General features: G+C 35.0%; 18 protein-coding genes and 1 pseudogene across 23 annotated transcripts in view; 10 read left to right on the forward strand and 9 right to left on the reverse strand.

Moving 5' to 3' along the window:
- Positions 1-1079: 1079 nt before the first annotated feature.
- On the forward strand, positions 1080-5189 carry RBL1 (RHOMBOID-like 1). The gene is made up of 6 exons (XM_007016332.3): positions 1080-1844; positions 2706-2869; positions 3777-3940; positions 4027-4286; positions 4636-4762; positions 4948-5189. The coding sequence occupies exons 1-6, from the start codon at positions 1459-1461 to the stop codon at positions 5068-5070; spliced, it is 1224 nt and encodes a 407-aa protein (XP_007016394.1). The 5' UTR covers positions 1080-1458; the 3' UTR covers positions 5071-5189.
- Positions 5190-14552: 9363 nt separating this feature from the next.
- Positions 14553-17284, forward strand: LOC18590676 (expansin-A4). The gene is made up of 3 exons (XM_007016334.3): positions 14553-14819; positions 15243-15561; positions 16417-17284. Exons 1-3 carry the CDS (start codon positions 14672-14674, stop codon positions 16724-16726), a joined length of 777 nt encoding a protein of 258 aa, XP_007016396.1. The 5' UTR covers positions 14553-14671; the 3' UTR covers positions 16727-17284.
- Positions 17285-19491: 2207 nt separating this feature from the next.
- On the reverse strand, positions 19492-22864 carry LOC18590677 (factor of DNA methylation 4). The gene is made up of 7 exons (XM_007016337.3): positions 22751-22864; positions 21873-22431; positions 21606-21787; positions 21240-21308; positions 20853-21140; positions 20176-20322; positions 19492-19889 (listed from the first exon to the last, which is right to left on the reverse strand). The coding sequence occupies exons 2-7, from the start codon at positions 22429-22431 to the stop codon at positions 19653-19655; spliced, it is 1482 nt and encodes a 493-aa protein (XP_007016399.3). The 5' UTR covers positions 22751-22864; the 3' UTR covers positions 19492-19652.
- Positions 22865-24689: 1825 nt separating this feature from the next.
- On the forward strand, positions 24690-25172 carry LOC18590678 (flowering-promoting factor 1 pseudogene; annotated as a pseudogene).
- Positions 25173-33016: 7844 nt separating this feature from the next.
- On the forward strand, positions 33017-35940 carry LOC18590679 (Protein kinase superfamily protein). Of its 2 annotated transcripts, none has more exons than XM_007016339.3 (4): positions 33017-33807; positions 34110-34376; positions 34577-34699; positions 34882-35940. In XM_007016339.3, the coding sequence occupies exons 1-4, from the start codon at positions 33394-33396 to the stop codon at positions 35446-35448; spliced, it is 1371 nt and encodes a 456-aa protein (XP_007016401.3). In that variant the 5' UTR covers positions 33017-33393; the 3' UTR covers positions 35449-35940. The 2 variants fall into 2 exon arrangements, with proteins under 2 accessions (XP_007016401.3, XP_088666344.1); XM_088810218.1 differs by having other exon boundaries at positions 33634-33807; positions 34103-34376.
- Positions 35941-36762: 822 nt separating this feature from the next.
- On the reverse strand, positions 36763-40688 carry PK1B (protein kinase 1B). 2 transcript variants are annotated; one of them, XM_007016341.3, is made up of 7 exons: positions 40349-40688; positions 39944-40036; positions 38707-39032; positions 38242-38377; positions 38002-38144; positions 37754-37877; positions 36763-37559 (listed from the first exon to the last, which is right to left on the reverse strand). In XM_007016341.3, the coding sequence occupies exons 2-7, from the start codon at positions 39993-39995 to the stop codon at positions 37123-37125; spliced, it is 1218 nt and encodes a 405-aa protein (XP_007016403.3). In that variant the 5' UTR covers positions 39996-40036; positions 40349-40688; the 3' UTR covers positions 36763-37122. The 2 variants fall into 2 exon arrangements, with proteins under 2 accessions (XP_007016403.3, XP_088666345.1); XM_088810219.1 differs by lacking the exons at positions 39944-40036; positions 40349-40688 and having other exon boundaries at positions 38707-39120.
- Positions 40689-44592: 3904 nt separating this feature from the next.
- On the reverse strand, positions 44593-47274 carry LOC18590682 (triosephosphate isomerase, cytosolic). The gene is made up of 9 exons (XM_007016344.3): positions 47115-47274; positions 46665-46740; positions 46413-46536; positions 46193-46277; positions 45908-46040; positions 45668-45762; positions 45447-45525; positions 45033-45115; positions 44593-44915 (listed from the first exon to the last, which is right to left on the reverse strand). The coding sequence occupies exons 1-9, from the start codon at positions 47151-47153 to the stop codon at positions 44868-44870; spliced, it is 762 nt and encodes a 253-aa protein (XP_007016406.3). The 5' UTR covers positions 47154-47274; the 3' UTR covers positions 44593-44867.
- Positions 47275-47356: 82 nt separating this feature from the next.
- LOC18590683 (Pentatricopeptide repeat (PPR-like) superfamily protein) lies at positions 47357-49640 on the reverse strand. The gene is made up of 2 exons (XM_007016346.3): positions 47659-49640; positions 47357-47435 (listed from the first exon to the last, which is right to left on the reverse strand). Exon 1 carries the CDS (start codon positions 49631-49633, stop codon positions 47942-47944), a length of 1692 nt encoding a protein of 563 aa, XP_007016408.3. The 5' UTR covers positions 49634-49640; the 3' UTR covers positions 47357-47435; positions 47659-47941.
- A 416-nt stretch (positions 49641-50056) lies between these two features.
- Positions 50057-52091, reverse strand: MBD5 (methyl-CPG-binding domain protein 5). Of its 2 annotated transcripts, none has more exons than XM_018127005.2 (3): positions 51756-52091; positions 50735-50860; positions 50057-50628 (listed from the first exon to the last, which is right to left on the reverse strand). In XM_018127005.2, the coding sequence occupies exons 1-3, from the start codon at positions 52035-52037 to the stop codon at positions 50395-50397; spliced, it is 642 nt and encodes a 213-aa protein (XP_017982494.1). In that variant the 5' UTR covers positions 52038-52091; the 3' UTR covers positions 50057-50394. The 2 variants fall into 2 exon arrangements, with proteins under 2 accessions (XP_017982494.1, XP_007016410.1); XM_007016348.3 differs by having other exon boundaries at positions 50738-50860; positions 51756-52090.
- Positions 52092-56918: 4827 nt separating this feature from the next.
- LOC18590685 (Glycosyl hydrolase superfamily protein) lies at positions 56919-59453 on the forward strand. Its single transcript, XM_007016349.3, has 3 exons — positions 56919-58061; positions 58617-58908; positions 59019-59453. The coding sequence occupies exons 1-3, from the start codon at positions 57015-57017 to the stop codon at positions 59171-59173; spliced, it is 1494 nt and encodes a 497-aa protein (XP_007016411.3). The 5' UTR covers positions 56919-57014; the 3' UTR covers positions 59174-59453.
- Positions 59454-60510: 1057 nt separating this feature from the next.
- Positions 60511-61014, reverse strand: LOC18590686 (RING/U-box superfamily protein). The gene has a single exon (XM_007016351.3). It carries the CDS (start codon positions 61012-61014, stop codon positions 60511-60513), a length of 504 nt encoding a protein of 167 aa, XP_007016413.3.
- Positions 61015-66328: 5314 nt separating this feature from the next.
- Positions 66329-68122, forward strand: TIM9 (Tim10/DDP family zinc finger protein). Its single transcript, XM_007016353.3, has 2 exons — positions 66329-66534; positions 67672-68122. Exons 1-2 carry the CDS (start codon positions 66440-66442, stop codon positions 67856-67858), a joined length of 282 nt encoding a protein of 93 aa, XP_007016415.1. The 5' UTR covers positions 66329-66439; the 3' UTR covers positions 67859-68122.
- Positions 68123-68519: 397 nt separating this feature from the next.
- Positions 68520-71031, reverse strand: LOC18590689 (CAX-interacting protein 4). 2 transcript variants are annotated; one of them, XM_007016354.3, is made up of 3 exons: positions 70927-71020; positions 69755-70801; positions 68520-68749 (listed from the first exon to the last, which is right to left on the reverse strand). In XM_007016354.3, exon 2 carries the CDS (start codon positions 70740-70742, stop codon positions 69771-69773), a length of 972 nt encoding a protein of 323 aa, XP_007016416.1. In that variant the 5' UTR covers positions 70743-70801; positions 70927-71020; the 3' UTR covers positions 68520-68749; positions 69755-69770. The 2 variants fall into 2 exon arrangements, with proteins under 2 accessions (XP_007016416.1, XP_088666066.1); XM_088809940.1 differs by having other exon boundaries at positions 68520-68764; positions 69755-71031.
- Positions 71032-73971: 2940 nt separating this feature from the next.
- On the reverse strand, positions 73972-75033 carry LOC18590691 (CAX-interacting protein 4-like). Its single transcript, XM_088810080.1, is given in 2 exon segments — positions 73972-74234; positions 74236-75033. Coding segments are annotated over 2 exon segments (762 nt in total). The 5' UTR covers positions 74949-75033; the 3' UTR covers positions 73972-74185.
- Positions 75034-78107: 3074 nt separating this feature from the next.
- Positions 78108-79334, forward strand: OEP16-1 (outer plastid envelope protein 16-1). 2 transcript variants are annotated; one of them, XM_007016359.3, is made up of 6 exons: positions 78108-78221; positions 78306-78357; positions 78634-78665; positions 78761-78794; positions 78926-78993; positions 79154-79334. In XM_007016359.3, exons 1-6 carry the CDS (start codon positions 78108-78110, stop codon positions 79292-79294), a joined length of 441 nt encoding a protein of 146 aa, XP_007016421.3. In that variant the 3' UTR covers positions 79295-79334. The 2 variants fall into 2 exon arrangements, with proteins under 2 accessions (XP_007016421.3, XP_088666273.1); XM_088810147.1 differs by lacking the exon at positions 78634-78665 and having other exon boundaries at positions 78306-78395; positions 78767-78794.
- A 449-nt stretch (positions 79335-79783) lies between these two features.
- LOC18590695 (protein TRM32-like) lies at positions 79784-84440 on the reverse strand. Its single transcript, XM_018127001.2, has 5 exons — positions 84164-84440; positions 83331-83572; positions 82586-82671; positions 80754-82446; positions 79784-80603 (listed from the first exon to the last, which is right to left on the reverse strand). Exons 2-5 carry the CDS (start codon positions 83488-83490, stop codon positions 79906-79908), a joined length of 2637 nt encoding a protein of 878 aa, XP_017982490.2. The 5' UTR covers positions 83491-83572; positions 84164-84440; the 3' UTR covers positions 79784-79905.
- A 4827-nt stretch (positions 84441-89267) lies between these two features.
- Positions 89268-91035, forward strand: SOS5 (Fasciclin-like arabinogalactan family protein). The gene has a single exon (XM_018127004.2). It carries the CDS (start codon positions 89415-89417, stop codon positions 90705-90707), a length of 1293 nt encoding a protein of 430 aa, XP_017982493.2. The 5' UTR covers positions 89268-89414; the 3' UTR covers positions 90708-91035.
- Positions 91036-98468: 7433 nt separating this feature from the next.
- On the forward strand, positions 98469-102186 carry LOC18590697 (putative protein phosphatase 2C 4). Its single transcript, XM_007016363.3, has 4 exons — positions 98469-100382; positions 100482-100595; positions 101422-101686; positions 101819-102186. The coding sequence occupies exons 1-4, from the start codon at positions 98676-98678 to the stop codon at positions 101932-101934; spliced, it is 2202 nt and encodes a 733-aa protein (XP_007016425.3). The 5' UTR covers positions 98469-98675; the 3' UTR covers positions 101935-102186.
- Positions 102187-105234: 3048 nt separating this feature from the next.
- The window catches only part of LOC18590699 (ENTH/VHS family protein), a 1797-nt gene continuing 693 nt past the window's right edge, over positions 105235-106338 (forward strand). The window contains exons 1-4 of the mRNA XM_007016366.3: positions 105235-105619; positions 105779-105901; positions 106015-106176; positions 106257-106338. The exon at positions 106257-106338 is cut by the window's right edge and continues 693 nt beyond it. Coding sequence (XP_007016428.3) covers positions 105480-105619; positions 105779-105901; positions 106015-106176; positions 106257-106338 — 507 coding nt within the window. The 5' untranslated portion in view covers positions 105235-105479. The remainder of the gene's footprint in view (positions 105620-105778; positions 105902-106014; positions 106177-106256) is intronic.

The raw sequence follows: 106338 nt of genomic DNA on the forward strand, positions 1-106338 counted from the left end.
CACTTTACACGTGTACATGTTTAAAATAGTGTTTTTTATTTTATTTGTAAATGATTTTATGTATTTACATGTTGCATATATTCTTTCTTTTTTTTCAAAAAATCGAAAAAAAATAAGTTCATGCATTATTAAATAACTTTTACCACATTATACTACAAAATGTTTCTTAATTTTTTGGTTTAAAGAATTCTATATTTGTAATTATTAATTGAAAATTAAATAATTTTATTTTTGAAAATGGCACGACTCTTCGTATGGATTAGATTAGTTGACATCTTTAGCGTTCAATATTCACCTTGGCTCATCTATTTAAGTTAATATAATCTAAATTTATTATTAGAATATAAATGTTTTTTAATTAAAATTTTAATATTTTTAAAAATATTATAAAATTAAATAATTTTATTAAATATAATAACAATCTGATTAAATTGAATTTTAAAAAAATATAATTAAAACTCGTCTAGACTTAAATTAGACTTGCTGCCTGAGTCACCAACCTATGAAAAGGTGTATTTTGGATCATTTTATTTTAATTATGTACAAATAAAAAAAAGGAAAAAAATCATATGAAAAATTAAAAATCTAAACCTAATTATACAGCTTCAAATAAGGGTGTATGAACAGTTGAGTCAATATTAAAATTTTAAAAATTGAAAATAAATAAATTTACTTTTTTAAAAAATTGAACCGATCTAATAAAAATCGAACTATTTTGATCAGCTCAATTGGTTTTGAAATATTGAATTAAAGCAAATTTTAACAACATTTTTAACAAATTTTAAGGTAATAAGTATAAATATAAATTTCAATTTTTTTGAGCAAATTCAATAATAATTTTGATAAATTTATATTTTAAAAATATAACATATTAATATATATTATATTTTAAATTTTTATTAAATCAAGTAAAACTTTTTAATCGATTTAGTTAAAAAATTTACTCATCGAAAATCAAATCAATCTGATCAAAATAATCAAAATTTGAAAACCGAACTTATTGATAATTGATATAACTAAATCAAATTAATCGAAACCTAACTTCAAAACCTCCAATTACATTAAAAAAAGGACAGCAATAACAAACAAAACAAAAGCAGTACCCCATCCCGTAAAAACAAGAAGCAGCTGCAAACGCGAAGCTTTGTCTACACACGGAGATAGGATTATAGGAAGAGAAGAGAGAGAATCCGTGTAATATCAGGAAACCAAGCAAGGCTTAAAAAAAAAAACAAAAAAGAGAAGAGATTCACATTCCAAAATGGTAGAACAACATTAATTTATTTCCATAGAGGGAACCCCCGTATGTTTTTTTTCTTGTCTTTGGTTCATTCCTCACCTAAAAACCAAACACAAGTACCCGGAAAGTGTGAAAAGGGAAATCCCCATATGTTTTTTCCTCTTTGGCTCTGATGTTTTTTCTTAAGTGAAGAAGAGGTGGTTTTTTTTTTTTGGTAGATGGGGATGGATTCTGGGATTCAAATCAAGGTGATGAATCACAGGAAAGGAGACAATGTAGTGCATCCGGTGCGACCAGGTCATGCCACATCAGCATCGCAGCCATCCACGTCATCACCGCTACCTGATGGACGGCGGAGGCAGCATCAGCAAGGGCAGACGTACAGGCAAGGGCAGCAGGTACAAGGGTTGATTGAGAAGCCATTTAAAAAGTGGGTGCCTTGGTTGGTTCCAGGCTTTGTTTTGGCTAATATTGTCGTTTTTGTAATTACCATGTTCATTAATGATTGCCCCAAGAACTCGGTTTCTTGTGTGGCAGGATTCTTGGGAAGGTTTTCTTTTCAGCCTTTCAAAGAGAATCCTCTCCTTGGCCCTTCTTCTTCTACGTAAGCCTCTCTCTCTCTCTCTCTCTCTCTCTCTCAATGCATAAATATGTGTATGTTCTCTTAGAATATCTTTTAGAAAGATATAAACTTTTATAGTTTTTGGGATTTTTTTTTGTTTGATAGAAATTTTGATTGGTAAAGTTTGCTGCAATAATTACTTCTGTTTTGTTGCTTCTTATTTTGGGGAGTTGGGATTGTTTAAAAATTTTTCATCTTTTATGATGTTTCTGCATTGCTTATTTGTTGGTTCACGTTTGATAACGTAGCAGATGATATTTGAGATGAAATCATGGTCTTAAGGTGGAATATGTAAACTTAACTCACAGAAAATCAGTTGCATGGAAAATTTTGACATTTGTTGGTGCTGGAATGATCATTAATTTTGCTTGTAGAGAATGATTTTGGGAAATTTAAAGTGATAACAAAACAATTTGGACCGCCTAATCTGGCTGGCAATTCCACAAACTGGGCAGGGTAAATTTATGCAGATTAATATATAAAATGTAAGGTCAGTCATGATTCATAGACCACTTTTAGGAAGAAACAATACCTGGGTGCTACCAGTTGTTACAAGTTCCACTTTAGGTGTCTTCTTAGAAGATTATATAATAACCAAGATTTCTTTGGATGCTTTTTCTTTAATTATCCTGAAGTTGTTGAGTATCTACTTGTAGGCTGCTTTTCAGAAAATTGTTTTTCGAAGTCATCCTTGAGTTTGGTTTTTATACGGTTTTAGCTTGCCTTTCATATATATATACGGTTTTAGCTCTGAAAATGTATTTCAGTATTTGTATGGCATTGTTACGGTTGCAAAATACCGGTTCACGGCTGACCTGTCTTGTTATGTTTTTGTTTCTTCAGATTAGAGAAAATGGGTGCTTTAGAAGTGTCTAAAGTTGTCCATGGACATCAGGCATGGCGCCTGCTTGCTTGTATATGGTTGCATGCTGGGGTTTTCCACATACTTGCCAATATGTTGAGTCTTGTATTCATTGGAATTCGGCTTGAGCAGGAATTTGGGTTTGGTATACATCTTATTCCCAGCTTAAACTTTGTTACCACTGATGACATGAACCTGTATAGAATTTACTGCTTGAGAAGGAATACATCATGTAATTGTTGTGATTTACAAAATTGAGATGTGTATGGCAGATTTCAATGACTAATTGCTCTTCCAGTTCCTGTGCTGAATTGTTAATTCATTTTCCATAGATCCTCATATGTCAGAATATAGTCAGTTATTATTCATATCTGTAAAATTATTGAGTGGTCATATGAGGCCTTATAAAATATCAAGTGCTCTACAGAGCTGTAAATAAAAAATTCAACATCATGATCATTATTGCAGTTAAATTCTACGGGATCACAGGGCATAATTTAGAAATGAAGGATTTGCTTGAAGAAACCTTGTAGACAAACACTCACTAGAAAGAGTCTGCACAGCTGCCTAGTGGTTGAAGGAACTTTCTGCATCTGTTGATGAAGGTCACATCCTAGGCTAGTGGTTAAATATGTGTTTCATATGAGTTCGGACTTTGAAATGCTTACAACAATAGTAGATAAAGGATATAGATAGCAGTTAGGGTGGTTAAATTGAGGCCGAGTAGCACAAAACATGTCTGAGATGAAGTGTCTTCTTAAGACTTTCTCATCTTCGGTCAGAATATGTTACTTCATTAACATAGTGTCAATTATTGCTTTGCTTTCTGGGATAGCTTTGACCTGCAGAATTTTACTGCTCCAACAAATTAGAAACTTTCTAAATTCACTTCCTGTCTCTTGACATCAGCATTTTTCTAGGATAATGGGTCGAAAAGGATGGCAAAGAACCTCTGAGCTTGTTTTTGGAACTGCTTTAATTTTGCCTACTGAAAAGTTATTTTACTAGTTTAAAATATTTAATCCTAATTTCTCTTTGGTATCTTTCTGCAGTGAGAATTGGCTTGCTTTATCTAATTGCTGGTTTTGGTGGGAGTTTGCTGTCATCTCTTTTTATTCAGACTGGTATATCAGTTGGTGCCTCTGGTGCACTTTTTGGTTTACTAGGAAGCATGCTTTCAGAACTCATCACAAACTGGACAATATATGTAAATAAGGCATGCAAATTTTACTGATATTTCGTTCTTTAGAGTTTGTACATCTGTGAGCAAATTATCTTACAGTTTCAGTTTTCTATGTGCAGTTAGCAGCATTGTTGACTCTCATTTTGATTATCGTAATAAATCTAGCAGTGGGAATCCTTCCACACGTGGATAACTTTGCTCATATTGGGGGATTTCTTTCTGGGTTTCTCCTTGGATTCGTATTTCTCATTCGCCCCCAGTTTGGATATGTTAGTCAGAAAGATGTTCCTCCAGGATACATTGTCCCTTCTCGTAAACCTAAACACAAGCCATACCAGTATGTCCTGTGGGTTATCTCTCTGATACTATTGATTGTTGGGTAAGTGCCTGTAATCCTTTTGTATTTGGACTCAAGAAACTTTGTATGTGAGATATAAAAGCACACATATTCATGTTCAAAATAGGCTATTACCTCATAAATGTACATGAGTGACATTTAAACGGATTATTCTCTCAAGTTGATTTCCATGACCATTCATTCGGTCTCTTCAATTATTACACCCACAGCACCATGTTTCTATGTATGAACAAATGGGAGAACTTTATACTTTTGCTGATGCGCGATGGTTGAGGGAAGACATTGTTAATCATCATTCTTATCTTGAGTTAATGTGAACTTGATATACTTAGACATGTTATCTTAACACCATTTTCGTAATTATTTCTAGATACATTGTTGGCCTAGTTCTGCTCCTTCGGGGGGTTAATATGAATGATCACTGCTCTTGGTGTCATTATATGAGTTGTGTTCCGACCTCATTGTGGAGCTGCAAATCACAACAAGTGTATTGTGAGGTGAGTAGAGCTGCAAATTACAACAAGTGTTTTTATGTTAATCTAAGTATGTTCACAATGATTCTGCATATGGCTGGAAAAATTTCACAACTAATATCTTCTATTGCTCTACATTCATAATTTGTATACTCTGTTCTCTTGTTGAAACATACACGTTATTCCTTTATTCACCAATGTTATTGCAGTCAAGCCAGCTTGGGAATCAACTGAACTTAACATGCATAAGCAATGGGAAAAGCAACATCTATGCATTATCTGATGAAAATTCTTCTCAGGTTCAGCAGCTATGTTCTAAGCTCTGCAGTTGACCCTCAAGCATGTACAGGATAAGATTTATTTTTAAAATTATATAAAATTCGATGCAGTTGTTAATTTTGAATATGTTACATGTTCATTTTCAATATATTAGATGAGAATATTTCTCCAATGACAGGTGCTCTTTGCTTCTTAGAGTACTCATTATCGATACCTTACGTTTCATGGGTCTCAGGTAAATCTAAATATGTTTATAAAACTGAAATAGTAGTCAATAGAATCAAGGTTCTGGCCTTTCAGATATCTCAATTGTATTATAGAGAGCCATGAGATGGTATTAGTTTTCAGACAATGTGAAAAGGAAAAACATTTCTTTTCATTAGAGTTTCTTTGTTTTTAATTGCTTGTCAAATTGCCCTTAGCTAAGAATTTTTAGAGCAATGTTTGTTCATATTATTCCCCCGTTAAACCCTAAACCCTAAATTGCATAAAGGTTTAGTATCCATACAGGAAAGTTGGTGTGTGATTGGAACACAAAATCTAGGGAGCCAAGCAATGAAATAGTTAAATTATTTGCCAAAATTTGTATTTTAATAAATATGGATAATTTTGAAAATTAACATTACATTCCCAACAAAGAACTTTTAGATCAAACGTTACAATGTTATCTACTTTGCATTTTAATCATTATTTTGTTTGTACACTAAACATTGTAATGTTATTTTTCTTACAATTACATTACTTGCAATCATATTATTTGTAATCACATTATTTATAATCATATTGCATTGTAAAGTATTAAACGTTACTTAAGAGTTTTATTTTGAGAGTCTGATTGATGTAAGAACCAAATGAGTTGACTATTTATTAAAGGATATCATCAACCCAACTTTGGCCCAAATGAGTAATAGTTTTAAACCTCTTTTGATACAAGTTTCAGGATCAAAATTTGGGTTGGAACCCTATAATCTTTGATTGGGCATTTGGGAATTGTAATAAATTTTAAGCTTTCTTTGGGCTGTCATCTAGAACAACATTTGTTGGACTTGGACTGATGTTGACCTTAAATTAAGGTTAGTCTTGAGGCCCAAAAGCCCATGATTTTACATCCTCCACTAACAATAATCTATTTACACAAAAAGGGTTTTCATGCAGATGTGTACATTAGAAAATGAGGAATTTGGAGAAAATATTTCTTGTTCTTTTAATATAAAAATGCTGTAGTATCAATTAGCATAGAAAATTTAATGGCTAAGCTTTGTTTGTACTCTTTCATTGTTTCCACAAAAAATTGCTTGCATTTACTCCCATTTGCTAGGGTGGAATTAATGAATAGCATTGGTTAGGATATGATGGTGAAGCTTTTAATGAAGGATTTCTCAACAAGAAAATAGATGTGAAAGGGCATTGAATAGCCTCATCTTTCATTTCCATAAATCAAAAGCAGTTGAGCAGAATAAATTGCTCTATTTATATATATATATATATCCAATATTCAATTCCAAAACTATTTCAAGTTTTTTTTTTTTTTGGTTATGAGCTTATTTAATTAGTCTACAAAATATTACTATCATTAATTGGACAAGATTGTTAGATAGATAACTCTAGAACTTGGTTTTATGGTTTGTAACCTGATTTTTGTGCATTTCTCAACTAAAAAAAAGCCACAAGTAGAGAAATATTAAATAGCAAAGAGTGGTAAATGCAAGATATAAATGAGAAAGAGAATTACAATCACATGTAACTCTTTCAACAAACATTGAATTTGCATATGAAAAACCAACCCTTGGCCAATAGAGTTTGAATATGAAATCTTCTATTTTCACTTGATGCTCTGTTGGTGTCTCTTTCATCATTTTGTGTCATGTGTTTTCTAAATTTTGCACATTAAGATTTAGGATTTAGAATTATAGTTTAGGAAACATCAAATGAGAAGAGAGAATCTCTGCTTGTTTTTAGGCAATATATATAATACATTCTAGACTTCTTAATAAAATTAATTTCCATTTACAACCCTAATGTTGGGATGAGAATCCAATGCTTTGAAGTTCCAGATATATATATATATATATATATATATATATATATATATATATATATATATATATGAATATTTTCCCACTAATGACAAGCAGGGAAATTTTTTAGTCTAATGGTTAGGTTTATAACCCTATTTGCCTTTTATAACTTAACCTTTGGATTAAAATTTTTGCCTTTCTTCCTTATTTGCATCCCCTCTATACAGCAAACGAACCTAAACAAGAAGAGAATGCTAGGCAAGTAAGTAGGAAGAAGTACTGGTAGCCAAAATGCACCACATTTTCCAATATCAATGTCTCGTGGCTTTCTTTCCTTTAAGACACGTAATCTTCAATTTATCCATACAATATTGAAATTATGCATAGAAGATGATACCCACCACTACTACTACCACTAGTAGTACTGCCCATGCTCCCAAAGCCGAAAAGGACATGTAAAAACCAGGGGCTCATACCAAGCTGTTAGATCAACCAAAGTACAAAATTGCGTTTTGTACCAAAAACAAAAGTAGATAATGACGAATTAAGGGTTTTTCATGGAAAGTGACTAAAAGATAATTATATAAAATTATAGATCGAATCAATAATCTGTTATCACTTTGATTCGCTCTTGACAGTAGAGTTATTTGTTTTCACTTGGGAGCAAGGTCGGGCTATGGCAAAGAAAAGGAATTTGTGGCCATGATTTACTCCAAACTTCTCCAAATGAATAGGGTCTGTCAGATGTTAATGGAAGAGACAAAGTCATGGTGGTTTTGAGTATTATTTGTTATCTTCCCTTATTATTATTATTATGACCTTCAGTTGCTTCAATTAATTTTACAACCTCCCTTATTACCTAGCTATCATCTCTCTGTCTCTCTCTCTCTTCCATTCCTTACTTTTTCCTTTCCTTCTATATTTCTTTTGCTTTTGGGGGCTAGGAGATCTTTGGCCCTTTTGAATATTAGGAGAGGTAGTTAAGTTGGTTGTTAGGGTAGTTGGTCGCTTACACAATAAGAGCAAAAAATCTAGTGCCATAAATTATTGCAAGAAGAATCACAAGCCTTTGGCCTTTGTAAAGAAAAAGGGGAATAAGGGTACATGGGAACAAAGAAAAGATCAAAGATATGATGCTATTTTTTGCTTGCTTGAGAAAATTTTAAAGCTTTAGTAATTTATTCCCCATGGAGATTGCGTAAAGCTGAAAACCATCCCCTTAAGGCATGCAGAGTTTCATCAAAATAGAATGCATGATTTGGGGGGCCAAAAAAAAAAATGTTCCCTACATCCAACCAACGGTTTGACAAAAGCCAGGCAGGGCTCTTGATGATCGCATGCATGCCAGCTTTGGTACAGTTATTGCCCAAGGATCATTATTGGCTTTGAATTATAGCCATTGGTATGTTTGGTTCTAGTTCTTCAAGCAATCTAGTTTTTGTAAGAAAATTTAGGACATAATTCCCTTGTCTTGGGACACAAAATCAGATTAAGAACAGGATTAGATAGAGTGCTTAACAGATTAAGTTGCCTCATGATCCATTTGGCTTCAAATGTCAAAGCTCAAACCTGTTTTTCTCATCTCAATCAATGAACTAGATATTCCTTGGAATGATCTTATTTGGAACATTTGCCTGGCTTGGTGGCCATGAATGTATGAAGAAGGGGTTTGGACTAAAGGTAAAGTGTGAATAATTTCCACAAAGAAGATGACACACCTTGCAGCTATTGCATGTGTGGTTGCAGTGACTAGTCATGGAGGAAATAACCAAAAGATTTTTAACAGGAAAGGGAGCTCAGATCCTGTCCCTTCAATCATTTTTGTGGCCCTTGTGAATAGAAGGACATCATTTATCATTGCCCGATTTGACCTATTTCCATTGTTTCCTTGATCCCCAAATCTTGTCCATGCAATTTTATTGCAGAGCTGAGGCAAAAGGGAAATGTCCATTACCCGTTTCTCAGAATCTTACCTTGAAACTAACAAGTTTGAACATGTTGCTTAATGATAAAGACATGCAATGAAAGTCATAAGGGGTTCTTACATTGGGAGAGGTGGGAATCTATCTTATTCTTGTGTGAACAAAAAGGTTAATATTAAAAGATTGAGAATGGGGCAAATTATAATTTCCATGATAGATTACAGAATCCTCCATTTTATTAAGCTAACATCAGTTTTCCACTTAGCTGACAAGCCTGTCTCCCCTCTCTGTAGTCAAACTGGCTTTAAAAAGCCTTATGTCCCTGTCCAATTTATTCCAAAAGCACAACACTTTGCTCCAGAAAATCAGTGTCTCAGGTTGGCTTTTGCAACCCAACTCCTCAACATTTGCATAATGCGGTCTTCTGCCTCATCAATGCACCAGCAAGCCAGCCTGAATTTCTACTCTTGTTAGCTAGCCTAGCTTCACACTCTCCAATTTTAATTCTTATTCAAAATTGGTGGTCAAATTTATTACCATAGAAATTAAGACATTAACCAAGCATCACATTTACTAAAGATAATATTGATTTTTTTTTGTTAACAAGAATTCTAAAAATACGGGGTTAAAATATTGCTATTCTTACTTTAACTGTAATAAGTAACTGTAATTTAATAATTTTTTACATATATAATTACAAATAAATAAAAAAATATTTCATCGAAAAATATCCGTTTCAAGAATCTCAGACTTGCAGATAAACTTTGAGTCCTTGAAACATCCAAATGCTGGTAGCTACCCAAGAGGGTTTTTAAGGGGAGGGGAATATCTTGAAAATTGAGGGAAGGGTTCACATCTGGTGGGTCATAGTCCTCAAAATTTGACAAGAATCAGATGAAGCATCAAGGGTTTATTTTGACACCGGAAGATCACATGGGAGTCAAGGAGAATAGACAAGGATTGGTGCATGGGGGCAAATTTTGCTTGTCCCCTTTGCTGCCAAATCCCCTTAAGCCTACATGCTAACGGTTATGTTATCCTTCGTCTCGCCCACACGCATTCTCATTTCTCTCAGTTCTCATCGGCTGGTATACAAGCAAAGCACATTGTACCATAACCCAAATAGCTTTTATGGCCTTTTCCTTTCTAATTCCTTCTCTTTCTCATATGTGACATAGCATGTGAATGCGATATATGTTATCCCTCTCAAACGCCCTTTTCAATCTATCTTCCAAGGAAACCCCAAATACATTCCATGTGATCGTACATTAACTCCATTGGCTAAGACGAACATGAATCTTGATTCTAATCCAAACCAAACCGTATCCACACATATGAAAACGTGCTCGTATAGATATACTTATAGATATATTTTTGTCCGTGTATGTATTAAAGTACGAAAATACAAAAGAATGTAAACTAATATTTGCTATATGCTTTCGAATTAGTCCTGTTGAATGTATATAGTTTTATTCCAAAGGGAAATTTTGATTGAGCTGTCGACATCTATCTTTAATGCAGGAACTTGAGTAAGGAACAATGCACCAAAACAAATTAAAGGGATATCGAGAGGGACATGGCATTGTTTAATATATATCCTTCCATGCATGCAACTAATGCAAAATATATTCCAACTGGGCAAATTGCAAAAGCCAGTAACCCAAGACCAAGGGCACCCACATGACCAAAAAGACCACGCATTTTGCCTCATATCTGAGAGAAATTAAGCTGGTCACTGGTGGTTGAGGAATGAGAGAGACTCCCATAATTCAAGAAAAATTCAAAGGTCAGCTAAAGTGGCATGTTCCAAAATAATCCCACCTAAATAGTCAATCATGTTAGTTAAACAGTTTGGACCCCATATATGACCCCCTAAACTTCATTATTTTCCCCACCCAAACAAAGTGGCAAGTGACCCTTTGCATCAATGTTATATTCTTCTCTACTTTATTAGTTAATGTCTACGGTTGAGACATATATTTCAAAATATTTAGGTAGAAATGCTGGAATTCAACACGTATTTACACTTGGAAAAACAAATAAAATAAACAAACAAGCTTGAAATTGAAGGTTTGCGTGCATGCAACCCTATGTTCAATACCATTGTCGTGTAAGATTAGGAACAGCCTAATTTGCTTAGGCCTGGTTGAAAATTGATTGGCATATGCCCAATTATTATCGGATTCCTTGGTTTAACAGCAAAAACCAAATATTAAATACAGAATTTTAGGTGACCTAAAAGATTTAGAAAATATATGCCAATTTTGAATAATATTTTATGGCTAGTAATTGTTCCATGTTTTAATTTGATTAATTAATTAATTAAAGGTTTTCCTGAATTCTAGTCAAATCCTTGATTTTGCAGAACACATAATATATTTATATTTACAAAACAAAGCTTTTCGGGCATCTAAAATTGGATATTTGGAAGTTGGTCCATGGAGTTTTTGCTATCCCCCCAATGCACGAAAACATATAATTACAAAAACTAAACAACAAAAACAAAGTAATTAATAAGTTAATCGTATCTTCTATTGGAGATGAGAACAAGGGGAAATGGGATTCGAATCATATCATGTAAAATGCTTTAGATCGGTAATTGCCAAATAGAAAGATTTCAGAGAACATAGGGGGGATATATAGCCACACCAAACACTTTTTATATTCATTTTGACTTAAGACAAATGAATTAGTTCTTTACCAAAACACATGTTGTCGACATAATCATAATTTCATATTTAAATAAGATTTAGAGCAAACAAAGAATGGTACTTCAAACCCAAACTTTATATCGCCACTAAATTGAAATCAGAAGTAACTATTAATTTTTATATAAATTGAAATCATATTTGAAACTTGTGGTAGTAGCAATGATTTTGATGAAATTATTTTATTCTTTTTTATATAAATCTACAATTACAAGTAGAAATTTTGGTTATAATCAAATAATTTTTATATACAACACGTATTACATTCATGAAATAAATCAACCAGTAAATTAATTAAATTAATAAATCAATATAAAATTCGAAAAACGGAAGTCAATAAAGAATCCAAGTGCAATTGCTTTTCTTTGTTTCTTTTTTTATCTTTTTGTATACAATTTTCACTTTTGGGGGAAACAAATGAATCAAGAAAAAATGATTAGCAATCACATGGGGCGGGGGGACGATGCGAGTGAGAGCACGCTCTAAATCAGACGCAATCATGATCCCCAAGGCCAGGCCGGGTCCCCTGATGCTGGTCGCATCAAATCTCTCAATATTTTCGTACATTACGTGGATACCTCCCATTGGTCCACGTGAACGACCCAAATTTTAAAATAAGATTTCTTTATGTTTTATGCTTTGTGGCATGCACATGCGTGAGTAAGCAGAGAATAGGAATTAGGAAGATTCATGGATTGATGGCGACAAATGAAAGGCTCACCACCCTCGAACGGTGCGTTTCACGCATCCCTCGCTTTCCACACAATTTTGCCCCACAGCCTACCCTTGCATTTCTTTTCTTCTACGACTGTAGTTTTCTTTGTTGAATTTGTTTGTTCAAAGTCTAATTTTACTCTATTTTTCTTTTTTTTTTCTCTTTATATTTGTCAAAAGAATATCACAATCCTTTCCTTTTTTTGGGTTCATTGCCAACTTATGATTTGGACCTTAATAGTGGAAACGATTTGACTTTTGGTCAAAAACAATAAGCTTTGATTTTGTTTTAAATTCAAACGTGTCGTCTTTTATTTAAAACGATTATTATTATATGAATCGTATAATTATATTAATTGTATTGTTTAATTTATCATTACAAATTGATTAATAGAAGTTTCGGCTGAGAATTTTTATAATTTTTTTATTATTTAACTAGTAATAAGTTTTTTATCAAAGTCGTGAAAAATATTTAACCTTCCTAATAAAATAGGAAGCCCTATGTTAACAATTCAGGTTTAGTGGATTGAGTAAGGTAATTAATATCTTCCTTAAATGTTAATTAGTAGACAAATTAAAGCATGTTTGAATAATACTTGTACATTCAACAAAACAAAGTTAAAATTAGGTCATACTTTGACTCTATCAATAAGCATACTATCTTTGAAAGATATAAGTATCTTTATTTATCTTTTAAGATTAGAAATCTTTAAACAATGATCAATTAAGTTTGTTCATACGTATCTAAGTTTGAATGTTGAAAAAACTTTATCTTAATTTTCTCGAAACATGAAAAGAAAGATAAATTGTCAACTTATAGATAAGTAGTAATTCTTTTTTATCCAATTTAATTTTGAAAGAAACTATAGTCAAAACTTTCATGTTAAAATTTTAAAAAATAAATTAATTAATTTTCGTTACGATTTGTTTGATGAATTCAAATTACGCCTAACTTAATCTTTTTGCCGAAATACAATGCCTAAAACATTCTTTGAAAAAGTAATAATTAAAGTTATTTCATGCGTTTGAAACGTAATAAAGTGCATGAATTGACACAACTAGTAGCTAAACATGCATGGGTTAGTCGAAAGAAACAATTAAAAGGATAATCAAAAACGACATGGCGTGGAGAGTAGAAATCAAGTGCGGGCGCGGGTGGCTCGAGATTGCGTGTATATGCCCCACTTACAGTTAAAGTCCGGCGGTTTACATGGCCCGATGATTACGGGATTAAGTGGGTCCCAATCCCCACGTTGGATGCTTTGGTGTCTCAGTGTCTTGTAGTTGGCTGGTAAGATTTGAGCTTCGGTTTTATTTTTGGGGGAAATCTTAGTGGGTTTTAGCTTTGATCCATCTCATACCCCATACAAATCTTTCGTGGGTCCCCCATCTTGTCCTCAAATCACATCCGTTGATCACGCCTTTTCTTTTCATAAACTTAAACCAATTCCACTATTTATACCCTTTTTCATGCGAATTAACTCCAAAAACTCAATTTATAGAAAATAAATCTCGATTTGAGAGTAAATAATAAAGAAAATAGAAAAATGGAATGAAATTAAATATATTTATTTTTTTCCTTTCCTAAGAATTGCCATTGGGAATAATGGGATTTCATTTATGACGTCACATACCCTCATTCAGCTGATAAAAGAAAAAAAGAAAAGAAAATGTGGGAAGCGTTATTTGGTTTTATGCTGGTTGCTTTTTCCTGTTTCCAGGTGAATTATTTCTCTGTGTGCGGTGGAATGTGACAAATCATGTGGCTCCATCCACCCCCACACAATTCACAATCGGGGTATGTGTATGCGGAACAACTAAGAAATGGAGTAATATTTTGCTTCATATGGTAAAGGTAAATAAGATTTACTATTTCCAGATTTCAACTCAATGTCTTAAAGAGAGGAATTCCTATTGAATGGGAAAGGGTAGTACTACTAAGGTAGGGCCAAGGCCAACAGTCCTAAACTTATCCGTATAAGCTTTATGTAATTGGAGGGTACGTGTAAATTGAAGTTAATTTATTTTTTTACATAAATTTAGAAAAATAGTTTGGTTTCACACAAAAGTAACAGTAATGATGATTTGTTTGAATTTTTCAGAATAACGGGGCTCTATCCCTCCTTAGACCCTCCTCTTTAAGTACCCCCTTACTCCCCCTCACTTAACTCTCACCCCCACCCTCTCTCTCTCTCTCTCTCTCTCTCTCTCTCTCTCTCTCTTTGAAGAAAGAGTTGAGTTTTCAGGCTTTTTTTAAGTCAATAGTCTTTGAAGTAGTTGGAGAAGGGAAAAATGGCTGTGGTGAGTGTAGTATGCGTTTTACTCTTTATCTCCTCAATGTGGATGGCTGAAGCAAAAATTCCAGGAGTCTACTCTGGTGGAGCATGGCAAAATGCCCATGCTACCTTCTATGGAGGTTCTGATGCTTCTGGCACCATGGGTATGTACCTTCATCAAGGCCTATTTCTGCCTCATTTCATCCCCATTTTCGGATTATGCCTCAAAGCTTCTTTCTTCCCCCCCGCGCTCTCTTAATCTTCTTCTCTTTCACAGTTATTTTTGACTACCCAGCTGCATTATTTCCTTACAGAATTTGCCCATATCAGAAGTAGCATAAAAGATAACATTTGGGCTTTCATGTCTGACAAATCCTCCCTAATTCTACAAAAAGAAAACCAACTCTCTAGCCTGCATTAAAGGCAAAGCTCTGAAATTTCCCTCATTGTCAAAACCCTAACTCCTCATGTCACATTTCCTACTAAAAAACCACTTAAAACCGCCAACAAGTTAAGCACTAACTCAACTGCATTACCTTAATTCCCCCACTAATTATCTTTTTTTTTTCTCTCTCTAATCCTTGCAGGAGGAGCTTGTGGCTATGGAAATTTATACAGCCAAGGGTATGGAGTTAACACGGCAGCATTGAGCACAGCATTGTTCAACAATGGCTTAAGCTGCGGTGCTTGCTTTGAGATCAAGTGCGCAAATGATCCAAAGTGGTGCCATTCAGGCGGCCCTTCCATCTTCATCACAGCAACCAACTTCTGCCCACCAAACTATGCTCTTCCCAACGACAATGGTGGCTGGTGCAACCCTCCTCGCCCTCACTTTGACCTTGCCATGCCCATGTTCCTTAAAATTGCAGAGTACCGTGCCGGTATCGTTCCCGTTTCCTACCGCCGGTATGTGCTCTGTCTCCCGCCCTTTTCCGTACTCTGTTTCCTTTTAATGCTACCATGTAGTGTGTTGAAGACAGGGCTAGACAGTCAAAAGTGTGATTTTCATAAACTTTTAAGAGTCAAAATCAATATAATAATAATGCTAGAAATGATATGATCTAACTCTTTTCTTGCGGGGGTTAGGTAACTCTATTTAATTTCATTGGTTAGGGAATTGATCTCTATTACATGTGACTAATATTGTTAGATGTGGGTCAAGTTTCTGCATATGGGTTGGATTCTGGTGAGGTATGTGTCAGAGGAGTTACTATCTTGGGTCATTATGAGTTTTACGAAAATACCCATATTCATTTTCCTCATTTGCTCACCTACCCCAATCCTCTAGTCTAAGTTGTACCTAACTGACATTCAAAGCTTCGTTAAGAGCCGTTTGTTGTGTTTTGCTCCATGTAGCTGATCTTAGCTTTGGCCAAAATATTTCTAGTCACTTTCCATCCTCTGTTCTCACTCGTGTTGTCTTTTTACGCTGTAGCTAAGGTACCAAATAGCCCAAAGCCAAAACAAAACCAGACATTGGAATAACATTGTACGTTGTAGTAGGAATAGGTTGGGTTGTAAACCAATTTCCATTAGTTCTACTTCTAGTAATGGACTAATCGTCAAACATCAAAACCCAAGACACACACGACATCACAGTCCCCAAGGTCCTAAGACTCTTTTATTTTAATAATAATAATAAAAAAAGGATTAAAAGGCACTAAAACCCTAGCTGCTGTCTTGTTGACCAAATCTTTGTTCCACGCCTAGAATCACGCTCCGCGTTTCATGCTAACATTTGCTTCGTCCTTAATTACGCAGGGTGCCATGCCGAAAGAGGGGAGGGATCAGGTTCACGATCAACGGCTTCCGTTACTTCAACTTGGTCTTGATCTCCAACGTTGCGGGTGCAGGGGATATCGTGAAGGTTAGCGTGAAAGGATCCAGGACCGGTTGGATGAGCATGAGCCGAAACTGGGGTCAAAACTGGCAGTCAAACGCGGTTCTCGTCGGTCAGTCACTCTCCTTCAGGGTCACAGGCGGTGACAGGCGCACTTCCACCTCGTGGAACATCGTCCCCGCCAATTGGCAGTTCGGCCAAACATTCGCTGGAAAGAATTTCAGAGTTTGATTGTTCAAAATTTGAAAACCAAACAACGAAAAAAGAAAAAACCAAACAAAGGAACGAAACTATTAACCCTCCATAAGTTAAAAAACCAAAGTTAGCAGCAGCAAAAATGAAGTTTCCCGCCATAATCCATTTCCCATTTTTACCGTCATTGGCGCCAAACTTTTCTTCGTTAGGGTGATGTTTCTTTTTGACCAATTGGGTTTCGGGTTGGGGCTGCTGTCACTCATTTAGGTTAAGGGGAAAGAAAAGTGAAGATTTTCATGGATTTTTCTCTCTCTTTTTTGTTCTGACTTTTGGATTGGTGGGTTTGTTTTTATTGTGTGAAGGGCTTCTTTTTTTTCATCTTTTTGTTGTTTTAGCGTCAAGAGAGGAAGGGAAAGAAGAAGTGTAGGGGAAGGACTGAGGCGGCTGCACACAAAAAGGAAATGTAGCCCGCAGCCTAATATAAATTTAGTGTCACTAGCTATAGTATGATTATATATATATATATATATATTTGGGAAGTGTATTGTTGTAACTTTATATATAATTGAATTGGAATTTTATATTTGGTTTGTTTCTCTTATGCTTAACTACCATGTGTTATCATTTATCATCTCTTTTTATGAAGTTTCTTGTCGAGTTTTTTGATTCAGTGATCGGATTATAATATAAGGAAAAAAAATCTTTCTATGTATATAATTTAAATTTAAATTTGGGCACGACGAATTGAATATTTAATTCGAAAATTTGAAATTATAATTCAAAACAACTTTTATGTACTAAGTTTATGACAATTGGGAAAAACAATTTAGTGATAAGTTTACATATATTCCAATACTCAACTTGGTTGGAAAAAGAGAAACCTTCAATTACGCTTGATGTTTTGCATACTTTCTTTGAATGCATCTAATATAATTGAGAGTTCAATGTTAAGAGCCAGTTATCCTCATGTGTACTGAAAGTAAAATATGGTACTAAGAGCTAGTGACTTAAAAAGTATTGAGTTTCCATGGCTTCAATTGACTGATACATTAGAAAAAGGAAAAACCCAATGGTTACAAATGGCCGGATTGTTGGTTTCTTGCAGGTGAAAGTATAGATGGGAAACAAAACAAAACAAACAAAAAAAAAAGTTTCCTACTTCTGAATAGTCTGAGGATGCTCGATTTTCAGGGGTTATCTAAATGAAGCTTCCCTTGTTTTAACCTGTTGAAGCAACAGAAGAGATGTCCTGGAGCAGGATGCCATAGGGTTTTTTCACAAAATCATGTAGTTGGGAGTTGAGATGAAAAGATTATTTTGGATAGATATGCATAGGGGTACTGTTAGAAAGCACTGATGTCCCTCTGCTCCAACTCTTGCCACTTTAGTGGGGAAATTTCCTTAAAGTTACTAAAAGCAAGAGCGTCAAAGCACCATGTCACTTCATTTTGCATCAACATCTATAACTTTATGTGTTTTTTTTTTTTTTTAATATTTTGGCCTTTGCCCTCTCTTGTTTGAAATTTTTCATATGCTCTCAGCTTGTACACACTGAAAATTTCAAAGAAGCAAAACAAGTCATTTTCTTGTCATTCCATTCCACGACATTTTAATAAACGTACCAGCAAACATTGCTCAATTTGAAGCTGGGGTTCAGTAGATTTCTACGATTTCTCTCTCTGTTGTGTAATCCAATGTCACTCGGTTTCATCGGAATCTAAAAATACCCGTTAAAAAGAAAACAAAATTTTCGACCAGCTGGGACTTTGTCGCATTTGTTAAACTCTTTCACGCACATAGAACCGACTCAACATTCAATCTAACAACAGTGATGGAGTTGGAATACTAGGATTTTTTTTGGACTTACTTAAATGAAACCAAAAAATAAAAATCCTTTCTTTCTTTCAAGCAAGGAAAGTTACAAGACACATTAAATTTATATCTTTTGGATAACAGAATCTTGCCCCTTCATTTCCGTGAGTCCATATTTGGGGAGGTCACATCAGATAGGTCCAACGCACTTGCCTCATTTGCTCGAACCGAACTTGTTGCACATGGGGTGTGGGCCTCTTGGGGTAGGGTTCTGTTCGTTAAATGCTCTGTGGTCTGTACACATGTGGGTTGGAAGAAGTTGTTCTTTCTCTCTTGTGCTGCCCCTTTCATCTCTTTTTGTTGGTTTTGAGGGGCAAAAAGATCTTTGGATTCCTATTACCTCAAAAAGGGCAAAACAAAGAGTGGCAGAACTAGGCCTTTGGATTCCTTCGGCTCGGTTTGGCGGTGGCTAGTGGGCTCCCTTTAGTTAAAATTCCTTTCACATTTGGGAGAGAGATTAATGATAATTCTTCCTTTTAATGATTTTTGTTATGATATGGTAACATGGGTATTGAATTAAGATTCAAGCCTAATGATAGAGTATCTGATTTAAATAATGTGTGTATGTATATACATATACATATATATATATTCTGTATATAAAGTCCGATTTTAATCTTCTTACAATTGTTTTAGATTAAAACTACTCACCAAACTTTAGATTTTGATTTAATCTTTCAGGTTAATGGAGGGTTATATTAACCTTCTTATTCATAGGTTATCATAAGTTGGAATTAGAGTAGATCTGAAATAGACCATTTTCACAAAAAAGTAAAAAGAAAAGGAACAGAGCAACCCCAACTGATTTATTGGGCCACACTCATTTTTTAGCCCATATGGAAAAAATTGGACACCATGATTCTACAGCCTGTTAATTTCGCAAACGTTGGGCCACGAAAGAAATATAGACTCTCGTTTACCCAGAAAGCTTTTGCATGGTCTCAACATAACCTATGTAAATCCTTGTTAATGAATACGAAGCTGTCCACAAAATATCTCAGAGCCCATTTGGCTTTTTAAATGCAGTTAGATCAGCCTAAATTTGATTACCCAGAAATTGTAGAAGAAATAAAGCATAGACACATTCAGTCTACCTTCTGCATCTCTTTCGCTTCTGCTGTTTCCACTGCTTCAGTAAATGCTCCACTAACTCCGCCAATGTTGCCATCCTCCCTTCATTGAAATTCCACAGTGCCGGAGCTGTGTAACTACCACTCGTTTTGTACTCATTCATCTGTGCAAAAGCCGTGGTCACGGAAGTGTATACTTCATCACCAAACTCAGTCTTGAGGGTAGTCAATTTTTCATCTTCCTTGTCAAGAATTTCCTGTACAATCACATTTAACATGAAGAGTTTGGTCAATTGAGCAAGAACTGAAACGAGATAGATAATGGACTGAACATTGATAGGCAGGAGCCAAGGTTGTGAAACAACAAAGTCAGTGGTCCCTTGGATGAACTGACAATCTCTATGCTGTCAAACCTTCAAGAACTTTGAGAACAAGATGAGCAGATAAAGATAGGCAAGCAACATTGCTTATAGGGGAATTTTGGAACAATTAGAGAGCATGAGTGCCCAAACAGAAAAGATTTGGCTAACATAAGACAAATACCTTAGTGTTTCCTTCCTTGTCTGTGATTATCTTAAAAGGATGCCAGCTAGGATCCCGAAGATACTCCTGCCACAGTAAACATTGCTTTGCTGTTTTCTTATTCTCTCGGCACCAATGAATAGCAGGGGTGGAAACATCTTTCAAACTCTGTGAAACAAGGAAGTTAGTCTCTCCAAATCTTATCCACATTTCCATATGGATAGACATTATTCAGATTACAAGCATGATTAAAAAATAATATAACAAATTTTATCGCTCCATATGAAAATGGGGAAAAATGGAAACTAGAAGCTACATAAAACTCTTCCAAAATTCATGGACATGATGATATATATCTTTAAGAAGCAACTTCTAAAGCTCTTGTCTTCCTCTGAATAATACAAGGCAAGTTGATGCAAGTTTTCCATCATGTCCAATTGCATTTGCATCCACCATTAATTGAGTAAGCAACTGTAAACTAAAGCAGCCACTGCAAACACTCATGGTTACTTCAGTAACTGAATTAACAGATATATCTTTTTGTTGCTTCTTGTTATCTTCTTGTAATCAATCGGGATGAACTACCCAGCACTCACAACTGGCCCAATACCTTATACATACTAAAACGATCAGACATGACGAATAAAAAATTGTTCTAAAGAAAAGAAAGAGAAAAGGAGAAGATAAAGGATACTTGCATTGATTATCTCCTTTCGGGCACCCTCTAATTCATCATTGGTTTTGCGTTCCTTGACAATAAGAGCTTGATTAAGTTCCTCCAAGTCATCCAGTTCTTCTTCCTTCTCTTTTAGTTCTTCTTCAATTGCCTCCATCTTTGTCTTCATTTCTGGCTCTCCATCCCCTTCCATGTGCTGCATTACTTGCAAAGCCCCTTTCATGCGCTGTATCTCCAGCTCCAGTGCTTGTTTAGCATCAAGTTGCTTTTCTAGCTCAATGATTTCTCTATGGAGTTTCTCTGTTTCTCTCTGACATAAGAAGTAACTAAAAGATAAAAAAATGTTTCTAGAATTTATACATAGTTAACCACTGTTTTAAATAGTGCTCAATGATGACTGGAAATATACCTTCTGCTCTTCAGCCAGTCTTAACATATTTTCGTCTGCCTTCTTTTGCTCCAAGGTTGCCCTCTCATTCTGCAAAAGGAAAAAGGCAAGATTAAAACAATTTAAAAATATTCTGATCACCGGACACAGAAAGCAATGTATAAGGCTAGCACTCTAAAGAAATCTGGTATTTAAGTGAAAAAGTACAGTCAACATAAAGGATAACAGAAATAAAGGAACCTAATAGGTTTGCTGAGTAATTTTTTTTGTTTACCCTTCATGAACTATACATGTAAATCAGCTTACCTTGAACAAATCATAATCTAGCTAATAGTTCCAATAGGAATTTGTAAAAAAAAGTAAAAAAACAAAGGCAGGATTACATACCATCATCTTTTCATGCTTAACTTTTCTTGTCTCAGCCCCATTTTGAGCCTTGCGATGAAACAATTCCTTCTCTCGCTGCTCTAATTTTCTTTTCTGATCATAAAGATGCCGTGTAGTCCTCTCATGCTCTAAAGAAATCTTCTTCAAATAGTCATGAGCATTCTGCTGCATGTTTTTAGTCTCTACACATTAAATACAACAAGCCATTAGCAACTAGAATAGTTAATTCAATTTAAATCCATTTTAAAAACTAAGATTGTAGCATACCTTCATTATAAGCTTTGATCATCTCATCCTTCTGCTCCATCAGTGTACTAATGGATTGACTCACCTCATTACATTTGTTCTCCATTTCCTTAAGGTGCATATTCTTGGTCTCCAGGGTGTTGGCTAAGGTTGTCAACAACTTTGAGTCCTTCCTTTGATCTTCAGCTTCTTTTTCCGAAACAGTCTTCAGGTCTCCATTCCTGTGAAGATAGTCACCAATCAGTCCTCTTGAATGGTAATCATCTTCACGAGCAACCCATCCATACAATTTGTCTCTTCGCCTCCTAGAACGATAGAAATCCTTCTTTCCACAATGATCCGCTTCAAAGCTCCTCTCGAACATGATGGCATTATTAAAGCCATCCCACTCTTTGCTGAACTCCACTATGGCAAATCCCGAATGACCATGTCGGTTCCATAAAGGATGAACCCTCACTGGATTAAATCCTTTTTCTGTGAACTCCTCCCTCAGTTTCCTTCCACTATCCCCTACATGCTTTCCACCTTGCACTGTAGTTGGAATATTGGCAATGATGCCCATCCATGGATGAACAAACATCTGACATCAGGGAATAACAGAGACACGTCTTTAAGCTTGTAAACAACAGTGTAAGTAGGTATCATGCATGAAGGATCACGACAAAGCCTAATAAGCTAGGAAAAACCTTACAATCAAAATTAAAACATTACACATCTTTAATGAAGTGTTGAAAGAAACAGAGAATAACAATCCGATAATTCCTTAAAAGCCTTTTAACAGATTTCAAAAGACTCAAGAAAACTCCCCTGTTTGGTTGGGAAGAAAAATTGAAGTGAAAAGGAATGAGTTAAAAAAACAAATGAAACCGAAAGCGCAGCAAAAAGATCAACAGCATTACCTGCGTTCGACGATCTAGGGTTCTTCGAGAAAGAAATTAATGGATATTTCAAAAAAAGAAAAAAAAAAAAAAAAAAACCTCTTCTTAGCAAATAGTTGAAGCAATAAAGTGTACTACATTAGCTGCAACAAAGGCACATCGTTTCGTCTACGGTAAGTTTGTAGCTATCACGTCGTTCCACTTTCCTCTTCACTTTTTTTAAAATAAAGAATTGATAAAAAAGAAGACGTCTTCGCGAGTGTATAAAAAAAGTTATACTTGCGATTTGGGGCTTAGATTTGGTTTCGGTGATGATGAATGATGAGATCAAGGAGCGAGTGCAGATTGTGGCAATGAGGAGACGCGATTGGTTAGGGGAAATGAAGCGGTAGGCTCCATAGCAGTACGTGGAATATGGCGAATGGAGACTCTTAAAGCTGACAATTGGCATGACCAGAGGATTTTAATTACTTTATTTGTTTTCTATAAATCTACTTCAAAATGAAAATTTAAATTAGTGCCAAGTATGTACTAAGGTGTGACACGCCTAAAACTTAGTTGTAAATATATATGAATAAATAAACTTGTTGTGTTAATTAAGGAGTTAGCATTTTTAAATTACTTTTACATTTTGAATATTAATTCAACATTATTGGTATACATGGCATTAAAAATTAAATTGATATAAGTTTTGAATTTACTAATTTACTAAAAATGATGGATCAAAATTCATAATTTAATATATGTATTCATTTTAATTTGGTTAAAAGTTAATTTCATTTGAATCCATATATTACTTTTGAGCTATAAATATAAGTAGATTGGGCACCAGAAAAAGCCTATTCACCTTTGGGCTTGACTAGTGATATCCAACACACATACTTTAGGCAAATAAGAGCCCAAGAGTTTTTGATGAAGAGTGTCAACGAATTTAGCCAATGAAATTTGTACTAGGATGTGAGATTGCCTCTCCACCCAATTAATGTAGGAAGACAAGCACATTGTAATACTAACATATGAACAAACATTATGGTTACAAAATTTGGTGTCCATGGAAGTAAGGATTGGACCCAATCATCCTCCCTCAAGTACCCCGACATGAGGCTACCTCTAATCAGAACCGCATCGAACTTATCCAAGAACCGAAAGCTTTTAGCAACTACATGGTTCAATGCACAAGACCAAAATTTAATAAAAGAGAATCGGCTGATCGGGGCGAGACGGCACTCGGCACACCAGGGGTGTTTAACCAAAATGGGAAATGCAGGATTATGACTCGAAATTAACGTGCATGAAGAGGGATCGATGTGAAACCCAAACCTTGCATAGCCAAGAATGTGGTCCATCCTTTCGGGTCCTTGATCATCAAATGGCCGTAATTGTTAACTTGTTAGGCTAGTCAGAAGATTCGTCGACCGCCCTCAAATAGCATATGCCCTGTTTTTCAGAGCCACTGCTGTCCACCATTTATATTAGTAACACGCTCGCAAATTTTACTCAATTGTCAATACATGCAAAAATTGATCCAATTTATATTAATTTTAATATTTTATAAAATTAAGGGTATGAGTGTAAATATTGTAAAATTTTTTGTATTCAATAACTATTACGTATATTTAACTCTTAAGTAAAAAATTTTAAATCAACGAAATTTTAACAATCTAAATCCATCTCAATTAAAATTTGAATCAAAATTCAAATCGATCTCCATTAAAATTTGAATCAAATATCTAATTATAATTAATTAAATTGATTTATTATGATATATTTATCTATCAAAACTGCTTCCTTCCCATGCCAAAGTAATGTATTAATGAACCTTAATTTGTTTACAGCTATTGCTCCGTTGTCCTATAAATGTGGCACCAAGTTTTCATTACTGGCAATGGCACCACCTTTTCACTACTGGTAACCTTTAGCTACCCATCTCTTTCGAAGTTCTCTCTCCAACTGTGCTGGGAGTGCGGATACAATGTCTGGAGTGTGGGTATTTGACAAGAAAGGTGTGGCTCGCTTGATAACCAATCCAACCAAAGAATCCTTCGAGCAAAAAGACCCAATTTATCCTGGCACATCCACCGCACCAGGGGCTCGACCCCGGGTCCTAGTCTACCTTCCGACCAACCAAGTCATCAGCTCCTACGCCGAACTCGAGCAGTGTCTGGCTGAGCTTGGCTGGACTCGCTACAACAACATCAGCCAGCCCGACCTTCTCCAATTCCACAAATCCGACGCCTCAGCTCATCTCATTTCTCTCCCGAGAAATTTCGCCAACCTCAGGCCCATGCATATGTACGACATTGTCGTTAAGAACCGGTCTTTCTTTGAAGTACGTGACCCTCAGTGACATTACATTGCGCTTGATTCACGAAATCAAACACACTATACAGAAACATACTTTTCAACCGGTCCATAGCCTTAACGAAGTGGGTTGTCTAGCGAAATGGTGCACGTTAGAGATTCCTGGTTACATTTTAGTAGTAAAAAAGAAATAGAGGATGTTGTTTCTTTGTAGACTGTTTTAGTTTGCTAAATCCTGTGCCATGTGCCTCAAGTATATATATCTCTAACTAATAGGTTTGATTCCAATGAGACGAGAGATATCTATCTTTCTTTTCGGTTAGAACTTTGAACAAAAGGTTTTTCATGTTGAATGGTTTTACCGAATTGATGGTTCTAGTTTTGCGTTATTTACTTTGTTCGTTCGAACTTTCTTTTGATCTGATTCGTTCTGCTTTTTCATTTTCACCTGGCTTTTGTTTTTCTTTTCGTTGGATCAAAGCTCACTTTTTTCTCTGTGTGCGTATATTGCTTTTGTTTGATATTGCATGCATGTGAATGTCATGAGTACTGCTGTGATTATGCCCATAGCTTTAATTACTGATTCAATCACAGTAACTCCATTCGTCTGATCAATGGTCTAATCATTCCACTGGTCGTAGACAATGATCAATCATATAACTGGTATAAATCTCTACAAACTTTTATTCTAAAGTTACTTTCTCTGCAAATTGGATGACAATCACAGTTTATTCATTTTTTTTTTGTTGACCAAGCTCGGCCCAGAAATTAGAATGGTTCCTTACTAAGGAGTTTTTGATCTGGATTCCCCTTGTGAAAAGAAAATGTAAAAATGAGAGAAACTGAAATCAGATCTTCTTGTCTAGAATCAGGGAAAGAAAGAAACTCCCCTAATCGATTATTGACAGCTAGAATATACAGTAGAGTCTAAAAGCTGAGCTTTTTCAGGCAGAGGAGCCTGCCATGTTATCCAGACAGGGATCCTCTTCTACCAAAACACGTCTCGTGCTTGTACTATGTACCACCCAGAGAGCAGATAATTATTGCGGCTCTACACATGTAGAGCATGATAGGTTCCAGGGAGAGGGAGAGGGTGGTCATGATCTTTTCCTGCACTACCTAACTTGGACACGTTCACGAGTCGGTTAAGAGAAAATCTTCATGTCCAGTAAGTTGTGCATTCAAAATTTTACCAACTGGAATTAAAGGGTAATTATAAGAATTATTATATTATATATATATATATATTAAATTTTATAGATATAATGATAAAAAAATTTTAAAAATTGTGAAAATGACGGTGGCCATCACCTTTCTTCAGTTAGTGTGTTCAATTTCATAGAACATGTTGTAATGATATGAGTATTGTGTTCTTGGAATGTATGTTCAGGTTTTGTTTCACCTGCATCTCATGGTGAATTCGATTCTTAAAGATTAAAATTAGGGAACAATAAAAATTTAAATATAATTTTTTTTAATCTCATAAAATTTTTTTGATGGATAGCGCATATATCTTGTCCTCGTTAGATATCTGCCTTTATTCTGTTAAGGTAAGAATGGGGAGGGAATTCTTCACAAGCCAGCTAAGAGAAAATATTTCTGTCTAATCATAATTGATTGCGAATTTAGACTATTACACGAAACGTGATTAAATGTAATTATAAAAAAATTATATTATGTATATATATAAAATTTTATACATTTAACATTTTAATAAATTAAAAATTGAGATTTTGCCACGACCTATGTGTCCAACTTCATAAGACTTGTTGTCATGACGCGAGTATTGTATTCTCGGAATACCTGTTCATGTACAGTTTCACCCACAACTCCTGGCGAATTTATTCCGCACTTTAGAAGAGGTGAGTTTGGAGATTAAAATAAAAAGACGATGAAAAATTAAATATTTAAATATTTTTTATTTCATAAAAAAGTTTTGATAAAAGAGTGTAAATTTCTTGTCCTTGCTAGATCTGCCTCCATTCCTGTGAAGACGAGAATGGGGATTGGGAGGGAACTCCTCATTGAGCTGAGGGTGGAGTTGGGTGCAAGTTCAGTAACGTAGTCAAGATGTTATATTTGAGGTAAAAATAATATTTATAAAATAATCATATTAAAAATTTAATATTTATAAAAATAAAATTATAAAATATTTAAAAATATATATTATAAAATTTTAAAACTTTAAGAGTGTGGAGCCCAATTAGACCCCTTCTTACCACCACATGACAAGGTTGAGGAAGTGGAGTTCGGGACAAGGAATGCACTACTCACCCGAAACCAATTTCGTTGACATCACTCTAATGGCACATTTGGTTCGTGAAATAGATAAAAATAAAATAAAATAATTATTAAGTGATAATAAAATGAGGTAGAAATAAAATAAAATAAATATTATATAATTTGGTATGATGAATGGAATAGAGTAAAAATAATTATTATAACTTATTACAGTGTTTGGTTTATAATAATAGCTTTGGAATAAGAAAGGAATAGAAAAAAAATACCTTTTATTATATATAATTATTTATTTTATTTTTATTTTTTAAATATTAATAATTTATAATTAATTAAACTATTAATAATTTAAATATTAATATTTTAATATATTTTAATTAATTATAATTTATTTAAAATTTAATATTATTTTGATTAAAATATTAATAATTTTTATTTTTACTTATACTCATTAAAATTTTAATATATTAATAATTTAATAAATAAAATATTAATATTTTAAAATTTACAAATAATTTATTCTTTTTTATTCTATTTTTTCTCTTTTTCGTTTTTTCTTTTTCATGAGTCGGTCGCCAAAAAGGTTACCGGTGTAACAAAACGTCGATTTGGCGCATCATATGACCGGATCTGGCCACTACAGTTCCAGATCAGCGCTTCCCCGTAGCTGAATCTGACCGTTGAGTGCCAGATCCAACAGTGGGATTTGGTCGGGAAGCACCAGATCCGGTGCTTCCCTCGGTCAGATCTAATTGGATCTCGGTTGAATGTTATCGAAAAAAACTAGATCGACGCTTTTTGACCATATTCGGTCGCTGTCGCCATCGTCGCTGGTGTTAAGTTCTAATTAGAGTGAGAATGAGAGAGGAAAGAACGTGAGAAGAGAGAGAAAGAGAAGGAAAAATGGAAAAAAAGTATTTATAGGTCTAGAGTTGTAATATTTTTAAGTTATAAGGGGTATTTTGATCATTATATATTTAAAAGCTATTCTATGTCCCATGGAATAGATATTACCGGGGGAAGAGAAAATAATAGATAAAGCTGACTTTTAGCCTATTTGAAAGAATTTTTGTTTTTACGAAATTGCTATTCCGTGTCCCAATTTTATACCAAATAAAGGTATACGAAAGGATCGGGAATAGAAGGGGAATAGCATAGCTATTCCCCATACCAAATGTGTAGTAAAAGATTTGCAATTTGTTGAAAGGCCAAACGACTAGTTAGTTTTCTTCTCATAATTAGAAGAAATTTAATTGTGAGGAAAAAAAAACACTAATTATACATAACTGTAACTTACTAAAAAATGTATTTAAGAATACTTTATATAATTTTAAAAGTCTTAATTACAAAAAAAAAATCTTCGAACTTAGTTTTTATAATATCAGCACTCATTTTTTTATCCTAATTAATTAGGTTTTTGTCTAATTATTTACCTTTAATTAAATCCTTACTTAAATATGGATGAAAAATGATAACTTAGATTAATTAAATCTTATCGTGATTGGTTTTTTTTTGTCACATGATGTTGAAGACATAAAAAAATTACTTAAACAGCATTTTAATATGATAATTTAAGAATTTTGTTTATCATTATTTCGTTATCACGTGATACATTTTTATCTTAGTAAAAGAAGTTAACAACATCAATAAAATTCAATTCAATTGATTGTAATAAAAAAATAGAGATTATGATGATAAATTTAGAGTTTTTGTTTTGTTTTTGTATTTGAACCGTTTTGAAAAGATGGGGTTCACCATTAATATTTCGTTGGATAATTTCCATACACCATAGTGGATCCAAAGCAATAGTTTAGGCATTTCTGAGAGCTAAGATACTTGGCAAAAGCGAATGGGAAAACTTTGAAACCCTTATGACCATTTCAACACATAATCATCTTCAGCAAAGTTCATTTCCAGAGAAAATATAAACTATTGCTTTGACTAGCGGCATCATACGATCAGAATTTGGTCAGAGACTTACAAAGGGGGTCAAGGTAAACTCCTACTGTATGGCAGTATTGGGGTGGGCGATGTGAAAAGGAAAACGTTGCTGCTGCTGCAGAGAGTACGATCAGGAGGGACGACAGAGGAGTGAACAGAGAACGGTTCACAGCAACATTTGATTTGACATAACAATAGGCTCCTGGAGTTTTCGGAGCTCCTGTTTGCTGCTTTAACGTCGTACAGATAATATTAACATTTACAAATTGAAGGAAATCTTCTTTGTTTCTTTCTCGATTGATTCATCTCCCACTGTCAACCTTGACCCACGATACTAAGCCGATAGGGTTGCAGCCAGCAGCCAGCAGCCCCCAATCTTCTTCCTGTTGTTATGCTTTTATATTCTGATTCTGGTTGTTACTCTTTGTCCTTTACTTACCACCCTTCATCCATCATCTCATGGAAGTCTCACGTGACTGGCACGTGATTTCAGATGATGGAGCATGTAAATTTTGTCACAAATTGGTTTGAAGAAGAACAACTGCAGGGATGGTACTCCTGACTGGATTCAATTAATCAGGATTTTGATCAGGGAATTTGATGAACAAGTTTTGAGTCTAGTTTATATTTTTCCATATTCATCTCAATTGTTTGGATAATGACCCTTGATAGAAAATGTTTGTGGAAACTATACTCAGAACTGGGCTCTAGAGCCCATTTCAATAGTTCACCTTCTCAAGGGCCGTGCATGATCCATGAACTGTTGAACACGCTAGTTTCCATTCAATTCTATCAAGTGATTAGATAGAATTTGGAACCAAGAGATTTCTATAGCCCATATCAAGCAACAAAAGTCTCAACTATACCATTCAAGTTAGTCATTTCCCATTATTATTTTTGAATTTTAGCAATTCTAGAAGGGAGGAAAAGTTCTTTGAAGGATTTGTCAGCAATTGTTCTCCAATAATTGATTGAGCTCCCACTTTGGGTGAAATGAATTATTAGCTGCCCCCCCTTGTAATTAGTAATATTCATGTATCTACCTGCCCGGTAATTACTGAATTCACAAGTTACTATTATACTCTTTAATTATTGTCATAATTTTTTTTGTCATACAAGTTAAAATTATTTGTGTCAAGGGGTTTTTCTACGTGTCAAGGTTCACCATCGATTAGTAAAGTGCAAAATACATAAAGTTTCTAATGGATATGACAAATTAAGGATTATGGGTCTTTCATGATCGTTGTCTTATTGTCAAGAGCACCAACACATTTTTCATGGCAATTCTAAATAAAAGCGGGGGGATTGCTTGTTTACGAGGGAAGACCCAATAATTATATTTTGCTTTAAAATAGGGTCCCCATCTTTCCACACCAGACAAGTTGATGATTCTTGCTTGAGGAGTTGTTTTCCATTTTTCTAATCACTTTTCAAATTTTATGTCGTGTTTCGTGAATTGGTAGATGACACAGAAATAAGTGTGAATCACAAGCTGCCGTTTGAAAAACAAAAGAATTATTGATATTTTCTCAATAAATAATATTTATATTCAATCATTATTGATCAAATATAATCTCATAAATACGTAAAAATAAATATTTATTTTAAATTTTTAAATATTAATTTATTAACAAAACAACAATATGTGATTCATTAATATTGTATAGAATTTATAAATTAACATACATAAAAAATAAACTATTCTTTTTTGAGAAAAGAGAATTTCAAAATCAAACATTCCAACTCTTTAAATAAATACTTAAATATTTATAGATTAACCTATTTGGTAAGAAAGATGAAAAAAATTTAACTTTGTTATAAAATTTAATTAATTATAATACTTTTAAAAAAACTTTTAAACTATTCAAGCTTTTATATTTTATTTTGAATCAAAAACTTTTTATAATTAACGATTGATTAATTATCACTAATCAAAATATTATTTATAATTTTTTATGTTCCATAGCGTTACTATAGAGTATAAAAATATCATATTATATTGATAGGTTACGTCACTATTCATTATAACATATCAACATACCATCTTAATATTATATAAAATAAAATAATAAGTGACATTTTAGTTAATATAAATAATAAATTATTAATTATAAAAAATTAAATAAGTTAAAATAAAAATATAAAAATTTAATTAAATATAATAAAAAATAAATAATTATTTATTTTTTAAAAAATATTATACCATTTATTAATTAAATTAAGTCACTGCTTCTCTCTATCAAACAAAATAATGTAAACACGTTTAATGCACCAAATGCATTAAATGATCGGCAGTCCTTTTTTTATTTTATATGGGAGTCCATAATTGGAAGTTACGAACTTATGTCAGGTTCTATCACGTGAGGATAGACGAAGTCATATTTTGGTGAAATAAATGAATTCGGGTTTTTTTTTTTTTTCCTTTTCACAAACTAAAAGAAAGTACAAAAGGTAAATTGGGGAATTTTCTTGTAATCTAAATGATTCTTGAAGTAGAATTAGTCTCCATATCTCTAAAAGAGAGAAGGAAAAAGATAAATGCATTAATTTATATAATAAGTTGACAAATTTCCAACATAGTTTCTTATATGTCAAGTGGGAATCGTAATCAAATATGAGCAGCCAAGGTGGTCCAATGCAATTTGCCAAAATAGTCATAAAATTGTTATTAATGGGTGAGGACCAACCATCAATTAGGCAATGACAGCAACAACACATGCATTTCTCAAAGACGATTACGCATGTTTATGTTCAGCGACGTTCGTTGCCGGATTTGACCTCTTAAAATTTACATATTTTTTCCGGAACGAGTAGAAAATTATCAAACAAGTAATCAACTTTACTCTTTCTACCTAATACCAATATTATATACCTAACAATGGTGATTGTGAATTTTGCTTCAAATATCAATTAATTTTTTCTTAATCTATATAGTTTAAGTAATTCGTGTTTTGACTATATGGTATAAATATAGAGTATTAAAGTTATATGAATAAATACGAACATGACATCATTAATTAATCTTAAATATGCACTCGATTACATTTTAGTAAACGTATATTACGACATTATACGATTAACATATTTAATATTGAGTTAAATTTTATATAACATAATACAATATGTTAACATGATTAAAATGTATACGCTTTATAATTTGTTTTGTTATTAACACAATTGATATAATTAAATTAAAAAATATAAAATTAAAATGTAATTATATTATTCAAATTTATAATAAAAATGATAAATATCATAATATTTATTAAATATAATAATTTTTAATATCAATAAATCTATATAGTCATAAAAATATTAATATTCAGATGGATCAATAAATAGGTTTTAATCGTATAGTAGACATATATATATGAGTTATAAATACAATTAAATAAATTAATAAATGAATCATGACTTATACAACCACACAATAACACGATTAATTAATTATGTCTTAAAAAGAGTTAAGTGAATTTGATAGAATTAAGACACGAAACATGATTACTTTAAATTCAAATCCACTTAACTTCTTGTTATGTTTGTATCATATTATTGTGTTGTATACAAAGTTAATAAGACTAATTATTAGTTAATAAATCATGAAAATTGATAAGGTGTTATACATTAAATAAAGTTGGTTTCTATACGTTTCATGTATTTAAACAAATCACTTCATCATTTAAGTCCATCATTTTTTTTCTTGTATCAACATTTAAAAAAATTCCAATTTTTGGCAATAACAACAAATACAAATAGAATATAAAAATCAAATCCATTTCCTATGCAAATTGTCCCTACAAAGTCCAACTCCGAAAACAATACTATAAAATTCCAATGGAACCCCTTCAACTAACCAAGCTTCAATGGGACCTGTCCCTCCCGTCCTGTCCGATTCTTACAGTACTTAGCATCTCCCCCCTCTGCCCTCTGCCATCTCCCTCGTGATCTCTACCCTTTTTTCTCTGGCAAAACGACAACTTCCTTAACAACAAACTAAACCAAAACCAATTTTTAAAAACATTAATATATGTAGAAGAAAATTAAAAGAACGAAGGAAGAAATGTTTTTTATATTAGCCAATCCGAGTTCGTTGATCTCCTCATCACCTCCCGCCCCTCCCATTTGACCCAAAAACGATCAACCTTTTTCTCTGCTTTTTTCGGAACTCTGCATTTCGTGTAGTTATGAAGTGTTTTCATTTTACCAACGGGGAGAGGCGAGGCGGGGGAGAGGACGGCGGCGGAGTTTCCAGGGCGTCGTCGAAGGTGACGTGGACGAGGTCGTTAAGCGTGGCGTCAAGCAGCGTCGACACGCGTCGTTCCGAGTTCGACTCCGAGTCGACTAGGGACTTCACCTCGGACTACTCGGCGGGGAGTTTCTGCGAGTTCCTGATTCAGCGTCGAGCTAACGATCTGCGGTTGTTCTCATTCGCGGAGCTGAAGTCAGCTACCCGCGGGTTCAGTAGAGCTCTTTTGATTGGCGAAGGAGGGTTTGGGTGCGTTTACAGAGGTGTCGTTAAGGTTCCTGATGAAGCTAACGACGGTCGTGATTTGAAGTTGGATGTCGCCATCAAACAGCTCAATCGTCACGGTTTCCAGGCATAGTCCCTTTTCCCCTTTTTGCCCCTCCTTGTTTTTGTATTTTACTTTTTTTTTACCTATCTGTTTGAATTTTTCTATGGATTAGCTTAATCTTGTTTTAAACTATACTGTAGTAGTACAAATTAAGGAATGTCCAATCATTAAAATTTTGTCACGTTAGAACTTCTGTTATTAATCTATGCATATTGACATATCTTGATTTAAATTCTTTTTCCTTTTAATGTTGAATGGATTAGACATGTCTCTAGTTTTGATTATCAGCTTATGGGATTTGGATGATTTTGCTTTCTAGTATTCAGGGGCATAAGGAATGGATCAATGAAGTGAACTTTTTGGGTGTCGTTAAGCACCCGAATCTTGTAAGGTTGGTCGGATATTGCGCTGAGGATGATGAGAGAGGGATTCAAAGACTTCTGGTCTACGAGCTTATGCGAAACAAAAGCTTGGAGGATCATCTGTTGGCTCGAATGCCATTGTCATTTCCATTGCCTTGGGTGACAAGATTGAAAATTGCTCAAGATGCTGCCCGTGGATTGGCTTACCTGCATGAAGAAATGGATTTTCAGGTATACTGTTTTAAAGTCTAAAAGATCAATCATTTTTCATGCACATATTATTTGTATTAGTTTTGGTGATACCTGTTTTTACCCAAAATTTTGCTTTACTATTCCCATCGATTGCATCAGTCTCTATTTGTTTTTTACTGTAAACTATGTGAACTGTGTGCTTGTCTTCGTGATTTTCATGTGCTTTGTGATTCATGCAGCTAATATTTCGAGATTTTAAAACATCAAATATTCTACTAGATGAGGACTTTAATGCGAAGCTCTCAGACTTTGGGCTGGCAAGGCAAGGACCTGCTGAAGGACTAGGCCATGTTTCAACAACAGTAAGTTAATCACCTTTGTTTAAGCTAACATAAATCATAATGCTCTTTTGAGTGTCATGATATAGATTTAATGGCTTATGCCTTGGAAATTTGATATGTCTTTTAAGTTGGATACATGGATTCTAACCATTGCTAACAGACTATTATTTTTTTCCATTCACCGTTTTAAAAATGTTTACAAGGTTGTGGGCACAATAGGTTATGCTGCCCCTGAGTACGTACAAACTGGCAGGCTAACTGCTAAGAGTGATGTTTGGAGCTTTGGGGTGGTTCTATACGAGCTCGTCACTGGAAGGCGAGCGCTAGAGAGAAATCTTCCTCGAAGTGAGCAGAAGCTCCTTGAATGGGTGAGACCTTATGTGTCAGATTCAAAGAAATTCCACCTTATTGTAGATCCTCGTCTTGAAGGACATTATTGCATCAAATCAGTTCAGAAACTAGCATCCCTAGCAAACAAATGTTTAATGAAAAACCCAAAATCCCGCCCTAAAATGAGCGAGGTGGTTGAGATGCTAGGCAACATTATAAGTGAGACTTCATCTCAGGATGAAGGTGTCTCTCAATCAGTCAGTGAAAATGAAGATGTCAAGGAAGAAAGTGAAGTAGAGACTGAGGCCGAGTCTACCAAGCAAGGGCACAATTACCTGAAGAAGGTTTTTGATATCAGAGAAGTAATTAGCTTAAGAAACAGATCAGTTGGAAAGTTAGATTGGAGAAATTGGACACCTGGGCTGGTGAGGACTTGGTGATGAGCTTTCAGCTCGTGACACCCTCTTGCACTGGTCAATGAATGCATTTCCTTAATCAAATACATAGCATGAATATAGTCATACAATTTATTTCTTGAAAATTTGGAGGATATTTCCTGTTCTCTCCATTTCATTTTTGTTCAAAAGTAGTTGTAAATATAGTTTGCAAGGAAAGCTGCATCTGTGGTTGATGCAAGCTATTCTTTTCATAAGTTCATTATGTTCTTTCTTTAACCCGTAATATGTATGTTTTTTTCCTACGGCCTATTGATGTCCATCTATTGTAATTGGTTGCCCACTCCATTGTAGTTTCCTCTTTAAGGAGTCTTGAGGTTGATTTACTTGGATGGGAATGCCCAGCCTTATGCATCATTGGCTACCTGCATTTACCCTTAGATAAAGGAAAGAGGAGGGGAAAAGTGGGTTGTTTCTTTGTGGGGAGAAGTATTCAAACTTTGCCTTTTTGACATCAGAGAGGGTTTTGAAATGGTCCACGAAGATATTCTTGTAAATCTGGTTAAAGTTACTTTAGTTTATACAAGCGACAGATCATGGTTTGACAGATGAAAATCTGTCATGGGACAGCTAGGTGTCTTAGAAGCTGAAGTTGTACATGAATTTTCAGCTACATTTGCTTGAATTTGATAAGTCTATGAAGTCCAACAAATTACCTGGAGGGACCAAGTCCAACTTACAAGCCGATTGGAATGCCAGTCCTGTCTGTTGCGTCACACTTTCCAACCACTCCATTCTTGACTGGGTATCAGAAACTTGGAGAAAAGATGGTTACCCCTTTTCGTATCAGATAGAACAGATAGATCAAGAAACAATTGATTAATTCAGGACTTTTGATTTGAATATTACAGATAGACAAACACCTGGAGACTGAAAGCAGATTCTTTCCTAATTGTATCTGCTTCATACTACACTATCTTGTGTTGGCCTTATCTGCTTTGATGCTGGGTGCAGTAGGTGGGATACTTGGGAGTAAGCCATCAACTTAGTGGAGCTGACAAATATGGTGGACTTTATATTGAAAGGAAATGAATCCCAAAAGAGTCTAAACTTTAAAGCCTAAAGCTCAAAAGCCTCATGGACTGGTAAGAATCATACCAGTCAACAAATTAATCACCCATGTTTTTATGTACTGCTTTTGAGACTTGGAGTAACATATCTCAACTCCTTTATCACCAAAAGAATCAGAGACCAACAGGATCTAGTAACTACCTATTCAAATTCCATCTCTTTTATCATTCCCAAAAGCCACAATCAACACAGCAATTTACCAGTGCCCGTAAAGGAAGATTTGACGGATGCATCAGGAAAAAAAATAAAATAATATGATTATAAACTTCATCAAACCTGGCTGGAAGCAAAGACCTACTTGTGGCCATACAAAACCAGTTACACCCTTTTTTCCAATTTGTCTCTCAGGTGTTAACAAACACTATAGTGATCTCAAAAGAAATTCAGCATTGCATACATTCCCCTTGTTATGGTTTGAACTTGCAATTGTGTCAAGAGAAGATTGATTTTTAGTACATCAGCTAAAACAAGAACTGTACAGTCACAGAGCATAAAAAGTATATATGCCTGAGTTCTTGATATTGTTACCAAACTACCTGAACATACTTCCAAGGACAGCTAATTTTGTTGTGTGCCTTGATTTCATTCTCAGTCATAAAGAGGGGAAGCAGATGGCCTAGGGTACGCCACGGTACTCTTTCCACCAATAGCATCACCTGCACTTCGCCTACGTACCCGGGGTGTGCTGCTGATATCGATCTGATTACTTCCAGATTCATTGGAATTTTGGAGCTGCTCCAATGCTGTTACAACCTCATTCATTCTTGGTCTGAACTTGGCATCAATGGACAGGCATCGCAAAGCAAGGGTAGCAGCCTTATGGGCTCCTTCCATTGAATACTGGCCTTCAAGGCGGTTATCTAGGACACGGAATAGTTTACGTTTGTTGGCCAGGTAAGGTTTGGCCCATTCCACCAGATTATGTTCTCCAGATGGTCGATTCTTATCAACTGCTCTGCGGCCAGATAACATCTCTAGCAGCACAACTCCAAAACTATAGACATCACTCCTGGCAGTCAGATGACCTACAGTTGGAGAAAAAGTGAACTGGTCACAAGATTGGAAAATTACACCCACCAGGCACCCAGATATATAAGAAATGAGTAATGAAAAAGAACAGAAGCACCACAAAAAGTCCTGATTCCGATAGTCTACCAAATTGACAAAAAGTCAGTCAGGCAAACCAAATTGCACACTTCACGATTATGTTAATAAGTACCTGTGGCTAGATACTCTGGCGCCGCATATCCATAGGTCCCCATAACCCTGGTAGAAACATGGCTCTTATCACCTGTAGGCCCATCTTTGGCCAACCCAAAATCAGAAAGCTTTGCATTGTAGTTCTGCAATTACATCAAAACAAGATGGTTTTCAGAGGAGTCGATGAATAACAGTTGTTCAGAATTTATCAATGAAACCATATTAGTAAAGTGCCAAAAATATCAGCTTAATAAATAAGTCACATACTGAATCAAGCAAGATGTTGGAAGTCTTGAAGTCACGATATATCACTTTCGTTTCAGCACTGTGAAGAAAGGCAAGCCCCTTTGCAGCGCCAAGAGCAACCTTCAAGCGAAGGCTCCAGGAAAGAGGCTGGAAATAAGAACCTCCTGGTGCAGATAATTTAAATGTCATAGTTAAAAAAAAAAAAAGGTATTTAAACACAATTGGTTCAATGGCACCAAGAGATAGGCAGAAAGAACTTACTCCTGAACAAATGATTCTCCAAGCTGCCACGAGGCATGAATTCATACACCAACAGACGATGTTCATCCTCCAAGCAATATCCAATCAATTTCACAAGATGAGGATGATAAAGCTGTCCCAGATAATTCACCTCTGCCTATAAGATGGGAAAAAGAACATGGGTGAATCTGTGCACTTTGGTCCTGAAACATCATTTTAAAAGTTTTAACCATAAGAAATGCCAATATGATGAAAACACATCAATAAGCTTCCCAGATAAACATATTATGCAAACAAGTCAAACCCTAGAATAGTCTGAGCAAATTTGAAAACATTGGCTATCTGCATGACTCTATCTTAAGCTTAAAATTCCCTCCACCAAATAAATGTGATGAACAAATGCAAAACCAATTGGATGTTCCGCATGTAAGAAGAATGATCGGATGCTCCAAATGTTTGAAGAATACTGAGTTAACATGGACTCACCAACCACTCCTTGTGACCTTGGAACCCGTCTTGGTTAAGCCTTTTCACTGCAATAACTATGCCAGTTCCAGGCTTGGCAGCAGTAAGTGAATTTTCATCAATCCACCCCTTAAACACTGAGCCAAAACCGCCTTCCCCTAGCACACTATCTGGACGAAAATTCCTGGTGGCCATTTTCAGATCGGCAAAACTGAAACTTTTCAAATTGGGAGACAGCAAGATCTCACCCTCACTCCGAGGTGTCAGAGGCACAGAAACTGATGAGACTTTGCTGCTTGTACTGCTCATATCTTTCCCATCACCACTAACATACTTTGAACTCAGCCCTGCATGCATGAAGATGAAATGCATGCATTGATTAATTTTCATACTCCGTTTTACAAATAGAGTCCCCAACATGCTGCCAAACTCAACCTTCTAATATTTCAATTCAAACTAAGACCAAAATTATGTAACCAGGAAAGATTTTCACTATTTTCCTATGTTCACAAATAACAAATTTCAGTTAGCCCTTTCAAAACTAGAGAATATAGCTCCAAAGCGCATTAACTATATCATAACATCAATCCACAATGGTCAGACTCACAGGATCCCAAAGCACGCCAGACAAAGACATAATATCTGTTTGGTTGTGAAGAAGACTAACAGAGGAGCAAGCATGAGATGGAATGATGTGAAAATTTAGACGATTCATTGTTCAGTTCCAAATGCTAAAATAAATCAAAGCCAACATGCCCAATGATTAGGAAAGAAAATATGAGCTAATTAATTTGCTTATTGTGGAAATAGTGCCAAACAGAAGGGGAATGCGTTCAGCTTTCATTCTCATTCTATGCAACTAATTCACGACAAAGAATTCCAAAAGAAAGTACGGAAACATTGATACGTTGATCTCACTCAAATTTATCGGATATTTGTCAAGCCACTAATGAAGATACCGTTCTCAACAAACTATACCTAATAAGAAAAATGAATACAAGAAGACTGTCCAACAAAATTAACTAATTCCACCCAAAATTTCTAAATTGCAGCTTCCAAGTCCAAACCAGTAACCACCCCACAGAAAATCCTAGAAAGGAACCCCAAAAGAAGAAACAACCATAAATGAAAGGAAATCACCAAGCATTTAATTAAAGCAATCTTAAAGTCCAAAGCAAACTAAAAACAAAATCAACCAAAGATGAGTATGCGGCTCGTAAAAGGAAATAAAGAAGCTGTTTCAGACAAATTCAACTACCTGTGCTACTGGGGCTCTCAGCTTTAATTCTGGCACTCAAGCATATCCCCATCAATTCAAATCCTGGAAATCAGACCAACGTCTTCAACACTTCTGTAGATCACCAAACACATACAAGAATGAAGCTTTTGCTTATAAGAAACCTGAACTGAACAATGAAACGAAGCAGATCTACGTTTCAAAAATCAAGCCTTTTTCTTTTTTATCAAAAAACAAAGGCACAAAGCTTCCTAAAACGATCACTTTTTATTACAACCTCAAATTGTCCTAATTTAAACCCAAAAAAAAATAATAAAAAAAAAGAATGCAATTTAAAGAAGTGAAAGAAGATAAAAGAAAACTAGAAAAGGATACCCAATAAACTAAAACAACTCAAAAAGGAAAAAATAAAAATAAAAAGCCCACCTTTTTCTCTGTAAACCAACCTAACAAAGAATCAAAGTAAACCAAGCAAAAGGAAGTAAAGGATTCGAGAGAGAAGACAGAGAGTTGACCAGTTTGTAGCTAAAGCTTTCTTTTTTTTGGTTAGCAGTAGTGGCAAGTAGTCAGTGATTAGTGATGGTTCATGGTTGGAAGGGTGAGCGAGTTTTAGAGGAAGGTGGGAAGAATTGCATTAATGGCGGGCTGGTCCCGCCATTCAAGCCCAGCCTTTTATACTTGTCTCTCTCAGTACTCGTGCAGCTCAAGTCAGAGAAGATAAGCCTTGCACAGCATTGCCATCTTTTGTCAGCCGTTGGTTTCTTTTATGATGTTGGCTTAGCTTCTCTCCTACAGCTTTCTCAGCTGGCTTCTTCTATCCTTGTTTTACCTTTCATTGTAGGATAGTGTCAAGTACATAATAAATAAACTATTGAAAATATGATTCCTTTTTTCTGAAGAAAAAAGAAAAGTCTTTTTTTAATGGATAAAAGATTAACAATAGTACTTGAAGGACAAAATGCCCTACATTCGGCTTTAAATCTTTAGGCAGCCCTTCAGCCCCTGATCCTGACGGATGGAGCAAGTTGTTTTTCCATGCCCCCACACCCACCATGGCGGAAGGTACTCTTTCTTATTCCATGGCAAAAGGATGATTCCTGGAAAGCTCCCATGCCAACCTTTATTCTAATTAGTCTTCTCCCATCATTTCTTTGCTTTATTTAACTATTACAATGATGATACTTCAGGCAGTGATTTAACAGCTTCACTTTCCTGGAAAGTTACGAGAGCTTTGGACACTTTGAAATGTGACAAAACTGAAAGATTTTGTTTTTGCCCCATTGTTTCAATATTTCATAAGTTGGAAAACAGCCAACAATGTTGAGACAAACTTAAGATCATTGGTTTTGTGAATCTTGCAGATAGTGGTACTAGAATAAACAAGTCAGTGATGAAATACTCTTGAAAGGACGTTTCTGGTTGGATTCCAAACCTTATACTAATTATGGGATACATTGTTGTTCTTTCCTTAAAATCCAAATCATTTCAAAATTGTCCTCTCTTTCCTTGGATTGGTTTTAATTATATGAGTACACTTTCTTTATCTTTGATGAAGATTAATTGGATTCTATACTCTTAAACAAATTCACTAAGAAAAATTTATCGTAAAAAAAAAAAGGAAAAAGTTTTGATAGGTCAAAAGTTAGTATTATTCTGGTGTCAAAATCCATCCATATCTTTGGTACTTAGGGAAAGTTCTATTTCAATTTTTGCTGGACCTTCTGTATTTATTTTCAGAAGAGTTAAATTGTTAATTTTATTTATTAAAATTATCAAAATGCTCCCAATGCATGTCTAACATTGAATTTCTAGTTCATTTAGTTGAACAAGTAATTTTCTTTGAAAATTTCATACTATGAGGGGTTTTTTCTATTTTTCTTTTCTTTTTTTTTTTGGTTCAAAGAAATAATATGAGGCCGATATTAATTTTTAATTGTGTCTCTCTTTTACTTGATTTTGTTAATCTTGGAAACCAAACACACCCGTGACACGTACCTAACCAACGCTTTTGCCCAATTTGCTCATCTGACGTATAATATTCTGCATTGCTTGCGTTTACACCGGCTCAAAGCAAATCGCAACCGTCTGCTTTACAGACTTTTTCGTCACCGAAATCATTTGATCCCTTTTTGGTACGGACCCAACAAACCTTAGCTGTGATTAATCGGACTATTTTTGACCTTTCGATCCTATGTGGGACCCTTTCAAGCCATGCTCGGCATGTGCTGGCCCACCCAAGGTTATCTAGGCTCGGCTTCGAAGGGGCTTTACCTGCCTAGTCGCTAGCCGAGTTGGTTGGGGAATCGTGCCGTCATGGCTTTTTTCCGTGGACGGCTTCGAAGAAAGTTGGGTGTTGGAATTAATTAAAGCTAACATATTTGGGACTTTATTTATTTATTTATATTTGTTAGAATTGACTTCCAGAGAGGATCTAGATGGAATTTGATTGATTTGAGTTCATTACATCTTAATCTTACTAACTTAAGTAACTCGAAATTTTAAAAATACTTAAAGAGTTAAAATTTTAATGCTTATTCTAAAATAAGTAATATTGAATTGAAGTGTTAAATGTGTAATATAATTTTTATGAGAATCTTAACCAACTACACAAAAAATCAATTTAAAGTTTTATCTTAAAAAAAACCCATTATTAAGGGTATGTTTTAGATTATGAATTTATATTTAATATGCTGTCAATGTATAGGATTTATACATTATCATTAATTACGGAACATTACTTTATAAATATGTAATAGTAAATATTTAAATAAATATTTTATTTTTAAAAATTATCAATTTTTAAATTTATTTATTAAAGAATGATATTATTTGATTAAATGATAATATATAAATACTCAACCATAACGATATATGTATACAAAATTTATGTGTATTTAGTTCCGAGTTTAACTAATTCACTTCTTATTACTTCATCAAAATTGTAATTATTCCCTAAATTATAGGAGAACAAGATATTAAGAAATGACTCATCTGGAACATCCATGCATGGGAATGACAAAATACTTGATGGGATTAAGTGTAAATTAAGTTTTGTTGTGACATGAAATAATTTGGGAAGCGAAGGCAATAGTCAAATAGGTGACAGTTTTGTCGGCTATCAAACGGGGACTGACGCCATTAAATTCTGGTGTTCCGTACGTCTAGACGACGCATTGGTGACGATGAAACAGTCGCCTTTTTGTTTTATATTTTTCGGACAAAGTTTAATAATCATATCCTTTGAAATAAAAAAAAAAAGAACGCGGAATGCCTTTTGGGCATCGACTAAGGCACTAAAGAAAATAAAAAGTAAATCAACTAATTACTAATCTTGACATTACTTGCCTTGCTGTCTTGCTTTTTTAAGTAAGTTTTGTGTACTTTTCCATGGATAATGCTTTTCAAATCAGAGGTTTCATGGGCATGGGACAGTAAATGTAAAATCCATTTATGAGTTTTATGTTTACTCTAGTTTTAGATGATGTCATGTAAATTGCAATTTGTTAAAGAAATAACACTTTAATTAACGAGCTGACATTATATTTTCTCTTACGTGTTATGGTAATAAGTTTATGTTTTTAATTCAAAAAATATACTTATTAAGCGAAAGAGAATTCTTACTTATAAGTTTAAAATTTACTTTATTTTTAATATAAAATTTGTGATACTTTACTTTACTTAATTATACGACACTTGGTTATGTTGATTATTTCAACTTTAAAAGACTTTAGTCTAGACTTTTTTAAACCCTTATATTTTTCAAAATTTCATATAAGTGATAAGTTGAGAAAACTTTTAATATCGTTTATTATGAATTTATATTTTTAATTTTTAAAATATGTTTATTAAGTGAGAAAAAAAGGTATACAGTTTTGAATTTTTTATTTTGAGTAAGAAAAATGAATATTTATAGATAAAGAAAAATCACTTGCGCAGCGGGAATGCGAGGGCTCGTTCTACTTTTATATCAAAATCAGAAGAATTTGTACATGTGCAGCGATTGACAATGGGCACTAATTGTAGGCTTGCATCAAGAGGATCTTTAATTGACTGCACGGAGTGGAAGGATTTGACTGTTTTTCCTTTAAATTGGTCAAAAGATGACAGCCTTAAGTCAACCAAATGAGGCACCAAGTACACTATTGGAAGGGTGATATCAATTATTTCTTTGATTTCATTTGTTTACTAAAGTTTCACCATTTCATGGTTTCTGAAGTCAAAGGGATGCCCCCAGAAAAAAGCATGAAATGACTAATGAGAGCACCACCGGGAAGTTTCAAGATAAAGTCAGACAAAGAATAGAAAAGAGGCATTGGTACTATCAAAAGAGAAAGAAATCCACTTTACACTTGAAAGCCAACAGAATGGGTCAAGGCTGATACATAGGTCTCCTACATGGTTCGTCCTGTCAACCAAATGTGCTAGTGGAAAACTTAAAATCCAGGTACGATGAGAAGAGCCCAAGTAAAATGGGGAATCTGCTGGCAAAAGCCATGGCTAGGATTTTACCTTGAATCCCTGTTTGGTTTTATAGAGGGAGGCACATACTGTGTTGGTTTCAATTTTGGAAGTATTTTGAGCTTTAACTCAGTTAGGATAGCCCACTTCCATGTTGGGTTTTTAAGCCCATTCCAAAATTGGGCAAATACAAGATCAGAATGCTACCAATATAAGTCACATCACTAGTTTATTCTCATTTCTAAACTGGGTTTTATGATAAAAACATGAACCAGTAGACCGAATCCCATGACAACCAGGTAGAGCCCAAATGTAAAATTTGGAAGTCCAAAATGAGGATCTATGCCTCAAGCCCACAATAACAAAGTTAAATTTGGCTTACACTCGGAAAATTCTGACGTCAGGTTCTAAGGAAAGACCACAATTACAAAATTAAGTTACCCAGAAGGCTGTTTCTGTTTAAGCTTTTGATTCCTGGGTGTGAACTTCAGTTCTTTTTCACGGTGGCAGCCTTGATGATATCAATGAACTCGGGCTGATGGAGGAAAAGTTAAAAAAGTGGAAGTTAAGCATAGTGGTAGAAGCCAAGCTAAAGACAAACAATCAAATAAATCAATCAACGGTGGGATTAAAAAAGGAGCAAATCACTAACCTTTAGAGAAGCTCCACCAACCAAAAAGCCATCCACATCTGGTTGTGCAGCCAATTCCTTGCAGTTTGCTCCATTTACAGAACCTAAATTTTATTTGCAATGGATACACAATCAGATTCAATAGGGTTTAGGGGCTTGGTTTAGCAAAACTTTAACCCAAGAATCGAAACTAAAAGTTTATGGAGAGGTCAAGCAAAGTTGTAGATTAACATTTTGGAATGGCATTCCAAAATAGAAGAATGCAATATGAATAGTTGAATATCATGTAGTTCAGTTAGGATGGATGCATCTAGACTTTTGGAGCAGCCACTAACAACCACAGGTTTACCACATTTACATGCTAACAAAGATTATGCTAAATTTTCTTAAAAGCATTTGGATAAGATCTGTAGTAAAGGTGATCAGGAAAGATACCTCCATATATGATTCTAGTTGATGCAGCAACTCCAGCACCAACATTGTCACGAAGCCATTTCCTCAATTCACAATGAACCTGGAACATACAATCACACATTTGTTTAAGTAAAACAAAATAGGATACGATTCTCTAGGCACAAGTTAAAAAGCTGCAGCTTAGACACAATTACACTAGCTTAGATGCATGATTTTGAAATATGCATAAAACCCAAACTTACTTCCTGAGCCTGAGCAGGGGTTGCAACCTTCCCTGTACCAATGGCCCAAACAGGTTCATAAGCCAAAACAACATTCTCCCAATTTGTTACTTTATCTGCAAAAGAGCAATAACAGTTGAAAAAGACATATCAAAGAAGAAAATGCAAAACTCTAACCCAACATGGTCATGGTTAAAATAAATTTCTCTAGAGACCACAACTAAACAATCATAAACTTTAACCAGTGTAACTATCAAGTACCAGCAATTGCTTTGGTTTGTGCAGCAACAACAGCCATGGTAGAGCCTGATTCTCGCTGTTCGAGAGTCTCTCCAATGCATGCAATCACTTCCAAGCCTTGAGAAAGTGCATATGCTACTTTGTCTCCAACAAACTGCATATACAAGTATTCCAAACACACAAAAGGACATTAAGTGATAGTAATAATAATAAGAACTATTTGAGTCATTCAGAAAAAAACAAAAGCAAGCCCTAAAATTTGTTAAGTAGATAATGAGATAACAGGAACCTAATCGTACTATTTACCTCATTGGACTCATTCAAGAGAGCCCTTCTCTCGGAGTGACCAATGATAACCCATGGAATGTTCAGATTAACAAGCATCTCAGCACTGTTTAAAAAGGAAAACAGAAAGTTAACCCCCAATACGCAGACAATATCAGATTCTAGAATGCCTGATCCTAACATAAAAGATCTACACCAAAATGTGAAAATAAAGCAGATGATAACAAGATAAAACGCTTACCTAACTTCTCCAGTAAAAGCACCACCTTTGCGAACCCAACAGTTCTGAGCAGCAACATGGAAATCGGAACGCAACAGGCTTTTCACAAGGTTAAGAAACACAAATGGAGGGCTCACAACAACCTCTGCCACAACATAAGTTTGAACTTGGTAAATCTTCAAAGTGAACTGGTTAAGAATTCTTTAAAATTTGAGCAGTTACTAAACGAAGCAAAAATTATGGAAAATTTTTTACCCTGCAAAACAAACTTACCCACAACATCCTCAGAAGGAACTTCAGCTTCATTCAATGTGGTAACAATCTTCTTAACCTCCTCAGTTGTCCCATTCTGCAACAAAAAATAAATAAAAATCAAACCTCAAAATCATTATTTTTTAAAGTAAATAATTATTTATTTATTAACATGCATGATCAAAATAAATTTACTAAAATCATGTATTATATCAGCTAGAATTAAACCCATCAGATCTCAAAACTTAGAGCAATTTAAATAACCGATCAGCTAAATTTGTGTACAAAAATAAACTGAGATCTAACAACGTTTTCAAGATCGAATCAATCTCTAGAAAATCACCGCATGTAGACCAGAGCATGAGATCATGAACATAGATCGATTGATTTTGACCAGAAAAAAAAAAGAAATTTAATTTTAGAAAGAAAAGGAGAAAATCCAAGAGAGATGAAGAGAGGAAGCAAACATACGCATTTCCAGTTGCCGCCGACGAAGAACTTGCGAGCCATGGAATCTTGTGTTTGGTTTCCCTTTTTGGCGATGAAAACGAGATGAAGCAGAAAAATGAGAAAAGCAAAGCTAATAAGAGCACACTGAGATGAGACTGGACTGACTAACGGTGGGCTGTCGCCCACGTTTTTTATACTGCGAATATGTGGGTGGAGGGCTAGTTATTCTGTAATTACTATAATGCCCTTTTCACTTCCAAACATTTTCTGAACAATGATTTTCCAACTTGGTATTGTTGGTTATGTCGTCCTCCTCCTTTATTCTCGTCGCCATTGTCGTCCCTGTTGGTTTTTTCCCATTTTAATGAGCATAAAAGAGATTGAATTTACTCAAAGAGTATTAACCACCTTTTTAATGAAATTGAAAGTTCAATCTACATAGCCTTGTAAGTTGTATCTACAATATGCAAAGTAAAGGACTAGATGATCAAACATCAATCTGGAGGATCTTTTTGACAAAAATGAAGGGAAATGAACAGTTTATACGCAAAGTGATCAAGCTTACACAGAAATGAAGTAACTACCCCACACTGCTTGGATATCTCAGATCTCCTCCTTCAAAATTGGTAGCTTTTGGATAGCATTTAGGTGATAGGACAAACCTCATTTCACTTATGGTCTCTTCTATTTCCTTCATAGTACAAGTCTCTGATATCCTCCTTCACACAACGAAAGCTTTGGGCTATCAATTAAAGCCACCAGACATCCATGTTTTACTGAATGTCTCCTCACTTTCGATTTCCTTCCAAATAGCATCACGTTCAGAAGATGGTGCTTGGAATCTTCAACTACGTAAGGTGTTTGGGTTTAGAGATTAGTTTATATATAGAGACAGTAGGTTTCAAACCCGACTCAACAATCTCTTTCAATAAAGCCTCAGCCTCTTGCCACTTCCCATCCTTGTAAAGAAGTCCAATAGTAGAGCTGTAGCTAGCAACATTAGGAACCAGCCCCTTCTCACACATTTCTTGAAGCAGCCTCAGGGCTCTATAGGAGCTACCTTCTTTGCAATACCCGTGAATCATTGTGTTGTATATCACATCATTTGGCTTCAACTGCATTTCGTCCATTGATTTAATTAGTTTCCAGGCTTCCTTCATATTGCCCTTTGTGCACAACCCATGAATCAAGACACCAAAGGTATAAACATCTGGGACCAGACCAGCCTTCTGCATAAACAAATATAACTCAACTGCTCTCTCTGTGTTTTCTGATCTAATGAATGCATGAATTACGATTGTATGTGTTACTTTAGAAGGCCTTATGCCTCTCTCCTCCATTTCCTTTACCAAACCAGCAACTGCTGCCGAGTCTCTTGCTCTAGAAAAACCAGAAATGAGAATGTTATAAGTCACCAAAGATGGAGATTGACCCTTCGTCTTCAATTGATTAAATAAATACATAGCCTTCTCCAACTTTCCAACATTGCAAAAACCATCTATTAGCGAGTTATATGTAATCAAATTTGGACTTATACCAGCCCTCGTCATTTGATCCACCAACTTCTCAGCATCCCAAACTTTTGTCTCTCTACACAATCCTCCAATCAAAATATTGTATGTAACAACATTACATGCTACTCCTCTTTCACGCATTTCACCAAACATCTCGAAAGCTTTACTTACTTTTCCCTCACTGCAATACTCAGTCATCACACAATTGTAAGTATATAAATTAGGAATCACCCCATTGAGCTGCATCTTCTCGTATAGCAAAAACCCATCTTTTTTAAGTCCTTTTTTAAAGAATCCATTGATTAAAACTGTGTATGTATACTCATTGGGAACCAACCCAAGCTCCTCCATTCTGCAAAACAACATTTTTGCCTGCTCAAAGTCACCATTTTTACAACACCCATCAATCAAAGTAGTGTATAAAACAACATTTGGAGACAAACCCAATTCTTCTACCTGACCTAAAAGCTCAAAACTTTTGCTTAAATCACCTGCCTCGCAACATCCTTTGATCATTATCCCAAAACTATAAACGTCCAACTTAACCCTCCCCTTGGACTTGGTAAAAAGCATCCAAGCTTTATCAAAAGAATCAAATTTTATAAGAAAACTCAGTATATTATTCAAAGTATTGGGTCCAAGGACAAGGTTTCTGTCTACCATTTGATTGAAATAATATATGGCTTGATCAGGTAACTGAGATTGAACATGGGCATTGATTATTGATTCATAGAGAAGGGTTTGATTCATTGAGTTGGGATACAAGTTGGGCTGAGTTAAATGTTGGAACAGAGACAAGGAAGTGAAGAAAGGAGACAAGATTCTACCAGATATAATCTGGAGGATAATGGACTGAGAATGTAGGAGCATGTTGGAAGAAAGGAGAATGTCTAGAGTAAACGCCATGGATTCAGGGGTGTGTTGAAGACCTTGGAGAATTGAAGAGTTGAAGAGCGAGAGAGCTTTAAGAGGTGGGTTCTTCACCATTTTTAAAATGAGAACTAGGGTTTGAGGGGTTTGGAGCATGGTTCAGTTGTTGGTTTGTTTGCCTCCTAATTTTGGCTTCCGCTAGGCTTTTATACCTCCTGCTCTTTACCAGGATATAGGATTTAGGGCCGTATTAGCTCACGTTCATTGATTAAGATTTAGGGCTTTTTCATACAAAGGCCCGTAACCCGAGAGGCCCACGAACTTGTTTCAGCTCTAGCCATGCCTTGCCTTCGTTAGAAGATCCTTTTCGCTGTCACTAATTTGTTGGGTGAAAATCAAATAACTATCATCAAACTTCCGAAAACTTCACCTAACTTGGATCGCAGCAGCATTTGATTTCACAGTGATGAAATCGATTTCCCGAGTCAGATTTGGAAGACAGCTATTGGAGATGCACATTTTGCTTGTAATGAGAAATGCACTACTGAAACAAGACGCATTAATCCATGAGAAACCAAATAAATAAAATGCTCTGCATTCCATTTTCTAAATTGAAACAAAACCATCTGTTTTGAGTTTCAAAAGAACAAAGCTATTTTGAAAGGAACGCCTAGCTACAGGTTACATATGAACAAGGGGAACGGAACAAAATATACATCATTGTATAACAATCCTATAACCTATAACTAGGAAGGTCCTAACTCTTGTTGAGCCTCACTGCTGTGTGAAACTAATCCAATCAAAGATAATAAGACCCGAGTGATTAGAGCTGAATGGAGATGAAAAAAAAAAAAGCCCATTTCTGGTCAGTATGAAATCCCACGTTTAATGATGTCCTGATCAGATGTAGAATGTATTCAAAACATTGGTTTTCTGCGATTACTGGCTGTTAGGAATGTAAATGCAGCAGCCCAATCTTGTCTAGTAGATTCGGGCACTTGCTCATCCCCAAGGAAGGGAGTCCACGAGTCCACAGAGGCATTTGTCAACAACCAATCAACTTTCTCAGGCACATTAGTGAAATCAAAGTTCAAAGGCTTTGTTTTTTTCTCAGACTTCCTCTGTTTGGTATCTGCAGAGATACCCGTAGACTGCAAAACACAATTCAAGCATTGACCAAAAGACAGGGAGTAAGAAGTAAAGAATTGAATAAATATTCAGCATCTTCAACCAACAAGGCTTTTGTTTCTGACTTACAACCTCTTCAGTGCCAGAAGTCTCCATTCCTTTCTTCCTTTTAGTTGGGGTGATTCCAGTTTCTATAAAGTAAAGCACTTCTTTCTTCGATCTGAATTTACGCCCTGAGGATGGATCAACATAATACTGCACAAGAAACGTTATCAGCTATGTTTACATTACTACTGCATTGCCACTTCTCCCCTTAAATGCATACAACAAGAAGGTCTGAATTAAATTCTAATACATCCTACATGAACAAGAAATGTATTACAGATGCAACAAAATAAACTGATCTCAATGCAAATGCACCATAAATGAAATGAATATTTATCATTTCTATATCATCTTATAACTCTCTAAAGCAATTTTGAAAAAACTTAGTCCCCCACCTATGCAACATTCTCCCAGGTCAAATCCATTAACCAACTTCTAATGTTACATTCATTCATCAGATTTCATAATTCATCTTGTTTTGGAGAAGGGACAAAGACAAAAGCTCTTATATGGGTGTTTATGCAACACCAACTTTTAGCCTCTCAACCCGCAGGGCTAACATTTCTGTCATTAAATTGAATTCCAATAAATTTGTTTTTAAAAAAAGAACATGCTTACACACCCCATGGCCACCTTAAGAGTTCAAAAGATATATAACTATAAGATTGCAATTCTTATACAAAGCATATTGATATAGGCTGCTAATAGATTACAACTAATCTAACTTTTAGTTTGCCTAGGCTTGAGAACAAAATCAAAGGAACAAGAAGTTCGAGTTTGTTTTCATCAAAGTTGTTGAACACAAGAATTTACTCTAGATATCAATTCGATGGCTATGATGAGTGATACAATGCTGGCTAAAGACAAACAACACTAGCAACACTTCAAGCAATAAAATAAGGATTTAATCTTCCAAATGAAGGAGAAAAATATCAAATGATCTTCGAAGCCCAAAGAGAAAATTTAATAAAATTTCTAAAGTACTTAGATTAAACTTAACAGAAAAAAAAGTTAAAAAAAGGATTATGTTGGAGCTGAGATTAACCTTATCAACCGTTCCAGCTGTGGCACCGGAGGTCCGAACCCTATCTTCGACCAACCATCCAGCAGGCAACCAAGTCTCTGGCGGCACCACTCGACGCTTCCCCTTGGCTACCGCCAAGGGCGACGAGCGCGCCTCCGGTTGGGCGCCATATGGACTCGAACCATTGGGAGGGTTTGTCGGCTTAGATGATCGGTTCTGGCCATTGGCGTCGATGAAGAGTCCGGACTTGAGAAGCGGATCGGGCGTTAAATCGGCTGCAGAGGATTTAACCGGGTTTGACATTGAGAATTGGAAAGAGCTGGAAACACTCTTTGAAGTTTTGGAGAGAACGGGAGAATGGTAAAGTTAAGCGCAAAATGAACGTTACGGATGTTGAGATAACGCCGTGAGTCTATTACCGTTAATCACTGTAAAACATGATGACGTGTTGAGATAACGCCGTGAGTTTATTACGGCACCGTTAAACACAATGGTGTGTGCGACGGGATAGGGACATAAATGGATTGGTATACGTGTACACGTGGACACTTAATTCGATAACATAGAGTTTTATTATCGGTTTTGAATACTATGTTATGGGTAGATTCGACCAACTCTAATACGTTAAACATGATGATATGTGTAATAGGGATAGAAATGTAAATGAGTTGTTAATATACGTGCATTTACGAGTATTCAATCCAATAATATAAGATTTGGGTATCCTATATTCAATTATGAAATAAAATCAAATAATGCTTTTAATATTGTTGAATCGGATTTGAAGTTAAGAATTGGAAAGAACTAGAAATACTATTTGAAGTTTTGGAGAGAATTGAAGAATTATACAACAAAGTATAGAATGAAACGCCACCCAATGTATACTGAGATAACATCATGAGTGACATGTTCGTGGTTACCCAATTCGATAAAATAAAGTTTGAGTAATTTATATTTGATTATGAGGCGAATTTAGATAATACTTTTAATACTCGATTCAGATTCGAGTACGTTTCGAATAATATCCTAAACCTAAATTCGATTTTATATATATACATATATATATACTAATGTTATATATAATATTTCAAATATTCATAATTTGTACCTTCGACACAACTTTTATTATCTTAACCAACTTCCTTTTTGTAAATTAATTATAAAAAATATATATAATTTTTAGTAATTTAAGGTTTTTTTGAGTTATTTAATTGGGTATTTAATGAATTTAGATAATTAACAGATAATGTTATATTATTAGGGTTTGATTTTGGATAGTGTTTTACAATTTTATTTGGATTTTAGGATTGAATACTTTCTCATTTAAACTGATTCGAATGAAGTATCTTAAAAATATACTCGTTTATACCCCTAATCACTAATAAAAAAAATTATCGTTAGTGTTAATAAAACCTCATCAATAACGATTTCCACGTGAATCCTAAATAATAAATCATATTATTGTATAAATAAATTTATAATTTTTCAATTATTTTAATAATTATTAGTTTGATGTATATAATAAAATATATTGTGGTTAAATTTTTTAAAAATATTTTTCAGTTTAAATTCCAAAATTCTAAACCTTCAAAATAACATATTATCGATTAAGTTAATTTTAGATAAAAATATTTTAAAAGAATTTTTAAATTATTTAAGAAAATTTTTCATATATTAACTAATTTTACTTTTATCGATTTTGTTATCATAGATACCAAATGTTACAATATTATTTTTTCTCAAAATCACTTTCTTCTCAATCACACTTACTAAAATGTTGTAAAACTAATAAAGAATGGATAATAATAAAAATTAATTTATTTTCATTATTCCACCAAAAGGATAACATGCCAAATTATGAAAAAATTCAAAATATTCACTTAAATACATAGATACATAATTATTAGTATGGTAAAATACAATACTTTACAATATTAATAAAAAATAAAATAAATTAATATATTGTATCATTTGACTAAGTATTGAACACGTATCACATGATACGCATACAATACAATACGATATATTTTTTAAGTTTTATATTACCCTATTTATTAAATTTTTGGTGTAAACTATTTTTATTAGTTTAATTATTAAGATTTAAATTTTAGACAAAAAATTTAAAAAATGGATTATCATTTTTAATTAAAAAAATAAAAAATATAATATTTTGAAGTTAGAGGGAATCCAATTTTTTTAATATCCTTTTGTTTAAAGTATAAATCTTAAATATTAAAATAATAAAAAATAGTTTATAATATTTCAATTGAAAAATAAATAAATAAAAAATGAGATTTTTGTAAATGAATAGATTAAAGTTTATAAATTTATTGTATGGTATCGTGTGAAATTTGGATTTTGATTGAGTTGACTTTTTAATTAATATTCACACAGTTCATTTATTTAAAAAAAGGCAGCGACTAAAAATTTAATTAAGAGATAAAAAGAAACTTATATAATTTATTTACTTTTTTTTCCTTGTTTTCCAAGAAGTTATGAGGAAAATGAAAGGTTTTAAATTTGAACCTGATATCTAAGATTATACTATTCTTAAGAAACTGAATTTTCAAGGAACTGCTATCAAAGAAAATGAAACTCAAGCATATCAAATATATGAAGTACATACAATACATTTTTAAATTTTATGTTACACAATTATTTATTTTTTATTGAAATATGATAAATTATTTATATTGATTTTAATTTTTAAGGTTTGGATTTTAGATAAAAAATATTAAAAAATCAATTTTTTAAAGTTTTTTTTAATTGCAGAAGGGGATTTAAACCCTACTATTTAGACAATGGTTATACACTAAATAATGAGTTAAATACTCAGTGAACAAAAATTCTTTTTTAAGTTGAATATTTTTTATTTTTTAATTTCTTAATTTTTTTGGGAAGAATTTTTAATTTATTACTTCTTTTGGCCAATAAGTGCACTTAAGGGTTGAGACGTCTTAACACAAATGATGGTTTACTCCACAAAATAATATGGGTCATTTCCATATGGGTTTTTTTTTTTTTTTATCTTTTTCTCCAATTTTTTGAGTTTCCAACATGCTTGTTAAGTATTGTCATGCCATCTAGAGTTGTAGAGTTGTATGTCTATGTATTTCATTGTCCATTTCATTATTTGGTATAGAATAAACTATGGAGCTCTTTCTTTCTCTTCGTTTTTTTTTTTGTTTGTGATAAAATATTGCTAGCAAAGATTTTTGTATAGAATAAAATTTAAAAGAATAATGAATTTCTGTAAGTTTTAATATATATATTTTTTATGTTTTCATGGTTTGAAAAAATTATATCGATAAGTTAACAATTGTACTGTATAAACCAGTAGTCATTGTCAATTCTGGTCATACTTTGCTCGTCATTCCTCAAGTACTCACATTTAACATTAACAACATGTTGAGTACGGAGATAACTTCGGTCTCTCTTCTCATGTGTCATTTTTGTTTTCATTCGGTTGATTTTAAGTATTAAAAATAGCCATTTTAAAAAAATGGGGTTATCCATTTTAAAAAATTATTGATTTATCTAATATAAATATTTTATTTTCTTTCATTATAATCACAATTAAAAAAAATATTTATCTAATATAAATTATTGATTGATCAATGTCATGTGCACCAAATTTTATTCTGATTTGCACTGCAATTTACATACCTATGTTTCATAACAGATTGATGGATTCTATAGTAGCTCTACCACATTTATAATGTGCTATATTATGCATATTATTCTGTTATAAAAAAAAGTTAATTTTAGATAAAATATTTTAATTTTTTTTAATTGTTTAAAAATTTTTAAATAATTTTTTATTTTTTATTATGTTCAATTAATATTATATATATTTATTTTAAATTAAATAGTAAAGCTTGAGTAACTGAGATTAATCAAATTAACTCTTGTTATTTCATGATCACATAATAAATGACACTGATACGAAATGTAAAAATAACATATCATCTTTCATGATATGTTAACATGTTATATGAGTTATGCATAGTATAAAATGGTAAATGATATTTAATTAACAAAAATTATATATTTTAAAATAAAATATTTAATTGAATACATAAAAAAATAAAATATTTATTCAATTTTTTAATTATTTTGTCATAATTTTATGATAACACGTGCATGTTGCTAGGACGGTGTATTTGCTCTTATTAGTCCTAGTGCTAGGTGCTAAGTTGAGGGCACTTTAACAATAAAGATGTTTAATACCTTATATAGACTTGATTAAAGGTATAATTATATAAGACATGAAGGGCACTTAAATTCAATAAATAATACTCAATATCTACTTAAGTACATGAACCATATATCAATTAGAGAGTAATACAGAAGTAATTGAAAAGTCAATTCGATTAAAATTCAAATTTCAAGTAAATACAAAATTTATTGCATTTACTGCTCTAAATAAACTAAAGTAACTAAAGATTAATTCCACTTAAAACAATAAATGAGTTTTAATACATTCATAGATAGAACATATATATATATATATGAAAACCTTGCAAATAAAAAATTACAACAATATGTAATATGTCTATATCTATTTTAAAATTTTTAATATATAATTAACTTTAAGCAACCAAAACTCCAAGTCAATTGAACAATCACAACTCAAATCAAGTGGTAAGGATGAAATTTGTCAATTGAAAAATTATCTGTCAATTAAATTTTGAAGTCTATAATGGAAATTAAAAGATTAAAAGGTGTCTTATTAAAATATACTTATATAAAAATTAATTATTAAAAACATATTTGATAACTATCTAATTTCACTTTAGAATTTTTTTCACCATCAATGTCTAAAATAATGTAATCCTAATTTTGATACCCCAAATCCACGCTCTACCTAAACTTGTTTATAAAGCAATAAACCATATTAAATCCAATGTGGAAAGTTTGGTAACCTGAAGAAATAACATAAATTGATCATCAATCAATAAGGACACGTGCCACTGTTTTAGTAGTCTGATAGTCTCTTATAAGTCAATCTAAGTACATTTCATGTTGATCACATTTAACGCGTTCAGAGCACTATCATAAAAAATGCCAAAATCGAAAGAAACCCACTCATCTGATCAAGCATATAGTCTGGGCCCCACAGACCTATTTTCGCTTATATCATAAATCACGCAACACAAAATCCCACCCTGTCTCTTTCTCCTTAACACTCCGCGGTCCACACCTCACAAAGTAATACGACTAAAGCAAAGCTTCTGTTTCACTTGACTAACTCACTGTCCCATTGTAAGAGCAAAGAAAATGGCAACCCTCTCTGCAACTAAGCTCTTCTTCTTATTCACTTTCCACGTTACCATTTTCTCCTCCACTACCACCGCTGCCTACTCCATCGGCGTCAACTACGGAACTGTCGCAGACAACCTCCCACCTCCGCCACAAGTAGCAAACTTCCTCAAAACCAAAACAAACATCGACCGCGTCAAGATATTCGACGCGAATCCCGACATCCTCAAAGCCTTTGCCAACACGGGTATTTCCGTTACTGTAACGGTCGGAAACGGGGACATCCCTTCTCTCGCTAAACTCCCCGGGGCCCAATCCTGGATCGCCGATAACATCTTGCCGCATCACCCACAAACGATCATCAGATACATCGCCGTTGGGAACGAAATCCTCGCCACGTCTGATAAATCCCTCATCGCTCACCTTTTACCCGCCATGAAAGCTCTCAGATCGGCTCTCGACATGGCTAACGCTTCAAGCATCAAAGTCTCGACTCCGCATTCACTGGGGATCTTGTCTACGTCAGAGCCGCCGAGTACGGGGAAGTTCCGCAAAGGATACGACAAGCTCATTTTCGCGCCGATTTTGGAGTTCCACAAGCAAACAAAATCGCCTTTCATGGTAAATCCATACCCTTACTTCGGCTTCAAGCCTCAAACGTTAAACTACGCTTTGTTTAAACCCAACGCTGGCGTTTTTGACGCGGTTACCGGGATAAACTACACCAACATGTTTGATGCGCAACTGGACGCGGTTTATTCAGCACTGAAACGGGTCGGGTATGGGGATGTGGAAATCGTGGTGGCTGAAACCGGGTGGCCTTCGGTGGGTGATCCGGGTCAACCCGGTGTGAGTTTGGAGAATGCTTTGTCGTTTAATGGGAACCTCGTGAAGCATGTGAACTCTGGTAAAGGGACTCCTTTGATGCCGAACAGGACTTTCGAGACTTACATTTTCTCTTTGTTCAACGAGAACCTGAAGGAGTCTGTTTCGGAGCGGAATTTCGGGTTGTTCAAACCCGATCTCACCCCGGTTTACAATGTGGGCGTTCTCCGTAATGAACAGGTAATTATTTAATCACTAAAGGCTAGTTCTGTAAGTTAGGAATTTCTTTCATTTTTGCTTCATGGGACCGAACTCCTAAACTTCCTAATCACGGTTACCAAATGGGCGGGTTCTTAATTATCCAGTACAACTCTGCTAAGTGTTCGATTTTTGTGAGTTTGATGTTTGGTTCAAAATCCTTACATACACGTGGCAAGTAACTGGTTTGATCTCCAATAAATGTAGTAAAGTGTTGGTATTTTATGTTTCTGGTTTCTGACAGATGCAGCTTTCTATAATTGCGTAGCCGACTTTGATTGTCGACCAGCCGTACGCGGCTTTGGCTGTCCTGTGACCGAACTACCCTCCTCCTAATATCATATTTCCTCTTTTGATATACTTTTATTGTTTACTTTTAAGGGTATTTCGGTTACAAAATTCCGGTGATTGAAAAGAAAAATCTCCCGCTCTTTCTTGTTCTCATTGCGTAACAGGGACTAAGCTACAATTATTTTTTGATTGCCGTAAAATTCTGAACAACCAATCAGGACCGTCTGATTTCCTTTTGTGATGCAGGGGCTGGGTCCAGCATCGGCCCCACCGACGGCCACAGCACCATCATCTGGTTCAGGGAAATGGTGCGTGCCGAAATCAGACGCCACCGTTGCGGCGCTACAGGCGAACATCGATTACGTGTGCAGTACCGGATTGGATTGTAGACCAATCCAAGCAGGTGGGGCCTGCTTTAACCCCAACAATGTACGGTCACATGCATCGTACGCAATGAATGCTTACTATCAAGCCAATGGCCGCCATGACTTCAACTGCGATTTCAATCATACGGGTGTCATCACCTCCACTGATCCAAGTAAGATCCCCTTCTTACCTCCAGGGATAGGATATGTCATTTATCAAAACAATAACTTGGAAAATAGGAAAACTGTTCTGGCCACTAACCTTTATGGGTGATACTGGCAGGTCACGAGGCATGTAATTATTCAATTGATCAAGGGTCAGGGTTAAAGTTGGAAAAGTCGGTGGCTGCAGATTCGATGAGATTTTGCACCGTTCGGCAGATGATTTATTTAGCTTCTTGTCTGATTTTTATGCACCTTTCGTTGGTACTGATTTAAACTTGATTCAATGGCTAACTTTTTAAGTAACGGGCCTAGGTAGCTTTTATTCGAAAATCAATATATTTTTTTGGGCCAAGGTTGTACTTCTACCTTTTGAGTGAGCAAAGGGGCTTGGGGCGGTCTGCCTTTTGTTCCACTGGTTCTTTAGTGGCTTCGATCGCGGACCAAATCTTAAAAGAGCGTGAAAGTTTGGTCGGTGTAAAGAGGTTGATGTATGGCGTATTTTGTTTATTATAATGGAGTTCACACTTCAGACTCCCATTATGTTGTAGCTAAAGTATTTCGTTTCATCTTTTGTTTATGCCACTATTTAGACGTTTCTATTTGAAAAGGATTTCAATTTGGATTGAAGTAGTTATCAATTAACTTGTATCTTGATATACGCCTTTCAAAAAAATAAAAAAATTGGTATCTTGATAGACATTCATGTTCAAGCAATGCATCATTTGAAATTCAATTTTCATGGCAAAGTTTAAAAACATAGGTGGAAGTTCAAAAATTAAGAAATTATGGCATTATTTGGGATAATTATTAAGTGTAATACTTAAAATTTTTTTGAATTATTTAAGAAAATTCAAATAATATTTATAATTTTAAAATTTTAATTTGAATTAAATAAAATTTTATAATTAATAATTAATTAATAATTATTAATTAAAATAATGCTTATCATTGTATGTATGTTCATGTAGTGTCGATGTAGTATATTAATTTGTTATAATTGATGATGTGACATACTGATATAATCATGTGATAATCTCACTTTGACAAGTCAGTAGGTCCATCTCAACGTTATATTAGCATAAAAATAATTGATATCATTTTATTTGACTTAAGATATAATTAAATATAATAAAAAAATAAAAAATAATTTAAATTTTAAAAAATATTATAGCTAAATATTAATAATACTGAATTGTCACTTAATGTAATAGGCAGAATTTTGAGCCCCTCTCGTCACAACACTTACAGTATAATCTAAGCAAAAAAAAAGAAAATTATTAGCTTGCTAATTAGAGAAAAAATTTTTTTGCATGCATCCTTTCTAGTAAGGATATGTCATTGGGTAGGGTTCAGCTGATTCAATTGGGTCGATGTCTGATATCTTTATTTTGCATGGCTTAAGCCGACTCGCAAAGGTCCTAACTAGGGCATGACGATGCAACACAAAACAGGTTGAATTGAAAGTAGCAATCTACGTGAAGATCTTCTATTAGAGTTTTTGTATATTGCGAATTACAATCCGCTTTACCTCAATTTGAATTAAATTGAAAATCGAAATTCATATTACAAATTGATTGTCGCTACATAACGCAAAGAATCTTGAAAAAAACTCAAGCGGTGCCTGTATTTTGAGGAGTTAATCCTGAGCCATGAACAGAACCACGACAAAGCGGGCAATGCGAATGGTCTAGCAGCCACCGATCTATGCACCGTTGATGGTACATATGTTTGCACTTGGATAAAACCTTACAAAGATCCCTGTCAATGAACTCTTCCAAGCACATCGCACACTCGTCGGCTGTGCAATTTGCTTCGGTTTCTTGATTAATATTCTTGTACGTAGCAACAGTCCCGGCCGGGACTCGCTTTGGAGTCTGCTGCTGCTGCCGCGGTTGCTGGCCTTGCATGGCGGCTTGAGAGAGATAGCTTGGCCGCCCCATCTCAATGTCTAGGGGTGGCTGTACCCCGAAGATTTTTACGTAGCAAATCCTTAAGAAATAACCTATAAAGAGCATTATTGGAAACGCAGCGATCATATATAGAATTGCAACAATATTTAGGAAAGCCGCCTCCCCATTATCGCCAGGGTTTGAAGAAGTTGGTGGCATGGACATGGTTTTCCTGAGAAAAATCTCGCAGAGTGCTGCTGAGAGAGAAGAGTTGATTCAAGTGTGCTAAGAAAACTTACTGAAGGTTCCCCTTTAGTCGTTTGAACTGTGCTTGTTGTTCTCGGTTTTTATATGAATCCATCACCGCCTGTGGTCGAAAACCAAATCCATCATGAATTAGGATTTACATTATTTTTTAAAAAATAATTTAAACGCAGGTTTATTTACACTGGGCTAGCTAGGTGGTTCAACACCCGGCCCAATCAGTTTATAATTCGTAGGGGATGATTTGTTTTGGGTTGATGACCCCGCTTGATATTCAATAGGAGCGAATGATATAAAATACATATCGTATTATTTATTTATAACTTCATTAAAATAAAAACAAATGATGAAGAAAATTCTTTTAACTTGCAAGCATTCCATTTTGATTGTGTGGAAAGACGTATTTATAGAAAAAATTGTCTAGAAACATATAAATTAAATGATTATATTTGTTAAATTCAAATATTTCTCTTGTTGTGTATAGATTATACATTAATTGTAGACTTAATGAACTTTTAGCATAAGTTTTCAACAATTCTAACATGCAGAATAACATGGAATAGCAAAAAAGAAAAACAAAAAAGGAAACTATGGGAGTAACCTAAAAAACTTGTGCATAGCTACACAAATCTCTAAAACAACCAACCAACAAACAAACGCAACCAGAAACTGAGCTTCTCCATCAAACCAGAAAAGCCAGCATCAGTCATCACACTGAAACAGAAAGATAAAACCATCCCAAAAAGAACCTGAACACCAAATAACTGCTGCAAACAAAAACCATGCGGCAATGCCGACTTCCGCAATAAAACCCAGCAATAAAAAAGACAAGTCAAAATAGCAGAGATCAACATGGCAATCACAAAAAATCAGAAGACCCAATCTGAAACTGCGAAAGTGCGCTAACTTCAACCAAGATTTGAAGCAACCAAACTCTAAAAACACATCATCAACCAAACCAAGAGAGGACAGAAAAATCTGATATTGAGTTGGGAGAATTTTTCCAACGGAATTTTAACGTCAACGTTAATTATGCAACGGGGCAGAGAGAGGGGCACAAACTTGGGGCAGAAGATGTCCATTCATGCCTACAATCTGAGTGGGTGGTTCCACGCAGGTCATGGGAAGAACCCTACAATGATTTGTAGGTAACAATGGTCCCCGCCAAGATTGGCATTGAAGCCGGCTGCCTCTCCAGTGGCTTCCCGGTTCAAATATCTTGGGGAGGACGACGACATGGACGTTCCCTGAAAACAGAATGGTAGCCTAGCAGCCACCAAACTGCAAGTATAGTAATTGAGGGCAAAAGTTGACGGCAACGACATGATTAAAGAGAAAGATTTCAAGAGAGGAATTCTGATTCAAGTCAGGCCAATGCTAAGGACCGTTATAGGGATTTGGTCCTAAGCCAAGTTGATGAATTAGGCTTACAAATATTAAGATAAACACACAGTACTGACACACACCTATTACATATATGAAGGTTCATATGTGATTATCAAAAAATTCTAAATTCATGTGCAATCATAAACATGTTCTTGGAGCTTTCTTGTACAATCTATACTAAAATGGGAATCCAAACCTTTTCAAAATCTTTCGCCCAGCCATAACTTGCCTGGCTAATAAAATTAACTTGAAACTAGGCTTAATTTCACATAACAAGAGATTAAACTCTTGCCATATATTTTATCAATACTTATCCTTTCATTAATTAACTGCCGGTGGCTGATGACTTGACCCTGAGCCTCGTAGAGAACCACGGCAGAGGGGGCAATGTTGATCCCTTGCCAGCCATAGGTCAATACAAATTTTATGGTACATTTGTCTACAATTGTGAAGAACACTGCATTGATCCCCCTGCTCGAACTTTAGCACAATCGTCACAAGTTTCCCCCGTTTGATGATTCTCGTACGTGACGACGGTCCCCAAAATTTGCTGCCGTGGCAAGGGACGCTGTCTGGGCATGGCCTGCTGTGGATTTCTTGGTTGCCTTCCTTGGGTATTTTGGGGTGGTTTCGGAAAACAGCCGTTAATGACGGCAGCGCAGCAGAAAATAAAAGAAGTTGCTATTACCGCAAGTAATACAATTGCAAAGTAGCCGAGCGAACTCAGGTCAATACTTGCCATGATTGAAAAACCTTAATATGGATTCGTCATCTATTCATCTGCTTCATATATAAATATATATATATATTTCAGCTTCTGAAATATAACTTTTATTTAAATTGAAATACTAGAAGGATTCATCAGAAACCAACTCAAATGTAAATTGTAACAAATGTGGCGCATTAATTAGGGTTGGAACAGGACTCTTATCAAAATTAAATATTTTAACTTGCACTAGTTGATAGGTATTGAGAACTATGTGACAAGCTCTTAAAATCCTACCTGCATGGTGATTGGCCTGTCAATTGGTAACTTATTAATATATAATCATTGTCAAATTATTAGCTAACATTTAATATTTGTATTATGCACTTCTTGCCATCAAAGAGAGAAGATATATATATATATATATAGTTGAATTGAAATTAATTACTTTTACTTTAAGTTGGAATATAATGTGTGTACCAAATTGGATTGAAAAATAATGATCACGAGCCAATTGTTAAACTAGATCATCCCCTATCCTAACCTCACATTTGCTTCTTAATGCCGCTCAGTCTGCTGCTACATATAAGTTTAGGAATCAAAACTGTTACTCTCAACATTTTCGTATACTCCAACAACAGATGCAAACCTAATTCTCTATCTCTTGGCATGGCAATGCATGCTTTAGCTATGTACTGGTCGTTCATTGATATTGCAAACAATGTGGTCATTAATTTCCTTTATAACTAATTAACAAAGATTGTCCATATATAGTATTATCTAAATCAAAGTTAAATTTAAGTTCTCAGGATGATTCTATTGGAAGAAAAAGAAAAGCAAGGAAAATATATTGACATGCCCTTTAAAAGGTTATTGTAGTTGTTAATCAATTAGCCATTTGGTGTACTACGAATAGGACCACGACAAGGAGGGCAGCGTTCATTCCTCCAGCAACCATTTATCAATACAGTGTTTATGATACATATGGTTGCATCTGGTGAAAATCCCATTGTCACCTCCATCCTGGAAATCCTCTAAGCATATGTATAGCACAGTTTCTGCAACTTGGACTGGTAATTCCCTGTTGAATTTTATCATATTAAACTGTTTGGAATACTTTCTGTGGCTACCTGACGCCATCGCTGCTGCTGCTGCTGCTGTTGTTCGCTTCTTGTCCCGGTTTCAATATCATCAATATTTGTGGTTTGATCTTGATTTTGCTTACATGACACTTATAAGATGAAGGTATTGATCATCAATACCGGGGTCAAGTTTACGAAGAGGGATGAAGGAAGGTTCGGGTGATTCTTTTGATGGTGGAGGTGGTGGTGGTGAAACACACTTTCACATCTTTCCCCACATAAAATTCAACCTAATCTACAAAGTCACTGTATTGTGATTTGTTAGTATACCATCATAACTACAAGTGATAGTGTTACGAAATATTTTAATTTGGTTAGTAGTGGATAGGAAGATTGGAGTTTTCATTTTGAGAAAATTGTGAGAAACGGTGATTAAGTTGATTTTAGAAATAGTTTTTAATATAAAATTAATTGTTTTTATTTAGTTTTAGTCATGAGATGACAAAAATACTTTTAAAACTATTTCAGACAAGTTAAATGCTTTCCATTTTTTTCTCTTGTCATTTGTCTGTTGAACTCCTCATTTTTCTTTCTCACTATTCAGCGTTTTCTAATTTTACTATCATCTCATCTTTCTATTTATCTTTTGTCATCTTGTCATATCACCATTGATATACAGCATGATATGAACGGTAACAATATATTTATTATTTTACATTCATAAAATCCTCTTCTTGTCTCTTTCTCGCCTTCTTGTCATATCATTGTTGATCTAAGTTTACCACCATCAGTATCTCTCTATTTATCTCTTGTCATCTTGTCACATCACCATTGATATATAGTATGATTTGAAAGGTAATAATATATTTTATTAATTTACATTCATAAAACCTTTTATCTATCTATCTCTAGTATTCTCGTCATATCATCGTCGATCTATAGATCAAAAAGTATGGTATTATTAGGTTTATTGGTGTTGAGTTTTTCAGTGATTCAAGTTTGATAGAATGTGCCTTGACGTGTAACAAATTAAATGATTCATGTTTTAATGTGTGATATCAGTAGGAAGAAGAAAGCTTTGGCATGTAATATTTGGTGTTAACATCTAGCGTGTAACATTTGTGAGTCATGCTTGGGCCTTGGTATTTAATATTAGTAGGAAGAAAGAAGCTTTGGCATATAACATCTGGTGCTAACCTCTGGCGTGCAAAGTTTTGATTTTGGTGTGTAACATCTTGTGCTGAAGCTTTGACCTTGGCATGTAACATTTATTGATGAAATTTTGGTGTGTAACATCTTTTACAAGCTTGCAAAGTTGTTTTATTTTTCTTTTCTATTATTAAATATGTGTGTAAATATATGTATAATAATTTTTTTTTCAACTGTAATAATATATTTTTGAACATAGCATGTAATAACAATATTTTCAAACATCACATATAACTTGTTCTTTTATTTTTATATTTCAGTGGGATATAAACTCTTGAAGTTAAATATTTTCACGATAAAGATAAGTTTAAAATCAATAAGAAATTTGACATGAAAATGAAGATTTATTGAGTAATTATTTACGTCAACCTTACTGCTGGGATGAAATAGATTTAGACATAAAGATATTATCCAAAATCTTCTAATTTGGATAATTAGCTTTTGGATTATTTTATTTGTTACGTTTACTGTAATCATAAGAAAAAACATAATGTGTAATAATTTTTTTTTACAAGGCATATAACAATACTTTTCCAACATATGAACTTGAATGTGAAGAGGTATCATTAAGTCAATTTTGTCTAAAAATCTTTTTTTAACTAAAAATAATTAAAATTAAAAAAATATATATTTAAAAACATCTTATATTTTAAAGTTAAAAAAAATTGACCCATTCATTTTCCAATGTCATGCCATGGCTGCTCGGTGGAAAAATTGCCCATTTGGGCTTTGGGTGGATGAACAAATGCCCGTATCGAACCAGATGGGTCCAAAATCACCATGATAAACCGGGTCAGTGACAAATCCGGAGTGTCCAATTACGGCCCATTGTAGGCGTGGAACGACGCCCTTCTGATCTGCAGATTCCTAGGGTTTCTCTCTTACTATAAAGAACAGAAAGTTAAGCCCTTTCGAGTTTCCATAAACCCTACTCATCTCCCTTCAAAAGAACAAAAAGAGAAAACCTATAAAAGAAGTTGGATTGGAAAAGGAAGGATCCAGTATGGACAAGAACATGTTAGCCGGGCTCGAGGGTCTCCCTGAAGAAGATAAGATCCGAATGTCCGCCATGATTGACCACCTCCAGTTTCGTGACAGGTGACTTTACTCTCTTTTCCGTAATGTCGCTTATTGCCTGATTCCTGAATCCAAACTGATGCAACTGAGATATCTGAATTAATTAAGAACTTTAGCTTTAGGAAATGTGTTCAGCTTATTTGGGGATTATGATTTTTGGGTCTTTTTTAAAATTTTTGTTTATGGGTTTGCTTCTCAGCTTTTAGATAATGCAGGTTACCCATTTAACATCTGGGTTTTGTTGCTATGTATTTGATGAGAAGCTAAAGAGATGTTCTCCTTAAAACCAGTGCAGCTTTTTTATGTTGCCTCTGGACGTTTTGGGAACTACATTTCTATCATTTAAAGCCCCTTTTAAATGCTTTTGCTAGTATTTTTGCCAGCATTTTATTGTATTTGCTTTCATTGGAATGAGTATGGTGGTTGACACACTTCTTCACTTGGATTGTAGCTACCCCTTAATTGTTCTTTAGTGTTAACTTGCTCTGTTAGTTAGTGGTTGCTGATCTTTTAGATTCCCAAATCAAAATTAGCATTTTCCTTGCATAAAGATGAAATTTATTGATTTTATCAGTTTTTTTTTTTTTTTTTTTTTCTGAAAGTGCTTATAATACCACAATGGATTTATTTGTTTCTGCACTTTATGGTAATGCAAACCTGGGGTTGGGTCACAGCGTGATGGTTTACAGAATTATGGGCATTTTTAACACACAGGCAAATGCCCTTTTTACATCATCAACGGACATGAAGACAATTGTAGCATCCAGGTTTTGTCTGGATATGTTTAGCAAAACAATTTACATAGAGTAATATATCCTCCTAGGAGCAGAGGTACAAAGAAAGTGTAGAAAGCATAGAGGCGGGAGGGGTTCAAATAACCTCCATATTATATTGATCTAATTATTTTATTTAGTTAGTGCTTTTGATTTGGAAGGCTTTGTAAAGCTCTTTTCATACTGCTTAAATGACCCATTCCCTTTAGTCAACCAGAAGAAGCCTTTCTCTAGTTAATTAGTGCTTTTGATCATACCTGTTACCTTACTAGTAGAGAGGTGTCTATTTATCTAATTACTTCATTTAATTTGATGTCCAGTAGGAGAACCTTACTAGCACAGAGGTGTCTACTGATCTAATTATTTCTTTTAATTTGACGTCCAGTCTGAGAATGTACAATTCACTTGTTGAGAGATGCTTCAATGACTGCGTGGACAACTTTACCCGCAAGACTCTGCAGAAGCAAGAGGAGACCTGTGTCATGCGATGTGCTGAGAAGTTCTTGAAGCACTCAATGCGTGTAGGCCTAAGGTTTGCAGAGCTTAACTCACAGGCTGCAACACAAGATTAAAGCTAATAAACAACCATGAATGGGGATTGAAACATTTCTGCCTTTGATGTAGAATTTTCCTTTTGCATAAATAGGCTTCTCCTTGCCCAGATCAAAGGCAAGATATTGCTGGGGGTTGACAATTGTTGTTCATGAAAGAATTTGTTATTGTTGATTTCTTCTTAAGAAATTGAATACGATTGAATAGGTATTTGTTGTGGAGGATGGTTCATTCACCTTGATACTTAATGAGTTAAAAGTGAAATAACTTTATTTCTATTATAACTTTTATCTCAAGACTTGGTTCCTATGCGGATGTGTATTGCCATATTGTGGGATGGCTTACCTTGAGAGGTTTCATCCCAATCTTCTAATAAACGGCTGCCCCCGACTTTCTTAGACTCACCAGTGATCTCCCAGCATTATTTATTACTGGGGAAAAAGCTCCAATCACCTCATTATCTAATAATTAGACACTGTACACATTGTATAATCTTCATTCTTTTCAAGAAGTTATGTTGAACTCTAATTTATGTTCAAACTCTAAATCTCTTACTGCTTCACTGCCTCAAAACTCTCCCCTGTGGCACTACAAAAAGGAAAGAGTAATTGACTAATTATTCCCGATGAGCAAAACATGCAAGGATAGGCACATCTCGTAGCAACAACAAGCAATCGCCCATAATTGAACAAGTCAGCTTTATTCACAGGGGAACTAAACACACGACACAAATAAACTCACAAATTGTTTTACATCCTTTTTGTCTTTTGTCTTTGTTTTTTTTTTTGGTTTCAAAGGATAACTACAACATTTTCGCAACCATACACAAAATAACAAATAACTTGAACAATCTTCTCCTCCAAAACATTAACAGCTTCCAGCACAAACTTCATATCCACTCCTCTGGATCCCTACAAAATTAACAACTGCAGAATATAAGAAACTGAGGAATCCCTTTCAAAAGTGACACACATCTCACTTTAAAGAAAAATTGAAATGCAACTCATTGCAGTAGTATGAATCAAGTACAAAAACAATGATGTGAACAAAGATTATTCAGGCATTTACCTTATCTGGCAAGAAAAGCACTTAATAGGATTTAACAGGAAAAACAAGAAAACTACATGCTGAACTATAAATTTTTCCACAAGAATTTCATGCCAGCACAGTTAGCAGTGTGACTTCCACAAGGTTATTTTGATGCAACAAAAGCTTCTGACCCTAGGAAAGAAGGCAATTAAGGAGAACTAGAGGAAATGTATTAGAGAAGAAGCCCTGCAAGGATCTAGAGATGTGGGAGGAGAGGTGGAAGAAAGAGTCATTGAGGTTACCAATGCCAAGACAAATATCAACTCAGAGGCTGTTGGAAGTAGAGATGAAAAACCAAAGAAAATCAATCCCTTAAACTTGTTCCAAGGCACTTTTAACACACGCATGCTGGCTCCTAGATCTCCAAAAGTAAAATTCCACATTCATTTTTTCATATCAGTTAATGCAGTAAAGCCTCCATCAAACAGTCTGTTTTCTTCATCTCTTTTATTTACTTACTTTCTTTACATATATATTTTTTTAAAATTCCAAGGAACAGAAGCACACCAAGATTGGTGTGCAACTGTGAAATCATTCATGCTAAAACCACTGAACAAATAATCTTCAATGAACCAATAGCACTAAAACTACCATAATCTAATTCTTCATAAACTGGAGCCAATATGAATTACTTTTACCACGTACACAATCACTTTCAAGAAAACAAAAAGGTGAAAAATAATTACTTAAATAATGCACCTTAAATAGATTAAGTATATTATCTTACACATAGTGCACGAGTAATAGCAGGAAAAACGCTCAGACAAAGTAGAATCAAACTAGGATCATAGTACAGTTTAAAAAAAGGGATTGAGAACATTCATTACCTTTGCTAACAAGCCTCTACTCATCATCTTCGTGGCGGCGTTTCCTGCTCCTCTCCTCAGACCGCTTTGCACCCCTTCCAACCCGAGAATCATCCGAACAACTAACATCAGAATCAGAAGGGGATTTGTGCCTCTGGCTCTTCCTCCGATGCCGTTTACCATAATCATCCGAAACATCCGATGATTCAGAATCATCAGAAGACCTATGACTTCTCCTTCTCCTCTTCTCCTTCCTACTCTTTCGCTTACTATGACGACGACGCTCATCATCCTCATCCGAAGATTCATCCCTCTTCCTCCTCTTCTCTTTCCTCCTCTTCCTCCTACTTTCATTCTCATCATCTGAATTGCTACTTCCTCTCTTCCTACCACTCCTTTTCTTTGACCTCCCTCTCGTCTTTCTCTCTCCATAATCTGAATCCGACCCATCATCGTCATCAGTCTTTTTCTTCTTCGACGACTTCTTCCCTTTACCACTAACCTTCTTCCCGTATCTTTGAGCAATAATCCTCTCAATCTCCGAATCCTCATCAGAATCTGAACTCTCACTCTCATCTTCCTCCTCCTCACTCTCCACCTCCTCCTTCCCATTCACTTTCCCGCCTTTCAACTTATCCAATCCATTCAAAACCGCAGCCTGAATCGCTTCGGGGTCTTTCTCCTCCTCCTTCAAACTCACAAAATTCTTACACTGAAAAGTAAGGTGCCCAACACGTCCACACCTTTTACAAGCTCCACGAGCCTCATCAGCATTCGACCCGGTGATTCGGGCAAGTGCTAAAAGCCCTTGAAAGCTAGCGTAGGCGTTTTCGCCTTCAGGTTCAGCACTGGCGGCCGTATGATTCGATGAATTTTTGGAATCCTCTTTATTGGGCGCATAAGGGTCGTAACCTATTGCACTTTGCCAAATCCCGTGCGTTTGTAGGGCGGCGCTACTATGCACCCGGTTGTTCGCGGGCATCCGAACCCTGCCTGCGGTGGCCGGCATCTTGTAGCAATTGAAGAATCGAAATTTGACGAGTTACGGTTTTTTCTTTGGGTGAAATGCTTCAAAAATCGGAGAGGAAAAGCAGAAAACGAGAAAAGTCAGGGTTTTATATTAAAATTGGAAAACTGGATATGAGTCTAGGGTTTCTTAGCAAAGTGGAAACAGAGGGGAATTGGGAATTCACCTGACTTTGGAATTGAATTGGAAAAGATAATCGAAGAGCCAAAACAAGGAACAGGGAGACAGAGATCGAGAAAAGATGAGATTTTTGATCGAGGGTTTGAAATTTTAATTATTTGAAGTTTATTTGTAAAGGTGTTAAATGGGCCACCACGACACTGTAAAAGATCAACTCATTTGTTAATGGGCCGTACCAGTCTAGTACCATTATTTTCCAGGCTGTCCTGGCAGCCCATTAAGATCAAGCCATGGGCCATGGCCTAACATAACATGTCTGTCTGCGTTCACTCTGCCAGTGCCATGGATATCAGACCTTCTGCTAATGAACAACTACTCTGCTTGCTTACGTATATAAATAGAGGCATTAGCAGATACAAACTGTTGCAACCCTCTATCTTTGATGCCATGTATGATAGATTGTACAAACTAATGCAAAGTCTATAACTTTTGATGCCATGGACGCATCACATACACTTATTAATGGCAGTTTAGTAACAAAAGCATCCAATAGTACTGTTGTATCTTTCACCAAACTGCATCAGACAATACCTTCTATGGCTTTGTTTCTATACCCTACATATGAAAAAGGTACGTTCATGCCCAAAATTTTTGTTAAGGTTATTTTGTACATCACAAAGAAGCAGCTTCCTGCTAATGAGCCAGAATGAAAAGCAAGAAGGTCCTATACCGAATCATTTAAATCTTTCACTATAGAATTTAGTATGAATATATAAATTCTGGTAATACGAATTTGATTTATCTGTTTATTTACGAAGATGGAATATACAAAAAGAGAGATGAAAGGATGAGACAAGTCCAAGATTTGCTTACATCTGGCATGTCTTCCTCTGTTGTACCTTCTATGTGGAACATCCTCTTGACATTATACTTACTAGAGTGATGCCTACAATTTGAGTTTGATAATAGAAAACTAAATTAAAGTTTATAGAATATAAAATATGAAAGCACCATATAAACTCTACTGAAAAAATAAGACCTATAGACCTGGTTAAGGCTGTCTAAGAACTGCCTACAATTTGAGTAATTGATTCCAAACCCTAGACAGAACCGCGACAAAGTGGGCTATGCCCATACTTAACCAGCCACACTGATCTATGCAAAAGTTTATGGATTATATGTTTACACTGAGAAAGAACCCTACAATTATCCTCTTCCTGGAACTCTTCCAAGCATATATATAATACAATCGGTGCGATTTGATTTAGTTTCTTGATTCTCGTAGGCAACGATGGTACCAGCCAAGATTGCTTGACGTACTGGCTTGCTTCGTCGTCTGGTTGCAACCTTCTAATTCACGTTCCTTTCTGTCTAACCGATCACGCTCCCTTCTCTCTAGCTCGTAATAAAGCCAAACGGTAAACAACACAGCTGCTCTGACAAACGCGAATCCCTGTAAAATCCATTCCCAAGCCGTTGTCCATGACATGGTTATGGTTTAAGAGAAAGATCTTGAGAGAAATACTGAGAGATTGAGTAAACAAAGGCTAGCCTCTCGATAGCCTTTTATATATATGGACATGGCCGCTACATCGTCATAAACCGAATTGAATTAGGATATATATAATATATTGGTCGGACTACTCTTTGGTAATTGGTTTTTAATAGGATTAGGAATGCTTCATATAATCATAAATCTAATCGAATTAGGAGTTTCGGTAAATTATTTATCATATTGAAGGTGGAAAACAAACTATACCGTGATAGTGTGATACATAATTTTAATTTATAAACAACTTGTCCAAAATCGAAAATGTTTAAAAATAAGATATTTAAAATCAACAAACTAAAACTTAAACCATATAAATTTTTTAATTTTACTAATTGAAAATTGATTTTTTCTTTGTGTGTATATTCGATTCAAAAACGACAAGTGATATTTTAATTAATAGTAATTAGTAAATTATTTAAATTTTTTTATATAATTCAAAAACGTTTTAATTGATTATTAATTATTTAAATTTTTTATAAATTTTTTAATTTTATTAACTCAAAAATGATTATTTTTTTGTGTATATTCGATTCAAAAACTACAAGTGATATTTTAATAAATAGTAATTAGAAAATTATTAAGAATTTATTTGATTCAAATTTAAAATATAAAAACTTGATTGAAGGTAATAGAAAAATAAAAAATTATTTTAATTTTTTTATACAATTCAAAAACGTTTTAAAATGTTACATCAATTTTATTTTATCAGGGTTTTCCTTAATTGTTGATACTAGCTCTTTGTAGCAGGATATACAATTAATCATCTAACATCTCATATCATTTTATATTTGGCATAATATACAAAAAAGCTCCAAAACTATTCAAGAAAATTCAAGAAAATTTAAATAAGCTCTTATATTTTTATTACGTTCAATTAAGCCATTATATTTTTATTTTAAGTCAAATAAATATTTATATTTGTTATTTTGAGTCAAATAAACCCTTATTACTAATAATTGATTTAATCAAAATGCCATTTATTATTTTATATCTCGTGATGCTAACGTGACATATTAAAATACTATACTTAATTATGATGTGACATGTTGACATATCGTAATTGATAATGACATATCATATTAATTTGGTATAATAACTTAATCATGTGACATTTTTCACCATGTTAGTACCATATGGATATAAAATGATAAGTGATATTTTTACTATTGAAAATTAATAGATTATTAGTTATAAGGGTTTATTTGACTCAAAATAAAAATACAGAGACTTGATTAAACATAATAAAAGAATAAAAATTTATTTAAATATTCTTAAATAGTTTAAGAGTTTATTTAAGCATTATGCCTTTATAATGTTTCAAGCAAATTGAAAGCTATTTAATGAATGGAAAAGAAAAAAAAAAAAGAAAACATGAGTTGAGTCGGAAGTTAAATGGAAATGAGAATTATTGCATCATGTGAATCAATCGAGTTTAAAATTATATGTGCATGAAGCAGATATATAATACCAACAAGGAAGGGTTTGCCAAGAGCATCAACATTGAATCAAGTGCTTCGTACTTTTGAAAATATTCACACGTATAGCATAATATATATTTGTTAAATCTACATTGCATGTAATAAGTTGTTGTCAGCAGTAGAAGAGGGAAGAGGCAATGAATCCTGTAGATAATTGTTTGGAAGCAAAGCCGCAGCCATGGAACATGCAGGGATGGGCTTTCTGTTACATCAGAAAAATCTATCTATCTGAAGTTACTTTGACAAAAAAAATGTAATCCTAAGAAAATCCAGAACTATGACTCTGACACATCCGATAATTCAGAATCATCAGAAGATCTTTGACTTGTGCTTCCTACTCTTTCGCTTCCTACGACGACGATGCTCATCATCCTCAACAGAAGATTCCTCCCTCTTCCTCCTCTTCCTGCTACTTTCATTCTCGTCATCTGAATAGCTACCTCTGGTCTTCCTACCAATCCTTTTCTTCGACCTTCTTCTCTTCTTTCTCTCTCCATAATCTGAATCCGACCCATCATCGCCATCGTTCTTCTTCCTTATACCGCTAAACTTCTTGCCGTATCTTTGAGCAATAATTCTCTCAATTTCCGAATCCACATCAGAATCCGAACTCTCACTCTCATCTTCCTCCTCCTCCTTCCCATTCACTTTCCTTCCTTTCAGCTTATCCAATCCATTCGAAACCGCAGCCTGTATCGCTTCGGGGTCTTTCTCCTCCTTCAAACTCACGAAATTCTTACACTGAAAAGTAAGGTGCCCAACACGCCCACACTTTTTACAAGCTCCACGAGTCGCATCAGCATCCGAACTGGTGATTCGGGCAAGTGTCAAAAGCCCTTGAAAGCTAGCGTAGGGGTTTTCACCCTCGGGTTCAGCACTGGCGGCCTTATGATTCGATGAACTTTTGGAATCATCCTTATTGGGCGCGTAAGGATCGTAACCGATTGCACTTTGCCAAATCCCGTGGGTTTGTAAGGCGGCGCTACTGTGCACCCGGTTGTTCGCAGGCATCCGAACCCTCCCTGCGGTGGCCGGCATCTTGTAGGAATTGATGGATCGAAATTTGACGCGTTTAGGGTGTTTTTATTTGAATTGGAATCCTGACTTCTGAATCGAATTGAAGAAGAAGATCGAAGAGCAATGATTTTTTGATGGTTGGAAGTTTATTTATAGAGGTGTTAAATGGGCCAGAGGGCTAGCACGACCCCTTAATCAACTCATTTGTTAATGAGCTGAACCAGCTTAGTATCATCATTTAACGGGCTGAGCTGAACTGCCCATGAATATTAAGGCATGGCCTAACCTAACATGACAGATGGCTCACAGCCCAGCCTGACTTGAGTCAAGCTCGGTTTTCTCAATTTTTTTATTTAATTTTTTTAACTTAACATTAATGATCAATACATGACATCAACAATTACAAATCGATTTATAAATTTTAGAGATATGGTCTCTTTATTTATAATCTATGTTTCCTGTTTTTGGCACCGATTCATGGGTGTAAAAAGGAAAAAGAAAAATACAATTTATGAAAATATTATATTTCAATAATCGAACTTTATCTATCCTCAATTATAAATATTCAAAACTATTATAATAGATTTTAATTAGGGTTAGATATCTGATTAAAAACCGTCCGTTGCCATTCATATAAGGATCTTCTAAATTATCTAAGTTAACGCACGGATACTTTTAATCATGATGGTCAATATTGTTTGCTTTAATTCTATGATTATAACTCATATATTCATTGAAAATAATATTATCAGACATTTTGTATATCCATGGTAGAATGTGAAAGTAATTAAGATATATACAATCTCCCATATAGAACAATGGATAGAAGTATAGAACCCTGTCTGCAATTAACAATATATCAATGCAAAAGCTAGCAACCCCATACAGGCAAATCATAAGGCTAACCAACTTAAAGCATCTGTTTTTATGATTCTTTCTTCCTTTTCCTGCTCCCATGTTAATAGTCATGAAATTTGATGCTAATCAAAACTGTTCAGCATAACAAACAAAAGCTAGTCAAGGAAAGTTCATGATTTTAGGCCTGCAGCCTCTCTTTCAAATCCTTCTTATTAGAAGAAGAAAAAAAAAAGTCTAGGATACAGCACATATTCAACAATGTGGTACCTCAGCAGAACACCTCATTCAGCCCCTAATGTCCGACCAAATGATCTTCCTAAGTTCACTTTGCTTAATTCTATTTTTCCAGTGTCTGACTCAGGCATTTTTGAAGAAATCTCCATAGTTGAAGTCCCAAATGACATGAATGGGGATGTTGAACAGAATTTATATTCATGCAACTCATGGGAATGGTTTGCTTACCAGCGCAGTCCAATGCAGTTCCATTCCGTGGCGGTTCCTCGAATTTCATCATATAGAATCCAAGTGATTGCGGTATTCCCTGACCATTTTTTGTGCGCAAAGTTGGCACCAGGTCCCCAGCCACATGCCAGTTTATGTTGTTATTCGATCATGGGCAATGTGTTACTGGATATGCCAAACATGCAAGTTGAGGATCGTAACTTGATTGCAACTGCTGGTGCCCTTATGGATGGATGGCCCTATCTTGCCGGCGGGCACAAGGGCGACCCTTCTTGTAAGTTCTAAACTTCATCATATTTTGTAGCGTGTTTAGATTAATTTATATCCTTTGCTCCTGAGAGTTGCTTGAAAACTGCATCCAGACCCAATTCTTCCTTTTTTATTTCTGCCAGGGAATAAAAATTTAATCACCTCCAGATGTTAACAGACAGGCTAATGGAATTACACTAGTCTAAACCAGATTTTTATACTTATTATGAAGCTTCAAAAGCTAACCTAGTTGTCATCTGGGTCTTTATCATTACCAGATGTTGAATCTTCAGCCTTTCTAAACTTGGCAGAGCGGTTGAATCTCAAGAGTTGGGAATGACAAACATTGCCAGCTATGCATAAACCTAGAGCATTTGCAACCGGCATCACACACAATAACAAGTTCTATGTCATTGGCGGGGGAGCAATTCTCAAGAACTCTGCTGAAATCCACGACCCCAGCTCGAATTCATGGCAGTTCCTCACATTATTCGTGCCTAAAGAGGCAGATGGTTTTGCAGTATCGTCATTAAAAACACGCCTACTGATGCTAACTTGGTCTGATCAGCTAGGAATCAAACTGTGGCTCTGGATTGAAATGGCTAATTTATACTTGATTGGTGGGTGGACACTCATCAGTTGCTTTCCAAACCAGCAAATTGAGAGAGGTAGGCTAAGGGAACATGGTGCTAGAATGGTGAGGGTTGGCCAGGGACTATTGATTATAGCAGGTGATCGCCATGGACCATGTCAAGTAGATGGCATGAGTGCTTGGCCAGTGCTGCCTCCACCAATGTTTATGCCCAGGGATGGCTGTGAAGTTGTGCTTAAGGGCTACATTTATGCCTTTTCTTTTCAATCTGGCATGAGAATAAATTGGAGAAAGATATCAGTTTATTCAATTTGACATTTTATTTTGTTCCATTAGTAGGTTTAATGAGCATTCTTGCAGAAGCCAGTAAGAAACTTCTCCAGGGTAATGTTTCATTAATGAATAAATGATCTATAAACATTATGAATAAAGAACAGAGAGGTTTAATTCCTCTGAAATGTGACTGAAAGGTTTCTTTTCATGTTCCATATTGCACATGCTCTTGAAAACAAATTCTTAATTTTTTTTTAATTTTCTGATCTAGAAATATTTAGATAATTAAAATTGTTAAAATTTTCAAAGAATAACATGGAGTGACATCATGGCATAACAAAAGTCATATCCATACATAATTAAATTACTACCATGGATTCAGAAACCTTCTTAATAGGTTAATATATATATATATATATATACACACACATATACATATGAATGTATGTATGTTATTTTAACTGTTTAGCACTATGGATAAAGAGTGGTAAGGTATGTGTATAAGAAGCATACCCAGCTAGGCAGCTCAGAATCTGTCAAATGGGAATAAAAGATTTCAGGCGGATGCTACGGCCTACGGTTTCGTAGTTTTTTGTTGATGGCATCTCGGAAATACGCACACACGAAACTATCTTTATTCATTTTCTAAGCAATTCGTCAAGCAAAGTAGTTAGAAGATAAATGCATTCAGTGTACAGAAAACAGTGAAAGCAGAGTTTCTTATTTGATTTAACGAAGAAGAGGGCATGCCATCAAGCATGTTTTCAGGTTCACTGTCAGCTCCAAGTGTTAATGTTACAATAGACACGGGAAATCCTTTTCTCAATCAAACTGTAGATGGTTTCTTGAAGATTGGAACTGTAATTTATGTTTCATTCCATTTTTTTTAAAACTCTTTTGGGGTATTTCCATCATTTAATACATTGCCATGGCTTCTTTTTCAGGTTGCAGCCACGAGGGCGGTTGCAGAGGATACATTCACAGCTATTAAAAGAGGTAATATTCACTATTCCAATTTTTGTTTTTTGATCCAAGTTCAGTTTGAGTAATTAAGTGTTAAGCTTGTTTTGGGATCAAGTTCCTGTGATTTGGCCGTGGAAAACCACTGTCTGTTCATTTGGATATTTTCCTAGTTGTACGTAAAGAACTTCTCATGTGTTTCCTAGCCACTTCCCAGACTAGAGTATTGCTAGTATCCTGAAATTTCAGCTTAAAAATCTATTATCCAATTATCAGATCATATCTAAAACATGGTTGCTGCCATATTTGCAGGGAAGCTATCACAAGAATGTTTGGAGCACGCAGTAAGTAGTTTGTTTGGCCATTACTAGTTGTAGCTCCTGGTGAAATTGACACAATCTTCTTCTCCTTCTTATGAGGAATGTTGTTATAATTGCAGCTCAAGAGGATGTGTAAAGAGGGTGCTTATTGGGGTAAGTATGTGGCATTTCATATAGAAACTTCAAATTTACAATTTTTCAGGTGGTTTGGGTAACTATTGTTGCATTAATTCTTGACTGCAAAATTAAAGAAAAACTGACATATTTCTTTTATGCACTAATAGGTTCCGTAGCTGGAGTGTATGTGGGAATGGAGGATGGAGTAGGGAGGATCCGTGGCTCGAGAGACTGGGTATGTTCACTAGACTTGGCACTAAATGTCTACTTCGTAAATAAGCAAGTTAGCAAAGGGGAAAAATTTTAATGCCATTGAAAAGATTCAAATTCCATTTTGAGCTCATGAAGTTCACTTCCTTTCGTTTTTTGGATATGCTGGCACATTGTGTTTACAGAAGAATGCCATGATTGGAGGTGCCCTCACAGGGGCTCTTGTCTCTGCGGTCGGCAATAATAACAAGGACAGGATCGTGACGGATGCCCTCACAAGAGGTGCCATTGCAGCTGCCTCAGTGTTCCTTAATAACCTCACCTAAACAGAGCAAACTGGATTTCTCTACCTTGTCTCATTTCTAGTATTACCATGTGGAGTGACCCTTTTTTATTTTCTTTTTACATTTCCTTAGTGAATTTGTCTGGTTGAAAGAAAAGAAGGATTGAACAGTTAACATAACAGATGCCAAGTATGTGTTTCTTTTCACAATTGTTTACTTTTTTCTGCTAAAAATCTCACTGTCTGCATGCCATTGGGCCACCAGTGAAAGAAATGATAACTTACTCTGAGGAACATACAGTTCCAATTAAAACTAGCTACATTACATTCATTACAAAGAATCTATTTTGACTACTTTAAATAGTAAAATGGTTTTTCCACACCCATGAAAGGATGGTAATTAAACTAGTAGTGAACTTTACAGAAAATATAAAACATTATTGATCATATAATTTTTTATTTAAAAAAACAAAACTTTATGTACAAAGCCAACCAATTCAAGTGCCACATATCCTACAATTGAAATTCTACATTTATGAAATCTTGTTTATTTATGAACATGGATTTCATCAACAAGCCACAGTTTATGAATGAAAAAGATTCATGTGTTGTTGAATTTTAGGAACAGAAAAAAGTTGTAGGAGCAATCAACCCTTATATTAGGAAGCAATCTATTTGGCCTAAACCACTGTCGCACAAAAAAAGAACTTCATCTAAAAGCTCATCAAAAACTAATTCTTCTAGCTCAAGTGCCACGAATTCTGCTTCGGCTTGAAGGTTCATCCAAGAAGCATCTTTGGCAAAATCTGGAGCTACAATATCATCCAATGACTGGTCAGTCTCTGGCTGGGAGGCCAGGTTCTTGCTAACTTTTGTCCACACCTCTTGAAGAACATTGTTTCCCTTGAGCATTGGACCAAGGCGACGGTTAAAGAAGTAGGGATTTGGGAAATATATATATGGTTTTTCAGTTATCTCAAGAAGTGCCTCATTAACTAGATCAAAAACAAGCTGATGATCACAGTTGCTACCAACTTCCTCAATGGAGCATTCCATTTCAGGGTGCAACAAAATCTCCAATTCCTTGAACAATGAAGGGTTCAATGGGTGGTCTGGTAAGCACCATGTCTGGAGGTACTCATTTTGTATGAAACCTGAGAGCGCAAGAACATCTCTCACATAAGTGTAGCAAGGATCAGCCTCCTTCTCTGATTCAAAGAATAGGAAGCGACTGCTGATCCCCACGGTTTCATGTTCAAGATATTCGTGACTTATTGTGCATCGGTCTTTTAAGATGGTAAAAGACTCTGCTTCATCTTCATGGAGGTTTATTGGATGATTCAATTCTAGACCTGATAAAAGTTTAGCCAAAACTGTTAGCAGTCACTCCTGGAACGTATATCAAGAACATAAGAGTTTTATCAAACCTAAAGCAACTTATATCAATACAAAGGAAAAAAAAAAAGTTTCCTAATTATGCTTTGTGAGGCAGAAACATTTACCTTCTGAGATTGGATGCTCTGCCCAACTGGTTATGTCATCTGAATCTAAAGTTGGTTGTGTAATCTCTATACTTGGATTGACTGCACAAACATTCTCCTGCTCTACGTGAGGACTTCTTTTCTCCATTTCCAGCTCAACCATATCTTCATCGAAGTCAAATGGTTTAGCAATTTCTTCACGATTTCTATCCCCTAAGAAACCAGTTGAACTGTGGTTATTTCCTTCTATCAATTTTTCCTGTGATTGAGCCTCTAGAACAGCTTCTACTAGTTCAAATTTATCTATATCTTGAGGAAAACTAATTGATTTTGGTTCATTATGCCCAGCACTTTCCTTGTTTGCATCATAATTTACAACAGTCCTGATTGGCATCTCTGAAGAAAGAGCTTCACGAGACACCCCATGTAGAAGGGAGCAAAAGGAGTCAAGATCAGATAGAGAGGAAATCCTTCTGAAAAATTTCGGAGCAAAGACTCTCGATTGAACTTTATCTTCGTTTGTCAATTTTAAGCTCTTAGAGTGAAGTAAATTGGCCTCTTTGCTTACACTATGCTCAAACAATTGAGTATATCTATCTAGTGACTCATTTATAGACTTTGTTCTTCTTATCCTGTTGAGTCTGCCATTTCTGGGATCACGACCAGAAGCATTGGTTTGATAAGAACTATTGAAATCGTCTATGCCATGTTGCTCCACAGTTGTCTTTTCCAAGCTTTCAGACATCTCTCTCTCATATGTTGATAATGCATCTCTTGAAGAAACCTGAAGGGTGAGTCCATCCACCATTGTGTGGTTAATACTCTTTCTCCTTTCCCTGAGGGCCTGCTTTATTCTCTGCTTAATATCCTTGAGATGATTCATAACTAAATGATTCCACCTTGGGGAATCAGATCCTGGGGATGAAGAGCTTGCTTCTTCTGTTAAGATGTTTCTAAAACTATCATCAGTTCTCAAAACCCTTGACTTAGATAATTGAGTATTAGTGCATGATTTTTCTCCTTTTCTGAAGGACCAAACTTCTTTCTGCTTGTGCTCAAGTGTTCTAGACCTAAGATATCTAGTGCGTGCTGAGCCAGATATAGGAAATGACCCTGATTTTGTTAATCTTACTGTCTTGGAAGTTGGCTTTCCAGGAAACTGCTGTGAAATACCAACCTCCGTATCTTGCAGAATGTCTAGGAATAAATTTTTGGATACCTTAAATATCTCCAGAACATCCAAGCCCTCGTTAACCTGATTATCTGAGATGTTAAGCTTCTTAGCCATTGGTTTCTGATTTATTAAGGTTCTGGTTCCCCCTTTTTTATCGAACTTCTTCTGGAAGAGAGTATGCTTTTCAATCTCCTTGTGTTCCAACTGACTGTCTGCATTCACTCTGTCACGGATATCAGACTTTTTGCTCTTTGTAACTTGTTTCCTAAGAAACTCCGACATATAGGAAGTCAAGCTGGTCTCAGAGTTGTTAGCTCTCTTGCGGACGAGAATGACTGGATTCAAATAACCAAGACCAAAACCTGAAGGTTGCAGATGATGGGTTGAATTAGTTTGCTGTAGCTGTGATCTTGCAAGAAAGCCCAAAATCCAGTGCTTATGGTTCTCTTCCTTAGACTTCTCTTTAGCAGTTAACCCCTTTGTGTAGGCTTTGCCAGAACTTTTGTTGGTTGAGCCTGTTTTTCTTGTACGCTGTTGAACCTGTTAAATTAGGTAAGTCAATTGATATTCTATTGCATGCCAAACAATTCCATTGCATGAACAAGAACTTGATTTTTGGCTGGAAATCATCATCATATTTAATATATACAAAAACACTAAGAATTTTATGTCAACTTACTTGGATGTGACCCGCCTCACCATCTAAAAATCTTTGGGTTCCACCAGCTTCACGTTCCATGGACATAGTTTTTGGATTTGCACAGCCTGCAATTAAGAAATAAATCCTGCTAAGCATAAAGAAATCCCAATGACCTTCTTAGAGGAGAAAGTCCAACATCATAAGATCTGGTTGGATCAAGTACGCAAAGGGAGAATCAAATTTACCGAGGAAAATAAATATCTCTACTAAAGGCTTAAGATAAGATCTAAACGAGTTTCATCTGCTTCCTTACTCATGGATAAAATTTTGCTGCCCGAAGTGTCAGGAAATACAAACTTTTGCAGCCTCCTAGCTTTGATGCCATGTATAATACATTGGACAAACTAACGGTAAGTCTATAACGTTTAACAGGGGATTCATCCAACAACACTGTTATATCTTTCACCTAACTGCATCAGAACAATACATTCTATAACCTTTTTTTTTTTCTGTACTCTACCTATGGAAAAGGGTCACGCCCCCAATTTTCTTTTTTAAGGTTAGTTTACACATCACAAAGAAGTAGCTTCCTGCCAATGAGCCAGTATGAAAGCAAGAAGGGTCCTATAATAATTATATAAAAATCTTGAACTGTAGAATTTAGTATGAATTATATAAAACTGGTACTAAGAATTTGATTTATCTGTCTACTTACTAAGATGAAATACAAAAATATTGGTGTAGTATTAAAAAATAGAGATATGAAAGGATGAGATAAGCTTACATCTGGCGTTTCTTCCTCTGATGCACTTTCTGTGCGCGAACATCTTCTTGACATTATTCCAGTGATGGTAGTCAAGAACATTAAAGATACCCTGCATGCATCCTGGATGGTAACTTTCGAATTCAACATCATCAGAATATTCATGAAATTCCCTTCCCATGTTGAACACAACAAGAAATGATTCCTTAAAGCCTGAAATCCGATGCTTGATTTCAACTAATAGGCTCACTCTCTTGTAAAACCTGATGTAACAGAGAAAAACAGAGTTTTACTTAAAAAAGGTAACCTGGTTTTATCCTACATCTGGATTGTCAGTCCAGAAGAGATGACAATCAACCAGCAGATAGGACTTATTCATGTTTGAGAAGTTTGTGAAATTTTCTAATTTTGACATAGTTTTTTTTTTGTCCTAGGAACATCATCACTTACATTTTTGTGAACTACAAGGAACCATGTTGATACCTTCTGATCATGTCAAAGTGAAGAAGAAACAGTAAAAAAAAAAAGAAAAGGAAAAGCAATAATTCAATTGGAATATGTTGCCAAGTTCAACAAGAAAGGGTCAATTTCAATAAAGAAGTTCAAGGTGAGGTTCATAACAGGAAAGGAGTAACGCTTGCAGATTTGGCAGCTAAGGAATCAGTTTTTCCATAAACTTTATTAAGCTATGAAAAACAGCTGCCTTCCATAAATTTTCAAACATAAACAAAATTTGATTATGCAATCACAACAGCAATAACATAACCGAGAAGGAAAAAAGGCAAAGAGAGAAAGTAACTGAGAAAAACGCATTAAAAACCTTAACTTGGTAACCAAAAACTTAAAAAGCTTACCTGAAAGGTGCAGGAGAGAGCTAAAAGCTCTGAAGCAAGCAAGGAAGTGAAAGAGACAACAGAAAACCAAATAAACATTCAAAAATCTATAGAAAAGATCGACTCCATAGTTTTCTATGATATCAACGCAGAGGACACGCTTTCTTTGATCTCCACAAGAATTAGAAGGAGACGGTGAAGGTCGTTAGTCCCTTGCTCTAATTCTAAGAAGGTCCAAAAACGAGTAAATAATATAGACGCCAAAGTTGGTTATATGGAAGGCTCACTTTACCCGCCAGGACTGGTCCACTGTTTTGGTTTTGTGGCAAAGACGACTATCTAGTCCAAATCCAAAGCTAATGGCGAAAAGGGTCACGTCAATGAAGTAAGCGATGGGCTAACATTAGCTGACCAAACCATAATAATGCCTACTTAAATGAAGACTGTAGATAATAAAATGTTAAACTCGTGCTTTCTGCCGATTACCAACTCTTTTCCCCTATCCCAAAAAGATTATTACCATATCACCAACTACTAGAAGAAAACAGAAAAAATGTTGGAGGGGGAGCTTGGAGTTTGGAGGTTAGGCTGTTGTAGGAGAAGAAGGTCATGTCAGGATGCTGGTTTCAAAGCAGTAGTTGTAGCTTACAAGTTCTTTGTGTCCTTTTCCTTTACTTAGAGAAGAGTGAACCCAGCGAAATTTAATGGCTGCCATGCGTGCACATATATATATATATATATATATATTGTGTCTCCTTATAGATGAGAAAACCCTTTCCAAAGCACCAACAACATTAAAAGTATATAAACTGATTGTGCCTTTAGGCAAAGAATCAAATTTAGGACATGTATCGTTTCTTTTTCCATAAAGCCTTTTTTTTTTTTAATTTTACCTCAAATGTTTTCTTAATTTTTGGTACAAAAAATGCATCATAAATTGAGCAGAGAGAATTGCACTTTTATTTGTTAAATGGTGTTTAGATATATAGAATTGATTCCTATAGTCTAATATATAGCCACTAGCTAGTCTCACAAATCCATAAATATTAACATTATTAGGCTTAAAATATGATCAGAGGCAAGGGTCCAACTGATAAATATAATTAAGAAACAAGTATTAGATCTCCACCAATTCATTTCCCTTTTTCTTTATCATTTCATACCTGTTGGCCTGCAAAGAAATTAGTCAAAAGAAATTTGTCCTAACGCTTGCAATAATTTCCCTAGGCAGCCAACATTTATAGCTCTTAGCTACAAACCGGTATGGGTAGAATTACACAAGCTAGTTGAGAATTAGGACCAAAAATACAAAATAATAATAATAATAATAATAGTTAAAAAAGCTGGTTTTTCATCTACTTTTTATGGCCAGTATTTATGCTGCTTTGAAGATATCTAACAAGATCACATCAACTACTTATATTACACCTGTAGTCTAGCTTTGCTAGCTTAAACGAAAATTAGATCAAATTTTTACGAAAAGTCAAAGAAAGAAAACCTTTAAACATTAAAAGCCATTGCTACTCAACTGCTTTTTGTTTTTCTTTTTTCAATGAAGATAAATGGAATTATAATTAAAATATGTAACCATGCAACTATAATTATTTGCTTATGTCCACTACGGGGACGAATGGAACCTCAAAAGTTGACCTAGAAAATGACTCTCGAACTGGAAATTCTGGGAATGTCGATGGGGACAATTTCATTGACTAAGGATCATGCTTTGTTGAAACGTTGACATCCTCTCATTGGTCTTGAGTGTTCAGGTCATTTCAGAAGCGTGGGCTCAATCAATTTGGTTTCAATTCAGGAGGTCCAGCCGATTGATCGAACAACGTTACGGAAGCTTTAAGATTACAAGGAAATTTGCAGACACGGCCGAATTTTTCCGAGAGTCAAAAGCCTGGGACTTGACTGATCTGTGTGTTTAGACAACTGTAGAAATGTGTTCTGTGGTTGGTAAACTGAAAAAGTTTGGGCATGCCAAAAACAACTTCAACAACATCATCCTATGAAACCGTTGTAAACTGTTGTGCAGTATTGTTTAATATAATAATCTTAAATATAAAGTACTTATTATAATAATTAAGCTCTACACCTTGCTTTTGTTCGACTTCTCTTTTTTTAATTTTATCAAGTCTTCATAATTGGGCAGCCATTGGCCTACATGAGGCGCCTTAATTGACTAAACAAACAATCACTGACTCACACAGCAAAAATGGGCCAATCTTAAATGGTCTGTAGGCCCAGAGCAGCAACACAAAGCCCAGAGTACCACAGCAGCCCCTGCCTCAGCCTGATCAGTGATCACCTCACCTCACCCCAATCCCTGGCAACTTCACCGCACACTTACTTTTCACCTGGTCGTAATGGAGATGTTTGGCGTTATGCGTAAGCAGTGCCAGAGTTATTAGTTGTTTTTTGCCTGTTAGATTCAAACCCCAAAATGCGAGCTGTTCCTGTTACCAAAAGAAAAAAAAAAGAAGGGTTTCTTCTTTAAGTTCCCCGTGAGGAGAATATTATATGCATAAAGCAACAGAACTTCACTCTACTTGGCACAGCATTTCCTTTCCTTTCTGATCCCAATCAGAAGAAAAAGAATTGGATATTCCTTTTCTTTACGTGGGCATTTGATAACCAGATGCATACATATAAATAAATTCAGCTGATGCTGATCTTTTAAGTATCAAATGTACTTGAAATTTACATATAATTCGGGGTGGGTTTCTAATTTTATGTCGTTAAAGAAAGAAAATGGAGTACTAAAGAGACATGAATAGGAGACAATTATCAGTTACAAAGTACAAACACTCTCATCACTTTTGTCTTAGTTCCCCCATTTTCACTTTGGTTCTTTTTAAGTTCTTGAAAACACTCGATCAGTTTTCTTTCAGCTCCAACTTCTACGTATGTACTTCTTCCTCCAAACTCCAAAATATTTCTCTTTTTCTGTTTCTTTTTGTTTGGGTGCGTTCCTTCTTGTTCCTGCTTCACTTCCACTTCTCCGAAAAGCCACCTTTCAATCTCAAAAGCAGACGGCTAGCTCTCCTTGCATGGACGGTGATTGCTGTCATAGCCACCGTCCAGCATTTAGACACGATGTTTCTAAATCAGGGCCCCCATTCTAACACATTGCCCTTCCTAATAGGGAATCCTATCATGCTATCACCATAATTAAACAAATATAAATTGAAAGTGAAGGATGCAAATATGCAATGGTCTCTTGAGCTCGTGATCAGGAACTTAACCTTCTTTCAATAAGCTCTTTGTTTTGTGTGGGACAAAAGTTTCAGGTGTTTTTCCGGCCTTTACCAGTAACTTTCAGGACTGATATTTTCTGCTATAAATTTATTGCTCGCATTTATGACTCTATTCAATCTTAGTCTGAAACATCTCTGCGAAGAAATCAGTTTCATTTCAGTCCCAACCCCCATATTTTCTAGTCAATCGGTCTCGATATACACATATCAAGTTTTACCATAAATATATAGGAAAGGCCAACGAAAAGGTTGCAATAAATATATATATATATATATATGTATATAATAAGAGGGAAAAGCTAGATAAATAATATTCAATGGTCCATAGCCTCAGTCTTTATATGTCAACCTTGTTAATTTAAGCATTTAGAATGGAAATTTATTTGGATTAAAAGGAAAAAAAAAAAAAAGGAGAACAAAAGTGATTTGAGACGTAACATTTCGTACCATAGCATTATATATAAATTCCCCAAATTGAGTTTTGAAGAAGAGTGATTTTTCATTAAATTTTCAATCACATATGTCAACAAATTAAATTACTTTTATTTAAACATGAATTGAAGTTAGAAATGATGTAGTTGTAAAAAGCATCATAACTTTTTTTCTGTCTATATTTCTTTTTTAAATGTGTTAAAATGAATTCATTTTTCATAATTTTTTTATTTTTATATATTAAAAAACATTAAACATCTATATTTTGAAATATTTATTTTACAATAAGTTATCACTCCTTCATACATTATTTAAACAAAAAAAAAAGCTTTAATTAAAAGATACATATGATTTTTACTTACATTGGTATAATGGCTAAGAACTATGTCGTAGACTAAGCAATGCTAGCCTAGGGGGCAAGATTCTCAAATAGCCATAGACTAAAAAGCCAATGGTGGGACTCGAATCTTTGCTTAATTATATGATTTAACTCCTCCTTTAGCTTTTGTTCTTCTCATTTTATCCATTTAGTATACCCCTACTTTTTTTTTTTTTTGTCTCGGATTAAATAAGCATTGCACTTGGGAGATTCATATATATAAAATATATTTATGTAATAATTAAGTTCGGTGTGCACTACATATCTTATTATTATTTTTAAGGTTTTGGGAATATATTTATATTCCTTTTGTGGGATATGATGGAGTATATATCTTCAAATAGCAAACTCATAAATGGCTCGTGCACTTTGAGACCCCCTTTTATGTACAAGGCCATAAACCACTAATCCAAAAGCCAGAGCATGCATTCAGATATAACATAGTTTTTTTATAGTATAGGTTTTTTTTTTCTTAATTTTAATATTACCATATCAATATAATTAACTTATATTTTATCCATTTTTTAAAAATTTGAATGAAGTTTAAATTTTCTAGTTAAGTCGACAATTGTGCATGTCAAATTCGAGTAATTAATTTATTTATCAAAGTTAGAGCTGAACTCAACATTTCGCCGAATTATACCAAATTTGATTTAATTTATTTACGTGTCATTAGCATTTGTATGGCGTAATAATTAAGTTAATTGGATTGATTGAAAATTCAAAGTGGAAACAAAATAAATTTGGAAATCAAGGGGATAATTTCTAATTAAAGTAGTACTTGAAGGACACGTGACGTTAATCTAAACAAAGGAGTCTCACTCAAGTTATTACCAAGATCAACCTTCGATTAGGACATTGAACTTCAAGGCTTGTTTTAATTTGCATTTATTTATGTTGCAATTAATTTAACAAAAACCTGTCTTGAACAACAGTAACAGGACGTGCATCCACTCACTTCAGAGCTGCGAGTGAGGGAAAAAGCGAACAAGAAAAGCTTAATTGATTGTATAGAAATCCAAATCACTATCATCATAATCATTATGATCATCCATCATCCCCAGATCATCAAAATCATACTCTCTCTCTCTCACTCACTCACTCACTCTGCACTCTCCCCTTCGAAAAATCAAAGCCTCCACCCCATTTCTTTTTCTTTCACTCTCAAACTCTGCGAAGGACAGAGAAAGAGAGAAAAGACATGGCAATTTCATTCCCAATTTCCAATACTACCCCTCTCACATTCTTTTATTTACTCCTCCTATCCTCTTCCTCCTCCACCATTACCACCACTGCTCTCAACATAACCACCATCCTCTCCTCCTTCCAAAACCTAACCTCCTTTTCCTCCCTCCTCTCCTCCACTTCCGTTGCGTCCGACCTCACGGGCCGCGACTCCATTACTTTACTGGCCGTCCCAAACTCTTGGCTCTCGCTTTCACCATCCTCCGACCTCACGCGCCGTCTCCCACCGTCCTCACTCGGCGACATTCTCCGCTACCACATCCTCCTACAATACTTCTCATGGACCGACCTCCTCCAGATCCCACCCTCCGGCGTCCTCGTAACTACCCTCCTCCAAACAACAGGCCGGGCCCATTCCAACTTCGGCGCCGTAAACATCACCCGTAACCCTTTAACCAACACAATCACAATCCAATCACCCGCCCCGTACTCCCCCTCAAACGCTACCGTCTTATCTTTAGTCAAAACCCTCCCATACAACATCACAATCCTAGCCGTTAATTCCCTCCTTGTTCCTTACGACTTCAATCTGATGGCTTCCGAGACCCGCCCTCCTCTCGGCCTCAACATTACCAAAGCCCTAATCGACGGCCACAATTTTAATGTCGCCGCCTCAATGTTATCCGCTTCCGGCGTCGTTGCAGAATTCGAAGCCGACGAAGGCGGTGCGGGGATCACTCTCTTTGTCCCCACAGACGATGCTTTCGCCGATCTACCGGGAAACTTGAAATTGCAGTCGCTTCCAGCTGACAAAAAAGCGGTGGTTTTAAAATTCCACGTGCTTCATTCTTATTACCCTTTGGGTTCACTGGAGTCGATCGTGAACCCAGTTCAGCCCACATTAGCTACGGAAGATAACGGGGCCGGTAGTTTCACTCTCAACATTTCGAGAGTCAACGGATCCGTTGCGATCGATACAGGGATCCTTCAAGCATCGGTTACCCAAACGGTTTTCGACCAAAATCCAGTTGCCATTTTCGGGGTTTCGAAGGTTTTGTTGCCTAGAGAGATTTTTGGGAAAGATCCGGCGGGGGTAACTTCGAAGCCAGGGAATGCAGTGGTGGGGACAACGGTTCAGCCTCCGGAAATATCTCCGCCACCGGAGAATTCACTCGGGTTAAGTGGTCCTGCTTCACATCTGTCGTCCCCGCCGGGATTTCGTGCTGAGATAAAATCGGACGGTGAGAATTATCGAGTACAGAGTTGCATTGTTGCTCTGTGTTGTATAGGATTGTATCTAGTTCTATGAGCTTGAAGCTTAATTGCTTTTTTACTCTAAATTACTAATTTTTTTGGGTTTTTTTTAATTATTTTTTGTTTTTTTTTACACGGTGAATTGAATTATTGGCTACAAAAGCAGCCATTTTTTTTCCTTTCTGGAATTTTAGAGAGAGAGATATTAAAATTTTTAATCTGTCTATGTCCTAATAATTTATATATTAAAAATGCATCATTTTTTTCTTCCCCTTTCTTGTTGTAAAATGTAAAATGTAAAGCTTTTGATTTTGGTCATTTAGTATCCCTGCGTTGTACCTAATGAATAATTAATGGAAATTTCCAGAAAATTTGTGCCTTGATCCCCTTTATCTATATATATTTTATGCATAACAAAATCTGGGTCTCTGAAATTCGATCGGATTAAGAGAAGGCAAGGATGGAAGATTTGGAGTTGAATCTTCTAAATTCAAGACCTTTTTTTTTTAGCTTCTTCTGTTATTCTTATAAAGCTGTAAAGAACCAAACTTTTCCCTTAAAATCCTGACATCTCAGAGCTTTCCAGCACCACCAGTTTCCCCCCTTTGAAAAACCAAAAAAAATAAAGGTTATTTTGTTTTCTTTTGGCTAAAAGGATAGAGGTACAGGAAGAAGCTGGGGTGGGGGGCATTTTAGTAAAAAGATAAATGCATGCATTTTTCCGGAAAACTGCAGAGAGAGAGAGAGAGAGAGAGAAGAATCTAACGTATTTGAATTGTAATGGCGTCTTGCTAGATTTTTTTTATATTAAGTCATTGCATGGCTGTAAGGGCAACAGTGAAGAAAGCAAAGATAGTGGATGACAGAAGGCAGGGTGGGGGATTCTGGTCTGGTCTGGTCCCATGATTTCCTACGGTTGCGATAAGAGATTGAGCTTTAAGAGGAAGTCTGTTTAGCCGTCGGATGGTTGATTAAATCAGTGTGCAAAAACAAAACAAAAGCACACAGCGTACGGGGAGATGAAGGGTGAGGTGTGCTTCAAATGAGTACTTATTGGTTCCAAGTAAAATGAAGGACAAGGGGCACTTGTCCGATGGTTTCTGCCATTTTAGAGACTTTGTTGAGATTCATAGGGACGATATTGATGGGTCCAGGTTGGAGAATTTTTCAACACTGCCTTTTGGCAAGGGAACCCCACCATGAGTAGAAAATTTCGAAAAAGCCTAATAATGCGATGATCAATCACACTTTGTTTTCCCTTTCTTTCTTTTCTTTCTGTTTAATGATCGAAAATTAAACTTGAGTCTAATCATATTGCTGAGCTTTAAGAGGATCGAAAAATGAATTTGATCCAATTGCTAAGATGGATGTTTGATGTTTAGCCATGGAGATTGGATTGATGGGTGTTCAGTTTGAGCTCCATTGAAATGGTGTTACTTAAGTTAATTGTGTGCACTAAATGGGTGTTGGGTGATTGGTACATGGATGAAAGGCCCATTGGTATTTGCCAAGGAAAAGAAGGAGTCCAATCTTAGTTGACCCTTTTCTTCATCTAGGCTCAACAAACTAGAGGCAAACGTACTAGGCCTTCCCATCTTGGGTCTTCTTCTTAATGAGCCAATTGATTCCTACCCCACCCCACTTAACATTTACAACCCACTGAACTGCTTTAGGGCGGAGCCCATGGCAATCAATTTGGGTTTGAACAACAAACTCACTCCCATCTGTGAGGAAGAGGAAGAGCCGCGTCCAGGGACTCTGTGAACATCCTTTTCAAGTCAAATTGCATGTTTTTGTTATGAAATACAATAACCTGTCAGCGACATCCCCATTCCAAAGAAAAAAGAAGAGAGAACTGGTCTCATAGTCAATTGAATTTGAACTTGAGAGTTGTGCTGTAACTGAACTGCTGTTACGTTGAATTGTGAGTGTCTGAATCGGTCACAAGCAAGAAAGTTGGGTCAATTTATAAGAAATTCAACATGTTGGTGTTTTGCTACTATTTTATGATATTTGTATATATACTTGCTATAATTGAATAAGAAAGACCGAATAAACCGAAACGAAATGTCAAAGTAATCGAGTTGAGTTTGAAATTCAGCAATATTGACAGGATCAAAACATGGGAACAACACAGTTGATTGCAAATCCTTTTGAATGTTGATTTGCAATAGTAAGTCAAGAGAGACCCTCCTCTCCTGCCTGCCTTGTGCGCGCACACGTAAGATGTTACAGACAAGATGGTTTCCCCATGGCCGCATGTGGAAGAGGTGAATGGCCTTAAGATAGATTGCCACAGAGGGACAAGATGTCACTTGCGTGGGTCGCGTCGCATGCGCGTCTTAAAGATAAAAAAATCAACAGAGAAATTGGGTGACAAATTGACAAATTTTGTTACTTAAAAAAAGTTTTGGGTTTCTTAAAATTGTACTTACAAATGTTTGTTAATATTTCATTGGTAGGCATAAGTGCACGTATGGAATACCAAAAGAAGAGGTAGGGAGAGAGATCAGAGAGAGAGAGAGAGAGAGAGAGAGCAATGAGCAGTTTATGAAATCATCACGACCAATTCTCTTGAAATTAATATAAGGGAGAGGATCAGGATGTGGGATCAAACTGTAAATAAGTGGAGATTGGTGGTGGTGATCCTGATAGCTCATGACAATGACCATGGTGGCTACAACTTCATATCCCAGTCAAACTATCTGGATTGTGTTTGCTCAATGGCTGGCATTCTCTCTTTCTATTATCTTTCTTTATACTTCCCAAATTTCCCCCCCAACTTCCATATCCTTGCAAACCAAGTTTCCTTGACTTTTATCCCTTCAACATTCTTTCTGTAGTTTGAATAATATTTCTCTCTCTCTCTCTCTCTCTCTCTCTCTCTATATATATATATATATGTATAAAATAATTAGGCCGTGTTTGATTTCGTTTTTGCTTGTCCTAATATGAAAAGCACCAAGCAGCAATTAAATATAATAAAAGTCAAAAGAGAGGATAACAATTTTTTTTTTGTTTCCCCCAAGCTTATTCTTCTTATGACTTTGATAAATTTCTTTCACATTTCATTATTAGCCATAGACTATAAGACACCTATCAAATTCTAAATTGCCCTTATGTTTTGAATTTCACATTAATGTTTTCAACAATTCTTGATAGTTTCTTGGCATGAAATATTGATACTTCACTGTAATTCTACAAGAGGAAACATGGGTTTCTTTTACATGTATGGGGAGTTGAAGTTAAAACGATTGGTCACACAAAAAACAGGATTGAGACAAGACAGAAAGATAGAAGATTAAACCCCCAAAAGAATTAAAACCTATGACTTTGTGGGGGGATATTTTCAGAAGTTTAAACTGGTAGGAATATGTCCATATGTTCCAGGAAATGTGTTTTATGAACTCCACCTGCCCAGGACAACAAATTCAATCTTCCTCCAATTTTTAAGACACATGATTCAGGGTTTTTGTAATATGGATCTTCCCCATGTTACCAAAAGCTGGAGTGAAAGGAACTGAGTAGGCCAAATTGAAAAGAAGAAGAAGATGAAGAGGAAAAAATGGTTTAGCTGAAGTGGACAGCACTAGAAGTCAACACAAGATGCAATGGTGCCAGCAAAGCCTAAAGGTCCACCAGGTAATAAAACAAAGACCCACTCATAACTAAACTCCAGAGCTTGAATTGAAAAAACACCCACCGGACATATGGAGGAAAAACTAAACAATTATTAATTACTATCTATTTAAAAGTCAAGATTTTAGGCACCCAAAACAACATAAATGTGTATTTTTTTTTTTTATAAGGTCCAGCTTGATGAGTCAATGTATCAGGCCACTATATTTGTTTCTAGAACTTGCTTATTTAAAGTTCAGAAAATGTGTTCTATAGAATAAGGTTGATGAATTAGTCATTGTTCATGATGGAATCATTGGAAGTTTCTTGTGATTTACCACTATATTATTATTTATTTATTATTTTCGTGGAAATGCTCAATGAAGGTTTTTAGTCCAAGATTGAGATTCCCCTCCCCTTCCCTCCTTTTTTTCCCCCTTTTCAAGTCAATATCAAACCAAAACTAATAACCCCTTTCTCTCAATTTCTCGTTTAGATAAAGAACTAGTTCCATCTTTTCAATCAAATAACTCCTTTGGTCAATTTTTTCTTTGTATATATTTTATTTTGATACATATTCAAAGAGCGGAAACATAAAATATTATTTTTTAAAAAGATTACGTTTTTAGTAATTTAACTAGATAATATCGAATTGAAATTAAATAATGAACATTTTTACATCATATTTAATTTTAATTAGTACAACAAAAGTAATTTCACTCATTTAACTCGAATACTACATTAATTCAGATACTAAAAGATAAGAAGAAACTTAGTGGAGGAATGAAGTTTATCAAGAGCAAGCTTTTTTGGGACGGAAAATTTTCCATCGTCTTCATCTTCATCTTCTCGGGAGAAGGTAAAGAAAAGAGCTAAAGCTGTGATGATCATGAGCAAATAGATTAGTCTATAAGACCATGATTGAGTAAGGCACTAATGAAGCGTAAAAACGAGCAATGTAACAGTAAGTTAAAGAGTGAAAGCTACCCAAAAGGTGATTGAATGATATCCTAAAAAAAAAAAAACACTAAAAACAAATAAAAATGGGATTTTATTTTATTTTATAGTAAAACATATGATAAGCAGCTAGAAATTAATAAGTTAATGCTACCAACTTGGTCAAGAGATGAAGATCAGTTGAGATGAAAGATTAAAAAAATAAATTAAATTAATTCATAAGAAATCAAAAGATGATCGAGTGTATATTTGACTAGATCATGCTTTGAAATTATTTGGTTACATGTTCTAGAAGTATTCAATACAAGATGCCCAAAAACAAGGCTAACAATAGGATATATTTATTGTCTTCCAAATTAGATATTTTCTAGATTTTTTATTTAAAATTGCTCAAAATAATCTAATTAAGGTTTGAACTATTCCAAGTTTTGATATGCGAAGATAGTGAGTATAAGAATAATTAATTAATTGATAAAAGAACTAGTGTATTGAATTATTTTAAATAAATTTTTATTTTTTATTACGTTTCATAAATTTTTATATTTTTATTTTAAGTCAAAAAGATCTTTATGATTAACGGTTTTTAATCAAAGCTTTATTTGTTAATTTATATCTTGTGACGTCCACGTAATGTTAAGTAAATGATGAAAAATATCATATAGTTATATTATCATATTATATTACCTTCTAATACGATTTATTAGAATATTATATTAATATCACGTGATATAAAATTACAAATTACGTTTTGATTAATAACACTTAATCAATTGTTAATAATAAAAACTTATTTAAAATTTTTTTAAAAATATGATGTCAAATATTTTAACATTCATTTAAAGCAAAATACACAAATTAAATAAAGTTTTAGGACAAATAAAATAAGGTTTAAAGAGGGGATAAAGAAGAGAAAGGACAGAAGTGGGGTGGGTCATGCAATGGGGATTATGGAGATGGTGGCTTAGCAAGGTTTCTCCACTCGCAAATATTGAATGATGATGGCCTTGAATTCGTGGGTGGGATATTATTATGTAAGTGGAAATCAAGCTTTCCCATTTGTTTAATTAATTCATAAACAATAACCTAGGTTTCCTCTAGAATCCTCAATTCGATTTCTTAACTTATTTTAATTTACAGAGGAGGGAGGAAGAGGTACACATTTCGGTTAGTCTCCATCCAACTTTCGTGTGGTGGTGTTGGCCTCCATCAATTATTATGTACCTAAAAACCATTTACCACTATCTCATGCTCCAGCACATTGATTTTTAATTGTCACGTGGCAAATACCCTCATGGACATGTGTCCACACAATAAAAAATATATATTTAACATATTTAATAACATATGCAAGGGAATTGTTTTTTTGAAAAAGAATTAGCAATAGCTAAGAGTTTGAAAAATTCATAACATTTAAAATTTATCATAAATAATTTGTTGAAAAAAAAAAGAAAAGACATTAAATTTAAGAAATGCTTTTCAAGTACTTTTTGAAAAGAACTCTTGAAAGTGCAAAAAACAATGGGTTTTACTAAGAGTGCCTTAGGGCAATATTTAATGTTATTATATTAAGTATATCTTTCAAAATAATCACATTAATTATTATCACTTCTGTATTTAATACAAAAATATTACTATGACTAATGATTTAATTAAGCTTAAATGAATGTCGTTAGGGTACTTTCTTTTTCTTTTCATAATTCAATTCCGAATGATAATTTATTTGAAGTTTTTCTCTTTGTAAAATAGACACTTGTTAATTGGATTTTTAAAATATTATAATTTTATGAAATAATGGGCCAATAAAGCATATAAAAACAAAGAGGGAAATTTCCCATAGGCAAGTTAGAGTGCTAAAGAGAGCAATTTGAATTGAATGAATAAATTAAAAGGTAAATGTGAAAGAGAATTTTGAGAAGTACTTTCTCTATTTGCCAAAAAGTCAAGCTGAGCCGCGGATTGAACCTCGCGTTGACAAAAGAGGCGCTCTGTGGTCAATAATGATCTGCCAGGTGTCGGTCAACCCTTGCTTTTATCAATCCTCTTCCGCTTGATCCAACGGTGATAGTGCCACGCTTTTCCAGGCAAATTTAAGGAGTTTTTTTTTTTTTTGCTTGTGGGTGGCTTTTGACTTTTCGAACTATGCCAGAATTTATGACACTCTTTCAATATTTCACCCCACCATATGAGCAAAACTCTTCCCCAAATCTCACAATTGGAGCGTGGCCTTCGCACTAATCTCAATTTATTATTAGAAACAAATCCATAACTATTTTTTTTTATTTATCAAAAATCAAAGATGTACACTCATATTTTTATTTATTTTTTTATTTATAGAAAATAAATATTAAAAATATCAATTAAATAAAATTTTAATTAATTGGTGCAAAATCTCTTTGCTTAAAAAATAAAGTTTGAATCTATATATTTGATCTTACAAGTATAAATTTAATTTCACTTTTCATCAATTAATTATATATTTAAAACTTTCTTTATATCTTTGATAGTAAAATCATAAAAATACTGTTTATGAAAAATAAGCTGTTAAATATTGTTTTGATACTTACTATTAACTATATATTTGAACTTTTCTTTACATCTTCGTTAATAAAACTACAAAAATACTGTTTATAAAAAATAAACGGTTAAATATTGTTTTGATAATTACAAGTTAAATATTGTTTATAAAAAATAAACAGTTGAAGCCTTTTTCTTAAAAAAGACTAAAATTTTAATTTAAAAATTAATTTACGTAAAACAAAAATGTAAATATTGTTTACAAAGAGCTTTCAAAAAGTTTGTTATGAAAGGGAAATGCACACGAACCTATCTAGTACTTTCTTAAGCAGTGTTTGACTGAACATACTCACTAATGCCATTCTAATCTCACTACTTTTTGCCCTCGGAAAAAAGCTTTTCACAAATTGCAAAATCAAAGATATACAAAGAGCCATGGAATAGAGACGAAAACTATCACTCTTAAAGAGGGGATCAATCAAAGCCTTGAAAAAAAAAATTGTCAACGTGTCCAAGAGCGTGCAGGCACGCTCTCATAAAGGAAACTCGAATAGAATTCGAATAAAATCCCCCACTAAAACCACCACTAATCTAAACTTTCAAAACCCTCCAAACCCCAATTGAGTTTGCTTAAACTACCCCATCTTAGTCAACGCCCCCGCCCATTCACTCACCCAAAAAAAAACTAAAAATAATAGAGAAAGCATAAAACATTAATAAAAATGGAACCCAAAAAAGTGTGCCTTTTTCTTCATTTTGAAAAGCCCCCTCCCTAACCCTCCACAAAAGTCAACGCCCCCCTTCCCTCTATCCTCCAACCCAGCTTCTTCTTCTTTTTCACATCTTCTTTCTCTTTCCCCTGACAGTTTAAGAGCAAAGAAGAGAGAAACAAGGAGAAAGAAAAACTTCTTTTATTTTTTTATTTTTTTTAGTTATGGGTAACGGTTTCGGCAAATTAACCGTGTGCTTCACCGGCGGAGGTGGATATGGCGGGGAAGAAGCTCGTCGTAGAAAGGAAATCTCCATGTTCTTATCGGATCCCCTCGATGAAGGACTCGGTCACTCTTTCTGCTACGTCAGACCTGATCCGACCCGACTCTCTTCGTCCAAGGTCCATTCCGAAGAATCCACCACGACTTTCCGTACGATCTCGGGGGCCTCCGTTAGCGCCAACACGTATACGCCGCTTTCGACGGCGCTGGTGGACCCGTACGTCAGTTACAACAACAGCTGCTTCGATCGAGCCGCGGCTTTCGAGAGCACGACGTCGTTTTCCTCGATCCCGCTGCAACCGATTCCGAAGAATTTAATGAACTCTTCGGGTCCGATGTCGGGTAGCCTCGTTCCGGGTTCAGGTCCTTTAGAAAGAGGGTTCATGTCGGGTCCGATTGAGAGAGGGTTCATGTCGGGTCCCCTTGATAATATTAATAATAATAATTATAATCGCGGGTTATTTTCGGGTCCACTCGAAAAAGGCTTTTCCGATCAGTTCCAAAGAAGCTTTTCTCATGGAGCTTTTGCTTTTAAAACCAGATCGAAAAAAGGATCTTTAATTCGGGTCCTCCAAAGAGCCATCTCAAAAACCATGTCTCGTGGCCAAAATTCCATCGTGGCTCCAATTAAAGGTGTCGTTTCGGTTAAAGTACCCGAATGGGCAATCGGGTCAGAAAAGAACCCGATTCATCCTCACAATGAGAATTTGACGGTCAGTAGTTTGAATCTGAGCAGTGAAGGTAGTTTAGATGATGATGAGTCAATGGAAAGTCAAAATCTTCAATGGGCTCAGGGCAAAGCAGGTGAGGATCGGGTACACGTCGTCGTTTCGGAGGAACATGGATGGGTTTTTGTTGGGATTTATGATGGATTCAACGGCCCTGATGCTCCTGATTACTTGCTGACAAATCTTTACTCGAATGTTCATAAAGAACTGAAGGGCTTGTTATGGGATGATGGCTTTGAACAAGCCCCTGCTAGTTCCCCTGAAGAAGAAAAACAGAGTAGCGAACGGGAACCGGCTAGGGGTTGTTCCGATGATGCCTGTTCCCGGTGTATGGAGCAAGAGTATTATCCCTGTGAGAAAGAAGTTGATTCCGATTTGATTTCGAGTTCAAAAAAGAGAAAAGGAAGGAATTTGAAAGGAAAGTATAAAGGCGCAGCGAAGAGGTGGGAAGAGAACCAAAGGAGGTGGAAGTGTGAATGGGATAGGGAAAGATTAGAACTTGATAGGAAATTAAAGGAACAGTTGAGTAGAAATAAGTCTGATGGATCCAGATCAATGATAAATCATGGTGATGTTTTGAAAGCTCTGTCTCAGGCTTTGCAAAAAACAGAGGAGTCTTATTTGGATATTGCTGATAAGATGTTGATGGAGAATCCAGAGTTGGCCTTGATGGGTTCTTGTGTGCTTGTTATGTTGATGAAAGGTGAGGATGTTTATGTGATGAATGTCGGGGATAGTAGGGCAGTTTTGGCACAAAAGGCGGAGCCGGATTATTGGTTGGGGAAGGTCAGACAGGATTTGGAGAGGATTAAAGAAGAAACATTGCATGATCTTGAAGGTTTTGATGGAGAGAGATCTAGTGCAATTCCTGATTTAACTGCTTTTCAGCTAAGTGTGGATCATAGCACCAGTGTTGAAGAGGTAAGATCTCATATACTGATCTTTTAGTACCCAAAGAATGACTTGGATGCCTTTTTTTGTTTGTTGATGGATTGAGGTCGATGTCTTATTTCATTTCAGGAAGTTCAGAGAATAATAAATGAACATCCGGATGATGCTTACGCAGTGATGAATGACCGGGTTAAAGGTTCTTTGAAGGTCACTCGAGCTTTTGGTGCTGGTTTTCTGAAACAGGTAACTTTTGAACTACTTTAGGATGAATATACGCAATTAGCTTTTGCTTCCTTGGTGTTTGAGAATTGAAATTTTTGGGAAAACTTTGAGAAAAAACTCCATCCACTCTGTTTGCAGCATAAAAGTTTTGCATTTATGTAAGGAATGTTGCCCAGAATTGGCCAAGTTAAAGTTGATTCTTGGAGCATCATTCTGAGAACAGCAATCACATGGGAAACATTAGTCATAGTCTAGCTATGCAGAACCATTGGCAAAAAATTTGCTTAATTTCTAGAATGCATACAAGTATGATTCATTAGGAATCAGTCTCTGGCAAAAAGGAACAACAAAATGTGGAAATCATTGGCAGTAGCTATTAATATAAGGCACATCAGACTTGCAGCTCTAATTTTTATTCTCTCTGGACACACATTCAAATAGAAATTAAAATGAGCAAATGAGCAAATGAGCAAATGGGTAAAGTTAAAGCTGCCAGTCCAAAGAATATGGCTTTTCAGAAGAAGAGCCAAATGACATTCTGCAATAAGATGAATAGCATACATAGAAATAGATCTTTTGCTTTCCCTTTTCCGTGAAAAATTGATAAGGTTTGTGATCATTTGTCTGATAAAGAGAGATCATATAATCTATTGAAATCTAACTATTTCCAATTCTCAAGGGATGTGCTTTGGCATGCTCTGCCTTCTGCAATGTGGTGGACCACAGGAACTTAGAGCAATTATTTGCTATGTATTTGCATTTGCCTTTGGACGTTTTGTTTGATTAGATTTGAAAGATTTTGATCAAATTCTGTATCTTATCCTTGTTTCTTTTTGAACTTCTGCAGCCTAAATGGAATAATGCACTTTTAGAGATGTTCAGAATAGATTACAAGGGAACTTCACCATATATCACTTGTGTACCGTCTCTCCACCACCACAAATTAGGTCCCAAGGACCGATTTTTGATATTATCCTCTGATGGACTCTATCAATATCTAACAAATGAGGAGGCTGTGTCTGAGGTTGAACTTTTCATCACATTGCAGCCTGAAGGAGATCCTGCTCAGCATCTTGTTGAGGAAGTGCTGTTCCGAGCTGCGAAGAAAGCTGGTACTATTCAAATATCTGTCTTAAGAAATACTATTTCTTTTTCATTCTTTTTTCCCCCTTTTCTTCTTTGTTCCTCGTTATACGTTTTACTAAAAATACTAAATGTAACATATTTGGCCTTGTTTATTGCAGGCATGGACTTTCACGAGTTACTTGAAATACCACAAGGGGATAGAAGACGGTACCATGATGATGTTTCCATAATAGTTATTTCTTTAGAGGGAAGGATATGGAGATCTTGTGTATAAGTAGAGAAAAACCACAGATAGAAGATATAGAGACATCTGCCAAAAAGTTCGGGCACTTCCTTTTTGCTGTTCTTTTTTTTCCCTGGTCACCTTTGTAACATAACACCTAAGCTCCTTGGAGGTTCGAGGAACTGAGTTGTGAATTGTACTGGGTGGTGAGGTGTGTAAAGGTGTAAAAGCTGGTTCATGTTCATTATAAACTGTCATAGAAATTGTAATTTTCTACTAATAAATGACATTCCTTTTTGAAAAGGGTTTTGTTCTTCATTATCCGCACTATCGCTTTCTGTACCTTCTTTGAACAACCCTTGCTATGAGCAACGCTAGTTGAGCATCTGCACCCTTTGCTCCGTTCTTTTAGTAAACAATTCATTACTCGGATGCTGTAAAAACTGTGCTGGACAGAAATTTCTTGCCTTGAACTTGTAGCTTCTTCCCCTTTTCAGGTTAACCAGGTTGCAATTGGTTGCTTAAAAGCTTAGAAGCACCTCAAATTATATACTATAAATATACTTCCAATTCTACAGGCAATATTCCCTCTGATGTAATGAACACTTTTCTGGAGAATCTAACCTAGAACATATTGTGAAATTGATTTGTGCTACATCAAAGCCATCAATCTTCTGCCCAAACTCAAAAGTTCAAAACAGGTTCACCTTTCTTTATCTTCTGGCCTCTCTCAACCAGGAATGCTTCAGTAGCAAAAGCTGTAGATTACTCATTGGATACCAGATAGCAATTGCCATTTGTGAAGTTGATCATCTTAAATTAAAGCTGCAGATCATTTATCTTTCCAAAGTCAGCAGCAGGACCAGAAGGAAATTTATTATACTTATTTCATTTCAAACAGCAGCCCATGTCAAGTGCTTCCACTTTCTGCTTAGTTCACTGATTGAGCAGTTTCGTATATAGGTGAAAGCCATCAATGAACCTACACCGACCCAAAACACAACTAAACACACCCCATTAAATGAAGTAAAAGTTTAAAGAGACTATATTTTTCTTTGCCAACTGAAAAAGATTCATCAGAACCTTCTGCAGAAGAAGGAAAAAGAAAAAAGAATGGAAACTCTCCCAATTAAGTAACTCTTGTGATTTATGTCCATGGCTGACTCCACGTAGCAAAATAACAGCCCAGGGATGAGGTGTATAGGACCCTACTTCACTAAAAATTGCCCATAATTTTCATAACTGCTAACCACTTTGGAATTGGCAGTAAATGCTTTGTCGTTGGGGGAGTTTGGTGCATGCCTCATCAGCCATAAAAACCTGTCATCTTTCATTAAATTTCTAACCAAAGACTTCAGGCCCTCTGCCTGTGCTCTTAAAAATTTGTAGCCTATCCCAAGCGTTGCCTTCGCTGCTAGGCCAGGAATCTTGGGGTGTCTGCTGGTGTAATCAGTGTGATCTGTGACTCTGAATCTCAGCTATCCATATCTATTCTTGGGCAAAGATCCAAACTAGAAATGCCGACAGCTCCTGGGTTGGGTCAGTTTGATCTTCGGGTTCAATCAGACTCATCTTGGACTGGTACATTGGACCTTGGTTTGTGCTTAAAAGAGCCTAACCCACCCCAGTTTTGCCTTGTTCAGCCCAAAGCTATCTTCAGGCCTAGATCATGATTAATTTCATTGATAACGAAGACCTTATTCAAAGTTGAGATCTTGACTCTTGACATTGATACTTTAATCCTTTTTTGTTTTTGTCTGAAAAAACAGGAAAGTCAAGTGATAGTGCTTACGGGGCTTACTCCTACCAGTGCCGGCATGACGGATGTAAGGATCAAACAAAACTAGCCTCGTGTCAGTCGATGAAGGTGGTAGGGGATCTACCAATGTTCAAATGGTCGACATTTTCAACTCCCAGTTATTACTTTAAAAAGAACAAAAGGGGAAATCCCTAAGATTGAATCGTCGTGGTTTGGGTGATTATAATATTTGCTACCCATGTCGGTTTGCGGTTGACATTTTCTTCAGAAAAATCCTTAGGTTCCTTCCTAACTTACCATTAAGCTTCTAAATTCTAATGAAAGAGGATAAAACCTAATGCATTAGCGTTTGACTATACTTGATAAGCATTATCTAATGTTGGGTTTGGTTACAATATTGTCCCTAAGTCAAAGTCTACAAAGGCAAGTTAGAAATTAGGCAAATCTCATTTATTGCAAGGAAAAAAAAATTGAACCAAGTGGCACGTTGGGGACTTGTATTGTCAGAATTAATAGTTATAATTCGAAATAATTGATGGAAATTAGTTGAATTCAATTAATTAAGTTTGATTTGTTCAAGTTTGATATTAATTGATTAAGAGAGATGATTTGTTTGATTATTTTAATCAATATTTGATATCTTAAATTTATAATTAAATCGATCAAAAAACTGTTTATTAAGAATATATATTAAATATTATTAATATTTTTGTAATATATATACAATTAAACTAAAGTCATTAATATTATTGAAACGTTAAACAAAGTTATAAAAATATGGTATATATAAATGCCATTGATATTCATAATAGTTAGAACCGACTTAACCAATCAATATAAGTGGGTTTCGGTCATTTCTTATTTTTGATATAATTTCGTGGATTTCAATTAATTTTTATAAAAATTTGATTAATTCAATTACTAAAATTTTAAGATTAAATTGATCAAATCAATCTATTACTCATCTTAACTAAAACTATAAGAAATTTGCCTCTAAAATAGACAATTGTAGTATGCATATTTGTTAAAGGATTTAACTTAAAAATGCACCTTGAATGTGTTTTTTTTTTTTTAATTTTTATAATTAAAAAAAAATTCGAACTCTATTTTTTAAATAAAAAAATAATGTATCAACTACTCAACCAAATGCTCGAGTGTCACCATGAAAGTGTGAAAGTATTAAAAACCATAGTTTGATGGTGAGGATATTCCTTGAAATTTTGTCAAAACATGGGATGTGGAACTCTTCTAAAAGATATCAGATTCTCTTAATAATGTGGAAACTTTGGATGATCCTTTGAAAGGAAAATATTACCAAAGAAATTATAAAAAGAAAAAAGAAAAAGTTATTGCCAGAATGACTACTTCCAGCTCCAGCTTAGCGTCTCTTTCAAAGTCTCAAAGAACTTTACCACCTCAGTCCCTGGAAGAAGTAAAAAACTTACCTGTACCAAGCAACAGTTCCCCGTTTTCAAATTCAAAACCAAATGCACCCGCTGCCCAACATGTAGATGTTGACTTTACCTCCATTGTTTTTTCTCCGTTCTATAAAACTACAAATTCCCATGGTGAACTTTACTCCCCATATTTTTGTGTTTCCATCATTGACATCAACTTTGAATTCTTCTCCTCTTTTGAACCAAACATCTTCGACTGAGCATTCCTTTCTCATTGCTTTGTTTTTAATATTTTGAGAGATAGTATTAGGTGTAGTTCTCTGCTGTTTCATTGGATATCATTATCATCAGGATTAAATAAATTCAACCCATTTCCAGAAACTCGATCGAGATTGTATTTCTTGATTCAACTTTTGCCCCATCTTTCTTTTGCTTAGACCATGTCTACCTTAAGCAAGAATCCTAGCAGCAACATGGGTTCTCCTTTCTTCCATGAATTCAAGAAACAAGCATCTTTCTTCCTCAAGGAGAAGATCAAAACAGCTCGTTTAGCTTTAACTGATGTTACTCCTGCTCAGCTGTAAGTTTGTTTTTTCTTGCGTTTTTTTTTTTTTTGTGGTACATACGAGGAAGTCTAAGTGGAGATAGGATTCCAGTTATTTTTCTTCCTTGTAACTTAAATAGAAGAGTTAGTTTTGATCTGGGTTGGTTTTTTCTGTTGGTTCCTTGGTATCTGCAGATTGACTGAAGAAGCTACAAATGGGAATACATGGACACCAGACACACGGACGCTGGGTTCGATTTCAAGGGCTGCTTTTGAATTAGATGATTACTGGAGAATTGTAGACATTTTACACAAGAAGTACGTATTTATGAACTCTCTGTCTGTCTCTGGCTGTTTTTCATTTCATCAGATTTTAACAGTATGATTTATATAAGTGATATTCCATTTGATCTTTTGCTCGCACAAATCAGGTTGGCGAAATTCGAAAGAAAGAATTGGAGAATCTCTTACAATTCTCTGATAGTTCTTGAACATTTGATGACTCATGGACCAGAGAGTACTGCAGAGGAGTTTCAGGGTGATAAAGATGTTATTGTAAAGATGGAAGGCTTTCAATACATAGACGAGAAAGGGTTTGTCTTAAACTTCATCTGTAATTTGTCTTTGTACTTTCATGGATTTTGTTCATAAGATCTAATATTTTAATGTGCAGGTTCAATTGGGGGTTAGCTGTTAGAAAGAAATCAGAGAGAATACTGAAGCTGCTTGAGAAAGGACCTGTTTTGAAAGAAGAG

The sequence above is a fragment of the Theobroma cacao genome, chromosome 9, assembly GCF_053813885.1.
Source record: "Theobroma cacao isolate CCN51 chromosome 9, ASM5381388v1, whole genome shotgun sequence".
Taxonomy (NCBI): domain Eukaryota; kingdom Viridiplantae; phylum Streptophyta; class Magnoliopsida; order Malvales; family Malvaceae; genus Theobroma; species Theobroma cacao.

Bases quoted from the DNA above. Each gene is read 5' to 3' on its own strand.
- LOC18590686 (XM_007016351.3), bottom strand. From the start codon at position 61,014: ATGTCCATGCCACCAACTTCTTCAAACCCTGGCGATAATGGGGAGGCG.
- LOC18590689 (XM_088809940.1), bottom strand. From the start codon at position 70,742: ATGCCGGCCACCGCAGGCAGGGTTCGGATGCCCGCGAACAACCGGGTG.
- LOC18590695 (XM_018127001.2), bottom strand. From the start codon at position 83,490: ATGGGAAGGGAATTTCATGAATATTCTGATGATGTTGAATTCGAAAGT. The intron at 82,672-83,330 runs GTAAGCTTATCT...TCTTAATTGCAG, and splicing joins CAGAGGAAGAAACGCCAGAT to GCTGTGCAAATCCAAAAACT. The intron at 80,604-80,753 runs GTAAATGTTTCT...AACTTTTATCAG, and splicing joins AGAGCATCCAATCTCAGAAG to GTCTAGAATTGAATCATCCA.
- RBL1 (XM_007016332.3), top strand. From the start codon at position 1,459: ATGGGGATGGATTCTGGGATTCAAATCAAGGTGATGAATCACAGGAAA. The intron at 3,941-4,026 runs GCATGCAAATTT...TTCTATGTGCAG, and splicing joins GGACAATATATGTAAATAAG to TTAGCAGCATTGTTGACTCT. The intron at 4,763-4,947 runs GTGAGTAGAGCT...ATGTTATTGCAG, and splicing joins CACAACAAGTGTATTGTGAG to TCAAGCCAGCTTGGGAATCA.
- LOC18590676 (XM_007016334.3), top strand. From the start codon at position 14,672: ATGGCTGTGGTGAGTGTAGTATGCGTTTTACTCTTTATCTCCTCAATG. The intron at 14,820-15,242 runs GTATGTACCTTC...TAATCCTTGCAG, and splicing joins TGATGCTTCTGGCACCATGG to GAGGAGCTTGTGGCTATGGA. The intron at 15,562-16,416 runs GTATGTGCTCTG...TTAATTACGCAG, and splicing joins GTTCCCGTTTCCTACCGCCG to GGTGCCATGCCGAAAGAGGG.
- SOS5 (XM_018127004.2), top strand. From the start codon at position 89,415: ATGGCAATTTCATTCCCAATTTCCAATACTACCCCTCTCACATTCTTT.
- MBD5 (XM_018127005.2), bottom strand. From the start codon at position 52,037: ATGTCAAACCCGGTTAAATCCTCTGCAGCCGATTTAACGCCCGATCCG. The intron at 50,861-51,755 runs GTTAATCTCAGC...TTTCTTGTGCAG, and splicing joins CAGCTGGAACGGTTGATAAG to TATTATGTTGATCCATCCTC. The intron at 50,629-50,734 runs GTAAGTCAGAAA...TGTGTTTTGCAG, and splicing joins CTTCTGGCACTGAAGAGGTT to TCTACGGGTATCTCTGCAGA.
- LOC18590685 (XM_007016349.3), top strand. From the start codon at position 57,015: ATGGCAACCCTCTCTGCAACTAAGCTCTTCTTCTTATTCACTTTCCAC. The intron at 58,062-58,616 runs GTAATTATTTAA...TTTGTGATGCAG, and splicing joins GCGTTCTCCGTAATGAACAG to GGGCTGGGTCCAGCATCGGC. The intron at 58,909-59,018 runs GTAAGATCCCCT...TGATACTGGCAG, and splicing joins CATCACCTCCACTGATCCAA to GTCACGAGGCATGTAATTAT.
- TIM9 (XM_007016353.3), top strand. From the start codon at position 66,440: ATGGACAAGAACATGTTAGCCGGGCTCGAGGGTCTCCCTGAAGAAGAT. The intron at 66,535-67,671 runs GTGACTTTACTC...TTTGACGTCCAG, and splicing joins CACCTCCAGTTTCGTGACAG to TCTGAGAATGTACAATTCAC.
- LOC18590683 (XM_007016346.3), bottom strand. From the start codon at position 49,633: ATGCTCCAAACCCCTCAAACCCTAGTTCTCATTTTAAAAATGGTGAAG.
- LOC18590697 (XM_007016363.3), top strand. From the start codon at position 98,676: ATGGGTAACGGTTTCGGCAAATTAACCGTGTGCTTCACCGGCGGAGGT. The intron at 100,383-100,481 runs GTAAGATCTCAT...ATTTCATTTCAG, and splicing joins ATAGCACCAGTGTTGAAGAG to GAAGTTCAGAGAATAATAAA. The intron at 100,596-101,421 runs GTAACTTTTGAA...GAACTTCTGCAG, and splicing joins GTGCTGGTTTTCTGAAACAG to CCTAAATGGAATAATGCACT.
- PK1B (XM_088810219.1), bottom strand. From the start codon at position 39,105: ATGTTGGGGACTCTATTTGTAAAACGGAGTATGAAAATTAATCAATGC. The intron at 38,145-38,241 runs GTAAGTTCTTTC...TATCTGCACCAG, and splicing joins GGAGAATCATTTGTTCAGGA to GAGGTTCTTATTTCCAGCCT. The intron at 37,560-37,753 runs GTACTTATTAAC...CTCCAACTGTAG, and splicing joins GCCAGAGTATCTAGCCACAG to GTCATCTGACTGCCAGGAGT.
- LOC18590679 (XM_007016339.3), top strand. From the start codon at position 33,394: ATGAAGTGTTTTCATTTTACCAACGGGGAGAGGCGAGGCGGGGGAGAG. The intron at 33,808-34,109 runs GCATAGTCCCTT...TCTAGTATTCAG, and splicing joins TCAATCGTCACGGTTTCCAG to GGGCATAAGGAATGGATCAA. The intron at 34,700-34,881 runs GTAAGTTAATCA...AATGTTTACAAG, and splicing joins TAGGCCATGTTTCAACAACA to GTTGTGGGCACAATAGGTTA.
- LOC18590682 (XM_007016344.3), bottom strand. From the start codon at position 47,153: ATGGCTCGCAAGTTCTTCGTCGGCGGCAACTGGAAATGC. The intron at 45,116-45,446 runs GTATCTTTCCTG...AATAAAATTTAG, and splicing joins AACTAGAATCATATATGGAG to GTTCTGTAAATGGAGCAAAC. The intron at 44,916-45,032 runs GTTAGTGATTTG...TTCCTCCATCAG, and splicing joins TTGGTGGAGCTTCTCTAAAG to CCCGAGTTCATTGATATCAT.
- LOC18590677 (XM_007016337.3), bottom strand. From the start codon at position 22,431: ATGTTTGTTCATCCATGGATGGGCATCATTGCCAATATTCCAACTACA. The intron at 21,788-21,872 runs GTATGCTACAAT...TTTAATGTGTAG, and splicing joins GATCAAAGCTTATAATGAAG to AGACTAAAAACATGCAGCAG. The intron at 21,309-21,605 runs GTATGTAATCCT...TTCCTTTTGCAG, and splicing joins TTAAGCATGAAAAGATGATG to AATGAGAGGGCAACCTTGGA.
- OEP16-1 (XM_088810147.1), top strand. From the start codon at position 78,108: ATGCCATCAAGCATGTTTTCAGGTTCACTGTCAGCTCCAAGTGTTAAT. The intron at 78,222-78,305 runs GTAATTTATGTT...CTTCTTTTTCAG, and splicing joins GTTTCTTGAAGATTGGAACT to GTTGCAGCCACGAGGGCGGT. The intron at 78,994-79,153 runs GTATGTTCACTA...TTGTGTTTACAG, and splicing joins TCCGTGGCTCGAGAGACTGG to AAGAATGCCATGATTGGAGG.